This window comes from Bufo gargarizans, unplaced genomic scaffold (assembly GCF_014858855.1).
Source record: "Bufo gargarizans isolate SCDJY-AF-19 unplaced genomic scaffold, ASM1485885v1 fragScaff_scaffold_432_pilon, whole genome shotgun sequence".
In the NCBI taxonomy this organism is placed as follows: domain Eukaryota; kingdom Metazoa; phylum Chordata; class Amphibia; order Anura; family Bufonidae; genus Bufo; species Bufo gargarizans.
Window position 1 is genome coordinate 136,414 of NW_025334115.1, and position 144,179 is coordinate 280,592.

General features: G+C 49.5%; 5 protein-coding genes and 1 pseudogene across 10 annotated transcripts; 2 read left to right on the forward strand and 4 right to left on the reverse strand.

The window, feature by feature from the left end:
- Positions 1-25,931: 25,931 nt before the first annotated feature.
- On the forward strand, positions 25,932-56,961 carry SEMA3B (semaphorin 3B). Of its 5 annotated transcripts, none has more exons than XM_044273146.1 (18): positions 25,932-26,003; positions 36,168-36,293; positions 38,481-38,635; positions 38,772-38,834; positions 40,202-40,321; positions 40,479-40,572; positions 47,115-47,234; positions 47,480-47,622; positions 47,708-47,825; positions 51,502-51,571; positions 53,636-53,780; positions 53,851-54,070; positions 54,148-54,239; positions 54,426-54,467; positions 54,543-54,700; positions 54,865-54,920; positions 55,049-55,188; positions 55,538-56,961. In XM_044273146.1, the coding sequence occupies exons 1-18, from the start codon at positions 25,982-25,984 to the stop codon at positions 56,015-56,017; spliced, it is 2,364 nt and encodes a 787-aa protein (XP_044129081.1). In that variant the 5' UTR covers positions 25,932-25,981; the 3' UTR covers positions 56,018-56,961. The 5 variants fall into 5 exon arrangements, with proteins under 5 accessions (XP_044129081.1, XP_044129082.1, XP_044129084.1 ...); XM_044273147.1 differs by lacking the exon at positions 25,932-26,003 and adding an exon at positions 26,725-27,411; XM_044273149.1 differs by lacking the exon at positions 25,932-26,003 and adding an exon at positions 29,683-29,875 and having other exon boundaries at positions 55,538-56,959.
- Positions 56,962-61,823: 4,862 nt separating this feature from the next.
- Positions 61,824-71,275, forward strand: IFRD2 (interferon related developmental regulator 2). 2 transcript variants are annotated; one of them, XM_044273151.1, is made up of 13 exons: positions 61,830-61,980; positions 63,855-63,914; positions 65,049-65,153; positions 65,244-65,328; positions 65,410-65,534; positions 66,529-66,686; positions 66,764-66,814; positions 66,942-67,108; positions 68,269-68,374; positions 68,457-68,594; positions 68,672-68,800; positions 68,871-68,966; positions 69,465-71,275. In XM_044273151.1, exons 1-13 carry the CDS (start codon positions 61,926-61,928, stop codon positions 69,543-69,545), a joined length of 1,356 nt encoding a protein of 451 aa, XP_044129086.1. In that variant the 5' UTR covers positions 61,830-61,925; the 3' UTR covers positions 69,546-71,275. The 2 variants fall into 2 exon arrangements, with proteins under 2 accessions (XP_044129087.1, XP_044129086.1); XM_044273152.1 differs by lacking the exon at positions 63,855-63,914 and having other exon boundaries at positions 61,824-61,980.
- An 8,534-nt stretch (positions 71,276-79,809) lies between these two features.
- Positions 79,810-85,066, reverse strand: NAA80 (N-alpha-acetyltransferase 80, NatH catalytic subunit). The gene is made up of 2 exons (XM_044273163.1): positions 84,811-85,066; positions 79,810-80,875 (listed from the first exon to the last, which is right to left on the reverse strand). The coding sequence occupies exons 1-2, from the start codon at positions 84,831-84,833 to the stop codon at positions 79,810-79,812; spliced, it is 1,089 nt and encodes a 362-aa protein (XP_044129098.1). The 5' UTR covers positions 84,834-85,066.
- Positions 85,067-110,578: 25,512 nt separating this feature from the next.
- On the reverse strand, positions 110,579-113,490 carry LOC122922523 (hyaluronidase-1-like). The gene is made up of 4 exons (XM_044273145.1): positions 113,366-113,490; positions 112,017-112,924; positions 111,705-111,794; positions 110,579-111,272 (listed from the first exon to the last, which is right to left on the reverse strand). The coding sequence occupies exons 2-4, from the start codon at positions 112,920-112,922 to the stop codon at positions 110,955-110,957; spliced, it is 1,314 nt and encodes a 437-aa protein (XP_044129080.1). The 5' UTR covers positions 112,923-112,924; positions 113,366-113,490; the 3' UTR covers positions 110,579-110,954.
- LOC122922535 lies at positions 111,480-111,577 on the reverse strand (annotated as a pseudogene).
- Positions 113,491-121,740: 8,250 nt separating the features above from the next.
- Positions 121,741-131,892, reverse strand: LOC122922534 (hyaluronidase-1-like). Its single transcript, XM_044273164.1, has 3 exons — positions 130,999-131,892; positions 130,611-130,700; positions 121,741-123,602 (listed from the first exon to the last, which is right to left on the reverse strand). Exons 1-3 carry the CDS (start codon positions 131,890-131,892, stop codon positions 123,267-123,269), a joined length of 1,320 nt encoding a protein of 439 aa, XP_044129099.1. The 3' UTR covers positions 121,741-123,266.
- Positions 131,893-144,179: the final 12,287 nt, after the last annotated feature.

A 144,179-nucleotide genomic window follows, 5' to 3' on the forward strand; every position in this document is an offset into this window, starting at 1 on the left:
TTAAAATCAGAGGGGAAGACACCAGAGTTTAGTGATAGATTGGAGAGATGAGTTAGTGCTGGGATAAACACTGCATTGAGGTTAGGGATGAGGTGGGATGGGATTGCGGTCAAGTGCACAGGTGGTCAGATGAGATTTGGAGAGTAGAGTGGAGAGTTTACCTTCTGTAATGATATATGGGGGTCAGGACAAGGAGAGGGTGCAGCGGGCGTGCACTGAGATATATGGGGGCTCAGGACAATGGAGAGGGTGCAGCGGGCGTGCATTGAGGTATGGGGGGGGGGCCAGGACAATGGAGAGGGTGCAGCGGGCGTGCACTGAGATATATGGGGGCTCAGGACAATGGAGAGGGTGCAGCGGGCGTGCATTGAGGTATGGGGGGGGGGGCAGGACAATGGAGAGGGTGCAGCGGGCGTGCACTGAGATATATGGGGGGGCAGGACAATGGAGAGGGTCTGCAGCGGGCGTGCACTGAGATATATGGGGGGCAGGACAATGGAGAGGGTGCAGCGGGCGTGCACTGAGATATATGGGGGCTCAGGACAATGGAGAGGGTTGCAGCGGGCGTGCACTGAGATATATGGGGGCTCAGGACAATGGAGAGGGTTGCAGGGCGTGCATTGAGGTATGGGGGGGGGGGGCAGGACAATGGAGAGGGTGCAGCGGGCGTGCACTGAGATATATGGGGGGCAGGACAATGGAGAGGGTGCAGCGGGCGGTGCACTGAGATATATGGGGGGCAGGACAATGGAGAGGGTGCAGCGGGCGTGCACTGAGATATATGGGGGCTCAGGACAATGGAGAGGGTGCAGCGGGCGTGCATTGAGGTATGGGGGGGGGCAGGACAATGGAGAGGGTGCAGCGGGCGTGCACTGAGATATATGGGGGGGCAGGACAATGGAGGGGGTGCAGCGGGCGTGCACTGAGATATATGGGGGGGGCAGGACAATGGAGGGCAGAGCCTGGGGTACAGGATCCTCGCTCCTCTGCAGGACCTGGATGTGAATTGCATTAAAGGGGTTATCCAGTTTGGGGAACGTTTAAGATCTCTACTTGCTGTCAGTGAATGGGAATCTTATCCCCACCCAGACACTGCTAACCTGTCGGGATCGCGGCCGGGCTCATCACAATGCTGAATGCAGGGCTGATTATTATTATTCCTCCCCGGGATCGAGTCATCAGTTCCTTATAACTTGCTTGAAATTTGGCATTTGGAGTCTCACTGTGTTGGGCTTGATGGGGGTGATAGTCATTACTACTCAGACAGGGAAATAACTGATCTCGGCATGTGGACCCGGCCCTGGAAATGGGCAATGGCTGAAAACAGAATAAAACCTGTGTGTGCATACAGCCAGAGCCGCTGTGCCCGCTCACTGGGCGATGGGCATCTTCCTCTGCTCTTCTCCCTGCCCCCCTCCCCTGGCACGGGTCGCTGCTCCGCCATCTCCTGGATCCTCTCCCTGTGTCTCTCGTAGCCTCACAGACAATAAGCGCTAATTAGAGGAGATAATGGCCCCTGGGTGGTCAGGGAGCGGGCGCTCGGGGAATATCCCGCTGATTTCATACACACTCAGGCCCATGGCCACATGTCCGCTTTATGTCAGGTCCACTGGAGACCATTGATGAAGAAGCCACCATTGTCTCATCGACTCTGAGTGGAACAATGGACTCTTCTCCGCTCTCCATGAAGCCGTTCCTGAAGATCCATGTTTTTGTTTGGCTGCTCAGTTTAGCACAAAGACCCATTCGGGGTGTCAGGGCGAGGAGGGGTCACTCTCCTTATTACACTGGTCAGGCCACAGATTCAAGAAAACGGTCAGGCCTCATGCACGACGGCCATTTTTAGCACCAATGAAAATCTATGGGACCGTTTTTAAAGGCCAATTGACAGGAGTGCACCCGTCTAACGGCTGTTAAAATGGGTACACTTTACCCAGGAGGGGTTAATATCAGTCACATAGGATGTAATGTCTGGAGGTTATATCAGTACTGGAGCGTTATAAGAGGAGCGGCTGATATCAGTCACATATGATGTAATGTCTGGAGGTTATATCAGTGCTGGAGCGTTATAAGAGGAGCGGCTGATATCAGTCACATATGATGTAATGTCTCTGGAGGTTATATCAGTGCTGGAGCGTTATAAGAGGAGCGGGCCGATATCAGTCACATAGGATGTAATGTCTCTGGAGGTTATATCAGCGCTGGAGCGTTATAAGAGGAGCGGCTGATATCAGTCACATAGGATGTAATGTCTCTGGAGGTTATATCAGCACTGGAGCGTTATAAGAGGAGCAGCTGATATCGGTCACATATGATGTAATGTCTCTGGAGGTTATATCAGTGCTGGAGCGTTATAAGAGGAGCGGCTGATATCAGTCACATATGATGTAATGTCTCTGGAGGTTATATCAGTGCTGGAGCGTTATAAGAGGAGCGGCTGATATCAGTCACATGTGATGTAATGTCTCTGGAGGTTATATCAGTGCTGGAGCGTTATAAGAGGAGCGGCTGATATGAGTCACATATGATGTAATGTCTCTGGAGGTTATATCAGCGCTGGAGCGTTATAAGAGGAGCGGCTGATATCAGTCACATGTGATGTAATGTCTCTGGAGGTTATATCAGTGCTGGAGCGTTATAAGAGGAGCGGCTGATATCAGTCACATATGATGTAATGTCTCTGGAGGTTATATCAGCGCTGGAGCGTTATAAGAGGAGCGGCTGATATCAGTCACATATGATGTAATGTCTCTGGAGGTTATATCAGTGCTGGAGCGTTATAAGAGGAGCGGCCGATATCAGTCACATATGATGTAATGTCTCTGGAGGTTATATCAGCGCTGGAGCGTTATAAGAGGAGCGGCTGATATCAGTCACATAGGATGTAATGTCTCTGGAGGTTATATCAGCACTGGAGCGTTATAAGAGGAGCAGCTGATATCGGTCACATATGATGTAATGTCTCTGGAGGTTATATCAGTGCTGGAGCGTTATAAGAGGAGCGGCTGATATCAGTCACATATGATGTAATGTCTCTGGAGGTTATATCAGTGCTGGAGCGTTATAAGAGGAGCGGCCGATATCAGTCACATACGATGTAATGTCTCTGGAGGTTATATCAGCGCTGGAGCATTATAAGAGGAGCAGCTGATATCAGTCACATAGGATGTAATGTCTCTGGAGGTTATATCAGCGCTGGAGCGTTATAAGAGGAGCGGCTAATATCAGTCACATAGGATGTAATGTCTCTGGAGATTATATCAGCGCTGGAGCGTTATAAGAGGAGCGGCTGATATCAGTCACATATGATGTAATGTCTGGAGGTTATATCAGCGCTGGAGCGTTATAAGAGGAGCGGCTGATATCAGTCACATGTCATGTAATGTCTGGAGGTTATATCAGTGCTGGAGCGTTATAAGAGGAGCGGCCGATATCAGTCACATAGGATGTAATGTCTCTGGAGGTTATATCAGCGCTGGAGCGTTATAAGAGGAGCGGCTGATATCAGTCACATGTGATGTAATGTCTCTGGAGGTTATATCAGCGCTGGAGCGTTATAAGAGGAGCGGCTGATATCAGTCAGATATGATGTAATGTCTCTGGAGGTTATATCAGTACTGGAGCGTTATAAGAGGAGCGGCTGATATCAGTCACATGTGATGTAATGTCTGGAGGTTATATCGGTGCTGGAGCGTTATAAGAGGAGCGGCTGATATCAGTCACATGTGATGTAATGTCTCTGGAGGTTATATCAGCGCTGGAGCGTTATAAGAGGAGCGGCTGATATCAGTCACATGTGATGTAATGTCTCTGGAGGTTATATCAGCGCTGGAGCGTTATAAGAGGATCGGCCGATATCAGTCACATATGATGTAATGTCTGGAGGTTATATCAGCGCTGGAGCGATATAAGAGGAGCGGCTGATATCAGTCACATATGATGTAATGTCTGGAGGTTATATCAGTGCTGGAACGTTATAAGAGGAGCGGCCGATATCAGTCACATAGGATGTAATGTCTCTGGAGGTTATATCAGCACTGGAGCGTTATAAGAGGAGCAGCTGATATCAGTCACATGTGATGTAATGTCTGGAGGTTATATCAGCGCTGGAGCGTTATAAGAGGAGCGGCTGATATAAGTCACATAGGATGTAATGTCTCTGGAGGTTATATCAGTGCTGGAGCGTTATAAGAGGAGCGGCTGATATCAGTCACATAGGATGTAATGTCTGGAGGTTATATCAGTGCTGGAGCGATATAAGAGGAGCGGCTGATATCAGTCACATATGATGTAATGTCTCTGGAGGTTATATCAGCGCTGGAGCGTTATAAGAGGAGCGGCTGATATAAGTCACATATGATGTAATGTCTCTGGAGGTTATATCAGTGCTGGAGCGTTATACGAGGAGCGGCTGATATCAGTCACATAGGATGTAATGTCTGGAGGTTATATCAGTGCCGGAGCGTTATAAGAGGAGCGGCTGATATCAGTCACATATGATGTAATGTCTCTGGAGGTTATATCAGCGCTGGAGTGTTATAAGAGGAGCGGCTGATATCAGTCACATGTGATGTAATGTCTCTGGAGGTTATATCAGCGCTGGAGCGTTATAAGAGGAGCGGCTGATATCAGTCACATAGGATGTAATGTCTCTGGAGGTTATATCAGCGCTGGAGCGTTATAAGAGGAGCGGCTGATATAAGTCACATATGATGTAATGTCTCTGGAGGTTATATCAGTGCTGGAGCGTTATACGAGGAGCGGCTGATATCAGTCACATAGGATGTAATGTCTGGAGGTTATATCAGTGCCGGAGCGTTATAAGAGGAGCGGCTGATATCAGTCACATATGATGTAATGTCTCTGGAGGTTATATCAGCGCTGGAGTGTTATAAGAGGAGCGGCTGATATCAGTCACATGTGATGTAATGTCTCTGGAGGTTATATCAGCGCTGGAGCGTTATAAGAGGAGCGGCTGATATCAGTCACATATGATGTAATGTCTCTGGAGGTTATATCAGCGCTGGAGCGTTATAAGAGGAGCGGCTGATATCAGTCACATGTGATGTAATGTCTCTGGAGGTTATATCAGCGCTGGAGTGTTATAAGAGGAGCGGCTGATATCAGTCACATATGATGTAATGTCTCTGGAGGTTATATCAGTGCTGGAGCGTTATACGAGGAGCGGCTGATATCAGTCACATAGGATGTAATGTCTGGAGGTTATATCAGTGCCGGAGCGTTATAAGAGGAGCGGCTGATATCAGTCACATGTGATGTAATGTCTCTGGAGGTTATATCAGCGCTGGAGCGTTATAAGAGGAGCGGCTGATATCAGTCACATATGATGTAATGTCTCTGGAGGTTATATCAGCGCTGGAGCGTTATAAGAGGAGCGGCTGATATCAGTCACATAGGATGTAATGTCTCTGGAGGTTATATCAGCGCTGGAGTGTTATAAGAGGAGCGGCTGATATCAGTCACATATGATGTAATGTCTCTGGAGGTTATATCAGTGCTGGAGCGTTATACGAGGAGCGGCTGATATCAGTCACATAGGATGTAATGTCTGGAGGTTATATCAGTGCCGGAGCGTTATAAGAGGAGCGGCTGATATCAGTCACATATGATGTAATGTCTCTGGAGGTTACAGTCAGGTCCATAAATATTGGGACATGGACACAATTCTAACATTTCTGTCTCTATACACCACCACAATGGATGTGATATGAAACGGACAAGATGTGCTTTACCCGCAGACTGTCAGCTTTACCTGCAGACTGTCGGCTTTACCTGCAGACTGTCAGCTTTACCTGCAGACTGTCAGCTTTACCTGCAGACTGTCAGCTTTACCTGCAGACTGTCAGCTTTACCTGCAGACTGTCGGCTTTACCTGCAGACTGTCGGCTTTACCTGCAGACTGTCGGCTTTACCTGCAGACTGTCGGCTTTACCTGCAGACTGTCGGCTTTACCTGCAGACTGTCGGCTTTACCTGCAGACTGTCGGCTTTACCTGCAGACTGTCAGCTTTACCTGCACACTGTCAGCTTTACCTGCAGACTGTCAGCTGTAATCTGAGGGATTTACATCCAGATCAGGTGACCGGTGCAGGAATTACAGCAGTTGCATCTGTGCCTCCCACTTGTTAAGGAACCGGAAGTAATGGGACAGAATAATAATCATAAATCAAACTTTCCCTTTTTAATACTTGGTTGCAAATCCTTTTCCGTCAGTTACAGCCTGAAGTCTGGAACACATAGACATCCCCAGACGCTGGTCTCATCCCTGGTGATGCTCGGCCCGGCCTCTACTGCCACTGTCTTCAGCTCCTGCTTGTTCTTGGGGCATTTTCCCTTCAGTTTTGTCTCCAGCAAGTGAAATGCTCAACCGGATTCAGGTCCGGGGATTGACTCGGCCATTGCAGAACATTCCACTTCTTTCCCTTAATAAACTCTTTGGTTGCTCTTGCAGTATGCTTTGAGTCATTGTCCATCTGCCCTGTGAAGCGCCGTCCAATGAGTTCTGAAGCATTGGGCTGAATATGAGCAGATAATACTGGCCGAAACACTTCAGAATTCATCCTGCTGCTTTTGTCAGCAGTCACATCATCAATAAATACAGGAGAAGCAGTTCCATTGGCCGCCATACATGCCCACGCCATGACACTACCACCACCATGCTTCACTGATGAGGGGATATGCTTAGGATCATGAGCAGTTCCTTTCCTTCTCCATACTCTTCTCTTCCCATCACTCTGGTACAAGTTGATCTTGGTCTCATCCGTCCATAGGATGTTGTTCCAGAACTGAGAAGGCTTTTTTAGATGTCGTTTGGCAAACTCTAATCTGGCCTTCCTGTTTGAGGCTCACCAATGGTTTCCATCTTGTGGTGAACCCTCTGTATTCACTCTGGTGAAGTCTTCTCCTGATTGTTGACTCTGACACACATACACTTACCTCCTGGAGAGTGTTCTTGATCGGCCAACTGTTGTGAAGGGTGTTTTCTTCACCAGGGAAAGAATTCTTCGCTCATCCACCACAGCTGTTTTCCGTGGTCTTCCGGTGTTGCTGAGCTCACCGGTGCGTTCCTTCTTTTAAAGGATGTTCCAGCAGTTGTTTTGGCCGCGCCTGATGTTTTTGCCATCTCTCTGATGGGTTTGTGGTGTTTTTCAGCCTAATGATGGCTTCACTGATAGTGACCGCTCTTTGGATCTCATCTTGAGAGTTGACAGCAACAGATTCCAGATGCAGATATCAGACTGGAGATGTCCTCTGGACCTTGTATCTGCTCATTGTAATTGGGATAATGAGGGAATAACACACACCGGCCATGGGACAGCCGAGAGGACAATTGTCCCATTACTTCTGGTCCCTTAACAAGTGGGCGGCACAGATGCAAACTGCTGTAATTCCTGCACCGTTCACCTGATCTGGATGTAAATCCCTCAAATTACAGCTGACAGTCTGCAGGTAAAGCTGACAGTCTGCGGGTAAGGGCGACAGTCTGCGGGTAAGGGCGACAGTCTGCGGGTAAGGGCGACAGTCTGCGGGTAAAGCTGACAGTCTGCGGGTAAAGCTGACAGTCTGCGGGTAAAGCTGACAGTCTGCGGGTAAAGCTGACAGTCTGCAGGTAAAGCCGACAGTCTGCAGGTAAAGCCGACAGTCTGCAGGTAAAGCCGACAGTCTGCAGGTAAAGCCGACAGTCTGCAGGTAAAGCCGACAGTCTGCAGGTAGAGCTGACAGTCTGCAGGTAAAGCTGACAGTCTGCGGGTAAAGCCGACAGTCTGCGCGTACAGCTGACAGTCTGCAGGTAAAGCTGACAGTCTGCGGGTAAAGCTGACAGTCTGCGGGTAAAGCTGACAGTCTGCGGGTAAAGCTGACAGTCTGCGGGTAAAGCTGACAGTCTGCAGGTACAGCTGACAGTCTGCGGGTAAAGCACAGCTTGTCCGTTTCATCTCACATCCATTGTGGTGGTGTATAGAGGCAGAAGTGTTAGAATTGTGTCCATGTCCCAATATTTATGGACCTGGCTGTATATCAGCGCTGGAGCGTTATAAGAGGAGCGGCCGATATCAGTCACAGTTGTAATGACTGGTGTATTATACAGTTGCAATGTTATATATAATACAGTAGTATGACTGGTGTATTATGTACTATAAGAAATTTAGACTAACACATTCATAGTCGCAGGTGCACATCCATAAAGCTAGCATGCAGGAAGCAAACAAACACAGGCATGGCAGCAGAACATTTCACATGCAAACGATAAAACTGGGAAATAGGGATTATACTAAATTAAAGTGGTATTATACCTACTAAAAATGAAAAAAATTGAAGCTCTTTGATTAAATGTGTGTCGGGCCCATCTACCAGGTGTCAAGGTGGCTTCTGTAGATGGGTCCGACATGTTTGATCAAAAATGTGTGCAAAGAGCTTCTATTTTATTTTTCATTTTTAGTAGGTATAATACCACTTTAATTTAGTATAATCCCTATTTCCCAGTTTTATCGTTTGCATGTGAAATGTTCTGCTGCCATGCCTGTGTTTGTTTGCTTGGTGTATTATGTAGTTATAATGTTATATATTACACAGTAGGATGCCTAGTGTATTATAGAGTTATGTTATATATTATACAGTAGAATGACTGGAGGTAAGTTCTAGACTTGACCGCGGCGAATCAATGGATGTCGTGTATCTGGACTTCTCCAAAGCGTCTGACACTGAACCACATAGAAGGTTAGTATATAAGGTGAGAATGCTCGGACTGGGAGAAAACGTCTGTAAGTGGGTAAGTAACTGGCTGAGGGATAGAAAACAGGGTGGGTATTAACGGTAAATACTCAGATTGGGTCACTGTCACTAGTGGAGTACCTCAGGGGTCAGTACTGGAGGGGTCACTGTCACTAGTGGGGTACCTCAGGGGTCAGTACTGTGGGGGTCACTGTCACTAGTGGGATACCTCAGGGGTCAGTACTGGGGGGGTCACTGTCAATAGTGGGGTACCACAGGGGTCAGTACTGGAGGGGGTCACTGTCACTAGTGGGGTACCTCAGGGGTCAGTACTGGAGGGGGTCACTGTCACTAGTGGGGTACCTCAGGGGTCAGTACTGGAGGGGTCGCTGTCACTGGTGGGGTACCTCAGGGATCAGTATAGGAGGGGTCACTGTCACTAGTGGGGTACCTCAAGGGTCAGTACTGGGGGGGTCACTGTCACTAGTGGAGTACCTCAGGGGTCAGTACTGGAGGGGTCACTGTCACTAGTGGGGTACCTCAGGGATCAGTACTGGAGGGGTCACTGTCACTAGTGGGGTACCTCAGGGGTCAGTACTGGAGAGGTCACTGTCACATAGTGGGGTACCTCAGGGGTCAGTACTGGGGGGGGTCACTGTCACTAGTGGGGTACCTCAGGGGTCAGTACTGGAGAGGTCACTGTCACATAGTGGGGTACCTCAGGGGTCAGTACTGGGGGGGTCACTGTCACTAGTGGAGTACCTCAGGGGTCAGTACTGGAGAGGTCACTGTCACTAGTGGGGTACCTCAGGGGTCAGTACTGGGGGGGGTCACTGTCACTAGTGGGGTACCTCAGGGTCAGTACTGGAGAGGTCACTGTCACATAGTGGGGTACCTCAGGGGTCAGTACTGGGAGGGGTCACTGTCACTAGTGGGGTACCTCAGGGGTCAGTACTGGAGGGTCACTGTCACTAGTGGTGGTACCTCAGGGGTCAGTACTGGGGGGGTCACTGTCACTAGTGGGGTACCTCAGGGGTCAGTACTGGAGAGGTCACTGTCACTAGTGGGGTACCTCAGGGGTCAGTACTGGGGGGGTCACTGTCACTAGTGGGGTACTTCAGGTGTCAGTACTGGAGAGGGTCACTCGTCACTAGTGGGTATACCTCAGGGGTCAGTACTGGAGGGGTCACTGTCACTAGTGGGGTACCTCAGGGGGTTCAGTACTGGAGGGTCACTGTCACTAGTGGGGTACCTCAGGGGTCAGTACTGGAAGGGGTCACTGTCACTAGTGGGGTACCTCAGGGGTCAGTACTGGAGGGTGTCACTGTCACTAGTGGGGTACCTCAGGGGTCAGTACTGGAGGGGTCACTGTCACTAGTGGGGTACCTCAGGGGTCAGTACTGGAGGGGGTCACCGTCACTAGTGGGGTACCTCAGGGGTCAGTACTGGAGGGGTCACTGTCACTAGTGGGGTACCTCAGGGGTCAGTACTGGAGGGGTCACTGTCACTAGTGGGGTAACCTCAGGGGTCAGTACTGGAGGGGTCACTGTCACTAGTGGGGTACCTCAGGGGTCAGTACTGGAGGGGTCACTGTCACTAGTGGGGTACCTCAGGGGTCAGTACTGGAGGGGTCACTGTCACTAGTGGGGTACCTCAGGGGTCAGTACTGGGGAGGGGTCACTGTCACTAGTGGGGTACCTCAGGGGTCAGTACTGGGAGGGGTCACTGTCACTAGTGGGGTAACCTCAGGGGTCAGTACTGGAGGGGTCACTGTCACTAGTGGGGTACCTCAGGGGTCAGTACTGGAGGGGTCACTGTCACTAGTGGGGTACCTCAGGGGTCAGTACTGGAGAGGTCACTGTCACTAGTGGGTACCTCAGGGGTCAGTACTGGAGGGGTCACTGTCACTAGTGGGGTACCTCAGGGGTCAGTACTGGAGGGGTCACTGTCACTAGTGGGGTACCTCAGGGGTCAGTACTGGAGGGGTCACTGTCACTAGTGGGGTACCTCAGGGGTCAGTACTGGAGGGGTCACTGTCACTAGTGGGGTACCTCAGGGGTCAGTACTGGAGAGGTCACTGTCACTAGTGGGTACCTCAGGGGTCAGTACTGGAGGGGTCACTGTCACTAGTGGGGTACCTCAGGGGTCAGTACTGGAGGGGTCACTGTCACTAGTGGGATACCTCAGGGGTCAGTACTGGAGGGGTCACTGTCACTAGTGGGGTACCTCAGGGGTCAGTACTGGAGGGGTCACTGTCACTAGTGGGGTACCTCAGGGGTCAGTACTGGAGGGGTCACTGTCACTAGTGGGGTACCTCAGGGGTCAGTACTGGAGAGGTCACTGTCACTAGTGGGTACCTCAGGGGTCAGTACTGGGAGGGGTCACTGTCACTAGTGGGGTACCTCAAGGGTCAGTACTGGGGGGGTCACTGTCACTAGTGGAGAACCTCAGGGGTCAGTACTGGAGGGGTCACTGTCACTAGTGGGGTACCTCAGGGGTCAGTACTGGAGGGGTCACTGTCACTAGTGGGGTACCTCAGGGGTCAGTACTGGAGGGGTCACTGTTACTAGTGGGGTACCTCAGGGGTCAGTACTGGAGGGGTCACTGTTACTAGTGGGGTACCTCAGGGGTCAGTACTGGAGGGGTCACTGTCACTAGTGGGGTACCTCAGGGGTCAGTACTGGAGGGGTCACTGTCACTAGTGGGGTACCTCAGGGGTCAGTACTGGAGGGGTCACTGTCACTAGTGGGGTACCTCAGGGGTCAGTACTGGAGGGGTCACTGTCACTAGTGGGGTACCACAGGGGTCAGTATTGGAGGGGTCACTGTTACTAGTGGGGTACCTCAGGGGTCAGTACTGGAGGGGTCACTGTCACTAGTGGGGTACCTCAGGGGTCAGTACTAGAGGGGTCACTGTCACTAGTGGGGTACCTCAGGGGTCAGTACTGGAGGGGTCACTGTCACTAGTGGGGTACCTCAGGGGTCAGTACTGGAGGGGTCACTGTCACTAGTGGGGTACCTCAGGGGTCAGTACTGGAGGGGTCACTGTTACTAGTGGGGTACCTCAGGGGGTCAGTATTGGGTCCTATTCTCTTCAATATATTTATGAATGATCTTGTAGAAGGCTTGCACAGTAAAATATACATTTTTGCAGATGACACTAAACTGTGTAAAGTAATTGACACGGAAGAGGAAGTATACTGTATATATACTACAGAGGACAGTGTACTGTATATATATACTACAGAGGACAGTATACTGTATATATTCTACAGAGGACAGTACACTATATACACTACAGAGGACAGTATACTATATAAACTACAGAGGACAGTATACTGTATATATATACTACAGAGGACAGTATACTGTATATATTCTACAGAGGACAGTACACTATATACACTACAGAGGACAGTATACTATATATACTACAGAGGACAGTATACTGTATATACACTACAGAGGACAGTATACTGTATATATATACTACAGAGGACAGTATACTGTATATACACTACAGAGGACAGTATACTGTATATATACTACAGAGGACAGTATACTGTATATATACTACAGAGGATAGTATACTGTATATATACTACAGAGGATAGTATACTGTATATATACTACAGAGGACAGTATACTGTATATATATACTACAGAGGACAGTATACTGTATATATACTACAGAGGATAGTATACTGTATATATACTACAGAGGACAGTATACTGTATATATATACTACAGAGGACAGTATACTGTATATACACTACAGAGGACAGTATACTGTATATATACTACAGAGGATAGTATACTGTATATACACTACAGAGGACAGTATACTGTATATACACTACAGAGGACAGTATACTGTATATATACTACATAGGACAATATACTGTATATACACTACAGAGGACAGTATACTGTATATACACTGAGGAAGTACTGTATACTAGAGGACAGTATTATATATACACTACAGAGGACAGTATACTGTATATATACTACAGAGGACAATATACTGAATATATATACTACAGAGGACAGTATACTGAATATATACTACAGAGGACGGCATACTGTATATATACTACAGAGGACAGTATACTGTATATATACTACAGAGGACAGTATACTGTATATAGACTACAGAGGACAGTATACTGTATATATACTACAGAGGACAGTACACTGTATATACACTACAGAGGACAGTATACTGTATATAGACTACAGAGGACAGTATACTGTATATATATACTACAGAGGACAGTATACTGTATATAGACTACAGAGGACAATATACTGTATATATACTACAGAGGACAGTATTACTGTATATAGACTACAGAGGACAGTATATTGTATATATACTACAGAGGACCGTATACTGTATATATACTACAGAGGACCGTATACTGTATATATACTACAGAGGACAGTATATATATACACTACAGAGGACAGTATATATATACACTACAGAGGACAGTATACTGTATATATACTACAGAGGACAGTATACTGTATATATACTACAGAGGACAGTATACTGTATATACACTACAGAGGACAGTATACTGTATATATACTACAGAGGACAGTATACTGTATATATACTACAGAGGACAGTATACTGTATATATACTACAGAGGACAGTATACTGTATATATATACTACAGAGGACAGTATACTGTATATATACTACAGAGGACAGTATACTGTATATATACTACAGAGGACAGTATACTACTACAGATTGATCTGGATAGATTGGGGAGATAAGTAGCAGAAGAAGTTTAACACTAACAAATGTAAGGTCATACACATGCAATACAAGTCACCAGTACATACTAAATTGTAGAACTCTGTAACACTGACATGGAAAAGGACTTTTAGTGAACAGCAAACTAAGCTGTAGAAACCAGTGTCAGGCAGCTGCTGCCAAAGCTAATAAGATAATGGGGGCTTAAAAAGGGGCACAGATGGCGGTGATGTGAACATAGTCCTGCCACTTTACACATCACTAGTCAGACCACACATGGAGGACTGTGTACAGTTCTGGGCTCCTGTGAACAAGGCAGACATAGCAGAGCTGGAGAGGGTCCAGAGGAGGGCAACTAAAGTAATAACTGGAATGGGGCAACTACAGGACCTGAAAGATTATCAACATTCACTTTAGAAAAAAGACGACGGAGGGGAGATCTAATAACTGTGTATAGATATATCAGGGGTCAGTACAGAGATCACTCCCATCATCTATTTATCCCCAGGACTGTGACGAGGGGACATCCTCTGCGTCTGGAGGAAAGGTTTGTACAAAAACATAGAAGAGGATTCTTTACTGTAAGAGCAGTGAGACTATGGACTCTTTACTGTAAGAGCAGTGAGACTATGGACTCTTTACTGTAAGAGCAGTGAGACTATGGACTCTATACTGTAAGAGCAGTGAGACTATGGACTCTATACTGTAAGAGCAGTGAGACTATGGACTCTTTACTGTAAGAGCAGTGAGACTATGGACTCTTTACTGTAAGAGCAGTGAGACTATGGACTCTATACTGTAAGAGCAGTGAGACTATGGACTCTATACTGTAAGAGCAGTGAGACTATGGACTCTATACTGTAAGAGCAGTGAGACTATGGACTCTTTACTGTAAGAGCAGTGAGACTATGGACTCTTTACTGTAAGAGCAGTGAGACTATGGACTCTTTACTGTAAGAGCAGTGAGACTATGGACTCTATGCTGTAAGAGCAGTGAGACTATGGACTCTGTACTGTAAGAGCAGTGAGACTATGGACTCTATACTGTAAGAGCAGTGAGACTATGGACTCTATACTGTAAGAGCAGTGAGACTATGGACTCTTTACTGTAAGAGCAGTGAGACTATGGACTCTTTACGGTAAGAGCAGTGACACTATGGACTCTATACTGTAAGAGCAGTGAGACTATGGACTCTATACTGTAAGAGCAGTGAGACTATGGACTCTATACTGTAAGAGCAGTGAGACTATGGACTCTATACTGTAAGAGCAGTGAGACTATGGACTCTATACTGTAAGAGCAGTGAGACTATGGACTCTTTACTGTAAGAGCAGTGAGACTATGGACTCTTTACTGTAAGAGCAGTGAGACTATGGACTCTTTACTGTAAGAGCAGTGAGACTATGGACTCTATACTGTAAGAGCAGTGAGACTATGGACTCTTTACTGTAAGAGCAGTGAGACTATGGACTCTATACTGTAAGAGCAGTGAGACTATGGACTCTATACGGTAAGAGCAGTGAGACTATGGACTCTTTACTGTAAGATCAGTGAGACTGTGGACTCTTTACTGTAAGAGCAGTGAGACTGTGGACTCTTTACTGTAAGAGCAGTGAGACTATGGACTCTTTACTGTAAGAGCAGTGAGACTATGGACTCTATACTGTAAGAGCAGTGAGACTATGGACTCTTCACTGTAAGAGCAGTGAGACTATGGACTCTGTACTGTAAGAGCAGTGAGACTATGGACTCTGTACTGTAAGAGCAGTGAGACTATGGACTCTATACTGTAAGAGCAGTGAGACTATGGACTCTTTACTGTAAGAGCGGTGAGACTATGGACTCTTTACTGTAAGAGCGGTGAGACTATGGACTCTGTACTGTAAGAGCAGTGAGACTATGGACTCTTTACTGTAAGAGCAGTGAGACTATGGACTCTCTGCCTGAGGAGGTGGTGATGAGGAATTCACTAGGAGAGTTCTGGAGGGGTCTGGATGTATTTCTGGAGTGTAATAATATTACAGGTTATAGCTACTAGAGAGGGGTCGTTGATCCTGATTGGAGTCCGGAAGGAATTTTTTCCCCCCTAAAATTAGGAAAAGGTTTTTTTGCCTTCCTCTGGATCAACTTGCAGGATAACAGCTGAACTGGATGGACGGAGGGCTTTTATTAGACAAAAGCTATGTTACAATGATGTATTATAAAGTTATGATGTTATATATTATACAGTAGGAAGACTGGTGTATTACACTTATATTATACAGTTAAAATGTTATATATTTATATATAAATAGTTATATATTAATTTATATAGTTTTGTATACAACACAAAAGAAAATGAAACCAGCACCACCAAAATATATATAAAAAAGGGGAACAGGTGCACGCTACCTTGGCTGGAACACAATGGGTAGAACTACAAGTAGCAGCACACTAATTAAACGCACAGGTGAACAGTGAATACATTAAAGTGTAAACTGCACTACTGCTATACTTACTGTATGAAAAGCAGAAGCTCAATTCACATATTTTAATCAAGAATATGTCAGGCCCATCAATCTAGTTTTGTATACAGTTATAATGTTATATATTATACAATTTTATTATATATCACACAGTAGGATGGCTGGTGCATTATACAGTTATATGAGGCTGCTGGGAACTGCCTTTTATTAGCTATGAAAGCCAAACTGTCCAGCATTTTGAGGGTGTGATGCTCTGCAGGTGTGGGAGTGGGTGGCGGTGTCGCCTGTTCCTGTCCCCGCTCAGGATTGGTCAGAGCAGAGCGGCTGTTTCCTTGGAGGGGAGCTGTGGTGCCATGGAGCTTTGGAGGGGGGCACAGGAATCCCCCTCCTCTATACCCCAGACCGTTTTAAGTGATTAATGAGATATCCCGCTGCTGGGGGGTGAGGGAGGGGCTGCTTGGTACCCACAGCGGAGGAGGGGGCGACAGCAGCACAGGTTAAGAGTGGGTTAATAAGATGGGGGCACCAGCGGCTGTGAACTCAAGTGAACCCGACCAATAATGCTGGGAAACTGGGGCAGTGATTAGCACAGAGGACCGTATCAGGCGCTAAGCCCACCACAGGGTCCCTGTGCAGCGTGCCCCCCAAACTGCAGAATCACCGCCAGCAGCAACAATCCTACAGACAAACTCCGCTCACAGAACAGTAACCGGCGCTACAACCACTGATCTGCGCTAAACTCCGCTCACAGAACAGTAACCGGCGCTCCAACCACTGATCTGCGCTAAACTCCGCTCACAGAACAGTAACCGGCGCTCCAACCACTGATCAGCACTAAACTCCGCTCACAGAACAGTAACCGGCGCTCCAACCACTGATCTGCGCTAAACTCCGCTCACAGAACAGTAACCGGCGCTACAACCACTGATCAGCACTAAACTCCGCTCACAGAACAGTAACCGGCGCTACAACCACTGATCTGCGCTAAACTCCGCTCACAGAACAGTAACCGGCGCTACAACCACTGATCAGCACTAAACTTCGCTCACAGAACAGTAACCGGCGCTCCAACCACTGATCTGCGCTAAACTCCGCTCACAGAACAGTAACCGGCGCTACAACCACTGATCAGCACTAAACTCCGCTCACAGAACAGTAACCGGCGCTACAACCACTGATCTGCGCTAAACTCCGCTCACAGAACAGTAACCGGCGCTCCAACCACTGATCAGCACTAAACTTCGCTCACAGAACAGTAACCGGCGCTCCAACCACTGATCTGCGCTAAACTCCGCTCACAGAACAGTAACCAGCGCTACAACCACTGATCTGCGCTAAACTCCGCTCACAGAACAGTAACCGGCACTACAACCACTGATCTGCGCTAAACTCCACTCACAGAACAGTAACCGGCGCTACAACCACTGATCTGCGCTAAACTCCGCTCACAGAACAGTAACCGGCACTACAACCACTGATCTGCGCTAAACTCCGCTCACAGAACAGTAACCGGCGCTACAACCACTGATCTGCGCTAAACTCCGCTCACAGAACAGTAACCGGCGCTACAACCACTGATCTGCGCTAAACTCCGCTCACAGAACAGTAACCGGCGCGCCAACCACTGATCAGCACTAAACTCCGCTCACAGAACAGTAACCGGCGCTCCAACCACTGATCTGCACTAAACTCCGCTCACAGAACAGTAACCGGCGCTCCAACCACTGATCAGCACTAAACTCCGCTCACAGAACAGTAACCAGCGCTACAACCACTGATCTGCGCTAAACTCCGCTCACAGAACAGTAACCGGCACTACAACCACTGATCTGCGCTAAACTCCACTCACAGAACAGTAACCGGCGCTCCAACCACTGATCAGCACTAAACTCCGCTCACAGAACAGTAACCGGCACTACAACCACTGATCTGCGCTAAACTCCGCTCACAGAACAGTAACCGGCGCTACAACCACTGATCTGCGCTAAACTCCGCTCACAGAACAGTAACCGGCGCTCCAACCACTGATCTGCACTAAACTCCACCGACAGAACAGTAACCGGCGCTCCAAACACTGATCTGCGCTAAACTCCGCTCACAGAACAGTAACCGGCGCTACAACCACTGATCTGCGCTAAACTCCGCTCACAGAACAGTAACCGACGCTACAACCACTGATCTGCGCTAAACTCCGCTCACAGAACAGTAACCGGCGCTACAACCACTGATCTGCGCTAAACTCCGCTCACAGAACAGTAACCGGCGCTACAACCACTGATCTGCGCTAAACTCCGCTCACAGAACAGTAACCGGCGCTCCAACTACTGATCTGCGCTAAACTCCACAGACAGAACAGTAACCGGCGCTACAACCACTGATCTGCGCTAAACTCCACAGACAGAACAGTAACCGGCGCTACAACCACTGATCTGCGCTAAACTCCGCTCACAGAACAGTAACCGGCGCTACAACCACTGATCTGCGCTAAACTCCGCTCACAGAACAGTAACCGGTGCTACAACCACTGATCTGAGCAAAACTCCGCTCACTGAACAGTAACCGGCACTCCAACCACTGATCTGCGCTAAACTCCGCTCACAGAACAGTAACCGGCGCTACAACCACTGATCTGCGCTAAACTCCACTCACAGAACAGTAACCGGCGCTACAACCACTGATCAGCACTAAACTCCGCTCACAGAACAGTAACCGGCGCTCCAACCACTGATCAGCACTAAACTCCGCTCACAGAACAGTAACCGGCGCTCCAACCACTGATCTGTGCTAAACTCCACTCACAGAACAGTAACCGGCGCTACAACCACTGATCAGCACTAAACTCCGCTCACAGAACAGTAACCGACGCTACAACCACTGATCTGCACTAAACTCCGACAACAGAACAATAACCGGCGCTACAACCACTGATCTGCGCTAAACTCCGCTCACAGAACAGTAACCGGCGCTACAACCACTGATCTGCGCTAAACTCCGCTCACAGAACAGTAACCGGCGCTACAACCACTGATCTGCACTAAACTCCGCTCACAGAACAGTAACCGGTGCTACAACCACTGATCTGAGCAAAACTCTGCTCACAGAACAGTAACCGGCACTCCAACCACTGATCTGCGCTAAACTCCGCTCACAGAACAGTAACCGGCGCTACAACCACTGATCTGCGCTAAACTCCGCTCACAGAACAGTAACCGGCGCTACAACCACTGATCAGCACTAAACTCCGCTCACAGAACAGTAACCGGCGCTCCAACCACTGATCAGCACTAAACTCCGCTCACAGAACAGTAACCGGCGCTACAACCACTGATCTGCGCTAAACTCCACTCACAGAACAGTAACCGGCGCTACAACCACTGATCAGCACTAAACTCCGCTCACAGAACAGTAACCGACGCTACAACCACTGATCTGCACTAAACTCCGACAACAGAACAATAACCGGCGCTACAACCACTGATCTGCGCTAAACTCCGCTCACAGAACAGTAACCGGCACTACAACCACTGATCTGCGCTAAACTCTGCTCACAGAACAGTAACCGGCGCTACAACCACTGATCAGCACTAAACTCCGCTCACAGAACAGTAACCGGCGCTACAACCACTGATCTGCGCTAAACTCCGCTCACAGAACAGTAACCGGCGCTACAACCACTGATCTGAGCAAAACTCCGCTCACAGAACAGTAACCGGCACTCCAACCACTGATCTGAGCAAAACTCCGCTCACAGAACAGTAACCGGCGCTACAACCACTGATCTGCGCTAAACTCCGCTCACAGAACAGTAACCGGCGCGCCAACCACTGATCAGCACTAAACTCCGCTCACAGAACAGTAACCGGCGCTCCAACCACTGATCTGCACTAAACTCCGCTCACAGAACAGTAACCGGCGCTCCAACCACTGATCAGCACTAAACTCCGCTCACAGAACAGTAACCGGCGCTCCAACCACTGATCTGTACTAAACTCCGCTCACAGAACAGTAACCGGCGCTCCAACCACTGATCTGCACTAAACTCCGCTCACAGAACAGTAACCGGCGCTCCAACCACTGATCAGCACTAAACTCCGCTCACAGAACAGTAACCGGCGCTACAACCACTGATCAGCACTAAACTCCGCTCACAGAACAGTAACCGGCGCTCCAACCACTGATCTGCGCTAAACTCCGCTCACAGAACAGTAACCGGCACTACAACCACTGATCTGCGCTAAACTCCACTCACAGAACAGTAACCGGCGCTCCAACCACTGATCAGCACTAAACTCCGCTCACAGAACAGTAACCAGCGCTACAACCACTGATCTGCGCTAAACTCCGCTCACAGAACAGTAACCGGCACTACAACCACTGATCTGCGCTAAACTCCGCTCACAGAACAGTAACCGGCGCTACAACCACTGATCTGCGCTAAACTCCGCTCACAGAACAGTAACCGGCGCTCCAACCACTGATCTGCACTAAACTCCACCGACAGAACAGTAACCGGCGCTACAACCACTGATCAGCACTAAACTCCGCTCACAGAACAGTAACCGGCGCTACAACCACTGATCAGCACTAAACTCCGCTCACAGAACAGTAACCGGCGCTCCAACCACTGATCAGCACTAAACTCCGCTCACAGAACAGTAACCGGCGCTCCAACCACTGATCTGTGCTAAACTCCACTCACAGAACAGTAACCGGCGCTACAACCACTGATCAGCACTAAACTCCGCTCACAGAACAGTAACCGACGCTACAACCACTGATCTGCACTAAACTCCGACAACAGAACAATAACCGGCGCTACAACCACTGATCTGCGCTAAACTCCGCTCACAGAACAGTAACCGGCGCTACAACCACTGATCTGCGCTAAACTCCGCTCACAGAACAGTAACCGGCGCTACAACCACTGATCAGCACTAAACTCCGCTCACAGAACAGTAACCGGCGCTCCAACCACTGATCAGCACTAAACTCCGCTCACAGAACAGTAACCGGCGCTACAACCACTGATCTGCGCTAAACTCCACTCACAGAACAGTAACCGGCGCTACAACCACTGATCAGCACTAAACTCCGCTCACAGAACAGTAACCGACGCTACAACCACTGATCTGCACTAAACTCCGACAACAGAACAATAACCGGCGCTACAACCACTGATCTGCGCTAAACTCCGCTCACAGAACAGTAACCGGCACTACAACCACTGATCTGCGCTAAACTCTGCTCACAGAACAGTAACCGGCGCTACAACCACTGATCAGCACTAAACTCCGCTCACAGAACAGTAACCGGCGCTACAACCACTGATCTGCGCTAAACTCCGCTCACAGAACAGTAACCGGCGCTACAACCACTGATCTGAGCAAAACTCCGCTCACAGAACAGTAACCGGCACTCCAACCACTGATCTGAGCAAAACTCCGCTCACAGAACAGTAACCGGCGCTACAACCACTGATCTGCGCTAAACTCCGCTCACAGAACAGTAACCGGCGCGCCAACCACTGATCAGCACTAAACTCCGCTCACAGAACAGTAACCGGCGCTCCAACCACTGATCTGCACTAAACTCCGCTCACAGAACAGTAACCGGCGCTCCAACCACTGATCAGCACTAAACTCCGCTCACAGAACAGTAACCGGCGCTCCAACCACTGATCTGTACTAAACTCCGCTCACAGAACAGTAACCGGCGCTCCAACCACTGATCTGCACTAAACTCCGCTCACAGAACAGTAACCGGCGCTCCAACCACTGATCAGCACTAAACTCCGCTCACAGAACAGTAACCGGCGCTACAACCACTGATCAGCACTAAACTCCGCTCACAGAACAGTAACCGGCGCTCCAACCACTGATCAGCACTAAACTTCGCTCACAGAACAGTAACCGGCGCTCCAACCACTGATCTGCGCTAAACTCCGCTCACAGAACAGTAACCGGCACTACAACCACTGATCTGCGCTAAACTCCACTCACAGAACAGTAACCGGCGCTCCAACCACTGATCAGCACTAAACTCCGCTCACAGAACAGTAACCAGCGCTACAACCACTGATCTGCGCTAAACTCCGCTCACAGAACAGTAACCGGCACTACAACCACTGATCTGCGCTAAACTCCGCTCACAGAACAGTAACCGGCGCTACAACCACTGATCTGCGCTAAACTCCGCTCACAGAACAGTAACCGGCGCTCCAACCACTGATCTGCACTAAACTCCACCGACAGAACAGTAACCGGCGCTACAACCACTGATCAGCACTAAACTCCGCTCACAGAACAGTAACCGGCGCTCCAACCACTGATCTGCGCTAAACTCCGCTCACAGAACAGTAACCGGCGCTACAACCACTGATCTGCGCTAAACTCCGCTCACAGAACAGTAACCGGCGCTCCAACCACTGATCAGCACTAAACTCCGCTCACAGAACAGTAACCAGCGCTACAACCACTGATCTGCGCTAAACTCCGCTCACAGAACAGTAACCGGCGCTACAACCACTGATCTGCGCTAAACTCCGCTCACAGAACAGTAACCGGCGCTCCAACCACTGATCTGCACTAAACTCCACCGACAGAACAGTAACCGGCGCTACAACCACTGATCAGCACTAAACTCCGCTCACAGAACAGTAACCGGCGCTCCAACCACTGATCTGCGCTAAACTCCGCTCACAGAACAGTAACCGGCGCTACAACCACTGATCTGCACTAAACTCTGCTCACAGAACAGTAACCGGCGCTACAACCACTGATCTGCGCTAAACTCCGCTCACAGAACAGTAACCGGCGCTCCAACTACTGATCTGCGCTAAACTCCACAGACAGAACAGTAACCGGCACTACAACCACTGATCTGCACTAAACTCCGCTCACAGAACAGTAACCGGCGCTACAACCACTGATCTGCGCTAAACTCCACAGACAGAACAGTAACCGGCGCTCCAACCACTGATCTGCATTAAACTCCGACAACAGAACAGTAACCGGCGCTCCAACCACTCATCTGCTTAAAACTCCACTGACAGGAAGATAACGGTATCCAGTCTAACCATAACCCCAATCTTCTATCATGCCCACAGCTGGTGAAACATTGTGACAAACTATCAGAACAGAAAAGATTAGTGTATTGGATTGTATGCACTGAAACAGCGTGACATCCCTAGTTGTCTGAGCAAGACTAGGTCAGTGCAGATTTTAAGCTTCTGGATACAGCAAATAATATTTGTATTCAGTGAAAGCAAGTACAGATATTGAAAATGCAGAGCAAATGAAAAAAAGTTATTTTAAAACAGTAGAACTGTTGATGGCGGCCGCTGTCAGGATCGCAGGGTCGGGGTCAATGACATTTGCCTCGTTTATAAATCTGTCACTTGCTCCTTATCTTAGTTCACGGCAGCAGGTTCCATAAATCATGGCTGCGTTTGTTATATAATTATAATAGTGCCGGCCCATGCTCCCGGCAGTGAGAGGGTTACTCCATAAAGTTGGTAATCCCGCTATAATCTGCTTAATATAATGGAATAAATGGGGTTAATCCCAGTGGGGTATGCGCAGGGTGCTGCCCCGATTACTTGTTGTGGCCGCTGTCACCCGTGTGATTGATGGCGTCTGCCCGGAATTCTATCCCTGCAGGTAAGACTTTTCAGGTGCACTTTTCACCCCACGCCGCTGTACAAGAAGCGACTGGTGGAGGATCCCCCGGGGGGCGCCGCTCCTCATGGGTGAATCACTATTCTGCTGTCTGTCCTGAGCCCAGAGGCTTACAATCTATACATAGCATTATCAAGACGACCCATCCCAAAGTGACCCTTCAATGTCAGGCTCAAGAAAAGTTCTGCCGCTATCTAACAAATCCTTGCTTGCAGTCAGTGAATGAAGTTCCCTGCTGACACGGTTAATAGGCTGGAGCTCGTACCTATACTGAGCCTCTGTCCAGCTTCATGGGGTCATGCCCAGAGTACTTGTCACATGGTTCTTAGCTGCTGAGCCTGTCTCTCCGAGGCGCTGGCACCACCTGAACAATATGTGGACACAGATCTGGGCACGAGGACGTCAAGCACATTCCCCTCTCACAGCCGGTTATGAAGAGTCCTTATTTCAGCCTCCCCACTTATGCTGGCAGGTCAGAGGTTGGCACCAGCAGTGTACACATGGCATGAGAAGGGATAGTGTGCACACAGGAGCAATGCTCTGCAGGGAACACACATACTTACACACTGATGTCATTAACACGACAATGATGACTTTTCAACGTGTGTCAAAAATCCAGAAAGTAGGAAAACTGTTCGAGAGATGAGACAGCGGAGAGCGAGGAGCGAGGAGCCTGGCAGCGGCCGGTCACTGACCTGTACAACTGATGACTATAGCAGATCCGCAGCCTCTGGATGATCCCCACCATTCCTAAAGAAGCACATTTACCCCAAGGACATGGAGCCCTGTATACATATATTACTGATCCTGTATTATACTCCAGAGCTGCACTCACTATTCTGCTGGTGCAGTCACTGTGTACATACATTACTTATCCTGTACTGATCCTGAGTTACATCCTGTATTATACTCCAGAGCTGCACTCGCTATTCTGCTGGTGCAGTCACTGTGTACATACATTACTTGTACTGATCCTGAGTTACATCCTGTATTATACTCCAGAGCTGCACTCACTATTCTGCTGGTGCAGTCACTGTGTACATACATTACTTATCCTGTACTGATCCTGAGTTACATCCTGTATTATACTCCAGAGCTGCACTCACTATTCTGCTGGTGCACTCACTGTGTACATACATTACTTATCCTGTACTGATCCTGAGTTACATCCTGTATTATACTCCAGAGCTGCACTCACTATTCTGCTGGTGCAGTCACTGTGTACATACATCACTCATCCTGTATCTAATCCTATATGTGTGATACGGTCCGCTGAGTTGTGTATCTGCTGTGCTGTATGATTCCAGGATAGCACCATTATCTGGACGCAGTTACCTTCACCTCCTGATTGCCCCCAGGGTGGGGGGTCCTGGTATTTGGAGGTGCCCGTGTTTTGGCTCTCGGTTATGCTGGCAGTGCACAGGTTAAACAGTGTCAGTGCTTTCAGTGTCTAGGAATCTCAGCTCCTGTGTTTGTACCTTGCAGGTAAATTCATGTGAGAGACGGGGAAGGAACGCTATTCCCGCCTCCCCGACCAGATGTCCCTCCCGGCGGGAGAACAGGCAGCGACAAGACCGAGACCCTCCATCCAGGTGCTGCCCCCTCAGCCCAGTGTCCGGGGATCGGAGGGAGTGTCAGGGAGCAGAGGTCAGAGCCAGCGCCCACACCGCCAGATCCCTGCCCTCGCCTGTGTGTGGTCTCACCACCTTCATGTATGACTGCGGCGCCAGCACAAGGTATGTGACCTGTGGCCGGGGGGGTCAGCGGGGCACACGTTACCTGACCCCACACAGACGAGGGTCGGGTCAGAGCCAGCGCCCACACCGCCAGATCCCTGCCCTCGCCTGTGTGTGGTCTCACCACCTTCATGTATGACTGCGGCGCCAGCACAAGGTATGTGACCTGTGGCCGGGGGTCAGTGGGGCACACGTCACCTGACCCCACACAGACGAGGGTCGGGTCAGAGCCAGCGCCCACACCGCCAGATCCCTGCCCTCACCTGTGTGTGGTCTCACCACCTTCATGTATGACTGCGGCGCCAGCACAAGGTATGTGACCTGTGGCCGGGGGGGTCAGCGGGGCACACGTTACCTGACCCCACACAGACGAGGGTCGGGTCAGAGCCAGCGCCCACACCGCCAGATCCCTGCCCTCACCTGTGTGTGGTCTCACCACCTTCATGTATGACTGCGGCGCCAGCACAAGGTATGTGACCTGTGGCCGGGGGTCAGTGGGGCACACGTTACCTGACCCCACACAGACGAGGGTCGGGTCAGAGCCAGCGCCCACACCGCCAGATCCCTGCCCTCGCCTGTGTGTGGTCTCACCACCTTCATGTATGACTGCGGCGCCAGCACAAGGTATGTGACCTGTGGCCGGGGGGGTCAGCGGGGCACACGTCACCTGACCCCACACAGACCAGGGTCGGGTCAGAGCCAGCGCCCACACCGCCAGATCCCTGCCCTCACCTGTGTGTGGTCTCACCACCTTCATGTATGACTGCGGCGCCAGCACAAGGTATGTGACCTGTGGCTGGGGGTCAGTGGGGCACACGTCACCTGACCCCACACAGACCAGGGTCGGGTCAGAGCCAGCGCCCACACCGCCAGATCCCTGCCCTCACCTGTGTGTGGTCTCACCACCTTCATGTATGACTGCGGCGCCAGCACAAGGTATGTGACCTGTGGCCGGGGGGGTCAGCGGGGCACACGTCACCTGACCCCACACAGACGAGGGTCGGGTCAGAGCCAGCGCCCACACCGCCAGATCCCTGCCCTCACCTGTGTGTGGTCTCACCACCTTCATGTATGACTGCGGCGCCAGCACAAGGTATGTGACCTGTGGCCGGGGGTCAGTGGGGCACACGTCACCTGACCCCACACAGACCAGGGTCGGGTCAGAGCCAGCGCCCACACCGCCAGATCCCTGCCCTCACCTGTGTGTGGTCTCACCACCTTCATGTATGACTGCGGCGCCAGCACAAGGTATGTGACCTGTGGCCGGGGGGGGTCAGTGGGGCACACGTCACCTGACCCCACACAGACCAGGGTCGGGTCAGAGCCAGCGCCCACACCGCCAGATCCCTGCCCTCACCTGTGTGTGGTCTCACCACCTTCATGTATGACTGCGGCGCCAGCACAAGGTATGTGACCTGTGGCCGGGGGGGTCAGCGGGGCACACGTCACCTGACCCCACACAGACGAGGGTCGGGTCAGAGCCAGCGCCCACACCGCCAGATCCCTGCCCTCACCTGTGTGTGGTCTCACCACCTTCATGTATGACTGCGGCGCCAGCACAAGGTATGTGACCTGTGGCCGGGGGGGTCAGCGGGGCACACGTCACCTGACCCCACACAGACGAGGGTCGGGTCAGAGCCAGCGCCCACACCGCCAGATCCCTGCCCTCACCTGTGTGTGGTCTCACCACCTTCATGTATGACTGCGGCGCCAGCACAAGGTATGTGACCTGTGGCTGGGGGTCAGTGGGGCACACGTCACCTGACCCCACACAGACGAGGGTCGGGTCAGAGCCAGCGCCCACACCGCCAGATCCCTGCCCTCACCTGTGTGTGGTCTCACCACCTTCATGTATGACTGCGGCGCCAGCACAAGGTATGTGACCTGTGGCCGGGGGGGTCAGCGGGGCACACGTCACCTGACCCCACACAGACGAGGGTCGGGTCAGAGCCAGCGCCCACACCGCCAGATCCCTGCCCTCACCTGTGTGTGGTCTCACCACCTTCATGTATGACTGCGGCGCCAGCACAAGGTATGTGACCTGTGGCTGGGGGTCAGTGGGGCTGCATATTCCGCAGTCCCCATCCCTCCCACTGTGAAGGTGACAGCCGCTATGACTGTCACCAGCTATGACTAGGTGGCAGGGTGGCGCACACAGCCCCCCCACCCCTGGGTGCTGTCCTGCGGGATCTGGAGGAGCTGCTGAGGGTGTGACTGATTGCAGCGCCTGTTAATTTAATTAATATGTAACTAATGTTAAACCGCGTGATGATGAGAGCGGGCGGCGAGGGCGACACCGATCCAGACACTCAGCGCAGATATCAGCTGGTCACCATCAGTCTGACAGGTGCTACCCAAGGGCAAACCTCAAACCACAGACATGGCGGGTCTGATCCTCGGGCCGGAGCGCGTACAGGAAGCCCCATCAGGAAAGCGCTACTTTCTTTGTGGGGGTCATTTACAAAGAGATAAACACTGCTTTTGTGGCGCAGATTCTGTCACGCGCCACGTTGCAGCAGAATCTGCGACTCACGCCAGGTCTAAACAAGTGGGCGTGGCCTGGGCGGCCCGTTTCATTCATCATTCTCTACTCCTGGTTTAGGCCCGGAAGCTTGTGTACGTTTAGAATCGCCGGCGCATACGCTGAAGTGATGTAGAGGCGATCCACCGTCAGTGCAGGCGCTTATTAAGACCAATGTCTAAAACGCCGGTCTTAATACAGTAAATGTGCGCCTGTGTTTCTAAGGTGTCTCTGCTTGCTGTCAGTGAATGGGAATATGTTTTTTCCCATTGTTTTTGAAGCCAACACTAAGAGAGGCCTCATTCCCACGGTCAGGAGCGGGTCCAGAACACAGAGGAGGCCAGACTCTCTCTTTTCTCTGCAGATTCCACTTCTGGTTTTGGCTCATAAATACGGACCAAATACGGATACAAAAAACTGACCGTGTGAAACAGGTGAGATGCAGACGCTTTCCTGGAGACCTGACCTCCCATTAGGAGCCGCTTCTGGCAGGTATGAAAGCATCCCAACACTTCAGAGCGGAGGGATACATTGTGATAACCTGGTCCATTACCTGCACTGACACACTGTAACAAACTAGAAGGACAGGAGAGAGATTTATACAGATGTGGGACCGTCTACTCTGACACACTGTAACAAGCTCTTCAGCTGTGTGACCAGGGTCTGCCCAGGATGGGGTTTTAGCTTCTGGGTGTAAAAAGTAAAAATGAATGTTTCTATTCACTGACTGCAGGTAGAGAATTTGATGGTGAAGAATTGGAACATAAAGACTCAGCTTTATATTACACGGAAACTCTTAAACGGCTCCTGTCTGCTCGGCGCTGGCGTAGACCACAGCTAGAATTCACGTCAGTTTTCTGGTTTAAATATACCGGCTCGCTGTGGCCCACCCCCTCCCGCATCGGCCATTTAAAAAAGAAAAAAAAACGGGGGTGAGAGTGGCGTAAAAAGTCGCTTTTTTGGCTTCCAAGGAGTCCAGACTGTGACGATCACCACCTTTATAGACCGATCTGCGCAGACTGTCCGCAGTAACAACCAGCAGCGGGTGACGGTGCGCGGCCTCTACGATGGCACATCACCAATCTGCCCTATTACACATCCCTGGCACTGCCCGATGACGAGTGTGTGACCCTGGCTGATATTCGTTGTCTGGTTCTGACCTTCACTGCCGCCAGGTTAACCCCTTCCTTATCCGGATGCTGGCAATCTATTACCCCGGTAACTGCGGCGGGTGATTACGGCCTGGAGGGGGGGGGGCGGTTAATCTGTTAAAGGGGAGAAGCTTTAACCCATAAAGTTAACAAAAAAAATCTCAGGAACCCCGACTTTATCCTGGGAAATTCTCCTCAGCTCTTCTGTCTGCTCCAGGGAAAGTAGAGTAACAACCAATATGGCCGCCACTGGTGTCACCTCCTGAGTGGTCAATTTCCTTTTCAGCGTGGCAGCAGTTTACAGTGAATGTCAGCACTGAAGGAGTTAACGCTGCATAACCCTGAGCTGGTATAGTAGGGAAGAGGACAGATAGTGTATGTCAAGGAGAAGGGGCGGCCATCGCCAGGCATCGCGCTCGTCTGCCTCGGCTATTATTTGGGTTTCCGCGGAGGATTATCGCGGTATTAATGCCAGGGCCGCGCTTTATTCACGTGTCATCCCCTTCTCCTCTGGGTCATGTCACTGTAGGTTACAAGAGGCAGGAGAGGCACGGGCCGACCATAGGACCTGCCATCATCCTCGGTGACATCATCACTTCCTGCACCTTCTTACGTTGAAGTCACTGAGGTTGAACTTTGCCCCGTGACTGACAGGCACACAAGGGCGCTGCCGCCGGCTGCCACTGACGGGCTGGCATGTATGGTCACCGTGAACCTTCTGGAAATGGGGCGCAGTCGGGATTTCTGGCCTTGCACTTGTTAGTTAAGGATCCAGCGCTGGAGAAGGAGGCTGGAAAATCCGAGGCATCGGAGGAATGTGATCTGTAAGTTGCTGGGGGAGATCCAGGCATGTGTGCGGCAGCTGCAGGAGAAGCCGAAGAACACAATATGTGAGCGGGCGGCGGGTGCGGGGGGCAAGCGGTACCTGTCACCTCAATGTCTTCATGCCTCTCTTCATCTCCAGTCAGAGAATGGGCGCTGCTCTGACCCCTGCACTAAGAGCATTCCCTGCAGATGGGGGCCACGACCTCTGACCTCACTCAACGCTGCGGGTCACCTAGGTGACAATGTGCTAAATGTGCAGTGAATGACCTGTGACCCAGGAGCGACACTCAATATCCCCTGTGTCCATATCCACCCAGCAGGGAAAAGCTGCTGCTCCCCTCCCCCTCCTGTGCCGCTAATGCACCTGCTTGTACCCCGTCCCTATACCTGCGCTCTAAAGCCTCCCGCCAGGACAGGAGCTCACCTTCTGAATGCAATACAAAAACTGGAAAACCTGGCAGGTCACATAGAGCAATGAGCACGGGGGGCCGGGGGTCTCTACACTTCATGTCACTTATCCCATCAAGGGACAATGACGTCAACCTGAAAAGGCTGATAACGGGGACAATAGACTGTATTCTCCTGTCCTACAGTCATCCTCCCCCTGAAATGGCTGATAACAGGGAGCAATAGACTGTATTCTCCTGTCCTACAGTCATCCTCTCCCCTGAAATGGCTGATAACAGGAAGCAATAGACTGTATTCTCCTGTCCTACAGTCATCCTCTCCCCTGAAATGGCTGATAACAGGGAGCAATAGACTGTATTCTCCTGTCCTACAGTCATCCTCTCCCCTGAAATGGCTGATAACAGGGAGCAATAGACTGTATTCTCCTGTCCTACAGTCATCCTCTCCCCTGAAATGGCTGATAACAGGGGGCAATAGACTGTATTCTCCTGTCCTACAGTCATCCTCTCCCCTGAAATGGCTGATAACAGGAAGCAATAGACTGTATTCTCCTGTCCTACAGTCATCCTCTCCCCTGAAATGGCTGATAACAGGGAGCAATAGACTGTATTCTCCTGTTCTACAGTCATCCTCTCCTCTGAAATGGCTGATAACAGGGAGCAATAGACTGTATTCTCCTGTCCTACAGTCATCCTCTCCCCTGAAATGGCTGATAACAGGGGGCAATAGACTGTATTCTCCTGTCCTACAGTCATCCTCTCCCCTGAAATGGCTGATAACAGGGGGCAATAGACTGTATTCTCCTGTCCTACAGTCATCCTCTCCCCTGAAATGGCTGATAACAGACGGCAATAGATTGTATTCTCCTGTCCTACAGTCATCCTCTCCTCTGAAATGGCTGATAACAGGGAGCAATAGACTGTATTCTCCTGTCCTACAGTCATCCTCTCCCCTGAAATGGCTGATAACAGGGGGCAATAGACTGTATTCTCCTGTCCTACAGTCATCCTCTCCCCTGAAATGGCTGATAACAGGGAGCAATAGACTGTATTCTCCTGTCCTACAGTCATCCTCTCCCCTGAAATGGCTGATAACAGGGGGCGATAGACTGTATTCTCCTGTCCTACAGCCATCCTCTGTTTTCACGGTCAGTCACTAGGGGACGCCGTCCTATTGCTCTGCTCTGGCAGCCCCCCCCCCCCCCTCTGCTTTAATGACCTTTACCTGACAATTCCCAGCGCCTATAATAAAGAGTTGTCACCCCCCCGCTCTTCATTATATTCTCATGCTCCGCGCCTCTACTACTAATTATCGCCCCTGTTGTCGTTGTTTTACCTCTCACATTAATTGCTTCCTACCCCCTGGGGTCCTGCCCCCCTCCCGCCCTCATTGTAGGGGCCTGCTTCTCTCATGTGCTGCCATTCTCCCGACCCCTTCCCTCTGTCCCTTTGTTACAGGGTGAATGGGGCCCACACTTGTCACTTGCTGGAATGCGTCTCTTTCTGCCCAGTGCTGTGACTCCAGACGCTGCCGCCCTCATGGGCATGTACAGTGTTTATGGGGTGATCTGTGAGCTGCACCCCAACCATGAACCACTCGGCACCTGCCCAGGTTCATGTCCAGCTCGGAGGAGGGGTGGACATGGGGCGGTGCGGCTGACTGCTGGGGACGGGCCCTGGTTGGGGTTCACACTGGGGTGATGATCGATATAATACGGTGTCGGGGGGGGGGAGTTCTTTGTATAATATGCCACATCTGTCGGCATATTCGCTGCCTGCCGGTGGGCGTTGCGAGAGATGCCAGTATGGAGAGCATTCCGAGAATTTGTGGCTGGTGGCCATGTGTCCGGGGCAGCTGATCAGGGGTGAGAGCACGGCCTGGAGTTTGGGGAGATGAGATACACTAGGCCCTGATCCCCTACACCGGGGTCCGGCCGCTCCACAGCGATGCCCGATCCGCAGGGTTATTCTCTTATTATTTCCCGATTATTCTGTGATTTACATTAAATGATACATTGTGACTCTCAGGACAGAAGAGAGATGTGTGCACCTCACAGAGCACTGACCACACTGATACACTGTAACAAACCTCCAGCTGTGAGAAGCATTAGGTCTGTACAAGCTTTGAGTCCCTGGATTTAAGCTGAGATCTTGAAAATAGTGATAAATGGAAACATGAACTGTATTAGAAATTTGGTGGTAATATATGACGCCCTAAACCTAAAGGATAGGACCAGGCATCCTGAGGTGTGAGCGCAGGTGGCGGCAGGATCTCCCCATGAGTGTCTGCGCTCTCTGTCTGTCTGGCTGTCTCTCCTCCCTCTCTCTCTCTCTGGAGCTGTGAATGGTACATACAGTGGGAGGGGAGTGGGACTCTCAGACCGAGAAGCAGAGTGCTCACCTCTCGGACGGACAGCCTCGCAGGGAGACCCCACAGTGTTCAGCGGGGTGAAGAACCTTCCCCCTCCCCAACTTAACCTCATCTTCAACTTCTTTTCACTGGAGTAGCAGGTGAGTGAAGACCGGTGCTGTACAGGTCTATGCTGTGACCGTCAGCTCTTGGGGACAGTAAGGTGATTGTGAGGGTAGCAGTGCTGGTTCTGCGCGAGCTGTGCAGGTGCAGAGGGGGTTATTGTAGATACAGGTACCGGTGCGGCTCACAGTGTACATTGCGGCAGGACGGCGACGCTTCCAGAGCTGTGACCTTTGCTTTATATCTGTGTAGACACAATGTAACCGGGAGGACGTTGTATTCTCACGTTATATAGCGGTTGGGTGTACATTACACACCTGCATATACTGATGTGTGGGGGCAGCTCTGACACGACATCCACAGAACATAGAGGACTCTGCGAGCTGCACTGTACAGGGGTATGTCCCTTTAAGGATGTGTCATTCTCCTGCTGCCTCCTATATTTGTGGGAGTTTGTTTGTCGTGTTGAGCTCTTGCTGCGGACGTCACAGGCGGCACCGTGTGAGCGATCCGGTATCTGTGCCGCAACCTGCGCTTGTCCTGTAACTACTCAGTGGGCGCGCTGTGGTCAAGGGGTATTCCAGGTGTGAAGCTATCCTCTAACCTGTGGGTAAGGCCTCATGCACACGACCGTTGTTTTATTCCGTGTCCGTTGCGCCGCTTTTCGTGATTTTCTGCGGACCCATTGATTTTCAATTCGGCTAATACACCGTTTGCCATCCGCGTCCGTGATTCCAGTCCGTCAAAAAAATATAACCTGTCCTATTATTTACGCGGAAAACGGTTTGCGGACCCATTCAAGTCAATGGGACTGCTGAAAAACACGGAGGCACACAAGATTGTCGTCCGCGTCCGTTTTCTTTTCCTATCATTTGCATGGCAAACCTGTCTTTTTTTGACATTCCTTTATGTCTGGAGATCCTCCAAAAATAAAGGAAGACACACGGAAACAGAAACCGAAACGGATCACGGAACAACGGAACCCCATTTTGCGGAACGGAACACAACAACGGTCGTGTGCATGAGGCCTAATTATTAGATCATTGGGGTCCTACCACTGGGACCTCCACCGATCACGAGAACAGGGACCCTGTACCCCGTGGAGCCCCCCGAAATGAAAGGAGCGGCCGGTCGGGCATTCGTGCAGCCGCTCTGTTCATTACTATGGGAGTTCCCACAGCTGCGATCTGTAATTTCGGGTGTCGTGACCAGTGCGCCCCATTCTCAGACATCCCGTTTACAATTTGTGCCATTCATGGTTTGCCCGCTGTGTTCTGAGTGCGTTGTGTGATGGAAAATGCTGTAAAATCTGCAACGTGTGAATACTCCCTAATCACTGGTGCTCACATTCGGCCGGTCAGAGGTGGAGGACGTATACATCACTGTGGACACAACTTTCCGGAATATCCGCAGACGCTTACGCCTGTGCCGGGCTGGCTCTGCCTGTGGTTTAATGCTGGAATCATCACGTGTTAGGGTATTCATGTGCTGGAACTACCACGCTACACATTGTGATGGTCATGTGATGTGCGCTCCCCACACGCCTGTTGCCCCAGGTGATAACGAATTACCTGTATGAGGTTGCCGGCTGACGCTGCTGCGCGCGGATTCCTCCTGTCCTCTGACCTCTCGGGTGCGGTGTCCTGCAGGGGCCACGTCCAGGCAGAGAAGCAGGTTTTACAATCTCAGGAATTTTTTGTCCAGCTCTGAGGGAAGAATAAAAATAAATTCTTGGGAAATTCTTCTGAAACGCTAATCTTGAAATAATGGAGACGGTGGAATTAGCGGCTAATACTGTTCTCCTGACCTGAGCGCAGTGCGCGCTCCCATGTGAGGTCACGGAGTCACATACGTGCTGTGTGACCGCTGCGTCATGCTCATAAAGACCCTGTTGTTGTAGGTGACGTCGTCCAAACGCGCCAACAAGAGCTCGTTATAGCCGCCAACTACTTAGAGGAAAGGGTCGGCGTTATTATAAAAGCGGATGCCGGTCACACGGGGAATTATACACGGATGTAGCAGAGCCGGCCTGCACACGTTGTAGAGCTCTGGCCTCCCTAGGACAGATATTGTGGATTATCAGACCCGGCCTGTGGGGATGGTTAATCGCGCCGCCGCCTGTCATTAATTAGGTCTCTGTTCTGCATTAATCTCCGCAGCGCCCTCGCCCGTCGCTGTATTTTATATTGTGCTAATAAAGAAGGGTTAAATAATCGCTGGATTCCCGCCAGACACCGTTAAACTTCACCAGGACATCAAAAGGGAATCTCCCTTTGAAACTAATATTGAGATTTCTTCAAAAGCTTCCATTCTGTGTCCCGTCCCGTCCCCCCCCATTATCTGGAGGCAGCGAGGTCTCACGCCTCATCACGTTACTGGATCCCAAATGTAAGAGGTGTCACCCTCCCCCGCCCGCCCCAGGAGGTCCATGTCACCGTATCCTGCTGATCTCAGTCCTGTCGTTTCCCACCTGTCTCCCCCATGATATGATGTAGAACATACAATGGGCCAGTATGAACCCGTTCCTGTGGTCAGCTGCCGTGGTCTTCGGTGGTAGATGTCAACCATGAACAAGTTGGCCATACAGGAACCAGGCGTCTGTGAAGAGCCTCATAATAAATCTATTCAGTAGTGCAATGAATATAGCCTGCAGTGTAAAGAATGGCGGTTTTCATTCTGGTTGCCATGGTTATATCCGGGTCCTGTATAAATGTTTATGGTGATTGTCTATCTTTTCTCTCTATTACAGTATATATTAATGTATGTAGGAGGATCGTTACCGCTAATTGGTTCAGTTTGCAAATTGTGCGGTGTTGTTGGCGACCACCAGTTTGAACCTGCAAAGCCGCGCAGCTAACCATTATTAACTGGGAAAATGCATCTTTTTACGCCGGTGGGGTTTTTGGCGGCACTGTGCTGCTACACGTGGACTCGCCCTAAGCCCCCGTTCACAGTGTCCTTCGTCATCACAACGAGAAGCTTGCGGCAGCCCATCCAATCCACCCCATTGTTTTCGATGGGAGGCTATGCTGGCGTTCATGCTAAAAACCGCGGCTGCTCCAAAATTCTGATGACAAAAGACGCCTGAAGCTTTATTAGCATCCTGTGGACATGTGTTTTTTTGCTGCAGTTTTGGTAAATCGTGGCCTGACCACAAATGGCGCCTCACATCCGTGTATGTGGAGGGGGTCCGGCCCCGATAAGAGCTAGCGGGAATATAACCATGTCCTGCGGGGGAACGTCCAGGAGTGTCTTGTGATGGGGGCTGCTGGCTTGGGGCCACATGGCCGATACGAGCTGCTTGGAGCGGATACAGCGCGGCGTTACACTGGAGGACGGCTGATTTCTCACATTTTACTACTCTATTCAATATTCCGGCTCCTCTACAACCGCCATCTTGTTTTATTGCAGACTGGCCAGGCACCTGTCCCTTTAAGATGAGAGTCCTCGGCCGCCACCTGCTGACCTGTGTTTTACTGTGTTGGGGTGTCAGAGGGAACAGCACGGTCACCCCACGTCTGAAGCTGTCCTACCACGGTGAGTACGGTCACCACTCAGGACCCTGGTAAAGCTGGGTGGTGACGGTGGGCATGCTGGTGACATGGCTCATGTGACAGGACTCATCATCACCGCATGAGACTCTGGGGGAAGGGGGGCGTCCATATTAATCTCACTCTAATGGGGGGGCCAGAGCCGCGTCATGAATGACCCACAGCCCTGCGGCCGCAAGCACTTAACCTCTGACCTTTTAATGGCATGCCAAAAAAAGCCTGAATGACTATGGACTGACTGTGAGGGACTGCGGTAGAGCGAGGGACGACTGAACGGACAGACACAACATAGAAGAATTGTACGCAGTGTGTCAACCCCCCATCACACCAGCTGTAGACATCAGGGGGCGCCACTTCTACAAGATCTCTCTGTAAACCACTTACCCTGTACGGAGTGACATCACATCTTACACTGTATTACTATATCATGTCTTGTACTCCAGTCACACCCAGAGCTGCAGTGAATCTGTCGGCTGCACCCATGTGCAAGGAGCCGGGACCTTGGCAGCTTCTTAGGGCTCCTGTAATGCACTGGACGGGTGAAGGCTGCAGTACAGCGCCTGATGCATGCAACGTGGCAGACGCAGCGCTGGATTTGTCATGATGCAACAAGCAGAAATGTGAATGCAGCTGTGACTGTGACTGGAGCCTGAGTCATGGTTTAAAGGGAACCTGTCACCGGGATTTTGTGTAAATAGCTGAGGACATGGGTCGTTAGATTGCCGCGAGCACATCCGTAATACCCAGTCCCCATAGCTCTGTGTGCTTTTATTGTGTGAAAAAAACGATTTGATACATACGCAAATTAACCTGAGAGGAGTCCTGTACGCGAGAGTCCTGTATGTGAGAGGAGTCCTGTCCGCGAGAGGAGTCCTGTCCGCGAGAGGAGTCCTGTCCGCGAGAGGAGTCCTGTCCGCGAGAGGAGTCCTGTCCGCGAGAAGAGTCCTGTCCGCGAGAGGAGTCCTGTCCGCGAGAGGAGTCCTGTCCGCGAGAGGAGTCCTGTCCGCGAGAAGAGTCCTGTCCGCGAGAAGAGTCCTGTCCGCGAGAGGAGTCCTGTCCGCGAGAGGAGTCCTGTCCGCGAGAGGAGTCCTGTCCGCGAGAGGAGTCCTGTCCGCGAGAGGAGTCCTGTCCGCGAGAGGAGTCCTGTCCGCGAGAGGAGTCCTGTCCGCGAGAAGAGTCCTGTCCGCGAGAAGAGTCCTGTCCGCGAGAGGAGTCCTGTCCGCGAGAGGAGTCCTGTCCGCGAGAAGAGTCCTGTCCGCGAGAAGAGTCCTGTCCGCGAGAAGAGTCCTGTCCGCGAGAAGAGTCCTGTCCGCGAGAGGAGTCCTGTCCGCGAGAGGAGTCCTGTCCGCGAGAGGAGTCCTGTCCGCGAGAGGAGTCCTGTCCGCGAGAAGAGTCCTGTCCGCGAGAAGAGTCCTGTCCGCGAGAAGAGTCCTGTCCGCGAGAAGAGTCCTGTCCGCGAGAGGAGTCCTGTCCGCGAGAGGAGTCCTGTCCGCGAGAGGAGTCCTGTCCGCGAGAGGAGTCCTGTCCGCGAGAGGAGTCCTGTCCGCGAGAGGAGTCCTGTCCGCGAGAGGAGTCCTGTCCGCGAGAGGAGTCCTGTCCGCGAGAGGAGTCCTGTCCGCGAGAGGAGTCCTGTCCGCGAGAGGAGTCCTGTCCGCGAGAGGAGTCCTGTCCGCGAGAGGAGTCCTGTACGCGAGAGGAGTCCTGTACGCGAGAGGAGTCCTGTGAGAGGAGTCCTGTCCGCGAGAGGAGTCCTGTCCGCGAGAGGAGTCCTGTCCACGAGAGGAGTTCTGTACACGAGAGGAGTCCTGTACACGAGAGGAGTCCTGTCCGCGAGAGGAGTCCTGTACACGAGAGGAGTCCTGTCTGTGAGATGAGTCAGGGACAGGACTCATCTCAGGTTAATTTGCATATGTATCAAATCAGGTTTTTTTACACAATAAAAGCACACAGAGCTATGGGGACGGGATATTGCGGATGTCCTAGCAGCCCATGTCCTCAGCTCTATACACAAAATCCCGGTGACAGGTTCCCTTTAACAGCAGAAAGCAGCTCTTGCTGTGACTGGAGTATAACACGGGATGGTTAGATAATAAGTAAAGCAGAGAGATCCCCTAGAGGTGACCGGACAGGGTCTGATTCGGCCTCCCCCTCACCCGCTCTATGTCTCCCCCAGATCTCTCTCACCACGGCCTGCGCATGTACACAGTCAATCGCTCTTGCTGTTTCGATGCTCTGTTACTGGATGAGGAGCGCAGCCGCCTGTTCGTGGGCGGGAAGAATTACCTGCTGTCACTGAGTCTGGATGACATCACACACAACCCGCTCGTGGTAAGAGGCGCTCTACTCTTGGGTACCCGGACCCCCACCTATAAGGGACTATGTGCCCCCTACAGAACCGGAGAATAACTGTGTATGACTCGGCCTGCTCGCAGGATAATCTCTATCTGACCCTCGTGTCTTCTAGATTCCGTGGCACGCTCCTGTGGAGTGGAGGGAAGAGTGCAACTGGGCAGGAAAGGACATTAATGTGAGTCCACAAGAACCGGCGCCCTCTACTGGGGGGGGGGGGGGGTATAACCATGCTCTATGGGTTACCAGCTGAGGCATCTCCTATTGCCCCAACACTGCAGACCAGTGCGCCCCAACCTGCGGCTCTCAGGCTGTTGCCAAACTACAACTCCCATCGTGCCCCGACAGCTGCAGGCTGTAGTTCTGCAATAGCTGGAGGGCCACAGGTTGGGGGAGACTGCTGTGGATGCCGCCAGTCCAGTCACCGCACACGACCCCAGACGTTCGTGTCTTATGTGAATAAAGCAGAGTTATCGCACATTGGAAAGTTCTGCACCCTCCGAGGACTGTTGCGTCTCAGTTTGACACCATTTACAATCACTCTGTTTGCTGTCAGTAAATAGAAACATTTATGAGATTTCTTATGATATTCAATACACCTGTGTGAGAGGTATCAGATTAGGTGGGATTTGCTTCTCTGGTTGTGACAGCAAGCAGAGATCTTGAAGGTGGTGTTGAATTGCAGGTCTACACAGCGATTTGACATAAAACTAGAGGCCTCTTTTCTATGGAACCCCTGGGGTTGTGTGAGGCCACGCTGATCACACCTGTCCTGCGGACGGCTCCCAGCATGCACTGCAGCCCGCTCATCAGCCTGTTTACTTTCTGTCATTAATGACTTTCCTGGGGTCAAAGTGCATAGGATGTGATGGAGGAGTCGGCTCCGGTGCATAAAGGACCTGCAGCTCCCCGCCCTTACAGATCTGGTTAGGCTGTAGGCTAGTCTATGGCCGGCGCTGGCTCCTGCCTGGCACAGTGCTCTGAGATGTCTTACCAGCCACATATGGTGGGGGGCAGTATTTAAAAGACTTCAGAGCTGATGACCTATCTCCGGAGAGCGCATGTATAGGGGCTGTGCTTGGTATTGCAGCTCAGCCCTATTCACTTCAATGGGGCTGCACCACTTTTATGCCACGTGACCGATAAACGTGGCGTTACTGGTCTTGGAAAAGCTGAGAGAAGGCCGCGACACTACTGTGAGCACTGACTGCTCAAACAGCTGACCTGCGGGGCTCCTGGGTGTCGGACCCCCGCCGATCAGATACTGGTGACCTGGTCATCGGAAAACCCCTTTCATGGCGGCTGATTGACAGTGACGCAATACCTGACTGTGCACCGATCTGTGAGTTCAGGGTCAAGTATGGGGGTGTGAGCGACTTAGTGAATTCCAGCTGGAAGCTGCGACTCCCCCTCCTCTCTCTAATCAGTAGGGTCCCCTCCCGTCAGTGCTGGTGGGGGAGGGCCGCGCACCCTGGATATGGCAGCGGCTGGGACTTCTTGTACAAGTTGTGACCCTGCGGCCTCGTAACATTTCTCCTCTTGCAGCTGGAATGCATGAACTATGTGAAGGTCCTGCAGCTGTATAACCGCACTCACCTGTTCACCTGCGGGACGGGAGCGTTCCACCCGGCCTGTGGCTTCCTGCACGTGGGACAGCGTTCCGATGTGAGTAGCCATGTTTGTGGAGACCGCGCCTGTGGTTAAGGAGACAGGTTATTATCATTACGTGGATAGGAGCGAGATAAACCAAAAATGGTGCACTGCTCCCCACTGTGGGGGTGATGGACAGGCCCCCGTCATGTGTGTGTCACCTTGTTTGCAGGACCCCGTGTTTAAGCTGGACACCGCGAGACTGGAGGACGGAAAAGGGCGCTGCCCATATGACCCCAGCCACGCGGCCGCCACCATCCTTGTTGGTGAGGAGAATGTCATTGTATACGTCTGTAATATTCCATACATCCCAGGCATGACGCTCCCTGATAAACAGTGCCGATCTCACGGCCTCCCACAAGTCCTCCAGGGTCTGCACCTACACACCTCGTACACGGACTCCCCCACATGTATGAGCAGCCGCTCTCACACACACACAGCACCGACACCGCGGTACGTATCTGCTGCCTCTACACACACATCCATAGTCCACACAGTCCTCCTATATACATGCAGTGCGGTCTTATATCCAGGCTCCGCACAGTCCTCCTATATACATGCAGTGCGGTCATATATCCAGGCTCCGCACAGTCCTCCTATATACATGCAGTGCAGTCTTCTATCCAGGCTCCACACTGTCCTCCTATATACATGCAGTGTGGTCTTATATCCAGGCTCCGCACAGTCCTCCTATATACATGCAGTGCAGTCTTATATCCAGTCTCCGCACAGTCCTCCTATATACATGCAGTGCAGTCTTATATCCAGGTTCCGCACAGTCCTCCTATATACATGCAGTGCAGTCTTATATCCAGGCTCCGCACAGTCCTCCTATATACATGCAGTGCAGTCTTATATCCAGGCTCCGCACAGTCCTCCTATATACATGCAGTGCAGTCCTATATCCAGGCTCCGCACAGTCCTCCTATATACATGCAGTGCAGTCCTATATCCAGGCTCCGCACAGTCCTCCTATATACATGCAGTGCAGTCCTATATCCAGGCTCCGCACAGTCCTCCTATATACATGAAGTGCGGTCTTATATCCAGGCTCCGCCCAGTCCTCCTATATACATGCAGTGCGGTCTTATATCCAGGCTCCGCACAGTCCTCCTATATACATGCAGTGCGGTCTTATATCCAGGCTCCGCACAGTCCTCCTATATACATGCAGTGCGGTCTTATATCCAGGCTCCGCACAGTCCTCCTATATACATGCAGTGCAGTCTTATATCCAGGCTCCGCACAGTCCTCCTATATACATGCAGTGCGGTCTTATATCCAGGCTCCGCACAGTCCTCCTATATACATGCAGTGCGGTCTTATATCCAGGCTCCGCACAGTCCTCCTATATACATGCAGTGCAGTCTTCTATCCAGGCTCCGCACTGTCCTCCTATATACATGCAGTGTGGTCTTATATCCAGGCTCCGTACAGTCCTCCTATATACATGCAGTGCGGTCTTATATATACGCTCCGCACAGTCCTCCTATATACATGCAGTGCGGTCATATATCCAGGCTCCGCACAGTCCTCCTATATACATGCAGTGCGGTCATATATCCAGGCTCCACACGGTCCTCCTATATACATGCAGTGCGGTCTTATATCCAGGCTCCGTACAGTCCTCCTATATACATGCAGTGCAGTCTTATATCCAGGTTCCGCACAGTCCTCCTATATACATGCAGTGCGGTCTTATATCCAGGCTCCGCACAGTCCTCCTATATACATGCAGTGCAGTCTTATATCCAGGCTCCGCACAGTCCTCCTATATACATGCAGTGCAGTCTTATATCCAGGCTCCGCACAGTCCTCCTATATACATGCAGTGCAGTCTTATATCCAGTCTCCGCACAGTCCTCCTATATACATGCAGTGCAGTCTTATATCCAGGTTCCGCACAGTCCTCCTATATACATGCAGTGCGGTCATATATCCAGGCTCCACACGGTCCTCCTATATACATGCAGTGCAGTCTTATATCCAGTCTCCGCACAGTCCTCCTATATACAGACGTGGACAAAATTGTTGGTACCCTTTGGTCAATGAAAGAAAAAGTCACAATGGTCACAGAAATAACTTTAATCTGACAAAAGTAATAATAAATTAAAATTCTATAAATGTTAACCAATGAAAGTCAGACATTGTTTTTCAACCATGCTTCAACAGAATTATGTAAAAAAATAAACTCATGAAACAGGCATGGACAAAAATGATGGTACCCCTAACTTAATATTTTGTTGCGCAACCTTTTGAGGCAATCACTGCAATCAAACGCTTCCTGTAACTGTCAATGAGACATCTGCACCTCTCAGCAGGTATTTTGGCCCACTCCTCATGAGCAAACTGCTCCAGTTGTGTCCGGTTTGAAGGGTGCCTTTTCCAGACTGCATGTTTCAGCTCCTTCCAAAGATGCTCAATAGGATTGAGGTCAGGGCTCATAGAAGGCCACTTTAGAATAGTCCAATTTTTTCCTCTTAGCCATTCTTGGGTGTTTTTAGCGGTGTGTTTTGGGTCATTGTCCTGTTGCAAGACCCATGACCTGCGACTGAGACCAAGCTTTCTGACACTGGCTAGTACATTTCTCTCTAGAATTCCTTGATAGTCTTGAGATTTCATTGTACCCTGCACAGATTCAAGACACCCTGTGCCAGACGCAGCAAAGCAGCCCCAGAACATAACAGAGCCTCCTCCATGTTTCACAGTAGGGACAGTGTTCTTTTCTTGATATGCTTCATTTTTTCGTCTGTGAACATACAGCTGATGTGCCTTGGCAAAAACTTCGATTTTTGTCTCATCTGTCCACAGGACATTCTCCCAGAAGCTTTGTGGCTTGTCAACATGTAGTTTGGCATATTCCAGTCTTGCTTTTTTATGATTCGTTTTCAACAATGGTGTCCTCCTTGGTCGTCTCCCATGTAGTCCACTTTGGCTCAAACAACGACGGATGGTGCGATCTGACACTGATGTTCCTTGAGCATGAAGTTCACCTTGAATCTCTTTAGAAGTCTTTCTAGGCTCTTTTGTTACCATTCGGATTATCCGTCTCTTAGATTTGTCATCAATTTTCCTCCTGCGGCCACGTCCAGGGAGGTTGGCTACAGTCCCATGGATCTTAAACTTATGAATAATATGTGCAACTGTACTCACAGGAACATCTAGTTGCTTGGAGATGGTCTTATAGCCTTTACCTTTAACATGCTTGTCTATAATTTTCTTTCTGATCTCTTGAGACAGCTCTTTCCTTTGCTTCCTCTGGTCCATGTCGAGTGTGGTACACACCATATCACCAAACAACACAGTGATTACCTGGAGCCATATATATAGGCCCAATGGCTGATTACAAGGTTGTAGACACCTGTGATGCTAATTAGTGGACACACCTTGAATTAACATGTCCCTTTGGTCACATTATGTTCTGTGTTTTCTAGGGGTACCATCATTTTTGTCCATGCCTGTTTCATGAGTTTATTTTTTTACATAATTCTGTTGAAGCATGGTTGAAAAACAATGTCTGACTTTCATTGGTTAACATTTATAGAATTTTAATTTATTATTACTTTTGTCAGATTAAAGTTATTTCTGTGACCATTGTGACTTTTTCTTTCATTGACCAAAGGGTACCAACAATTTTGTCCACGTCTGTACATGCAGTGCAGTCTTCTATCCAGGCTCCGCACTGTCCTCCTATATACATGCAGAGCAGTCTTCTATCCAGGCTCCGCACAGTCCTCCTATATACATGCAGTGCAGTCTTATATCCAGTCTCCGCACAGTCCTCCTATATACATGCAGTGCAGTCTTATATCCAGGTTCCGCACAGTCCTCCTATATACATGCAGTGCAGTCTTATATCCAGGCTCCGCACAGTCCTCCTATATACATGCAGTGCAGTCTTATATCCAGGCTCCGCACAGTCCTCCTATATACATGCAGTGCAGTCTTATATCCAGGCTCCGCACAGTCCTCCTATATACATGCAGTGCAGTCCTATATCCAGGCTCCGCACAGTCCTCCTATATACATGCAGTGCAGTCCTATATCCAGGCTCCGCACAGTCCTCCTATATACATGAAGTGCGGTCTTATATCCAGGCTCCGCCCAGTCCTCCTATATACATGCAGTGCGGTCTTATATCCAGGCTCCGCCCAGTCCTCCTATATACATGCAGTGCGGTCTTATATCCAGGCTCCGCACAGTCCTCCTATATACATGCAGTGCGGTCTTATATCCAGGCTCCGCACAGTCCTCCTATATACATGCAGTGCGGTCTTATATCCAGGCTCCGCACAGTCCTCCTATATACATGCAGTGCAGTCTTCTATCCAGGCTCCGCACTGTCCTCCTATATACATGCAGTGTGGTCTTATATCCAGGCTCCGTACAGTCCTCCTATATACATGCAGTGCGGTCTTATATATACGCTCCGCACAGTCCTCCTATATACATGCAGTGCGGTCATATATCCAGGCTCCGCACAGTCCTCCTATATACATGCAGTGCGGTCATATATCCAGGCTCCACACGGTCCTCCTATATACATGCAGTGCGGTCATATATCCAGGCTCCGCACAGTCCTCCTATATACATGCAGTGCGGTCTTATATATACGCTCCGCACAGTCCTTCTATATACATGCAGAGCAGTCATATATCCAGGCTCCGCACAGTCCTCCTATATACATGCAGTGCGGTCTAATATCCATGCTCTGCACAGTCCTATATACATGCAGTGCAGTCTTATATACACGCTTCGCACTGTCCTCCTATATACATGCAGTGCGGTCTTATATACACGCTTCGCACAGTCCTCCTATATACATGCAGTGCAGTCATATATACACGCTCCGCACAGTCCTCCTATATACATGCAGTGCGGTCTTATATACACGCTTCGCACAGTCCTCCTATATACATGCAGTGCAGTCATATATACACGCTCCGCACAGTCCTCCTATATACATGCAGTGCGGTCTAATATACACGCTCCGCACTGTCCTCCTATATACATGCAGTGCGGTCTTATATCCAGGCTCCGCACAGTCCTCCTATATACGTGCAGTGCGGTCTAATATACACGCTCCGCACTGTCCTCCTATATATATGCAGTGCGGTCTTATATCCAGGCTCCGCTCAGTCCTCCTATATAAATGCAGTGCAGTCTTATATCCAGGCTCCGCCCAGTCCTCCTATATACATGCAGTGCGGTCTAATATACACGCTCCGCACTGTCCTCCTATATACATGCAGTGCGGTCATATATACACGCTCCGCACAGTCCTCCTATATACATGCAGTGCGGTCTAATATCCAGGCTCCGCACTGTCCTCCTATATACATGCAGAGCTGTCTTATATCCAGGCTCCGCACAGTCCTCCTATATACATGCAGTGCGGTCTAATATCCAGGCTCCGCACAGTCCTCCTATATACATGCAGTGCGGTCTTATATCCAGGCTCCGCCCAGTCCTCCTATATACATGCAGTGCGGTCTAATATACACGCTTCGCACAGTCCTCCTATATACATGCAGTGCGGTCTTATATCCAGGCTCTGCACTGTCCTCCTATATACATGCAGAGCAGTCTTATATCCAGGCTCCGCACAGTCCTCCTATATACATGCAGTGCAGTCTTATATCCAGGCTCCGCACAGTCCTCCTATATACATGCAGTGCAGTCTTCTATCCAGGCTCCGCACAGTCCTCCTATATACATGCAGTGCAGTCTTATATCCAGGCTCCACACAGTCCTCCTATATACATGCAGTGCAGTCTTCTATCCAGGCTCCGCACTGTCCTCCTATATACATGCAGAGCAGTCTTCTATCCAGGCTCCGCACAGTCCTCCTATATACATGCAGTGCAGTCTTCTATCCAGGCTCCGCACAGTCCTCCTATATACATGCAGTGCAGTCTTCTATCCAGGCTCCGCACAGTCCTCCTATATACATGCAGTGCAGTCTTATATCCAGGCTCCGCACAGTCCTCCTATATACATGCAGTGCAGTCTTATATCCAGGCTCCGCACAGTCCTCCTATATACATGCAGTGCAGTCTTATATCCAGGCTCCGCACAGTCCTCCTATATACATGCAGTGCAGTCTTATATCCAGTCTCCGCACAGTCCTCCTATATACATGCAGTGCAGTCTTATATCCAGGTTCCGCACAGTCCTCCTATATACATGCAGTGCAGTCTTATATCCAGGCTCCGCACAGTCCTCCTATATACATGCAGTGCAGTCCTATATCCAGGCTCCGCACAGTCCTCCTATATACATGCAGTGCAGTCCTATATCCAGGCTCCGCACAGTCCTCCTATATACATGAAGTGCGGTCTTATATCCAGGCTCCGCCCAGTCCTCCTATATACATGCAGTGCGGTCTTATATCCAGGCTCCGCCCAGTCCTCCTATATACATGCAGTGCGGTCTTATATCCAGGCTCCGCCCAGTCCTCCTATATACATGCAGTGCGGTCTTATATCCAGGCTCCGCACAGTCCTCCTATATACATGCAGTGCGGTCTTATATCCAGGCTCCGCACAGTCCTCCTATATACATGCAGTGCAGTCTTATATCCAGGCTCCGCACAGTCCTCCTATATACATGAAGTGCGGTCTTATATCCAGGCTCCGCACAGTCCTCCTATATACATGCAGTGCAGTCTTATATCCAGGCTCCGCACAGTCCTCCTATATACATGCAGTGCAGTCCTATATACTCATGATCACACTTCGGTGCATTAATCTTTTCTTGCATTCCTGAGCGTCAGGGCTGATTTAACCATTTCTTCCCTGGCTCTCAGGAGATGAACTCTACTCTGGGGTTGCCACGGATCTTATGGGGCGAGACTTCACCATCTTCAGAAGCCTGGGCCAGAGACCTCCCCTGCGCACTGAGCAGCACGACTCCCGCTGGCTGAACGGTCAGTCCTTACAGATCACATTTGCAGGGCTCGGAGGGGAATATAGGAATGTGGCCGAGCTCATCCATGCAGTGGGGCTGGAGAGGCTCTCACCTGGCAGAGTTGTACATGGGGGAGGGGGTGTTCTTGTTTGGGAGGGATCAGGTTATAATACAGGTAATTATTACAGAGGTGTCCATCCCCTCACATACAGGGGTCTCTGCTTCTGCACGACAATGGAAAATTTTCCCGATTTGCTTTTTCAGAACCAAAGTTTGTTAAAGTTTTCTGGATTCCGGAGAGTGAGAACCCAGACGATGATAAAATCTACTTCTTCTTCCGCGAGTGGCCGGTGGAGGGCCTGGGAGGGGTGAAACAGTCCTACGCCCGCATCGGGCAGATCTGCCGGGTAAGGACATGAGGCTTGTCTCCACCGTCATCCTCCAGGTCATGTACGGCCATTAGAAAGTATCACGGTCCGTTGTGTCTTACAGAACGACCTGGGCGGCCAGCGCACATTAGTGAACAAATGGACCACGTTCCTGAAGGCGCGCCTCGTGTGCAGTGTGCCCGGGAGAGACGCAGGGGGCGACACTTACTTTGACGAGCTCAGTGAGTATTTATTGGTAACTATGCAATAGGACGCCGCAAGGACACGGCTGACGGATTTTATGGAGCCACGGTTAAACATTACATGTGACCACAAGGCAGCGCCCACAATACAGGTTACAATCTACAACCTGGGGCTCATGATAGGAGTTGTAGTTCCCCCAATAGCTATAAAGCATAGAAAGATATAGACAAAGGGTATAGGATAGGGTATAGACGAAGGAGAACACATAAGAAATCATCCCTCCATGACGATGAAGTCGGGAGAGTTTCACTGCCATACTAACAGGCGCAGCAAACCTTAACCTGACACATAAAAGCCAGTGACAATCTCAAGTGACGCTTTCCTGCAGCGCGGTACCAGCGCGTTACGTGTAAAGATAACGACCGTCTCATCTGCCCCCAACGGGAAACTGCAGACAAATACATGCAGCTTTAGGGTAGATGCGCATTAAGGAATTCAATGTATGGCTTGGTGAATGGTGTCTGAACCAAGGGTTTGGCTTTGTGTCTCATGTTAGCTCTTGTTGGAATGGACAAGAACTGTACAAGAAAGATGGTTTGCATCTTTCTCTCAAGGTAACGAATGTCCTCGGTGAACAGTTCCAAGTATTTGCTAAGGAGCATTTAAACTAGGAAAGGGGAGCAAAAGAGTGATAATCCAGCAGTCCGACTGCCCCCCGGAACAATGCCAGAAGAGGCCAAAGGTTAAGAAATGACAAGCTCAGAGTCTTGTCTACAAATGCTCGCAGTTTAGGGAATAAGATCAATGAACTTGAGGCTATAATGGCATCTGAGAATATAGATGTAGTGGCTGTTACTGAGACGTGGTTCAATGGGAGTAATGACTGGGATATATCAATACCAGGGTTCTCTCTATACAGGAAAGACAGAGAAGGCAAGAAGAGGGAGGGGTGGCCCTGTATGTGAAAGATAGCATAAAATCTAAATCGAATACAAGTTAGCGAGAACAATTTAGAGTCAGTTTGGGTTACCTTGCAGCTTGATAATCATAAGGTAACTCGTGTAGGTGTGATATATAGACCACCTAGCCAAGTCAAAGAATTAGATGATCTACTAGTTGAGGAAATAGCTACAATGACCTTGAAGGGGAAAGTTATCATTATGGGAGACTTCAATCTTCCAGATGTAAACTGGAAAACCAAAATAGCTAGTTCTGCCAGGAGTACAGATATTCTAAACTCCCTACTGGGATTATCTCTATAGCAAATAGTGGAGGAGCCAACCCGGAAGGAGGCCATTTTAGATGTAGTATTCACAAATGGGAATTTGGTATCTGATATTACTGTAGGGGAAAGCTTGGGATCTAGTGATCACCAGTCAGTGTGGTTTACTATAAGTACAGAGTCACACCACACAAAAACAAAAAGTTTTAGATTTTAGATACACTGACTTTTCTAAAATTAGATTAGTGGTACACGAGTCCCTATCAGACTGGAACAGTTTCATTGGAGTCCAGGAGAAATGGGACTACTCAAAAGTGGCACTATTGAAGGCAACAGAAAATTGCATTAGGCTTGTTCGTAAAAGCAAAAAAAGGAAGAGACCACTGTGGTACTCAGCAGAAGTGGCCAAAATCATTGAAAACAAAAAGATAGCATTTAGGAATTATAAAACAAAACAAAACGAGGCTGACAGGCAAATTTAGAAGATTAGGCAGAGAGAGGCCAAACAGGTTATAAGAGCTTCTAAAGCACAGGCAGAAGAGAAATGAGCTCAGTCAGTGAAAAAAGGCGATAAGGCATTCTTCAGATACATAAATGAAAAAAGGAAACTAAAACAAGGAATTACCAAATTAGAAACAAAAGAAGGAAGGTATATGGAAGAAGATAAAGAACTAGCCGACTGTCTCCATGAATACTTCTGTTCAGTTCTTACAAAGGAAAGTGAAGGAGAAGCCCTCAGTTAGGAAGGAAGACTAATGAATCTTTTGATGCATGTGTCTTTACAGAGGAAGAGGTTCTACGTCAGCTGTCTAAAATTACTACAAATAAGTCCCAGGGGCCTGATGGGATACACCCAAAGCTATTAGAAGAGCTCAGCGGTGAACTAGCAAAACCATTAACAGATTTATTTAACCAATCACTGGCAACAGGAGTCGTCCCAGAAGATGGGAAATTAGCAAATGTTGTGCCCATTCACAAGAAAGGTAGTAGCGAGGAATCGGGCAACTATAGGCCAGTAAGCCTGACATCAATAGTGGGGAAATTACTGGAAACCATACTTCAGGAGAGGATTGTGGAACATCTAAAATCCCATGAATTGAAAGATGAAAGACAGCATGGGTTTACTTCAGGGAGATCATGTCAAACTAATCTTATAGATTTTTGGATTGGGTGACTAAAATAATAGATGGCGGAGGTGCAGTAGACATCGCTTATCTAGACTTTAGTAAGGCTTTCGATACTGTCCCACATAGAAGGCTTATCAATAAACTGCAGTCTTTGGGCTTGGACTCCCATATTGTTGAATGGATTAGGCAGTGGCTGAGGGACAGACAACAGAGGGTTGTAGTCAATGGAGTATATTCAGACCAAGGTCTTGTTACCAGTGGGGACCTCAGGGATCCGTTCTGGGACCCATATTGTTTAATGTCTTTATCAGCGACATTGCAGAAGGCCTCGATGGTAAGGTGGGTCTTTTTGCTGATGACACAAAGATTTGTAACAGGGTTGATGTTCCTGGAGGGATACACCAAATGGAAAAGGATTTAGGAAAACTAGAGGAATGGTCAAAAATCTGGCAACTAAAATGTAATGTTGATAAGTGCGAGATAATGCAGCTGGGGCGTAAAAACCCAAGAGCAGAATATACAATCAGTGATACAGTCCTAACCTCAGTGTCTGAGGAAAGGGATTTAGGGATCATTATTTCAGAAGACTTAAAGGTAGGCAGACCATGTCATAGAGCAGCAGGAGATGCTAGCAGAATGCTGGGGTGTATAGGGAGAGGCATTACCAGTAGACAGAGGGAGGCGCTCATGCCGCTCTACAGAGCACTAGTGAGACCTCATCTGGAGTATTGTGCTCAGTACTGGAGACCATATCTCCAGAAGGATACTGATACTTTGGAGAGAGTTCAGAGAAGAGCTACTAAACTGGTCCATGGATTGCAGGATAAAACTTACCAGGAAAGATGAAAGGACCTTAACATGTAGAGCTTGGAAGAAAGACGAGACAGAGGGGAGATGAGAGAGACTGCTAAATACATAAAGGGAATCAACAAGGGAAAAGAGGAGAGAAGATTTACAGGAAGAAAAACTGCTACAAGAGGACATAGTGTTAAATTAGAGGGGCAAAGGGTTAACAGGAATATCAGGAAGTATTACTTTACTGAGAGAGTAGTGGATGCAGGGAATAGCCTTCCTGCAGAAGTGGTAGCTGCAAATACAGTGGAGGAGGTTAAGCATGCATGGGATAGGCATAAGGCCATCCTTCATATAAGATAGGGCCGGGGCTATCCATAGTATTCAGATATATGGGGCAGACTAGATGGGCCAAATGGTTCTTATCTGCCGACACATTCTAGGCTTCTATGTTTAAAAACATCTTATTTACTTTCATACAAGTTTACTGTGACCTTAAAATTTCTGCAAAAGAAGTTAAAAAAATAGAACCAAACTCACCTGACGAGCAATGTCCATGTCTCTCTCGTGTAGAAGACGTCTTCCTGCTGCAAACCCGGGACAGGAGGAATCCGCTGATATACGCTCTGTTCTCCACCTCCAGGTAAGGCGACAGCTGTACAGTCTGCAGAGAGGTCACTATGTAACCTGCATCTACTGGACGTATGATCTATACATAACGGCCAAAAACAAGGAGTTACATATCCTGAGCTCTCACTAATATGGCGGCATTCTGCATCAGTATCTGTAAGCCACAGCTAGGGATACAGAGAAAAATTATAATTGTTTTGGCTTTCAAATACTGACACAAATTGCAGATTATTATTATTTATTATTAAAGCGCATTCATGCCATAGCGCTGTACATATGATAAGCGGTGCACATACATAATACAGACAATTGCACTAAGCACGAACAAGACGAGTTACAGACTGGTACAGAAGGAGAGGGGGCCCTGCCCGTGGGAGCTTACAATCTACATGGTGGAGAAGGACACAGTAGGTGCGGGTGAAGCTGGTCATGGCGGTATAGAGGCAGCAGGGTCACTGGTTGTCGGCTTGTCTGAAGAGGTGGGTTTCAGGTTTCTTTTCATGGTCTCCACTGTCGGTGAGAGTCTGATATGTTGGGGTAGAGAGTTCCAGAGTGTGGGGGATGCACGGGAGAAATCCTGGAGGCGATTGTGGGAAGAGGGGAGAAGGAGGTCTTGTGAGGATCAGAGATCGCGTGTGGGGAGGTATCGGGAAAGTAGCTCAGAGATGTAGGGGGGGGGGACAGGTTATGGACGGCCTTGTATGCATTTGTTAGTACTTTGAAGTGAATTCGTTGGGAAATGGGGAGCCAGTGAAGGGATTGGTAGAGGGGAGAGGATGAGGAGTAACAGGGTGAGAGGGGGATTAGTCGGGCAGCAGAGTTGAGGATAGATTGGAGGGGTGCGAGAGTGCTAGATGGAAGGCCAAGAGGAGAGTGTTGTAGTAGTCTAGGCGGGAGATAATGAGGGCATGTACAAGCATTTTCACAGATTCAAAGTTAAGGAAAGCGCGAATGAGGGAGATGTTTTTGAGTTGGAGGCGGCAGGTGGTGGAAAGGGCTTGGATGTGCGGTCGGAAGGAGATGGCAGAATCCAAGGTCACTCCGAGGCAGCGGACTTGGTTGACTGGGGAGAGTGCGGAGCCATTGATCATGATAGATAGGTCTGTTGGGGGGTTGAGCAAGATGGGGGAAAGATGATGAATTCTGTTTTATCCATGTTAAGTTTTAGAAAGCGAAAGGAGAAGGAGGAGGATATGAAAGGTAGACATTGTGGGATGACCCCAATACAGAAGTGTGAATAAGCCCTTATAATGATCCTGAGTTACATCCTGTATTATACTCCAGAGCTGCACTCACTATTCTGCTGGTGCAGTCACTGTGTACATACATTACTTATCCTGTACTGATCCTGAGTTACATCCTGTATTATACTCCAGAGCTGCGCTCACTATTCTGCTGGTGCAGTCACTGTGTACATACATTACTTATCCTGTACTGATCCTGAGTTACATCCTGTATTATACTCCAGAGCTGCACTCACTATTCTGCTGGTGCACTCACTGTGTACATACATTACTTATCCTGCACTGATCCTGAGTTACATCCTGTATTATACTTCAGAGCTGCACTCACTATTCTGCTGGTGCAGTCACTGTGTACATACATTACTTATCCTGAGTTACATCCTGTATTATACTCCACAGCTGCACTCACTATTCTGCTGGTGCAGTCACTGTGTACATACATTACTTATCCTGTACTGATCCTGAGTTACATCCTGTATTATACTTCAGAGCTGCACTCACTATTCTGCTGGTGCAGTCACTGTGTACATACATGACTTATCCTGCACTGATCCTGAGTGACATCCTGTATTATACTCCAGAGCTGCACTCACTATTCTGCTGGTGCAGTCACTGTGTACATACATTACTTATCCTGTACTGATCCTGAGTTACATCCTGTATTATACTCCAGAGCTGCACTCACTATTCTGCTGGTGTAGTCACTGTGTACACACATTACTTATCCTGTACTGATCCTGAGTTCCTTCCTGCATTATCCTCCAGAGCTGCACTCACTATTCTGCTGGTGCAGTCACTGTGTACATTACTTATCCTGTATATTCGCCCCTCAGCTCTGTTTTCCGTGGTTCTGCGATTTGTGTCTACACCATGAATGACGTCCGCAGAGCTTTCTTGGGACCCTTTGCCCACAAGGAAGGCCCGAACTACCAGTGGGTGTCGTATCAAGGCAGAGTGCCGTACCCTCGCCCGGGGATGGTAGGTGATCCTACTGACGACTCCTACGTTGGGGTCTGACAGATATCACAATATATGATCATGTTTCTAGTGCCCCAGTAAAACCTTCGGGAGTTTTGAGTCCACGAAGAACTTTCCAGACGATGTGCTGCAGTTCGCACGGAATCACCCACTCATGTTTAACCCTGTAACTCCTGGCAGTGGGAGGCCGATCTTCCTGCACAGTCATGCGGACTTCACCTCCACCCGGCTGGCTGTGGACAGGGTGACTGCTGCGGACGGAGAATACGACGTCATGTTCATTGGCACAGGTGAGAGGTCAGGCTGCAGGCTCTTAGTGTCAGTAAGGTACCCTGCACCCTCTGATCCGACGCTTTCTCTCTGCCAGATGTGGGCACCGTTCTGAAAGTGATCTCTGTGCCCAAACAGAGCTGGAATGAGCGGGAAGAGCTGGTGCTGGAGGAGCTTCAGGTCTTCAAGGTAAGGCATCAGGTTCACCAGGCTGCAGTGCAACCAAGACCCCTGCACTACAGGGTGGTAGACATTGCTACAGCCAGAGACAACTACTGAGTGACATCATCAGCTGTGGCGGTGTGTGATGTCAGGGGGGCGGTTGAGCCTCTTATTGGCTGTTTCTTACATGACTGCCTCTTCCTCTTTGAGCAGAACGCGGCCCCTGTCACCAGCATGCAGCTCTCGTCTAAGCGGGTAAGAATCCTTGCCGTTTGCTCTCACCCAGTGTTTGCTCCTCATTTCCTGACATTGCGTTTGCTTTCTCCTCAGCAACAACTGTATATCGGGTCTGTGAGCGGGGTCTCCCAGGTGCCCCTGCATCGCTGTGGGATCTATGGAAAGGCTTGTGCCGAGTGCTGCTTGGCCAGAGATCCATACTGTGCCTGGGATGGGGCCAGCTGTACCCGCTACCTGCCCAACACCAAGCGGTAAGAGACCAATGCCAAAAACATAACTGCCCCCCCCCCCCACCCACCCCTTAGATATCCCCCCTTATAGCTTCCAACCCTCATCTGCTGCGAGGGTTGGTTCTTGTCCAGGGGAGCCACAGCGACGAGTTCCAAAATACAACTTGTACTTCTATCTTATGCAGGAGGTCTCGTCGTCAGGACGTCAGGAACGGTGACCCCAATACACTGTGTTCTGGAGGTGAGTTTAGTGTCCCCTGCTCCAATGTGTAAGAGCCCCCTAGATATGACAAGAGGCCCCATTACTGCTCCTGACCAGCAGCAGCTGACCGCTTGGTAACATCTACCCATCATCCTCCCTCCATACAGAGCAGCAGAGGCTCAGCATACAGAAGAAGCGCCTGTACGGGGTGGAGGGGAGCACAGTCTTCCTCGAGTGTCTCCCCAAATCCCTACGAGCTCAAGTCACATGGATCCATCAAAAGGCACCTGAAACCCCCAGGAAACATGTAAGAAATACTGTGCCTTACAAGATACGGGGAGCGGGGGTCTGCTCATCCAGAAATCAGAAAGATCTTGAAAACCACTTACCTGAGGTTATATCTGGTCACATCCCTGCACATGTCCATGGTATTACGCCAGTACAGCCGCTTGTCCAGCAAATTCTGGGGTCTGCTCTGATGCGCCATATCTGACGATCATCTCCTTTCCTTATGCACCTTGTACTGGTTTGGGCTTATAGCATGTCTTTTGCTCCAGTAACTACCAAAGCTGCAGTCTGTTCTCAGGGTGCCGGGCCTGACATCTCCCTGCTGCCCCCTGCTGGTTCAGTATAAAATGTCACTTTCTTCTTTCTAGGTGCAGTTTGATGAACGAGTAATAAAGACGGATCGTGGTGTCCTCCTGCGCAGCGTGATGCGCCGTGATGCCGGCATCTACCTGTGTCACTCCTCAGAGCACGGGTTCACGCAGCTCCTACTGCAGCTAAACCTAGAGGTCGTCCCACCTTCTTCAGTGGAGGAGTCGCTGGGTGCTCTCCATGTGCCGCAGATGAGGTGGTACCAGGAGTTTATGCGGCTCGTTCAGCAGCCAGGGTCTAAAGGAGAGCAAATGTGCGAGGAGCTGTGGGCTCGTAAGGGCCGGACATCCCATCCTCCAGGGCCACATGGTGCACCACAGCTACCACCATCGAAGGGCCCCGGAAGGCCACTGCCTCCACATAGTATGAAAGCAAAAGCACAAAAATGGAAGCACTTGGAGGATAAGGTAAAAGTGCGGAGTCGTCGGACGCATGAACGCCAAAGGGCTGAGCGAGGACCCCGAAGTGCCCCAAGTTAAGTGCCCTCATCTCCTGCACATACAAACCTTTAACTGTACATGGAGCCGGGCGGGGGGCATCACTATGTATGGTCACAGTGGGAACAGTGCGTCCTATGTGAGCCCAGGCCTCGGTCACCCGCCTGGTTACCCTATTTATAAGCACTCCAATCACCCTAGGGCACCACACCGCGCCGACGAGGGGCTCTGCCCATGAAATGGTCACAGGATGCAGAATACAGAGTCCGAGGTTATACGACCATGGCCGCTGATCCCATGACCCGAGGGACGACAGAAGCCCCAAATGGAAGCAAAAGATCTGCACCCGCTGGTGTGGGTGTTGTCATGCCTCTAATAACTACTCCCATCATTGTGCTCAACGTGTCGCTACCTCCTCTGGTCATAGGATAATGTGACAAACCAAGAAAAAGGGGCTGAAATATTAGTGACACGATCTCCACAGCCGCCAGGCTCGAAACGCGGAGACCTCCGATTATATCCTGTAACTTCACAACGCGGCCAAATCGTCAGGAATACCTTTCTCTCGAAGAGGCAGGAAAGCGACCTGAGGAGAGTGATGAGGCGCACAGTCCGTTCTCATGGATGCCGCGTGTTTCCGTATCATTAAGGGCTGTGTGACAATGATGAGAGTTGTCTGCGTTTGTCCCGGCTGGTCAGCATCTCTTCCTGTAATATAACTATTTATCCGCGGCGCGAGTTCCGCCATCATATGGTATATGCTCCATGGTCCAGAATATTATTTTTTGTTAGTGTAAATATCTTTATAATATAAATTAACCCTTTCTGCTGCTACAGGTCTACGTGGCCGGCCCGGGCTGGTCATCGGTCCTGGATGATACTGTGTGAGGACTGGAAAGATGAGGTGTTAACACAATAAAAGCAATTATTTAGAGGCGCTGGGGATTCCGAGACTTATTATATTAAACATCTAGAACTGGCCCTCAGACTCCGCCTGCACTGGTACACTGTGCAGGCCCATCAGCTGTGTGATAAGTACTGGCTTGGGATAGGGGCTTGCAGCCTCTGCATGTACAAGTATGTTCCATTCAATGACAACAAGTGTATGACATTAAACTAAAACAAGGTATATTAAGAGAGTCGTAGAAAAGGAAACCCTTAAAGGAGCAGAGCAGGATTTGAAAAGCATGGCGGCCTTCTTCCGAAAACGGCGCCCCACCTGTCCTCACATTGAGCTGTAGTACCAGACACAGCCCAGGAGCAGGCGTGGCACTGTTTGCGGAAGATCACAGCCCCTTTATTCACAGAGCCTGGGGTGGCATCTGGCGCTCTTAGGCTGCGTTCACATGTGCTGGATTTGTGGCGCAGATTTAATGCAGTACAATTGGGGGGTCATCAGTCCAGAAAGCGCAGCATGATCATTATACTACATAAATGGGAGGCGGGGGGGGGGCCTCCACAGATTTAACCCTATCAGTGTACAGGCGTGTACTCGACCGCACAACCTACGTATAACATATGGCGATCCTGCCGCGGTACATCCAGCCAGGCAGCGAGACCTACGAGCTCTAACACAATGAGGAGATTACAAAGCCTTGGAGCAGACACTGGTGACTGGTTTTCATCTGGTGTGGTGAACCACAAGTCCCAGCATGCACTGCCATGAGATCTAAACTTCATGGTCACCCTTTTCAGGACTACAAGTACTAGCATTACCCAGTCTCCTGATAACCGGCAGGTACACCAGCTGGTGGTATCGGCGGTAGGTCCCTGGTGGTGACACGCAGTGCTATTCAATGACAGACTTCAGAGAACCTTTCCCGTCTCCTTCACGGATGTCTGCGGCCCACGAAGTCCGCACATGTCAGAAGAAAGAGCTGGATGAGCTTCAAAGGGGAACGTCTGGATTCAGAAGCAAGGCTGACTCATCCACGTTCACTTCAAAGGCCTCCCTGGACCGGACACGTAGAGAGTCTTCTAAGGAACATGTATGTGTGTGCACAGGCGTGTGCGGCACTGCTCAGACATGAAAGAACACCTGCTGCACAGGTGCTGTGCGGGGGACACAGACGAGAGCCAGACAATAAAGGGTTACTTCTCATTACCCTGCAGTGAGGGGACCGTTCAGGGCTCTCCAAGCGGTCAAAAAGGGATCAGTTTTGCCCTAATGCATTCCGAATGGAAAAGGATCCGCTCAGAATGGATCAGTTTGTCTCCGTTCCGCTTTGTCCGTCTGATGAAACTGAGCCAAACGGATCCGTCCTGGCACACAATGTAAGTCCATGGGGACGGATCCGTTTTCTGATCCATCCTCCATTGACTTTCAAGATGGATCCATTTTGGCAATGTTAAAGATAATACAAACAGATCCATTCTGAACGGATGCAGACGGTTGTATTATGTGAACGGATCCGTCCATGACGGATCTGCACAAAACACGAGTGTGAAAGTAGCCTAAGCAAAAAGAGCATTTCCATCCGTCACACGGGGCGGCGATCACCTGGATGTGAGCAGCTGATCCACAGCAAGCAGCTAAGGAACAGAAGGAGAAAATCAAGTCCTCTGAATGGGCAATGCCAAGCGGCATAGAGGTGGGGGTCAGCAAGACCGGCGCCATCATGTACCCCTGCTGTGCCCCCACGTCAGGCCAAACCTCGTGTTATTATCCTCCAGAGAAGCACAACGTAATAAAAATACTATGAAAGAACACACTGCGCCATAACGCAAAGACGGCGTCAGAGTGAGAGCGTTAAGTGTCACCGTCCACCATCAGAGGATATAAAGTACCGCCATACTGCGCCATAACGCAAAGAAGGCGTCGGAGTGAGAGCGCTAAGTGTCACCGTCCACCACCAGAGGATATAAAGTACCACCATACTGCGCCATAACGCAAAGACGGCATCAGAGTGAGAGCGCTAAGTGTCACCGTCCATTAGAGGATATAAAGTACCGCCATACTGCGCCATAACGAAAAGACGGCATCAGAGTGAGAGCGCTAAGTATCACCGTCCACCACCAGAGGATATAAAGTACCACCATATTGCGCCATAACGAAAAGACGGCATCAGAGTGAGAGCGCTAAGTGTCACCGTCCACCACCAGAGGATATAAAGTACCGCCATATTGCGCCATAACGCAAAGACGGCGTCAGAGTGAGAGCGCTAAGTATCACCGTCCACCATCAGAGGATATAAAGTACCACCATACTGTGCCATAACGCAAAGACGGCGTCAGAGTGAGAGCGCCAAGTATCACCGTCCACCATCAGAGGATATAAAGTACCACCATACTGCGCCATAACGCAAAGACGGCGTCAGAGTGAGAGCGCTAAGTGTCACCGTCCACCACCAGAGGATATAAAGTACCGCCATATTGCGACATAAAGAAAAGACGGCATCAGAGTGAGAGCGCTAAGTGTCACCGTCCATTAGAGGATATAAAGTACCGCCATATTGCGACATAAAGAAAAGAAGGCGTCAGAGTGAGAGCGCTAAGTGTCACCGTCCACCATCAGAGGATATAAAGTACCGCCATACTGCGCCATAACGCAAAGACGGCATCAGAGTGAGAGCGCTAAGTGTCACCGTCCACCATCAGAGGATATAAAGTACCGCCATACTGCGCCATAACGCAAAGACGGCGTCAGAGTGAGAGCGCCAAGTATCACCGTCCACCATCAGAGAATATAAAGTACCACCATACTGCGCCATAACGCAAAGACGGCGTCAGAGTGAGAGCGCCAAGTATCACCGTCCACCATCAGAGGATATAAAGTACCGCCATATTGCGACATAACGAAAAGACGGCATCAGAGTGAGAGCGCTAAGTATCACCGTCCACCATCAGAGGATATAAAGTACCGCCATACTGCGCCATAACGCAAAGAAGGCGTCAGAGTGAGAGCGCTAAGTGTCACCGTCCACCATCAGAGGATATAAAGTACCACCATACTGCGCCATAACGCAAAGAAGGCGTCAGAGTGAGAGCGCTAAGTGTCACCGTCCACCACCAGAGGATATAAAGTACCGCCATATTGCGACATAAAGAAAAGACGGCATCAGAGTGAGAGCGCTAAGTGTCACCGTCCACCATCAGAGAATATAAAGTACCGCCATACTGCGCCATAACGCAAAGTAGGCTTCAGAGTGAGAGCGCTAAGTATCACCGTCCACCACTAGAGGATATAAAGTACCGCCATATTGCGACATAACGAAAAGACGGCATCAGAGAGCGCTAAGTATCACCGTCCACCATCAGAGGATATAAAGTACCACCATACTGCGCCATAACGCAAAGACGGCGTCAGAGTGAGAGCGCCAAGTATCACCGTCCACCATCAGAGGATATAAAGTACCACCATACTGCGCCATAACGCAAAGACGGCGTCAGAGTGAGAGCGCCAAGTATCACCGTCCACCATCAGAGGATATAAAGTACCACCATACTGCGCCATAACGCAAAGACGGCGTCAGAGTGAGAGCGCTAAGTATCACCGTCCACCATCAGAGGATATAAAGTACCGCCATACTGCGCCATAACGAAAAGACGGCATCAGAGTGAGAGCGCTAAGTATCCCCGTCCACCATCAGAGGTTATAAAGTACCGCCATACTGCGCCATAACGAAAAGACGACGTCAGAGTGAGAGCGCTAAGTGTCCCCGTCCACCATCAGAGAATATAAAGTACTGCCATACTGCGCCATAACGAAAAGACGACGTCAGAGTGAGAGCGCCAAGTATCACCGTCCACCATCAGAGGATATAAAGTACCGCCATACTGCGCCATAACGAAAAGACGGCGTCAGAGTGAGAGCGCTAAGTGTCACCGTCCACCACTAGAGGATATAAAGTACCGCCAGGTACATGTACTCATCAGATCTTGTGGAGGGTGAGAGTTCCTTGCTCCAGTGCACTACAACCCCCAATATGGAGCCGACCACCCATGGCCACCACTTCCATACATCTTCACGTTTTTGGGTCTGGTGCGATGTGCGTAAAAACCTCAGCACATAGCAGGATACCGCGGGAGGTCACGGATGATGGTGGTTGTAGTACAGCAGTGACATCTAGTGGCGAGGGCCGGTCTGATGGCGCCGTTATAGTGAGAGGCGCCTGGCGTTAACCCCTTGCTGACTGCGGCCACAGCTTTCGGCTTCCACGCGGACGCTCGCGGCCGTATTTGACGCTGGAGAGGCCGGTCCTTTGTATGTCCCCAGAACTGATGGCAGACGGCGCCCGTCTCTGAACCGCGTCAATGAAAGGGTTAATCAGTGGGGACCGGAGCTCCTGCCAGTGAAGTGTCCACTCCAAGGTCAGGGGGGGGTCAGTGCCGCCAAAACACTGGGACCCTCAGGACAGGACCTGTACAATGGTAGTTTCCATTCACTGACAGCAAGAGGAGAGCTGGAAAACAGATGTAAGTGACCCACACTTCTTTTTGGCAGTGTCCGCACAGCTGGCTTCAAACCAACCTCTCCAGTTACTAACATGGCCGCTGAAAAAGAGGCGGGGCCGACAACCGACAACCGGAGTTAGCATATATGTAATATGAATTGTGAGATAAGTGAATGAAAAGCCATAAAATTATTGTGACAGACAGACAGATATAAGGACGGACGGACGGACAGCCATCCTCTCCTCAGGGAGCTCGTACCCACACCTCCGGCCGCGCGCTCTCTGGATTCCCGCGCTTGGTTGCTAGGAGACGGCCCGCGGCGCCGCCTTGCTCTCTGGTCGATGTATTTTCTCCACCCGAATACCTACTACAGTTCCCGGCATGCCCAGCGCCGAGTGCTGCGTGCCGCAGAGAGCCGCGAGTGCTGCCGGGAGTTGTGGTTCCCATCTTGGTCTGGATGACTGGCGGTGGCGATCAGAAAACTACGAGTCCCGGGAGTGTGTGCGGCCGCCGAGCCCCGGTGTAGAGTGGAACACGCTGACAGCTGCTCAGAACCATGCCTCGGGCCCGGAGGAGCAATGCGGCCCCCAAGAAGGGCAGCGCCAGCCGGGGTAAGAGCTACGGGCAGCGGCCAGGGTGCCGCGCGAGGCAGGCATCGGGGATGGGCGACTGCGGTCTGGATACTTTGTGGCCGTCACTTGTAGCATATGTTGTAACAGGACGTCCGAGACCTTCACTGACCCCTGTACGGGGGCCACACTGAGACCTATAGCCCGGGTGTACGGGGGCCACACTGAGACCCATAGCCGGGGTGTACGGGGGCCGCACTGAGACCCATAGCCGGGGTGTACGGGGGCCACACTGAGACCTATAGCCTGGGTGTACGGGGGCCGCACTGAGACCTATAGCCTGGGTGTACGGGGGCCACACTGAGACCTATAGCCCGGGTGTACGGGGGCCACACTGAGACCTATAGCCCGGGTGTACGGGGGCCACACTGAGACCCATAGCCCGGGTGTACGGGGGCCACACTGAGACCCGTAGCCTGGGTGTACGGGGGCCACACTGAGACCCGTAGCCTGGGTGTATGGGGGCCACACTGAGACCCATAGCCTGGGTGTACGGGGGCCACACTGAGACCTATAGCCCGGGTGTACGGGGGCCACACTGAGACCTATAGCCCGGGTGTACGGGGGCCACACTGAGACCTATAGCCCGGGTGTACGGGGGCCACACTGAGACCCATAGCCGGGGTGCACGGGGGCGGCACTGGGGCCCATAGCCGGGGTGCACGGGGGCGGCACTGGGGCCCATAGCCGGGGTGCACGGGGGCGGCACTGGGGCCCATAGCCGGGGTGCACGGGGGCGGCACTGGGGCCCATAGCCGGGGTGCACGGGGGCGGCACTGGGGCCCATAGCCGGGGTGCACGGGGGCGGCACTGGGGCCCATAGCCGGGGTGCACGGGGGCGGCACTGGGACCCATAGCCGGGGTGTACGGGGGCCACACTGAGACCCATAGCCGGGGTGTACGGGGGCCACACTGAGACCCATAGCCGGGGTGTACGGGGGCCACACTGAGACCCATAGCCGGGGTGTACGGGGGCCACACTGAGACCCATAGCCGGGGTGTACGGGGGCCACACTGGGGCCCATAGCCGGGGTGTACGGGGGCGGCACTGGGGCCCATAGCCGGGGTGTACGGGGGCCACACTGGGGCCCATAGCCGGGGTGCGCGGGGGCGGCACTGGGGCCCATAGCCGGGGTGCGCGGGGGCGGCACTGGGGCCCATAGCCGGGGTGCGCGGGGGCGGCACTGGGGCCCATAGCCGGGGTGTACGGGGGCCACACTGGGGCCCATAGCCGGGGTGTACGGGGGCGGCACTGGGGCCCATAGCCGGGGTGCACGGGGGCGGCACTGGGGCCCATAGCCGGGGTGCACGGGGGCCGCACTGAGACCCATAGCCTGGGTGTACGGGGGCCACACTGAGACCCATAGCCGGGGTGTACTGGGGCCCATAGCCGGGGTGCACGGGGGCGGCACTGGGGCCCATAGCCGGGGTGCACGGGGGCGGCACTGGGGCCCGTAGCCGGGGTGCACGGGGGCGGCACTGGGGCCCGGGTGCACGGGGGCGGCACTGGGGCCCGGGTGCACGGGGGCGGCACTGGGGCCCGGGTGCACGGGGGCGGCACTGGGGCCCGGGTGCACGGGGGCGGCACTGGGGCCCGGGTGCACGGGGGCGGCACTGGGGCCCGTAGCCCGGGTGCACGGGGGCGGCACTGGGGCCCATAGCCCGGGTGCATGGGGGCCGCCCTGGGACTCGCTATAGACTCGGGTTTATACATTTGTGGGGGAGGGTATGTAAGACTTGGTAGATCCTGTTTCATGTAGCGGATCGGTCTCGGCCGCCGTCCGGCTCCCTCAGGTCCACTGGCGCTTGTCCCCTGCACCCTGTGACCTCTTGTTTGTCCCCTCCCCCACCCGCAGGCTCTCTCAGGCGGGAGCTGCTGCAGCTGAAGGTTTCGGATAAACTGAACCAGATAAAAGGTAGGGCCTGTGCCCGTCGCCTCCCTGCATGGCGCCCCCTGCCTGCACCGCGGGAAATGCATGGACTGTAGCTGCACGTGGCGTGAGGACACTGACCCCAGCAGCATCTGGAGCCGGGCACATGGCCAGTAATGTGCCAGGGCTGATGCCAGGCGGTCACGTCCGCACGCATTGTATCGTGCCGCTGGCCATGTGACCCTCGCCGCTCGCGTTCATGTCCTTTCTCTGCTTTCATTCGGTTTGTGCAGCAATTTCACAAAATGGGGGCTTTGGGGGTGAGTGACAGGCTCCAGAAGTCTCTGTGCACCCGGCTCCGCCAACAGCCGCACGGCGGGACACTCTCGTAAAAGTCATTCATACGTGGAATTGCTGACACACCGCGTCTGCTGCGTACGGAGGCGGCCATCTTGGCGGCAGGTCTTCTGTCCCTAATGACTCATCTATTAGGTTTGTTACAATGTGTCGGTTTCAGAGCCATCGGCCGGACAGGAGGGAGATTTGTGCTGCTGATGTTTCTGTTGCATACATTGTAACAAACCCTCTGCTCTGCAAACCGGCCGGATCTGCATGTATCCAGTGTAGACAGAGGTGCTTGGATGTAGCAGAGCCGTGTCTTCTGCAGCGCTGGGGCTTCTGCGAGGTCCTTATAGAGGGGGGGTGCAGGGACTGTCACCCCGATGTCATGGGAGCGCGTCCTCCAGGACACATTACTATGCAGCTCCTGTAGTAGCGGCTCCAGAATGGTGTCTGTGACCTCGGCCCCAGGGCACGGAGCTTGTGTGACGTGTAGTGCAGCTCGCCCCAGCATGAGACACCGGCCTGAGCATGTCCAGACAGGGATCTCCAGGATTAGAAAAACATTGCTGCTTTCTTCCAAAAACAGCACCACCTCTGTCCACAGGTTGTGTCTGGTATTGCAGTGGAGTCAACCGGGCAGAGCTGCAATACCGCACTTGACCTGTGGACAGGGGTGGCGCTGTTTGTGGAGGAAAGCCTCTTTAAAGGTGCAGTCCTCTGAAATAAGGGGACAGGGAGGCTCCTGCGTCTGCACAACCTCCGGCTGATTGTGCTCAGCTTCCGCTCTTCCTCTGTGGCCGCCATTGATCTGTTCTCCTGCGTTCTCTTCCACCTCAGGGTCCCGGACTCGGGCAGACTCGGAGGCCAGCGAGGATGAGGGCGCCAGTGATATCCTCAGCCACTGCAGCAGCGCCAGTGAAAGCGTCAGCGTGGCCGAGGAGGGTGAGTCCAGAAGTGTTGTCATAGGGCGGCACTATATGCATAGCTGCTCACAGACAGTGAGAAGTCTAACATAACCATAACCCCCATCAGGCAGCGACACCCAGGATTTTACGTCTGCTCAGGAGCAGCGGGAGGACAAGCTGAAGGAAGACATCGACCGTCTGACAGACAAGAGGTGAGGTGTCGGGACTGTGGAGCAGGGAAGAATCCTGGGGCTCGTGACTACTGAGCCGACCTGTGTCAATGCTTCTTCCAGCGCAAAGACCCGAGTGACCGCCCTGAGCAGCCTGCGGCTCGCCCTGTCATCTCAGGTCCTGGCCGACTTCATCGCAGAGCGGCGAGTCACCCTGACGGACGCGCTGGAACGCTGTCTGAAAAAAGGTACGTCTAACGGTGTTCAGTGCCGCTTATCACTATAGCGGTGACATCACTGAGAATGCTGCCTATCCATTCGCTAGAGATCAGCGGTGACATCACTGAGAATGCCGCCTATCCATCGCTAGAGATGAGAGGTGACATCACTGAGAATGCCGCCTATCCATTCACTAGAGATCAGCGGTGACATCACTGAGTATGCCGCCTATCCATCGCTAGAGATGAGAGGTGACATCACTGAGAATGCCGCCTATCCATTCACTAGAGATCAGCGGTGACATCACTGAGTATGCCGCCTATCCATCGCTAGAGATCAGCGGTGACATCACTGAGAATGCCGCCTATCCATTCACTAGAGATCAGCGGTGCCATCACTGAGAATGCCGCCTATCCATTCACTAGAGATCAGCGGTGACATCACTGTGAATGCCGCCTATCCATCGCTAGAGATGAGAGGTGCCATCACTGAGAATGCCGCCTATCCATTCACTAGAGATCAGCGGTGACATCACTGAGAATGCCGCCTATCCATTCACTAGAGATCAGCGGTGACATCACTGAGAATGCCGCCTATCCATTCACTAGAGATCAGCGGTGCCATCACTGAGAATGCCGCCTATCCATTCACTAGAGATCAGCGGTGCCATCACTGAGAATGCCGCCTATCCATTCACTAGAGATCAGCGGTGCCATCACTGAGAATGCCGCCTATCCATTCACTAGAGATGAGCGGTGACATCACTGAGAATGCCGCCTATCTATCACTAGAGATCAGCGGTGACATCCCTGAGAATGCCGCCTATCCATCACTAGAGATCAGCGGTGACATCCCTGAGAATGCCGCCTATCCATCACTAGAGATGAGCGGTGACATCCCTGAGAATGCCGCCTATCCATCACTAGAGATGAGCGGTGACATCCCTGAGAATGCCGCCTATCTATTCACTAGAGATCAGCGGTGACCTCAGCAGCCATGTAACGCTCTCCTCCTGTCTCCTAGGGAAGGACGAGGAGCAGTCTCTGGCGGCCTCGGTGCTGTCTCTTCTCTGTGTGCAGCTGGGCTCTGGCTCTGAAGGTGAAGACGTCTTCCACAGTCTGAAGCCGCTCCTCATCACCCTGCTGACGGACTCCAGCGCTGCGCCGCCGGCTCGGCAGAGTGTAAGCGCCCCCTGTGATCGGTGCAGGGTTGTATTGAATGTGACATGCTCCTCATCGCTCTCCTCTCTTCCTCACAGTGCGCCGCTGCTCTCGGTCTGTGCTGTTTCATTGCTGCCGCTGATGTAGAGGTATGACGCTTCTCCATAATAAGATATTACACACTAGTGCCGGGGGAGGGGCGCAGTACATGGGTCAGGGGTTACAGCCAGAGCCGTCCGAGGAGAAGGTGTAATGTGATCCCCTCCTCTCCTCCAGGATCTCCTCTCCTGTCTCAGCGTCCTGGAGGGAATACTGACTCTGCTGTACTCGGAGAACAGCGGCGCCCCAGCATCACAGCACGGTCTGGTCTGCTCTGCCATCCAGTCCTGGGCACTGCTGCTCACCATCTGCCCTGCCAGCCGGATCCAGAAGACACTGGAGGGGTGAGTGCGAACAGAACCATGCTGGTATAACCTGGGCATCTCCGGTATGTAATTATATATGTACAGCTGGTATAACCCGGGCATCTCCTTATATAGGTACAGCTAGTATAACCCGGGCATCTCCTGTATGTAATTATATATGTACAGCTGGTATAACCCGGGCATCTCCTGTATGTAATTATATATGTACAGCTGGTATAACCTGGGCATCTCCTGTATGTAATTATACATGTACAGCTGGTATAACCTGGGCATCTCCTGTATGTAATTATACATGTACAGCTGGTATAACCCGGGCATCTCCTGTATGTAATTGTATATGTACGGCTGGTATAACCCGGGCATCTCCTTATATAGGTACAGCTAGTATAACCCGGGCATCTCCTGTATATAATGATATAGGTACGGCTGGTATAACCCGGGCATCTCCTGTATGTAATTGTATATGTACGGCTGGTATAACCCGGGCATCTCCTGCATATAATTATATATGTACAGCTGGTATAACCTGGGCATCTCCTGTATATAATTATATATGTACAGCTGGTATAACCTGGGCGTCTCCTGTATATAATTATATATGTACAGCTGGTATAACCCGGGCATCTCCTGTATAAAGTTATATAGGTACGGCTGGTATAACCCGGGCATCGTCTGCATGTAATTATATATGTACGGCTGGTATAACCCGGGCATCTCCTGTATATAATTATATATGTACAGCTGGTATAACCCGGACATCTCCTGTATATAATTATATATGTACGGCTGGTATAACCTGGGCATCTCCTGTATATAATTATATATGTACAGCTGGTATAACCCGGGCATCTCCTGTATGTAATTATATATGTACAGCTGGTATAACCTGGGCATCTCCTGTATGTAATTGTACATGTACGGCTGGTATAACCCGGGCATCTCCTGTATATAATTATATATGTACAGCTGGTATAACCTGGGCATCTCCTGTATATAATTATATATGTACAGCTGGTATAACCTGGGCATCTCCTGTATATAATTATATATGTACGGCTGGTATTACCTGGGTATCTTCTGTATATAATGATATATGTACGGCTGGTATAACCTGGGCATCTCCTGTATATAATGATATATGTACGGCTGGTATAACCCGGGCATCTCCTGTCTTGCAGTCACCTCCCCCGCTTGTCTGGCGTCCTGGCCTGTGAGAGCGTCAGTCTCCGCATTGCTGCTGGCGAGTCCCTCGCGCTCCTCTACGAGCTGGCCCGTGATCTGGATGTAAGTGAGGCCTCGTAGTCCGTGTTTGCAGCCGCTCACGTGTAGGAGCCGTGTATCCCATGATCTCCCCGACTTCCCACAGGAGGATTTCTACTCTGAGGACACGGACGCGCTGTGCGTGACGCTGAAGCAGTTGGCCACCGACAGCAACAAGTACCGAGCGAAGAACGACCGCAGGAAGCAGCGTTCCATCTTCCGGGACGTCCTGCACTACATTGAGGTAAGAGGTGCAGGGGCCGCAGACGGCGCCGCCGCAGCACCGGATGGACCCTGTATGACGCCTTCCTCCCTCCACAGAGCAGCGAGTGCCATGAGGAGACCATCAAGTTTGGTTTAGAGGTGATGTACGTGGACAGCTGGGCGCGCCGGAGGACGTACAGCACCTTCAAGGAGGCGCTGGGCTCAGGAGTGCGCCATCACCTACAGGTACGTCATGCCCGCTGAGCCCTGACGGGTGCACGCAGACTGCAGACTAACCCGCCGTTCTGTCCCACAGCACAACGAGGTCCTCAGAGACATCTTCTCCTTGGGGCCCCCGCTGGTCCTGGACGCCGCAGCAATCAAAGCAAGTAAAATCTCAAGAGTGGAGAAGGTGAGACCCGGGGTCGGAGGACAAAACCGCGACTGTAATGTGCTAAGACATCTCTTCTTGCAGTCAGTGAACAGAAACATACAGCCAGTGGCTGAGGGTTTGTTACAGTGTATCCGTGTACCCAGCTTGGCATTCAGAACAAGACACATTGTTATTCTGCAGCTGTGTTCCACTCGTAGAGGATTGCTTATACACTGTAACAAACCCACAGCTGTGAGTAACACTGGGTCTTGGCCTCAAAGTATAGCTAATACTGTCACTGACAGCAAGCACAGATCTTAAAAATGGTGGCCTTGAAACACGTAGTCCTGGCATCTCCTTCCCCTCTACACATGAAACTGCGCAGCATGATGGGTAAATGGCTTATATTGACCCTGGATGGCGCTGTATACTCCTGTTGCCTCCAGAGCTGTATTCATAGTGCTGCTGGTTTCCTAGGAGCGCTGCAGACCCTCGCCTCTCCCTGCTGGCTCATTTCTACCTCTTCTCTCTCCTCAGCATATGTTCAACTCTGCCGCTTTCAAAGCCAGAACAAAAGCGCGGAGCCGGGTCCGAGACAAGCGAGCGGACGTCTTCTGAGCGCGCTGATCCTCCGGGGCCGCCAGGTCCTTCACTGACTTCTTATTTAATATCTCTGTGATGCTGGTGCGATGATCTGCAGCCCAGAGCGTTGCGCCTTTCTGATTATAAATGCCGCTGTCCTGGCGGACTGACCGGATGGACGTTTTTATGAAGACTTTTTTTTTTTTTTTTAATTGATCAATTGGAAGAGAACAGACACTTCTGGGACCGTGCTCTGTCCTCACCACGGTGCTTTACACTGCAGCCTCCCTCTCTGCAGCAGTCACCACTGAGAGAGTCTAATAGAGTTTAAAGGAAAAACAGGTTTTAAAGGGAACACGCTGCTTTTTAACCCTTTGTGGATCGTCTCCTGCCGTTGCTGATATTTGAAGTCTTTTGGGTGGGTTTTAGCCGGGGGGGCGACGCTGTATGTCTATAGGTGACCCTCACCCATAGTGCCGAGCGCAGCGGAGGAGAGGGGGGCTGCCTATAGAACTATTGGAGTTGCTATGGGTTACAATGTTTCCTTTTCTCTATACTTTGTTTCTTGTAGTTCACCCTCCCCCGGAGGCAGGGCCCAGAATTGCACCGAACCTGCGCTCCGTCGGCAATCTGCTGCTGCGCCCCCTACAGGACGAGCTGCTCCGATCACCAAAAGTCTGTGATTGTGGCTTTGTCATTTACCCTCCCCCGCCCCTTAAGTACCAGTGGCCGGGGCCTCCACCCATAGATGAGCCCTTTAGGGTGTCCCCTTTCTCTAAATGGAAAATTGTCACCCGATCAACATGACGTCATCACGGCCGTGCAGGGGTGTGTGCCGATCATATCCTCCGCCTGCAGAGAGGTGCGGAATATATTTATACAGCAGGGCTGCAGCTTCAGAGCTGGAATCTGCCAGCACTCCCGACTTGTCTGCACAGAGCTGTCCCTGCTGATTTGTATTCTTCACCACAGTCAACTAACGGCCCCACGTGTATTACAGGACGGGAGCTTAATGCCAGAGCGCTGTGTACAGGAGCTTGCTGACTGTCTCCAGTAACAATCAGCAGAACAGTGAGTGCAGCTCTGGAGTATAATGCAGGATGTGACGGTATTGTTAGTGCCTGATGGCGGTTCTACCAGTACTGGTGCTCGGCGGTGACCGTTCTTCTATAGGACCCCGCACAGAATTCTTAGACATCAGAATGGTATTTTTAATATTTGGGGGGGGGGGGGGGCTGCTATTTTGAGATCTTTTTAAGAGTTAGACTTATTTATTTTTGTACAGATTTGATGTGCTTCTCTTCCCGTGCGGTCGGATGGTGCGGTCACATTAGACTCTGGATGATTGGGGTTGTTATCCTGTAAAGAGCATTCCCTCCCCCCGGTGGTTTATAATTCCGTCGCTGTTCATCCTTATAGTTCTGCTCGGTTCCAGCTTCTGAGGAAATCTCGGTGTCGGCTGCAGTGGCGGCCATAGCAATCACCCAGCTTTCCCAGAAAAGGATGTAATGAAGAAACTGCTGAGTGGAGGGAACGCCCCCAGGATTTATATTACTGGGGAGCTGCGGGAAATGCTCTTTAACCCTATCCCACCGCCTTAGTCATGTGACACCTCCGTCTTCACGTCAGTGCCTGGGGGCGTGGCCTTACTCTGGCCCCTCCCCTTCTGTCATGGCTGCATTGATTTTATACGGTCAATTTAATATTATTTTTGGTGACAAGCCAAAGATGTCTGATAATAAAGATGGAAAAAACAAAAACGCAAAGTCTGTTGTCTGATGGGGGTTGTAATATCTGATGCAAACACCTGCGTGGTGGAACAGTACAATGGCGTCTTCCTGTGGGGGAATATTAGGCAGCGACTGCTCTGTCAGATCTTGGAGCAGGAAATATGAGGAAGCGTAAGGATCTGAACAGTAAGGCCACGGCGTGATGTGATTGGGTCAGTACCTACCAGGAGACTCACTGAAATGGGGGGTGAAGGCGAGCCGACGGGTCCGATCCCACAGAACTTCTCAACGTTCCTGCTGCTGATCGGTGTCAGGACGCACAGGGCATCACAGCTTGCTGTGTATGGAGCCAAGTAGCCGCAGGCCGGTCCGAGCGCCCCCATATGACCCCGAGGGGCAATAGAAGAAGATGGCCTGGTCTGAGGAATCAGGTGGCCGGGCGTGTGCGTCACGTATCTGGGGAAGAGATGGGACCGGGTGCGATATAGGAGGGACACGGCCTGGTCTGAGGAATCAGGTGGACGGCCGGGCGTGTGCGTCACGTATCTGGGGAAGAGATGGGACCGGGTGCGATATAGGAGGGACACGGCCTGGTCTGAGGAATCAGGTGGACGGCCGGGCGTGTGCGTCACGTATCTGGGGAAGAGATGGGACCGGGTGCAATATAGGAGGGACACGGCCTGGTCTGAGGAATCGGGTGGCCGGGTGTGTGCGTCACGTATCTGGGGAAGAGATGGGACCGGGTGCGATATAGGAGGGACGCGGCCTGGTCTGAGGAATCAGGTGGCCGGGCGTGTGCGTCACGTATCTGGGGAAGAGATGGGACCGGGTGCAATATAGGAGGGACGCGGCCTGGTCTGAGGAATCAGGTGGACGGGCATGTGCGTCACGTATCTGGGGAAGAGATGGGACCAGGTGTGATATAGGAGGGACACGGCCTGGTCTGAGGAATCAGGTGGCCGGGCATGTGCGTCACGTATCTGGGGAAGAGATGGGACCAGGTGTGATATAGGAGGGACACATATACATCAGGTGGACGGCCAAGTGCGTCAATTACGAGGGGGGGGAGAGATGGCACCAGGTGCACTATGGAAGGAGGAGGCCTGGTCTGAGGAATTGCATTAAATCATGTGGAAGGCCGGAGGTGTGTGTCACTTACCTGGAGAAGACATGGCACCAGGTGCACTCTGGGTAGGAGACATGGCGGTGGAGGCAGTGTAATCTTCTGCTGGAAACCTTTGTCCTGCCACCATGTGGCTGTGACGCCTACCTGACCACTGTACAGACAAGTACCCCACAGCAGAGATCGAGGTGATCCCATCTGATCATCATTTGTAGGATCCACGGAGGCCGCACCGAGCAGCTCATAGGACAGGTGGAGGCCATGACGGGTCAGAGAGGAGAGGTGACAGGATATTAGGCGGGTGGTCTTACTGTCATGGCAGTTTAGGTGGTGGGAGCTGCATTGGAGGCTGTGATGGTTGTCCACCGACTTTCCCAGAAGTGAGACCTCTGTAAGCTCCGGGCATTGTGCCGGTGTCTGTGCGGCGCTCCGGCTATTTATATCCTCCCAAACATTCCACTTATCCCAATAATAGTCCACGCTCTCAGGGCCTGGCAGCGCCCCTCCCGCATCCCTGGACCCTCATTGTGCAGGCTCCTCACCACCCTCAGTCTCCATCCTTCTGTCCGATGGCGAGTGTTCCGGTCTGTGCCCTGGGACCCTCCCCCGCTCAGGGTAATGTATACCTGCTGGCCGTGGACTCTATCAGTGACCTGCACAGCATCCCCCTGGACATGGAGACCCCACAAGGGGAGGAAGGTGAGTGCAACCCAAAACTGACCGCAGCTGCAAAACTACAACTCCCATCATGCTGGCTCTGAACAACCCCATGTGTGGAAACAGCTGAAGGGATGGATGTTATGTGTACGATGAGGCGTCGGTCACAGATTCCTGGTCTATGTACAGTGAGGAACAGAAGTATTGGACACCCTGCGATTCTGCACGTTCTCCCACTTACAAATCGTGGAGGGTCTGAAATCCACATTGTAGGAGCGCTCCCATCTGAGAGACGGATTAAAGAAAAAAATCAGGAAATCCCGTTGTAGGATTTTTAGATTTTGTCTTTGCTGCTGAACAGAAGTATCTGAGCACCTGAGACGATCAGTGTTAGTATTTGGTCCAGAAGCCTTTGTCTGCAGTTCCAGAGGTCTGACGTCTCCTGCAGTTCTTCACCAGGTTTGCAGACACAGGGATGTTGGCCCACTCCTCCACATCTGTCAGGTTTCGGGGCTGTCGCCGAGCAACACAGAGTTTCAGCTCCCTCCAAAGATGTTCTATTGGATTACGGTCTGGAGACGGGCTAGGCCACTCCAGAACCTTGATCTGCTTCTTATCTTTTCAATTCTCTCTTTATTATTTTTCAAAAAGATTAACAAATACATCTGTGGTACAGGTTTAACACGTGACACATAGAGCATGAATTACAGTGCCTTGCAAAAGTATTCACCCCTCTTGACTTTTTTCATATTTTGGTGCCTCACATCCTGGAATTAACATGGATTGTTTGAGGATTTGCTTCATGTAATTACAGAACCTGCCGACAACTTTGAAGATGATTTTTTTTTATTGTGAAGCAAACAACAAATAGAAGATACCAGAAAAAAGTCCTGCCGCGTTTCTCTGCTCCCACTAACTCCCATGGTGTCTGCGGTGGTATAGTAGACATGGCTGTCAGGCCTTGTATCGGGGACCAGTCCGCTATGTCGAGATCTGTGATCTTCAGTAATTGAAGGATCTCAGGCAGCTCCGAGTGGTCTCTTAGAATCGGTCTCTTTCCTTCCAGTGTCATGGAGAGGCCGAAAGGGAACCGCCATCTGTAGGGAATGTTTCTCCTTCTCAGGATTTCCGTCAGTGGTCTTAGGATATTTCTTTTGGAGAGGGTTACTCTCGCTAGATCTTGAAAGATGGATATGGTGAAACCTTCAATTCGGGCCGGTGGTTTCGTCCTAGCTTTGTGCAGGATATCATCTGACTCTTGAGTGAAAGAGGTGACAAATTATATCTCTCTGTGGGTCGGAAGATGGGGGTTTGGCTCTTAGGGCCCTTTCAATAGAGATCTCTAATGGGTAAGAGTCCTCCAGGATGGAGATGATTTGTTTGACTGTATCTGGTAGGGGTTCCGGCGGTACAGATTCAGGGATACCCTTTAGGGGTAGGTTGTTTCGTCTAGCTCTGTTCTCCTGATCTTCCATCCAGTTCACTATTTTATTTATATGAGTCCGGCAGCAGTTGAAGGTTGACGTGGCAGCCTCTGTGTAGTTAGTGGGATTGTGTGGTTTCCAGTTGTTCTACTCTCCCTCCAATGTTTCTGACATCCTGTTTGATATCTTGAAGTTCCTTTACCACTGGTTCTAAAGCTTTATCTAGGGCTCTCCCTAAGGAGGCTCTGGATATGGGGAGGCCTTTATCGGTCTGTGAATCTTCCGCGTCACTTTCCATCTCCTGTTGGTTGGTGGGAGAGGTCCCTTTCCATGTCTCTTCTTAGGGAAGACTGCTTTGAGTGATTTGATGTAGAGTGAGGGAGGTTGATATTTCTGTACATAAGAGTCCAAAGAGCCTGTATTGCGTGCGGTGGATGAGCCTCTGTGTTTGTGAGACCAATCTTTACCATAGTTAGTGCCCAGTTAAGGTTTTGCGTACATTCTGTCTGCAAAATGTGGGGGCAAGAATCTTCTCTTGACAGTGGCCCCAGAACGCTGAGATAAGAAAGATTATAGCATCATGTCTATGCCTCTGTTATAGGGGTGTGATGATGGTGAGAGTCTCTTGGACACACTGGACGGCCTTGGTTCTGTGGGTGAGCGTGGATATCTGTGGCACCGGTATTGGTTGCGAGTGGTGCTATGCGTCGCGGCCAGAGATTGAGGTCGGGGTTTGATGGGCCTGAGCAGTCTTCAACGGTGACCTCAATGGCAATCATCCCTCACGCTCAGGTGGGCCAGTATTTTAGATTTTGACGCTGAGTTGGGGCAAATATGTATAGCTCGCCCTTTGATGTAGCTTGGGGTCAGGGTGCGACCTCTTCGTTCTGTAGCAGGTCTAGCCCCCTCCTCCGGGGATGCGTCTCTGGCTGTTGAAGGCAGACTAATCAAGGTATTGCTATGCCTTGTTCCTGTGGGTTATGTGTGTGTGAAAGGTGACTGACCTTATTCGGTAATGCAGTGAACCTGTCGTACACATCGGCCCTCTATGCTTCCGACGCCGGGCTTCGTTGGTGGAGAGCTCCCCAAGATGGCGTTGAAAGTTCCAGTATGTCTGCCGCTTTGTCCGCCAATGTTATCTTCGGCGGATGGACAGGATCCGATGGATGATGAGCTCTATAGGTTGAAACATAGGTTACAGGACGTGTCGCGGCAGGAAATCGAGGCTGGGAATCCAGCCAGCTAGTCAGGCGGCAGGGACATCTCGGGACTTCTAGGTTAGTTCTTTTTGTGACTGGTAACACAGGGAACCTGATTGTAAAGGTTTTGAGGGTCAGGAAAGTATCTGAACGCCGATGGCCCCATTCATCCTCTCCTTAATACAGTGCAGTCGTCCTGGCCCCTTCCCAGAAAAGCCCCCCCCCCCATGCTTCACAGTAGGGATGGTATTCTTGGGACGCAACTCATCCTTCTTTTTCCTCCAAACACGACAAGTGAAGTTTAGACCAAAAAGTTCTTTGGTCTCCTCTGACCACATGACTTTCTCCCCGGCCTCCTCTGGATCATCCAGATGGTCATTGGCAAACGTCAGACCTGGACCTATGATGACTGGAGCAGGGGAACCTTCCGTGCAATGCATGATCTGAAACTATGACGGCGTAGTGTTCTACCGACAGTGACCTCTGAAGCTGTGGTCCCAGCTCTCTTCATGTCATTGACCAGCTCCTCCCTGTAGTTCTGGGCCGATTCCTCACCTTTCTTATCATCATGTGATATCCCACGAGGTGAGATCTTGCATGGAGCCCCAGTCCGAGGGACACTGACAGACGTCTTTAGCCTCTTCCATTTTCTAATAATTGCTCCAACAGTTGATCTATTTTCACCAAGCTGCTTGGCAATTGCCCCGTAGCCCTTTCCAGCCTTGGTGAGGTCCACCATTGTGTCTCTGGTGTCTTCTGACAGCTCTTTGGTCTTGCCCATGGTAGTAGTTGGCATCTGACTGACTGTGGGGTGGACAGGGGTCTTTACAGAGCTCGGACAGGTGGACTTTATAAAGGCGCAGTAACAGATCCCTGAGAGGCAGAATTCTTCCTGTTTCTCAGGTGTTCAGATCCTTCTGTTCAGCAGCAACAAAGACAAAGACATTCTATACAAATCACACAATGGGATCTCCTGGATTTGTTTTATTCTGCCTCTCAGATGGGACTGCACCTACAATGTGAATGTCAGACCCTCCATGATTACTAAGCGGGAGAACTTGCAGAAACGCAGGGTGTTCAAATACTTCTGTTCCTCACTGTACACGAAGCCTCGTCCTGTAACTGTGTCTCAATTCATTCCTGTTTTTAAGATCTCTGCTGGCAGTCTGTGAATAGGAACATTCCAAAGGTATTGTTTCCCACAGCTGAGTGTCTGTTACAATTGTATCCAGCTCAGGCAATCCTCTGTGACCTCCCGACTGATACATTGTAACAGAGTGGGGAGGGTTCTGTGCTGCTGATGGGTTTACCTCACAGAAGGCCGTTTGTGGATACGCTGTAACAAGGCCTCCGCTGTATTAGATTTTTACAGGTTTTCAGCCTCCTTACTCACAGCAAGCAGAGATCTTGAAAATGGTAAAGAATCAAAACCTGTAGGAGGGAATTTATTTGGACTTCATAAGAAGCGACAAACTCCTTTATCCGCATGATAATTGTGCTGCACCATCTGAGCGCCAGAACCGGTCCTATACCCGCTCTGATGGAATCTGTCTGGCTGTGGGAGACCACGTCCCACTAATGGTGAAAATATGGGAACTGTTAGGTTTGGCCTTTAAAATGTCAAACTGGCTTGAGGAACTCCCACCAGTCGGCTAGAAATCTGCAGAAAGTCCGGTGGTGCCGCCGTGACTCGGCCTCCCTTACATAAAATGTTGTGTTCTGGGTTTCAGGTCTATTATTTGACGCATTTCGCAGCTGTAATTGTGAACCTGCCGTCGGCGTGAGCTCACAGATGGGCTCTCAATTTTGAGGGATGCCATCATGGCGTCTTCTGGGGTAGCAGTGGCTGTGAGGTCAGTCTCAGTGCTTGCGCTGCCGGGAAATCATCTGCTCTATTCTCTTTCCTCCAGTCCTAGCCGATGCACACGGCGAAATCTCGACATCCGCTTCTCCATGTAAACCAGAGGCACTGACCGTAGAGCGCCCCGCCGCCCGCGGACGATGTGGATCACCCTGTACTACTACTCTCCTCACCATCCTCATAGTCGTCGCCCTTGTGAACATGAGCCTTTTACTCTACGTTCTGCACCTGTACAGTGAGTAGTCTGAACAGGGGTCAGTGTGATTATCCTCCACTCACAGCCAGAGCTGCGCTAACCATCCTGCTGTTACCTTCACCACTGTCAGCTGCAGCACAGCGCATGTCCTGAAGTGGGGGGTTATGAAGCGCTTACCTTCAGTACACTGCGTTGGGAAAATCCTCACACCCTTTCCTCGCATCTTCTGCTATAAATTCCCCCAGAATGAGAAAGTGAGAAGAAGGTGAGAAATCTTCACTGATTTACTGAGGAGAAGCTAATATCTCACAAGGACATAAGTCCCAAGTGAAGGGGATGAAGACTTAATTCTTTGGCCCCTTTACTCCAGACCAGGACAACACAGGAGCGGCTGAGGGACAACTCTGGGAATGTCCTTGAGGGGCCACAGCCAGAGCCCTGAACCCAATGGAACATCTCTGGAGAAACCTGACAATGGCTGTCCACCGACGGCCCCCGTCCAACCTGACAGAGCTGGAGAGGATCTGCAGAAAAGAATGGCCGAAAATCCCCAAATCCAGGAGTCAACCTTGTGGCATCATCTCCGAGAAGACTGGTGGCTGGAATTACTGCCAGAGGGTCCGAAGGCTCATGTCCCGGGCAAAGGGTGCGAAGGCTCATGTCCCGGGTAGAGGGTCCAAAGGCTCATGTCCCGAGCAGGCTCAGACTGGCCCACAGGGGAACAGCTGAAGCCCCTAGTCCCCCACCCCGTGCTCCAGTAGACTGACATATACAGGCTGGCGGAGATGCTCTACAGTACATTGCCTATGTCCATATAAAAAAAATGGGGTCATGTGAGCAGGTAATGTATGCATGTAGCTCTACAGTGGGCCCTGCGTACCCCAGTCCGACACTGGTCCCCAGTAAAGGGGTTGAAGACTTATGTCCATGTGAGACGTTCGTTTCTCCTAAGTAAATCAGTGAAGATTTCTCACTTTCTCATTCTGGGGACTGAGGGCACAAGGAGCGAGAGGACAGAATGTGAGGACTTTATGAATGCACTGTACTGAGGGTGTGAGGACTTTATGAATTCTCTGTAGTCATCTGGTTGGGGTAAAGCAGACCTCTCCAACAGTGCGATGTAGCAGAGCTGAATGACGATCTCTGTGCGCTCACACCGCAGACTGTCCACCCCTCTGGCCTCCTTTAGGTGACCGCAGTCTATGTACAGGAGGTTTTCCAGGTATATACGTTAAACCTAGGAGCAGCACAGTACTGTGGGGTTCCAAGTGGCACACAGCAGAAATATCACTGCAGCTCTGGATGTGACAGGAGTAGAAGGCAATATATCACTTTGAAACTGTAACTGCAGCTCTGGATGTGACTGTAGACTAAACAATCCGTATCTAAACCTTTGCAGGAGATCAGGACGGTTTTCTGCGGACACTCGCTGAGAAGTTTGGCGCACCGACAGATCCTCTGCAGCAACAAGTAAAGGGGCAGGAGTGACGGTCAGTCTGGGGCTCCGCACTCTACAGGGACGCAGCCAGGATACGGACATGTGACCGCGGCGTCTGCGGTTTTTCCCTCCACTGGTTCTACGTACATGGCGTTCCTCCTCAGATACAGTAAGCGAGAGGAGCTTCCTAATGGCAAGGGATGTGCGCAGACCACTGTACAAGAGTAAACCGACTTCTGTAACGCAGCAGGACGGACACCAGTCACACTGTCAGGTTTTCACATCAATGTTTAATGCGGGAATTGTTTTCTGCTCAAAAAACCTAAATGTTTTGTAGGAAGATGACGCGTAGCGTTTTTTTTATTCATGGGGGGGGGGGGGGGGCTGTCCGGTGTAAGCGCTGTGCAATGCAAAGATACTGAACCAGCAGGGGGCAGCAGAACAGTGACAGGAAGCCAGCAGAATTATTAATGCTGCTCTGGATGTGACTGGAGCATGACATCAACTATAATTTGAGGCTGCTGCCCTCCTCCATCAGACTATGCAGCTCATGAATTCAGCTCCTGACAAGACGATTCCTTCTGATGAAGGCGTAAGGCACACACGGGTAAGAGGAAGCCCTCCGTATATTCATGTCCTGTGGAGGATACTCCCATCATCTTCTAACTCCCATTAGATACATTTTTTCATCCAAAATATGGGGTTCCCACGAAAGTCCAGGTATGGGGTCTGCAAGTCAAATGTTCCTTGATCTGCTGGTGGAATAGATGGAGGTGACATGGCTGTAGGCAGAGGAGGAGGAGGTGGTGGAGGAGGAGACATAAAGCAGGTGCCAGATAGAGGAGGAGGAGGTGGAGGTGGTGGCGACATGGAGCAGGTGCTAGATGGGGGAGGAAGAGGAGGAGGTGGTGGAGACATGGAGCAAGTGCTAGATGGAGGAGGAGGAGGAGACATGGAGCAGGTGCTAAATGGAGGAGGAGGTGGTGGAGACATGCAGCAAGTGCTAGATGGAGGAGGAGGAGGTGGTGACATGGAGCAGGTGCTAGATGGAGGAGGTGGTGGAGGAGGAGACATGGAGCAGGTGCTAGATGGAGGAGGTGGTGGAGGAGGAGACATGGAGCAGTTGCTAGATGATGGAGGAGGAGGAGGAGGAGACATGGAGCAGTTGCTAGATGGAGGAGGAGGTGGTGGAGGAGACATGGAGCAGTTGCTAGATGGAGGAGCAGTTGAAGACACAGGATGATGGTTTGAGGTAGGGTTTGTCTTAGAGGCCACCATCTTCTGGATCATGGTGGCAGGCAGCAGACTATTCAGACTCCCCATGTTCTGCACAGGTTCTGACAAGCGATACCCCAGGTGGTGGTAGAAGTCCTGCTTGTCATGAGTGGTCAGGTACAGGTTTTGGAAGCCCCTTCCTCTTGCGTATCTCTCAGTGGCCTCCATTAGCTTGCGTCCATAGCCTTTACCACGTAGCTCAGCACTGACCACCACCGACTCCACAAACAGGCTGTCCTGGAGACCCACCACCCTACAAAGCCGGGCATGACCCAGAGCAGGGCCCTCAGGGGCCCCAACAAGCACCAGACAAAGAGGGAATTCGTCCGCGGAGCGCTCTAGGGAGTGCATACGGGCTCCCAGACTCCGCTTCCATGTTTGGTTCAGGAGTTTGGCGCAGGATGCGGTGAGGTCTGGATGATGGTGAAGAGGCACAAGCAGAACACTGCCTGGAGTGGCCGCCCTGTCAGTGAATAGAAGGAGGAGGCCGAGTCAGATTATGGCAGGAGACCAAGTCTTCACAGATGTCCCTATACAAGACCGGAGCGCCTGCGCCACCCCAACACCAACGGGATACAGGTATGGGGGTCAGTCTCTGCGCGGGATACAGGTATGGGGGTCAGTCTCTGCGCGGGATACAGGTATGGGGGTCAGTCTCTGCGCGGGATACAGGTATGGGGGTCAGTCTCTGCGCGGGATACAGGTATGGGGGTCAGTCTCTGCGCGGGATACAGGTATGGGGGTCAGTCTCTGCGCGGGATACAGGTATGGGGGTCAGTCTCTGCGCGGGATACAGGTATGGGGGTCAGTCTCTGCGCGGGATACAGGTATGGGGGTCAGTCTCTGCGCGGGATACAGGTATGGGGGTCAGTCTCTGCGCGGGATACAGGTATGGGGGTCAGTCTCTGCGCGGGATACAGGTATGGGGGTCAGTCTCTGCGCGGGATACAGGTATGGGGGTCAGTCTCTGCGCGGGATACAGGTATGGGGGTCAGTCTCTGCGCGGGATACAGGTATGGGGGTCAGTCTCTGCGCGGGATACAGGTATGGGGGTCAGTCTCTGCGCGGGATACAGGTGTGGGGGTCAGTCTCTGCGCGGGATACAGGTGTGGGGGTCAGTCTCTGCGCGGGATACAGGTGTGGGGGTCAGTCTCTGCGCGGGATACAGGTGTGGGGGTCAGTCTCTGCGCGGGATACAGGTGTGGGGGTCAGTCTCTGCGCGGGATACAGGTGTGGGGGTCAGTCTCTGCGCGGGATACAGGTGTGGGGGTCAGTCTCTGCGCGGGATACAGGTGTGGGGGTCAGTCTCTGCGCGGGATACAGGTGTGGGGGTCAGTCTCTGCGCGGGATACAGGTGTGGGGGTCAGTCTCTGCGCGGGATACAGGTGTGGGGGTCAGTCTCTGCGCGGGATACAGGTGTGGGGGTCAGTCTCTGCGCGGGATACAGGTGTGGGGGTCAGTCTCTGCGCGGGATACAGGTGTGGGGGTCAGTCTCTGCGCGGGATACAGGTGTGGGGGTCAGTCTCTGCGCGGGATACAGGTGTGGGGGTCAGTCTCTGCGCGGGATACAGGTGTGGGGGTCAGTCTCTGCGCGGGATACAGCTGTGGGGGTCAGTCTCTGCGCGGGATACAGGTGTGGGGGTCAGTCTCTGCGCGGGATACAGGTCTGGGGGTCAGTCTCTACGCGGGATACATATATGGGGGTCAGTCTCTGCGCGGGATACAGGTCTGGGGGTCAGTCTCTACACGGGATACATATATGGGGGTCAGTCTCCGCACAGGATACAGGTCTGGGGGTCAGTCTCCGCACAGGATACAGGTCTGGGGGTCAGTCTCCGCACAGGATACAGGTCTGGGGGTCAGTCTCCGCACAGGATACAGGTCTGGGGGTCAGTCTCCGCACAGGATACAGGTCTGGGGGTCAGTCTCCGCACAGGATACAGGTCTGGGGGTCAGTCTCCGCACAGGATACAGGTCTGGGGGTCAGTCTCCGCACAGGATACAGGTCTGGGGGTCAGTCTCCGCACAGGATACAGGTCTGGGGGTCAGTCTCCGCACAGGATACAGGTCTGGGGGTCAGTCTCCGCACAGGATACAGGTCTGGGGGTCAGTCTCCGCACAGGATACAGGTCTGGGGGTCAGTCTCCGCACAGGATACAGGTCTGGGGGTCAGTCTCCGCACAGGATACAGGTCTGGGGGTCAGTCTCCGCACAGGATACAGGTCTGGGGGTCAGTCTCCGCACAGGATACAGGTCTGGGGGTCAGTCTCCGCACAGGATACAGGTCTGGGGGTCAGTCTCTGCACAGGATACAGGTCTGGGGGGTCAGTCTCTGCACAGGATACAGGTCTGGGGGTCAGTCTCTGCACAGGATACAGGTCTGGGGTCAGTCTCTGCACAGGATACAGGTCTGGGGGTCAGTCTCTGCACAGGATACAGGTCTGGGGGTCAGTCTCTGCACAGGATACAGGTCTGGGGGTCAGTCTCTACACGGGATACATGTAGGGGGGTCAGTCTCTGCACAGGATACATGTAGGGGGGTCAGTCTCTGCACGGGATACATGTAGGGGGGTCAGTCTCTGCACGGGATACATGTAGGGGGGTCAGTCTCTGCACGGGATACAGGTCTGGGGGTCAGTCTCCGCACAGTATACAGGTCTGGGGGTCAGTCTCCGCACAGTATACAGGTCTGGGGGTCAGTCTCCGCACAGGATACAGGTCTGGGGGTCAGTCTCTGCACGGGATACAGGTCTGGGGGTCAGTCTCTGCACAGGATACAGGTCTGGGGGTCAGTCTCTGCACAGGATACAGGTCTGGGGGTCAGTCTCTGCACAGGATACAGGTCTGGGGGTCAGTCTCTGCACAGGATACAGGTCTGGGGGTCAGTCTCTGCACAGGATACAGGTCTGGGGGTCAGTCTCTGCACAGGATACAGGTCTGGGGGTCAGTCTCTGCACAGGATACAGGTCTGGGGGTCAGTCTCTGCACAGGATACAGGTCTGGGGGTCAGTCTCTGCACAGGATACAGGTCTGGGGGTCAGTCTCTGCACAGGATACAGGTCTGGGGGTCAGTCTCTGCACAGGATACAGGTCTGGGGGTCAGTCTCTACACGGGATACATGTAGGGGGGTCAGTCTCTGCACAGGATACATGTAGGGGGGTCAGTCTCTGCACGGGATACATGTAGGGGGGTCAGTCTCTGCACGGGATACAGGTCTGGGGGTCAGTCTCCGCACAGTATACAGGTATGGGGGTCAGTCTCCGCACGGGATACAGGTCTGGGGGTCAGTCTCTACACGGGATACATGTAGGGGGGTCAGTCTCTGCACGGGATACATGTAGGGGGGTCAGTCTCTGCACGGGATACATGTAGGGGGGTCAGTCTCTGCACGGGATACAGGTCTGGGGGTCAGTCTCCGCACAGTATACAGGTATGGGGGTCAGTCTCCGCACGGGATACATGTAGGGGGGTCAGTCTCTGCACGGGATACAGGTCTGGGGGTCAGTCTCTGCACGGGATACAGGTCTGGGGGTCAGTCTCTGCACAGGATACAGGTCTGGGGGTCAGTCTCTGCACAGGATACAGGTCTGGGGGTCAGTCTCTGCACAGGATACAGGTCTGGGGGTCAGTCTCTGCACAGGATACAGGTCTGGGGGTCAGTCTCTGCACAGGATACAGGTCTGGGGGTCAGTCTCTGCACAGGATACAGGTCTGGGGGTCAGTCTCTGCACAGGATACAGGTCTGGGGGTCAGTCTCTGCACAGGATACAGGTCTGGGGGTCAGTCTCTGCACAGGATACAGGTCTGGGGGTCAGTCTCTGCACAGGATACAGGTCTGGGGGTCAGTCTCTGCACAGGATACAGGTCTGGGGGTCAGTCTCTACATGGGATACATATATGGGGGTCAGTCTCTGCACAGGATACAGGTCTGGGGGTCAGTCTCTGCACAGGATACAGGTCTGGGGGTCAGTCTCTACATGGGATACATATATGGGGGTCAGTCTCTGCACAGGATACATGTAGGGGGGTCAGTCTCTGCACGGGATACATGTAGGGGGGTCAGTCTCTGCACGGGATACAGGTCTGGGGGTCAGTCTCTGCACGGGATACAGGTCTGGGGGTCAGTCTCTGCACAGGATACAGGTCTGGGGGTCAGTCTCTGCACGGGATACAGGTCTGGGGGTCAGTCTCTGCACAGGATACAGGTCTGGGGGTCAGTCTCTGCACAGGATACAGGTCTGGCCCAGACGTGTATCCTGTGCAGAGACTGACCCCCAGACCGTCTGGGGGTCAGTCTCTGCACAGGATACATGTAGGGGGGGTCGGTCTCCGCACGGGATACAGGTATGGGGGGTCATGGTCTGGATATTTCGCCATACTCGGACTCCTGCACTCACCCGTCTCCTGCGCTCTCCCCCATGCGCTTTCAGATTCTCCGCCCAATCACACGGCGTGACGTCACAGGGTCAGCAGCGAGCAGCGCGGGGAATGCCGGGAGTTGTGGTTCTCGACATCGTCGCTCGGTGCAGTAACCTCTGCGGCCATAGGAGGCGCTGGAGCTTTCTTTTCTCAGAGAGACAGGAAACGTGGCGGCCGGTATCCTGTACTTACGGGGCTCGGGTTACAGTTCTGTAGAGGGACTGGCGGTGTCTGTCAGGGTCATTGAGGGTCGTGGGTGAAGGATAAAAACCATTGAGTTGCCCAAAGCAATCAGGGCTCAGGTTTCATGGAAGCCAATCAGGGCTCAGGTTTCATGGAAGCCAATCAGAGCTCAGCTTTCATGGAAGCCAATCAGGGCTCAGGTTTCATGGAAGCCAATCAGAGCCGGCAGTGGCTGGGAGGTCAGTCTCAGTCTTGGGAAATCATCTGCTCTCGTCTCTTTCCTCCAGTCCTACTACTCTCCTCACCATCCTCATAGTCGTCGCCCTTGTGAACATGAGCCTTTTACTCTGCGTGCTGCACCTGTACAGTGAGTAGTCTGAACCGGGGTCAGTGTGATTATCCTCCACTCACAGCCAGAGCTGCGCTCACCATCCTGCTCTTCTCCAATGTCAGCTGCAGCACAGCGCATGTCCTGAAGTGGGGGGTTATGAAGTGCTTACCTTCAGTACAGTGCATTGGGAAAGTCCTCACACCCTTTCACTTTCCTCGCATCTTGTGCTATAAATTCCCCCAGAATTAGAAGGTGAGAAGATAGTGAGAAATCTTCACTGATTTACTGAGGAGAAGCTAACATCTCACATGGACATAAGTCTTCATCCCCTTCACTCGGGACATAATTCTTTGGCCCTTTTACTCCAGGCCAGGACAACACCGGAGCGGCTGAGGGACAACTCTGGGAATGTCCTTAAGGGGCCACAGCCAGAGCCCTGAACCCAATGGAACCTCTCTGGAGAAACCTGAAGATGGCTGTCCACCAACGGCCCCGTCCAACCTGACAGAGCTGGAGAGGATCTGCAGAGATGGAGGTGGTGGAGACATGGAGCAGGTGCCAGATGGAGGAGGAGGTGGTGGAGACATGGAGCAGGTGCCAGATGGAGGAGGAGGTGGTGGAGACATGGAGCAGGTGCCAGATGGAGGAGGAGGTGGTGGAGACATGGAGCAGGTGCCAGATGGATGAGAAGGTGGTGGAGACATGGAGCAGGTGCTAGATGGATGAGGAGGTGGTGAAGACATGGAGGAGGTGGTGGAGACATGGAGCAGGTGCCAGATGGATGAGGAGGTGGTGAAGACATGGAGCAGGTGCTAGATGGAGGAGGAAGAGGAGGAGGTGGTGAAGACATGGAGCAGGTGCCAGATGGAGGAGGAGGTGATGGAGCAGGTGCCAGATGGATGAGGAGGTGGTGGAGACATGGGGCAGGTGCCAGATGGATGAGGAGGTGGTGGAGACATGGGGCAGGTGCCAGATGGATGAGGAGGTGGTGAAGACATGGAGCAGGTGCTAGATAGAGGAGGAGGAGGTGGTGGAGACATGGAGCAGGTGCCAGATGGAGGAGGAGGTGGTGGAGACATAGAGCAGGTGCCAGATGGATGAGGAGGTGGTGAAGACATGGAGCAGGTGCCAGATGGATGAGAAGGTGGTGGAGACATAGAGGAGGTGAAGGGAGAGACATGGAGCAGGTGCCAGATGGAGGAAGAGGTGGAGGAGACATGGGAAGAGGAGGACATGGAGGTGCAGTTGAAGAGACAGGATGATGGTTTGAGGTAGGGTTGGTCTTAGAGGCTGCCATCTTCTGGATCATGGTGGCAGGCAGCAGACTATTCAGACTCCCCATGTTCTGCACAGGTTCTGACAAGCGATACCCCAGGTGGTGGTAGAAGTCCTGCTTGTCATGGGTGGTCAGGTACAGGTTTTGGAAGCCCCTTTGTCTTGCGTATCTCTCAGTGGCCTCCATTAGCTTGCGTCCATAGCCTTTACCACATAGCTCAGCACTGACCACCACCGACTCCACAAACCGGCTGTCCTGGAGACCCACCACCCTACAAAGCCGGGCAGGGCCCTCAGGGGCCCCGACAAGCACCTAACAAAGAGGGAATTTGTTCGAGGAGCGCTCTAGGGAGTGCATACGGGCCCCCAGACTCTGCTTCCATGTTTGGTTCAGGAGTTTGGCGCAGGATGCGGTGAGGTCTGGATGATGGTGAAGAGGCACAAGCAGAACACTGCCTGGAGTGGCCACCCTGTCAGTGAATGGAAGCAGGAGGCGGAGTCAGATTATGGCAGGAGACCAAGTCTTCACAGATGTCACTATACAAGACCGGAGCACCTGCACCACCCCAACACCAACAGGATACATGTATGGGGGTCAGTCTCTGCACGGGATACATGTATGGGGGTCAGTCTCTGCACGGGATACTTGTATGAGGGTCAGTCTCTGCACGGGATACTTGTATGAGGGTCAGTCTCTGCACGGGATACTTGTATGAGGGTCAGTCTCTGCACGGGATACATGTATGAGGGTCAGTCCCTGCACGGGATACATGTATGAGGGTCAGTCTCTGCACGGGATACATGTATGAGGGTCAGTCTCTGCACGGGATACATGTATGAGGGTCAGTCTCTGCACGGGATACATGTATGAGGGTCAGTCTCTGCACGGGATACATGTATGAGGGTCAGTCTCTGCACGGGATACATGTATGTGGTCAGTCTCTGCACGGGATACATGTATGTGGTCAGTCTCTGCACGGGATACATGTATGTGGTCAGTCTCTGCACGGGATACATGTATGGGGGTCAGTCTCTGCACGGGATACATGTATGGGGGTCAGTCTCTGCACGGGATACATGTATGGGGGTCAGTCTCTGCACGGGATACATGTATGGGGGTCAGTCTCTGCACGGGATACATGTATGGGGGTCAGTCTCTGCACAGGATACAGGTATGGGGGTCAGTCTCTGCACAGGATACAGGTATGGGGTCAGTCAGCAGGGAGCAGCGCGGGGAATGCCAGTGTTCTGTCAGAATACTAGACCTTATCAGAATGCTATATCCTCTTCACTTCTGGTGACTCAGCCGCGCCTGAAGTGACGAGAATCAGCTGGAGGAGGGTGTGTGTGGTGCTGTGCAAGCGCAGATCCACAGGTAAGTCAAAATTATAGCACTGGTGCTGGAGAAGCGCCCACTTAATGCGCATGCGCCAAACCGGCCGGGACACACTGTGCCCAGAGCCACGGCTGGATAGGAGAGGGTGCACACGTGACTATATACTCCTGTCGGCCACACACATCAGGATTACAGCACGCGTGCGCACTCGGGGGTAGGTAGATCTGTTGTGGTTCTCGACGTCGTCGCTCGGTGCAATAACCTCTGCGGCCATAAGTGGTGCTCGAGCTTTCTTTTCTCAGAGAGACGGGAAACGTGGCGTCAGGAATTACAGGGCTCGTAAGGGTCATTGAGGGTCGTGGGTGAAGGATAAAACCATTGATTTACTACTAAATAAGATAGACGAGGCGGCAAATCACAATGAGGTGGTTATTATGGGGGAACTCTGCAGATATAGACTGGGAAACTGAGAGCTGTATATCTCATAAAGGAAACAGGCCATAGGCCTAACTGGGACAAAGTCCTCAAAAATACAAAATACAGCCAGAAAATGGGATATCTTTAAAAGCATCCTAAAATCTCATTGTGAGAGGTACATACCGTATGGCAATAAAAGGTTAAGGAACAAAAAGAAACCAATGTGGATAAATGTAAAGAAAGCAATAAATGACAAAAAGAAAGCATATAAATCACTAAAACAGGAGGGGAGCGAGGAAGCACTGAAAAACTAAAAGGAAAAAAAATAGAACATGTAAAAAACAAATAAAAGCGGCCAAACTAGAGACCGAGAGATTAATTGCCAAAGAGTAAAACTAACCCTAAAATGTTCTACAATTATATAAATGGTAAAGAGTATAAATCTGACGGTGTCGGCCCTTTAAAGAGTAATGGGGGGGGGGTCGCAGAGAGCGACGAGGAGAAAGAAAAAAACTGTTAAATATATTTTTTTTCTCCACTGTATTCACCGAGGAATATAAACTGTCAGATGAAATGCAGAATGTAAAAGTAAATTCCCCATTACAAGTGCCCTGTCTGACCCAGGAAGAAGTACAGCGGCGACTTAAAAAGATTAAAATAGACAAATCGCCAGGACCAGATGGCACACACCCACATATCCTAAGGGAATTAAGTAATGTCATAGCCAGACCCTTATTTCTGATATTTGCAGACTCTATACTGACATGGAATGTCCCACAGGATTGGCGCATGGCATATGTGGTGCCAATATTCAAAAAGGGTCCAAAAACAGAACTTGAAAACTATAGGCCGGTAAGTGTAACATCTGTTGTGGGTAAACTGTTTGAAGGTTTTCTGAGAGATGCTATCTTAGAGCATCTCAACGGAAATAAACAAATACCGCCATATCAGCATGGCTTTGTGAGGGATCGGTCATGTCAGACTAATCTAATCAGTTTCTATGAGGAGGTAAGTTCTAGACTTGACCGCGGCGAATCAATGGATGTCGTGTATCTGGACTTCTCCAAAGCATCTGACACTGAACCACATAGAAGGTGAGTATATAAGATGAGAATGCTCGGACTGGGAGAAAACGTCTGTATGTGGGTAAGTAACTGGCTGAGGGATAGAAAACAGAGGGGGGGTATTAACGGTACACACTCAGATTGGGTCACTGTCCCTAGTGGAGTACCTCAGGGGTAAGTACTGGAGGGGTCACTAGTGGGGTACCTGAGGGGTCACTGTCACTAGCGGAGTACCTCAGGGGTCAGTACTGGGGGGGTCACTGTCACTAGTGGGGTACCTCAGGGGTCAGTACTGGGGGGGTCACTGTCACTAGTGGGGTACCTCAGGGGTCAGTTTTGGGCCCTATTCTCTTCAATATATTTATGAATGATCTTCTAGAAGGCTTGCACAGTAAACTATCAATTTTCGCAGATGACACTAAACTGTGTAAAGTAATTTACACTGAAGAGGACAGTATACTGTATATATACTACAGAGGACAGTATACTGTATATACACTACAGAGGACAGTATACTGTATATATATATACTACAGAGGACAGTATACTGTATATACACTACAGAGGACAGTATACTGTGTATATATATATACTACAGAGGACAGTATACTGTATATACACTACAGAGGACAGTATACTGTATATATATACTACATAGGACAGTATACTGTATATACACTACAGAGGACAGTATACTGTATATACAGTCAGGTCCATAAATATTGGGACATCGACACAATTGTAACATTTTTGGCTCTATACACCACCACAATGGATTTGAAATGAAGCGGACAAGATGTGCTTTACCCGCAGACTGTCAGCTATACCTGCAGACTGTCGGCTCTACCCGCAGACTGTCAGCTGTAATTTGAGGGATTTACAACCAAATCCGGTGAACGGTGCAGGAATTACTGCAGTTTGCATCTGTGCCTCCCACTTGTTAAGGGACTAAAAGTAATGGGACAATTGGCTTCTCGGCTGTCCCATGGCCGGTGTGTGTTATTCCCTCATTATCCCAATTACAATGAGCAGATACAAGGTCCAGAGGTCATCTCCAGTCTGCTATTTGCATTTGGAATCTGTTGCTGTCAACTCTCAAGATGAGATCCAAAGAGCGGTCACTATCAGTGAAGCCATCATCAGGCTGAAAAACACAACAAACCCATCAGAGAGATAGCAGAAACATTAGGCGCGGCCAAAACAACTGTTTGGAACATTCTTAAAAAGAAGGAACGCACCGGTGAGCTCAGCAACACCAAAAGACCCGGAAGACCACGGAAAACAACTGTGGTGGATGAGCGAAGAATTCTTTCCCTGGTGAAGAAAACGCCCTTCACAACAGTTGGCCAGATCAAGAACACTCTCCAGGAGGTAGGTGTATGTGTGTCAAAGTCACCAATCAGGAGAAGACTTCACCAGAGTGAATACAGAGGGTTCACCACAAGATGGAAACCATTGGTGAGCCTCAAAAACAGGAAGGCCAGATTAGAGTTTGCCAAACGACATCTAAAAAAGCCTTCACAGTTCTGGAACATCATCCTATGGACAGATGAGACCAAGATCAACTTGTACCAGAGCGATGGGAAGAGAAGAGTATGGAGAAGGAGAGGAGCTGCTCATGGTGCTAAGCATACCACCTCATCAGTGAAGCATGGTGGTGGTAGTGTCATGGTGTGGGCATGTATGGCGGCCAATGGAACTGCTTCTCTTGTATTTATTGATGATGTCACTGCTGACAGAAGCAGCAGGATGGATTCTGAAGGGTTTCGGGCAATATTATCTGCTCATATTCAGCCCAATGCTTCAGGACTCATTGGACGGCGCTTCACAGGGCAGATGGACAATGACCAAAAAGCAGACTGCAAAAGCAACCAAAGAGTGTGACGACCACCCGCCAATCCCGTCGTACTATGCCACAGTTGCCATACAGGTCTCGTCAACTAGAGACTCCTGGAGGCGAATCCACTGTGAGCACAGAAGACGTTTAAGATTGGTTGGTGGGCCCAGAAAGGATGCAATCACGATTGTATGTACAATCGGTAAAAATAAAATGACTGATTTCACGCTGGAAATCAAATTAATTTGCTGCCACCACTCTTCGTATTGAATCGGGGCGAAGAGACCCCGGCTAGCTAATCCTAAAGGGACGAAACGGTTATTTGCAACCTAGCTAGTACATTAACAATTTATAAAAATAACACAATTTGGTCCGATGTCTTCTGAGGACAGAGTTCTTAGCATAGATCAGGTCATCAAGTAACAAGGGCAAAACTGGAACGATGAAATCGTTAGTTTTTATTCTAAAACTACACACAAAAATATATATATTAAAGCTGACAGATAAATATACCGGCCAGGTGAACAGATTGGTTTGGATAGAAATAGGTAAGAGGTGGAAGGGAATAGAATGTCTGTAAGTTCAGAATTACCGTGGTAGTGTCCAGTAATAGGCAAAGTCTTTGAAATAATAATCCAAGATGGTGGGGTGCCCGTGTCCCTGCGGGCGGTCGAGATGTTAGACGACGTCAGATGGTAGATGAAGGACGCAGGACCTGAGTGTGTCACTGTTTTTACCTACTCTGAAGCGGGGAGTGGTTATGACACGTTCAGGTCCAGCCTTGGGTAATTGGAACAGGGGCAGTCCTTTGCCCCATAGGGAGAAAACCTGGCAGCATCTTTGCTTTGCCCATTTCTCCATATCCCGTAAGTCCAATCAAGAAATATAGTAGATATTGATAATCAGTACAATTTTACGCATCATCTGATAACAAATACGACTAGAAGATAATACCGGGTGCCCGAGAACCTTTATATCTCAGAGCGGGAATCTCTGATTTGTCCGCGGGTTTCCTAGAAGGTGGGTTAGGAGAACCAAAACCATCTCTGAAAAGATGGTTCCTTTCCCATTTCCATAACCCATGAAATATTAGGAAAATATGGGAAGAATATGAAGTTTATGGATTGGAGGTGACTTTCAGGTCATTTTCCCTCCTGTACCAGCCAGCTGTGTGATAAGGATCTGTCCTTTTCTTCTGAAGCTCGCTGCCCAGGCTAAAGGTGTGAGACCCCTGCTGGTATTGGAGACACTATGACTGCAGAGAGACAGTTTTTTATGAGGTTCTGTCAAGAGAATACCAGATTGATGGGTACTTAAACCTGGCATGGGGCAGGAAGATTCTTTAGCAAGAAGGTGCTAATTGTACCTCTGATCTGTGAGTTACTCCTTTAGTGAAAGAGAAGATTCTTAGTGGAGGCTCTTTTGTCTTTGTGATTGAGAAATATGGCGCATTTGTGATTTCCTAGTATCGCTGTGGATCGCAAAGCGTCACACCTCCCCCTTTGGAAGATTGGGGAAGGAGTGGTCAGCAAGACTGGGACTGAAGCAATCCCAACTCCCTATTTGAGCTAGTTACAGCGGGAAAGTCCGTCAGCATTCTGATGGCGACTTCCCGGTTTGTGCTGAATCGTGAAATCGTACTGTTGGAGCGCTAAGCTCCAGCGGAGAAGTTTTCCGTTGGTACCAGAAGTACGTTTCAGCCAGCTGAGAGGGTTGTGATCTGTGATGACCATGAAGGATCGTCCGTATAGGTACGATTGAAGTTTCTGTAGGGCCCATACGATCGCTAGGCACTCTTTCTCAGTGGTGCAGTATGCGGTTTCCCGCGGGAGTAGTTTTCGGCTCAGGTAGAGGACAGGGTGCTCATGCCCGGTTGCGTCCACCTGACTAAGGACGGCTCCCAGACCGTGGTCTGAGGCGTCAGTTTGTACTAGGAACTGACGGGAGAAGTCGGGAGCTTGAAGGACAGGAGCGCTAGCTAGCGCTTCCTTCAGGGCCCGAAATGCCTGTTCTAGTTCCGAGTTCCATGTGACCGTGTTGGGTTGTTTTTTGCCCGTTGCATCGGTCAGCGGTTTAGCCAGAGTACTATAGGATGGAACAAACTTCCTATAGTACCCTGCCGTTCCCAGAAATGCCTGTATTTGTTTTTTGGTGTTAGGCCGTGGCCATGCTACAATGGCATCGACCTTCCCTATCTGAGGTTTCAGGGTCTGGCTGCCTACTCTGTGTCCTAAGTACTGAACCTCTGTCATGGCAATCTGACATTTGTTGGGCTTAATGGTCAGATTGGCAGCGGACAGTCTTCCCAATACCTGTGACAGATGATCAAGGTGATCTTCCCAGGTTGGACTATATATGGCTATATCGTCCAGATAGGCTAGGGCATAACCTTGCATTCCTTCCAACAGTTCATTCATGGCCCGCTGAAAGGTGGCGGGCGCATTCTTCATCCCAAAGGGCATACGAGTAAACTCATAGAGGCCAAAAGGGGTGATGAATGCGGATTTCGCTCTCGCCTCTGGCGCAAGCGGAATCTGCCAGTATCCACGGCTCAAGTCCATGATTGTTAGATAGCTGGCGGACGCCAGCTGATCCAGCAATTCATCAATTCGAGGCATGGGATACGCATCGGTTATGGTGATGTCATTCAGTCTCCGATAGTCGACACAGAACCGGGTGGTCTTGTCCTTTTTGGGGACTAAAACAACCGGGGCGGCCCATGGACTAGAGGATTTCTGGATGACCATTAACTGTAGCATCTCATCAATCTCTCGTTTGATTTCAGCCTGCACTTCGGGTGAGGTGCGATAGGGGCCCTGCCGTAAGGGCTTGTGGGTCCCTGTATCAACTCGGTGAGCTGCTAGGTTGGTTTGGCCAGGGATGCCTGAGAATGTGGCGCTGTGCGCACTCAGGAGAGTGGTGAGCTGAAGCTTCTGTGGGTACGAGAGGTGGGGGTTGATGTTCCAATCATCTGCCACGTCTCGTAGCTCTGCTAGCAAGTCTATCAGTGGATCTGGCTCTTCGGGTTCTAGCTGGCTACACACTGCTAATACATACTGCTCCCTTTCCTCGTGTGCTTTTAACATGTTCACGTGGAACAGTTTCTGTCGCTTACCCCCGAGACTCACTAGGTAAGTGACTGGGTTCACCTGTTTCAGAATGGTGTATGGCCCGTCCCAGGCAGCCTGCAATTTGTTCTGCCTGACAGGGAGTAGGGCGTATACCTTCTGACCTGCTGCGTATGACCGCTCTCTGGCATGCTGATCATACCAAGCCTTCTGTTTGGCCTGTGCCTTTGCAAGGTTTCCCGTCACTATGGTCATGAGGGACTCCATCTTGTCCCGAAATTTTAGGACATATTCAACCACAGAGACTTCTGAGGGGTCACCTTTTCCCTCCCAGGTCTCCCGAATCAGTTTTAAGGGCCCTCGGACGTCTCGTCCATATAGGAGTTCAAAGGGTGAGAACCCAGTGGACTCCTGTGGCACTTCTCTGTAAGCGAACAGCAAATGAGGCAGGTGCCGCTCCCAGTCCTTCCCCTGCGATTCCACGAACGTGGCCAGCATTTGCTTTAACGTTCCGTTGAAACGTTCGCAAAGGCCGTTGGTTTGCGGGTGATATGCACTGGAAGTGGTGTGCTTGATTTGCATCCTCTCACAGAGGGCTTCCATTAGCTCCGACATGAAGCAAGAGCCCTGATCAGAGATCATCTCGGCGGGGAAACCTACACGATCGGCAGTACTTCGTTATGTCCGTTCCCATCGTGGGCCAGTAAAAATGGTTCTGAACACGTTTGTGGGTCTTTCTGATACCCAAATGTCCTGCAAGTGTCGTGGGCTGCTTTGAGCACCTGTGCCCGAAATTCCCTAGGGAGTACCAGCTGTCTCGTGTTCTCACCTGCGCCACCTTTTGTAGGCTGTACAGCTTCACAGTACAGTCGGTCGTTCTCCCAATAGATTTTATATGGAGTGCCCTCACCTGGAGGCTGGCCAGCTCGGGCCCTAAGTGCCTCCAGACTAGGGTCACCCTTTAAGGCCTGCACGAATGCAGCGCCACCGGTCTCCTCCAGCTGACCAGTGACGTATGAGGTCAGCTGTGGAGAGTTACCTTCAATGCTGGGGTCAGAGGTGGGTGGAGGGACGGCTGGTTCTGTCCCCGCAGCCCCATCTGAGCCCAGGTTACTGGCGACACTGGAAGCGTCTACCAGCGCAGTGACACAATCATCATCATCATCACATGAAAAGGTCTTTCTCGCATTGTTATCCACCTGAGGGTCAGAATCGCCCGAGGGGGTCCCTTCGGTCGGTTCTGAGTTCAGGCGGCTGGCCATAGAACGTGTAATGGCCAGAACAGGTACAGCATCATGTATATCACCATTGCTAACACTAACACACGCATTTGGATCAACAATGACAGGTGCAGAAGTAGGCAAAGGACATTCGGTTGCTTGTACATTTAAATCTGATACCTCCCTAGGTGCGTTAGGGACAGTAGGAATAGCAGGCAAAGTGTCCCCGTCTCCCTGTTTCCCCAAAGGGCTGTACAGTACCTGGTTTTGGTCAGGGAGTCCTGCTTGGGCCTCCTGCGCGCTTGCAGGGTATTCGTAATGGGAAACAAGGGTGCCCAAATCAGTGCCAAGCACTGTGGCAACGGGAATATCATCCAGGACCCCAACAACTCGCTTTTGCCGTCCCATTCCCCAATCAATGGTGACTTGGGCTTGGGCCACATGAGTGCGAGTGCCCCCAACTCCGGTCAGAGCGAGGTACTTTCCTGGAAGGATATCCTTCTCCGTAACAAGATGTGAACGGACCAAGGTTACATCTGCACCGGTATCACGGAACCCGATGACAGTCTGGCCGTTCACAGTGACAGGCTGGTGATTCTGGGATCCGCGGTGCACCTCGGGTCCTCCGACCAGCAATACAGCAGACGAGGTAGGTGAGGAAGCGTTGGCCCCCTTAGGGCTTGGCGTCGTCGCGGTGCTAGGAGGTTGGGCCGGCTTCCCTGCGTAACAGGTTTGCTTGGTGTGACCGGGCCTGCGACACAGCTCACACCAGGGCCTGGTTGTCTCACGGTTCACAGGGCCAGTGGGCCTGCCTTCTCTCCAGTTCTGGGACATGGCTCTGTCCTGGTTGGGTACTGGAGTTTTGCGGCTGTCAGGTACCAGGGGTTTGCGGATGTCTGATACCACCGGCCTGCGGATGTCCGTCATCACAGGTTTGCGAAGGTCCGGTACCCGGGTTGCGACAAACATGTCTGCCAGCTCAGCAGCTTCTTTCACAGACTGGGGCTTGCGCTCCAGCACAAACTGTCTCACATCTGTAGGGCATATCGCAAGGAGTTGGTCATGGATCATCAAATCCTCAAGGGTAGCATAAGTCTTTTCTTTAAGAATTCTAGTCCATTGGCGGAATGTGGTGCATAAGCGGCTAGCCACATCCGCGTAAGAGTCTGTGGATCCTTTCAGGATGGCACGGAACTTTCTCCGGTAAACCTCAGGGGTTAACTGGAACTTAGCAATTATGGCATCCTTGATAGTCTGATAATCGCAATCTTGGTCTGTGGGTAGTTCCGCAAAAGCATCCAGCGCTTTACCAGTCAGCTGAGGCGTCAGGTGTAGAGCCCACTGATCCTCAGGGATGCAGAACTGGCGGCACGCTCTCTCAAACGAGCGTAAATATAAATCAATGTCCCCGTTTTTCTCCATAACTGGAAACCTTGCTTTGGGGACCCCGGGTAGAGGAATGCCTCCTGCAGCAGGAGTGTTAGGAGAGGCAGACCGCTCGGCCTGTCTCACTTGGGCCAGTTCTAGTGCACGCTGGTGCTGCAGCACTTCTCTCTGAAGCTGGAACTGCCGCTCCTCTCTTTGCTGCTGTTGCTGTATCTCCAGGTAAAAACGTAAATCCGCGCCAGTCAGGCCTGGCATCAACTGCTGGCTCATAGGGCCCAAGGCAGTGAAGTTCAGTCCAGAGCTGCTTGTTCCTTGCTGAGGGTTAGCAGGAGCTGTGGACATAGCGTAATCCAGGGTATCCACATCACCCGGAGCTAAAGTAGCAACATCAGCACTCCCATAGCTGGCGATGCTGGGTGACGTTGAACGAAGGGGCAGCGAAGCCTCCCGCACGGGATTGGAATCCTCCATCGCTTGGCCGTCTCTCTCCGTCAAAGCTTTGATCAGCTGTGATCGATTTTTGTTCAGAATGGCAATGCCTTGCGACTCACACACGGCTTGTAAGTCGGCGACAGACCAACTTAGGTAATTTGGAACTGAATCAGACATTCAGAAAAGAAGAGAAAAAGAATAGGATATAGCAAGGAAAAGGTGGAAAATGTAAACCAATCTATTCCTATCAATGTGCACCGTTTTGCGCCCGGAACACAAGTTCCGCAGGACAGGATACTAAGTAACCACTGTCCTATTGTTATGATTGCGCAAAAAGCTGCACTTGTCAGTTCTTTGTGCTCTGATCTCCCAAAAGCTGACTTCTGCCTGGTTTTGGGTTCTGCTATCCCACTAGCTGCCAACAATGTGACGACCACCCGCCAATCCCGTCGTACTATGCCACAGTTGCCATACAGGTCTCGTCAACTAGAGACTCCTGGAGGCGAATCCACTGTGAGCACAGAAGACGTGTAAGATTGGTTGGTGGGCCCAGAAAGGATGCAATCACGATTGTATGTACAATCGGTAAAAATAAAATGACTGATTTCACGCTGGAAATCAAATTAATTTGCTGCCACCACTCTTCGTATTGAATCGGGGCGAAGAGACCCCGGCTAGCTAATCCTAAAGGGACGAAACGGTTATTTGCAACCTAGCTAGTACATTAACAATTTATAAAAATAACACAATTTGGTAGTATGTCTTCTGAGGACAGAGTTCTTAGCATAGATCAGGTCATCAAGTAACAAGGGCAAAACTGGAACGATGAAATCGTTAGTTTTTATTCTAAAACTACACACAAAAATATATATACAGACGTGGACAAAATTGTTGGTACCCTTTGGTCAATGAAAGAAAAAGTCACAATGGTCACAGAAATAACTTTAATCTGACAAAAGTAATAATAAATTAAAATTCTATAAATGTTAACCAATGAAAGTCAGACATTGTTTTTCAACCATGCTTCAACAGAATTATGTAAAAAAATAAACTCATGAAACAGGCATGGACAAAAATGATGGTACCCCTAGAAAACACAGAACATAATGTGACCAAAGGGACATGTTAATTCAAGGTGTGTCCACTAATTAGCATCACAGGTGTCTACAACCTTGTAATCAGCCATTGGGCCTATATATATGGCTCCAGGTAATCACTGTGTTGTTTGGTGATATGGTGTGTACCACACTCGACATGGACCAGAGGAAGCAAAGGAAAGAGCTGTCTCAAGAGATCAGAAAGAAAATTATAGACAAGCATGTTAAAGGTAAAGGCTATAAGACCATCTCCAAGCAACTAGATGTTCCTGTGAGTACAGTTGCACATATTATTCATAAGTTTAAGATCCATGGGACTGTAGCCAACCTCCCTGGACGTGGCCGCAGGAGGAAAATTGATGACAAATCTAAGAGACGGATAATCCGAATGGTAACAAAAGAGCCTAGAAAGACTTCTAAAGAGATTCAAGGTGAACTTCATGCTCAAGGAACATCAGTGTCAGATCGCACCATCCGTCGTTGTTTGAGCCAAAGTGGACTACATGGGAGACGACCAAGGAGGACACCATTGTTGAAAACGAATCATAAAAAAGCAAGACTGGAATATGCCAAACTACATGTTGACAAGCCACAAAGCTTCTGGGAGAATGTCCTGTGGACAGATGAGACAAAAATCGAAGTTTTTGCCAAGGCACATCAGCTGTATGTTCACAGACGAAAAAATGAAGCATATCAAGAAAAGAACACTGTCCCTACTGTGAAACATGGAGGAGGCTCTGTTATGTTCTGGGGCTGCTTTGCTGCGTCTGGCACAGGGTGTCTTGAATCTGTGCAGGGTACAATGAAATCTCAAGACTATCAAGGAATTCTAGAGAGAAATGTACTAGCCAGTGTCAGAAAGCTTGGTCTCAGTCGCAGGTCATGGGTCTTGCAACAGGACAATGACCCAAAACACACCGCTAAAAACACCCAAGAATGGCTAAGAGGAAAAAATTGGACTATTCTAAAGTGGCCTTCTATGAGCCCTGACCTCAATCCTATTGAGCATCTTTGGAAGGAGCTGAAACATGCAGTCTGGAAAAGGCACCCTTCAAACCGGACACAACTGGAGCAGTTTGCTCATGAGGAGTGGGCCAAAATACCTGCTGAGAGGTGCAGATGTCTCATTGACAGTTACAGGAAGCGTTTGATTGCAGTGATTGCCTCAAAAGGTTGCGCAACAAAATATTAAGTTAGGGGTACCATCATTTTTGTCCATGCCTGTTTCATGAGTTTATTTTTTTACATAATTCTGTTGAAGCATGGTTGAAAAACAATGTCTGACTTTCATTGGTTAACATTTATAGAATTTTAATTTATTATTACTTTTGTCAGATTAAAGTTATTTCTGTGACCATTGTGACTTTTTCTTTCATTGACCAAAGGGTACCAACAATTTTGTCCACGTCTGTATTAAAGCTGACAGATAAATATACCGGCCAGGTGAACAGATTGGTTTGGATAGAAATAGGTAAGAGGTGGCAGGGAATAGAATGTCTGTAAGTTCAGAATTACCGTGGTAGTGTCCAGTAATAGGCAAAGTCTTTGAAATAATAATCCAAGATGGTGGGGTGCCCGTGTCCCTGCGGGCGGTCGAGATGTTAGACGACGTCAGATGGTAGATGAAGGACGCAGGACCTGAGTGTGTCACTGTTTTTACCTCCTCTGAAGCGGGGAGTGGTTATGACACGTTCAGGTCCAGCCTTGGGTAATTGGAACAGGGGCAGTCCTTTGCCCCATAGGGAGAAAACCTGGCAGCATCTTTGCTTTGCCCATTTCTCCATATCCCGTAAGTCCAATCAAGAAATATAGTAGATATTGATAATCAGTACAATTTTACGCATCATCTGATAACAAATACGACTAGAAGATAATACCGGGTGCCCGAGAACCTTTATATCTCAGAGCGGGAATCTCTGATTTGTCCGCGGGTTTCCTAGAAGGTGGGTTAGGAGAACCAAAACCATCTCTGAAAAGATGGTTCCTTTCCCATTTCCATAACCCATGAAATATTAGGAAAATATGGGAAGAATATGAAGTTTATGGATTGGAGGTGACTTTCAGGTCATTTTCCCTCCTGTACCAGCCAGCTGTGTGATAAGGATCTGTCCTTTTCTTCTGAAGCTCGCTGCCCAGGCTAAAGGTGTGAGACCCCTGCTGGTATTGGAGACACTATGGCTGCAGAGAGACAGTTTTTTATGAGGTTCTGTCAAGAGAATACCAGATTGATGGGTACTTAAACCTGGCATGGGGCAGGAAGATTCTTTAGCAAGAAGGTGCTAATTGTACCTCTGATCTGTGAGTTACTCCTTTAGTGAAAGAGAAGATTCTTAGTGGAGGCTCTTTTGTCTTTGTGATTGAGAAATATGGCGCATTTGTGATTTCCTAGTATCGCTGTGGATCGCAAAGCGTCACAAAGAGTTTAAGGGAAAGAAGTGGAATGTTCTGCAATGGCCGAGTCAATCCCCGGACCTGAACCCGATTGAGCATTTCACTTGCTGAAGACAAAACTGAGGGGAAAATGCCCCAAGAACAAGCAGGACCTGAAGACAGTGGCAGTAGAGGCCGGGCAGAGCGTCACCAGGGATGAGACCAGCGTCTGGGGATGTCTATGCGTTCCAGACTTCAGACTGTAATTGACTGCAAAGGATTTGCAACCAAGTATTAAAAAGTGACAGTTTGATTTATGATTATTATTCTGTCCCATTACTTCTGGTCCCTTAACAAGTGGGAGGCACAGATGCAACTGCTGTAATTCCTGCACCGGTCACCTGATCTGGATGTAAATCCCCTCAAATTAAAGCTGCAGGTAAAGCACATCTTGTTTTATTTCAAATCCATTGTGGTCGTGTATAGAGCCAGAAATGTCAAAATTGTGTCGATGTCCCAGTATATACTACAGAGGACAGTATACTGTACATATATATACTACAGAGGATAGTATACTACTACAGAGGGATCTGGATAGATTGGAGGCTTGGGCAGATAAGTGGCAGATGAGGTTTAACACTGACAAATGTAAGGTTATGCACATGGGAAGGAATAATGCAAGTCACCCGTACATACTAAATGATAAAACACTCGGTAACACTGACATGGAAAAGGATCTAGGAATTTTAATAAACAGCAAACTAAGCTGCAAAAACCAGTGTCAGGCAGCTGCTGACAAGGCCAATAAGATAATAGGTTGCATCAGAAGGGGCATAGATGCCCGTGATGTGAACATAGTCCTACCACTTTACAACTCACTAGTCAGACCACACATGGAGTACTGTGTACAGTTCTGGGCTCCTGTAAACAAGGCAGACATAGCAGAGCTGGAGAGGGTCCAGAGGAGGGCAACTAAAGTAATAACTGGAATGGGGCAACTACAGGACCCTGAAAGATTATCAACATTAGGGTTATTCACTTTAGAAAAAAGACGACTGAGGGAGATCTACTCTAATTATTACACTGTTTTCCTGAAAATAAGACAGTGTCTTATAATAATTTTTGCTCCCAAAGATTCGCTAGGTCTTATTTTCAGAGATGTCTTATTTTCCCATGAAGAAAAATATGGTACACATTTATTGTTGAACAAAAAAAATCAGGGTGGGGATGGGGATCACTTAAAATGGCACAGGGGTATCAGGGTGGGGAGGGGGATCAGAGGGGGGATTACCGTACCATTTTATTACCCCCTTCTGATCCTCCTGTGTCATTTTAAATGATCCCCCTCCCCTGCGCTGCGGCCAATCAGTGAGCTGCGTGGCGGCGCCCGTAGGTTCCAGAGGAGTCAGACGCCTTACGGTACCGTAGCTTTGGGGGCCTTATACTGGGATGGCTTTATTATCGGGGAGGCCTTATTTTCGGGGGATGTCTTATATTACAGCGCAAAGCAAAACTAGAAGTAGGTCTTATTTTTGGGGAAACACGGTATGTATAAATATATCAGGGGTCAGTACAGAGATCACCCCCATCATCTATTTATCCCCGTGACTGTGACGAAGGGACATCCTCTGCGTCTGGAGGAAATAAGGTTTGTACACAAACATAGAAAAGGATTCTTTACTGTAAGAGCAGTGAGACTATGGATTCTATACTGTAAGAGCAGTGAGACTATGGACTATACTGTAAGAGCAGTGAGACTATGGACTCTGTACTGTAAGAGCAGTGAGACTATGGACCATTTACTGTAAGAGCAGTGAGACTATGGACTCTTTACTGTAAGAGCAGTGAGACTATGGACCATTTACGTAAGAGCAGGAGACTATGGACTCTTTACTGTAAGAGCAGTGAGACTATGGACTCTTTAACGTAAGAGCAGTGAGACTATGGACTCTTACTGTAAGAGCAGTGAGACTATGGACTCTTTACGGTAAGAGCAGTGAGACTATGGACTCTTTACTGTAAGAGCAGTGAGACTATGGACTCTATTACTGTAAGAGCAGTGAGACTATGGACTATTTACCGTAAGAGCGTGAGACTATGACTCTGTACTGTAGAGCAGTGAGACTATGGGACTCTTACTGTAAGAGCAGTGAGACTATGGACTCTATACTGTAAGAGCAGTGAGACTATGGACTCTATACTGTAAGAGCAGTGAGACTATGGACTCTATACTGTAAGAGCTAGTGAGACTATGGACTCTATTACTGTAAGAGCAGTGAGACCTATGGACTCTATACGTACGAGCAGTGAGACTATGGACTCTATACTGTAAGAGCAGTGAGACTATGGACTCTATACTGTAAGAGCAGTGAGACTATGGACTCTATACTGTAAGAGCAGTGAGACTATGGACTCTATACGGTAAGAGCAGTGAGACTATGGACTCTATCACTGTAAGAGCAGTGAGACTATGGACTCTATACTGTAAGAGCAGTGAGACTATGGACTCTATACTGTAAGAGCAGTGGAGACTATGGACTCTATACGGTAAGAGCAGTGAGACTATGGACTCTTATACTGTAAAGAGCAGTGAGACTATGGACTCTTATACTGTAAGAGCAGTGAGACTATGGACTCTATACTGGTAAGAGCAGTGAGACTATGGACTCTATACTGTAAGAGCAGTGAGACTATGGACTCTATACTGTAAGAGCAGTGAGACTATGGACTCTATACTGTAAGAGCAGTGAGACTATGGACTCTATACTGTAAGAGCAGTGAGACTATGGACTCTATACTGTAAGAGCAGTGAGACTATGGACTCTATACGGTAAGAGCAGTGAGACTATGGACTCTTTACTGTAAGAGCAGTGAGACTATGGACTCTATACTGTAAGAGCAGTGAGACTATGGACTCTATACTGTAAGAGCAGTGAGACTATGGACTCTATACTGTAAGAGCAGTGAGACTATGGACTCTTACTGTAAGAGCAGTGAGACTATGGACTCTTTACTGTAAGAGCAGTGAGACTATGGACTCTATACTGTAAGAGCAGTGAGACTATGGACTCTATACTGTAAGAGCAGTGAGACTATGGACTCTTTACTGTAAGAGCAGTGAGACTATGGACTCTTTACTGTAAGAGCAGTGAGACTATGGACTCTATACTGTAAGAGCAGTGAGACTATGGACTCTGTACTGTAAGAGCAGTGAGACTATGGAATTTTACTGTAAGAGCGGTGAGACTATGGACTCTATACTGTAGAGCAGTGAGACTATGGACTCTATACTGTAAGAGCAGTGAGACTATGGACTCTATACTGTAAGAGCAGTGAGACTATGGACTCTTTACTGTAAGAGCAGTGAGACTATGGACTCTATACTGTAAGAGCAGTGAGACTATGGACTCTTACTGTAAGAGCAGTGAGACTATGGACTCTTTACTGTAAGAGCAGTGAGACTATGGACTCTATACTGTAAGAGCAGTGAGACTATGGACTCTATACTGTAAGAGCAGTGAGACTATGGACTCTATACTGTAAGAGCAGTGAGACTATGGACTCTATACTGTAAGAGCAGTGAGACTATGGACTCTTACTGTAAGAGCAGTGAGACTATGGACTCTTTACGGTAAGAGCAGTGAGACTATGGACTCTTTACTGTAAGAGCAGTGAGACTATGGACTCTATTACTGTAAGAGCAGTGAGACTATGGACTCTTTACTGTAAGAGCAGTGAGACTATGGACTCTATACTGTAAGAGCAGTGAGACTATGGACTCTATACTGTAAGAGCAGTGAGACTATGGACTCTTTACTGTAAGAGCAGTGAGACTATGGACTCTATACTGTAAGAGCAGTGAGACTATGGACTCTATACTGTAAGAGCAGTGAGACTATGGACTCTTTACTGTAAGAGCAGGTGAGACTATGGACTGTTACTGTAAGAGCAGTGAGACTATGGACTGTTACTGTAAGAGCAGTGAGACTGTGGACTCTATACTGTAAGAGCAGTGAGACTATGGACTCTTTACTGTAAGAGCAGTGAGACTATGGACTCTATACTGTAAGAGCAGTGAGACTATGGACCTCTATACTGTAAGAGCAGTGAGACTATGGACTCTTACTGTAAGAGCAGTGAGACTATGGACTGTTTACTGTAAGAGCAGTGAGACTATGGACTCTATACTGTAAGAGCAGTGAGACTATGGACTCTATACTGTAAGAGCAGTGAGACTATGGACTCTATTACTGTAAGAGCAGTGAGACTATGGACTCTTTACTGTAAGAGCAGTGAGACTATGGACTCCTTTACTGTAAGAGCAGTGAGGACTATGACTCTTACTGTAAGAGCAGTGAGATATGGACTCTTACTGTAAGAGCAGTGAGACTATGGACTGTTTACTGTAAGAGCAGTGAGACTATGGACTCTATACTGTAAGAGCAGTGAGACTATGGACTCTATTACTGTAAGAGCAGTGAGACTATGGACTCTTATACGGTAAGAGCAGTGAGACTATGGACTCTTTACTGTAAGAGCAGTGAGACTATGGACTCTTTACGGTAAGAGCAGTGAGACTATGGACTCTTTACTGTAAGAGCAGTGAGACTATGGACTCTTACGGTAAGAGCAGTGAGACTATGGACTCTTTACTGTAAGAGCAGTGAGACTATGGACTGCTTTACTGTAAGAGCAGTGAGACTATGGACTCTATACTGTAAGAGCAGTGAGACTATGGACTCTATACTGTAAGAGCAGTGAGACTATGGACTCTATACTGTAAGAGCAGTGAGACTATGGACTCTATACTGGTAAGAGCAGTGAGACTATGGACTCTGTACTGTAAGAGCAGTGAGACTATGGACTGTTTACTGTAAGAGCAGTGAGACTATGGACTCTATACTGTAAGAGCAGTGAGACTATGGACTCTATACTGTAAGAGCAGTGAGACTATGGACTCTTTACGGTAAGAGCAGTGAGACTATGGACTCTATACTGTAAGAGCAGTGAGACTATGGACTCTTTACTGTAAGAGCAGTGAGACTATGGACTCTTTACTGTAAGAGCAGTGAGACTATGGACTCTATACTGTAAGAGCAGTGAGACTATGGACTCTTTACGGTAAGAGCAGTGAGACTATGGACTCTATACTGTAAGAGCAGTGAGACTATGGACTCTTTACTGTAAGAGCAGTGAGACTATGGACTCTTTACTGTAAGAGCAGTGAGACTCTGGACTCTATACTGTAAGAGCAGTGAGACTATGGACTCTTACTGTAAGAGCAGTGAGACTATGGACTCTTTACTGTAAGAGCAGTGAGGACTATGGATTCTTTACTGTAAGAGCAGTGAGACTATGGACTCTTTACTGTAAGAGCAGTGAGACTATGGACTCTTTACGGTAAGAGCAGTGAGACTATGGACTCTGTACTGTAAGAGCGGTGAGACTATGGACTCTTTACTGTAAGAGCAGTGAGACTATGGACTGTTTACTGTAAGAGCAGGGAGACTATGGATTCTTTACTGTAAGAGCAGTGAGACTATGGACTCTATACTGTAAGAGCAGTGAGACTATGGACTCTGTACTGTAAGAGCGGTGAGACTATGGACTCTTTACTGTAAGAGCAGTGAGACTATGGACTGTTTACTGTAAGAGCAGGGAGACTATGGATTCTTTACTGTAAGAGCAGTGAGACTATGGACTCTTTACTGTAAGAGCAGTGAGACTATGGACTCTATACTGTAAGAGCAGTGAGACTATGGACTCTTTACGGTAAGAGCAGTGAGACTATGGATTCTTTACTGTAAGAGCAGTGAGACTATGGACTCTTTACTGTAAGAGCAGTGAGACTATGGAACTCTCTGCCTGAGGAGGTGGTGATGGGGAGTACAATAAAGGAATTCAGGAGGGGCCTGGATGTATTTCTGGAGAGTAATAATATTACAGGCTATAGCTACTAGAGAGGGGTCGCTGATCCAGGGAGTTATTCTGATGTCTGATTGGAGTCGGGAAGGAATTTTTTATTCCCCTAAAGTGGGGAAAATTGGCTTCTACCTCACAGGGATTTTTTTTTGCCTTCCTCTGGATCAACTTGCAGGATGACAGGCCGAACTGGATGGACAAATGTCTTTTTTCGGCCTTATGTACTATGATTTAAACTGTCATTCGCCTCTAGCAACCAGAGCTCAGCTTACATGGAAGCCAATAAGAGCTCAGCTTGTATTTTATCAGAGCAGTTTAAGAACTGAAAGCTGCGCTGTGATTGGTTGCTGTGAGAGACATAACAAAGTGCGGCGTATGTCTGAGCGCAGCTGGAGATGGCGGTGAATACTGTGTGGCGGTGCGCCGGGTCCCTGAAGTTCTGTGGTAGGTCGGGTTCACACCAGACCTTCGTATTCCGATCTGCTCTTTTAAAGGAACAGAACAAAAATAATAATGGAACCGACGGTAAAAAAAAGAAATTGCTCCTGATGGACCCCATTGACTATAATGGGATCACTAAACAAGGAATGGTGCGCAGCTCTGTGCCGTATTTTGGATGGCGTCTCCGACATCAGAGCAGCCATATATACAGCGTCCTGCGCAGCGCCAGACCATCACTCTCATTCTGTATGGAGGTAGTGAAGAGAAGGCAGCGCTCTTCTAACAGCTGATCGGCGGCTGCCAGGAGTTGGGGCCATGCCAACCTAATATTGATGCCCCATCCTGAAGACAGGCCATCAATATAGGAAACTGGAAAAACCCTTTAACCAGTTCCCCACCGTCCTCTGACTGTAAACGTCCTGGCGGCCTGGATTTATCGTGCAGCTGCTGCGCAGGGCTGTTTTGGCATAATTTTGGCCACCTCGCCTACCAAAAAACTTAATATCAAACGATTGAAAAGTCGTACGTGCCCCAAAACGGTACCAATGAAAACGTCACCTCATCCTGCAAAAAAAAAAACAGCCTTCACACAAGACCATCGCCAGAAAAATAAAAAGAATAGGGCTCAAAGAAAACGGTGATACAAAACATTTATTTTTCAAAAATACTCTTATTTTGTAAAACTAGACATATAAATAGACATATTTGGTATCGCCACATCCGTAATGACTGGCTCTATAAAAACATCACATGATCTACCCCATCAGATCAACACAGTAAAAACATAAATAAAAACTATGACATCTACCAAAAATGAGAGAAAAAGCAATCAGAAAGCCAAATGTACCCCAAGGATGGTGCCAATAAAAACTACAGCTTGTCCCATGCAGCAAAGTCAACAAAAAATACAAAAGTTATGGCTATACAAACCATTTCAAGACATTCTATGTCAGAGAATCCAGGTGCCGCTCCTTCCCTTCTGAGCCCTGGCCTGTCCCCAAACAGCAGTTTATGGCCATAAATGGGATGTTGCTCTATTCAGGATAAATCGGAAAGTAAATTGTGGGGGTGATGTTCTCCTGTTACCCCTTGTTGAAAAGAAAGTTTAGACTTAGAGCACTATTTGTGAAAAAAAAAAAAAAATCAAATTTTTCATTTTCACAGCCAAGTGTCATGAATTCTACACCTGTTGGGTCAAAGTGCTCACTATACTCCTTAAACATTCCTTGGGGGTTGTAGTTTCCAAACTATGTTCACTTTTTGGGGTTCCCTTTCTAGGGGTAACTCAGGGTCTCTTCAAATGCAACATGGCATCCAAAGACCATTCCAGCAAAATCTGCCCTCCAAAAACCGTATGGAGCTCCTTCCCTCCTGCGCCCTGCCGTGTGCCCGTACAGCGGCATATGACGACATATGGGGGGTTTCTCTAAACTGCAGAATCAGGGTAATGAATATTGAGGTTTGTTTACATTGATGTGTTACAGGGAAAAATCAATCAAAATGGAAAACATGCACAAAAGAGTAACATTTTTAAATTTCTTCTCCTGTGGAACACCTAAAGGGTTAGCAACATTTTTGAAATTTGTTTTGAATAAATTGAGGGGTGTAGTTTTTAAAATGGGGTCATTTATTGGTGGTTTCTATCATGTAAGCTCCTCAAAGTGACTTCAAAGCTGAATTGGTCCTTAAAAAAGTTGATTTTGGAAGTTTTCTTGAAAATTTTAAAAATTGCTTCTAAAATGCTAAGCTTTCTAACAATAAAAAATAAAATGACATTTACAAAATGATGTCACATAAAGCAGACAGATGGTGAATGTTAAAGGGGCTGTGTAGCAATTATATATTGATGACCTGTTGTCAGGATGGGTCATCGACACCGGGGACTCCTGCCAATCAGCTGACGAGGAGGTGGGGCTCCATGCGAGTGCTGCTGCCTGGTCTTTACACTGCGCCTCGTCTCCTTTGGAGTGGTAGTGTAATTCCAAGTACTCGCTCCATTGTAAAGCACTACACAGTGACAGATGTCAGATTCACAAAATAAAACTGGGTCAGGATGAGGGGTAAATGGCCTGGTCTGGAAGTGGTTAATGAAGTTATTTTCAGATGTAATTTACTTCTTTATAGCAATCACAGCTCCAAATCACCTACATCTAGTTACATGATAATATGCTGACTGCAGCCACCACTAGAGGGAGCTCACTACATACAGATTATACAGCCACCACTAGAGGGAGCTCACTACATACAGATTATACAGTCACCACTAGAGGGAGCTCACTACATACAGATTATACAGCCACCACTAGAGGGAGCTCACTACATACAGATTATACAGCCACCACTAGGGGGAGCTCACTACATACAGATTATACAGCCACCACTAGGGGGGAGCTTACTGCATACAGATCATACAGCCACCACTAGGGGGAGCTTACTGCATACAGATCATACAGCCACCACTAGAGGGAGCTCACTACACACAGATTATACAGTCACCACTAGAGGGAGCTCACTACATACAGATTATACAGCCACCGCTAGGGGGAGCTCACTATATACAGATCATACAGCCAACACTAGAGGGAGCTCACTACATACAGATTATACAGCCACCACTAGAGGGAGCTCACTACATACAGATTATACAGCCACCACTAGAGGGAGCTCACTACATACAGATTATACAGCCTTCACTAGAGGGAGCTCACTACATACAGATTATACAGCCTCCACTAGGGGGAGCTCACTACATACAGATTATACAGCCACCACTAGAGGGAGCTCACTACATACAGATTATACAGCCACCACTAGGGGGAGCTCACTACATACAGATTATACAGCCACCACTAGAGGGAGCTCACTACATACAGATTATACAGCCACCACTAGAGGGAGCTCACTGCATCCAGATTATACAGCCACCACTAGAGGGAGCTCACTACATACAGATTATACAGCCACCACTAGAGGGAGCTCACTACATACAGATTATACAGCCACCACTAGAGGGAGCTCACTACATACAGATTATACAGTCACCACTAGAGGGAGCTCACTACATACAGATTATACAGCCACCACTAGAGGGAGCTCACTACATACAGATTATACAGCCACCACTAGAGGGAGCTCACTACATACAGATTATACAGTCACCACTAGAGGGAGCTCACTACATACAGACTATACAGCCACCACTAGAGGGAGCTCACTACATACAGATTATACAGCCACCACTAGAGGGAGCTCACTACATACAGACTATACAGCCACCACTAGAGGGAGCTCACTACATACAGATTATACAGCCACCACTAGAGGGAGCTCACTACATACAGATTATACAGCCACCACTAGAGGGAGCTCACTACATACAGAATATACAGCCACCACTAGAGGGAGCTCACTACATACAGATTATACAGCCAGCACTAGAGGGAGCTCACTACATACAGATTATACAGCCAGCACTAGAGGGAGCTCCCTACATATATATCACACAGCAGCTATTGAATTATTAGTGTCTGTATAGTAGTGGGCTCTGCTTTAGGGTCGCACAGTCCAGCCTGGATGAGTTTGGTTTGCTTTCTGTATACTGTGTGCTGTGCGGTGATCTCCTGGTGATTGCAGAATATAGTGCATGGATTCTCTTACAGACGGCTGGTCCCTGTCATTAAATGTAATTCTAGCTAATTGTTAGTAAATGGCCCTGACATGTTGTGCAGCCTGTGGCCCCAGGATCAGGGCACCTTCCTCTGTGAACAGTCTGCCCCGCTCCAGCCAGGATAGCAGCGGCACTGGAAGTGGGCGGTCATATATTGAATGTCCATCTTGGTGACCTGTCCAGAGAGCAGGAAGCCTCCACCCTGCGGGTTTCTCTTGATGCTGAAGCTGCTCGGGTGCAGGTGGATCTGGGCCTCCGAGGAGGGGTCTGTCCTCACACAGCAGCCATTTCTGGTGCAGACAACCTGGCTGCACAGCGAGGCGCCACTGCTCACATTGACCACATACGTCCCCAGCGTATCGTCTATATAGGACTTCAGGGCGAGGCAGGCTTCCTGTGATAAAAGAGGGACACAAGATGTGACAATCATCACAACCAAACCTTCTTCTATTAAAGCCCGAGGAGCGTGCTCTCTACACCCGTGCAACAAAGTCCTGAAGAGTGCCACACAAAAATGTGCGCAAGGTTACGGTCCACCGCAGTCCATCACAGAGCCCTTGGTCACCTAGGATAGGGCACTAATGGCCCAAGCCGTACACCCTAGAAATGCCGTGTGGTTCTCTGCTCCACATCCTCGCAGGGCTCTGTCCAGAAGAACAGATACTACACTTGATCTTAGCCAAAATGCTGAGAAGCGATCTTCACAACCAAACTGCAGAGCACAGGCTCAGGAGACACCAAAGGCCATTGACACAGATGGGCCCCATAGCAGGAAGTCGGCCCCCCACCATACTGACAGAAAACAGCTCGATACTGGGACAGTTACCTTGCTGGAGCTGTAGTCTAAGTTCCCCCATAAGATGACCCCAGCGGCCCCCAGAGCAGCACTCTGTCCGATCGTCTGGATCAGATCCTCCTGCAGGCAAACAAGTTGACACTGAGATGAAGGGGTTAACAGATACAAAGATGATACAATGTATCAGTGTGACAGTAAACTAAGTGGAGGGGAGGGGCTGCAGGACTAGAGGGTTATCTGATTGGTTCAGGATGCTGAGCACCAGGCAGAGCCCGCCCACTCAGCAGGTAGTCCTGCAGCTTCCCTCTTTCCCTGGGAGGACGGATGGTGGGATTTTCTTACCTGCTCCAGGAAGTCCATGCTGTAGGTGTAGACAATTCGGGCATAGGGCAGGACAGGGATCTCCCCCCCGGTCCTCTGTGTGGACACTCTGAAGGCTTCTCCTAACCTGTGCCTCACGTATCGGCCGACATATTGAGACTTCCTCAGCAGCTTCTCCAGGTAGATATCGGGGTACAAGGCTCGGCTGGACCTCCACATCCACTGCAGCTGGTTGTTCCTCTCCACCTCGGCCTGGGGACATTCCCCGGTGTAATTCTGACTTGAGTTTTTGTAGCCGTAATTATAGCAGGAAGGAAAACCATAAAAGCCCCACAGCCCCCCCGATCTAAATCTACAGCCCAGGTCCAGGGTGCCTTCCATGAACATCTCCGCAGCTTCCTGGAATTCCTTCTTGGCCTCTCTTATCACCTCCTCTTCTGACCAGTGCGGATGCCGCTGCCGCACCAGCTCCCGAGAACGCTGCTGGTAGATTGACTTTGAATCCCAGTTGCGATCCCAAAGAGGCCTCCAGTTCTCCCAGTCCACAACCACCGCACCCTCAAAGTCTGGAGACACAATTGTGGCATTTAGGTCCTTGTACGCCTGCTTGAGATGCTCAGCGAGGCTGGCATTTTGGGGTGTGCCTCCATGGATGGGGTGGCCATCACTATCATAGTAAGGGTAGAGGCCCAGCTTAGAACTATAGAAGATCGCCATCTCGCTGCCCACAAACGACTGGTTCTCATTAACCACAATGTCAAAGGGATCCAGATCCAGAGCCACCCCATACTTGTCCCAGCAGTCTCTACTGGGGGCGTTCCAGACCGTGATGAAAGGCCGAGCAGGAAGGAGAGCTGCTGGACCGGCGGCAAGAGTGGAAAGCAGATGTGTGAGCAGCGGGAAAACCAGGAGCAGAGAGCCGCTCATCTCTAAACAGAAAATATGACTGTGAGTTGTCAGATACCAGTGAGCAAGTGATGTAATCTGTGAGTTGTCGGTGACCACTGAACATGTGATGTATTCTGTGAGTTGTCGGTGACCTGTGAACCTGTGATCTGTGAGTTGTCAGATACCAGTGAACACGTGATGTAATATGTGAGTTGTCAGATACCAGTGAACACGTGATGTAATATGTGAGTTGTCAGATACCAGTGACCATGTGATGTATTCTGTGAGTTGTCAGATACCAGTGAACACGTGATGTAATATGTGAGTTGTCAGATACCACTGTACACGTGATACAATCTGTCAGTTGTCAGATAAAAGTGACCATGTGATGTAATCTGTGAGTTGTCTGTAGATTATACTCCTGTGAAGCATTATAGCAGTATAATCTGACGGTCTCTCTGACATCTTTGTGTCCTCCTTACCCCTGGCCGCTGCCGTCTGTGCCCTCCGCAGAGCACTCGCCGAGGAGGAGAGCCCTGTGTGGTGAGACTTCCTCTGTGGTGTCCTCCCTTACACTCTCCTCCTTCTCCTCTTCCTCTTTCAGTTCCTTACTTCGGTCACGTCCCCTCCTCCCTCCAGCTGCTCATCCCGCCCAGACTCCTGACGTCTCCGGGGCGCGGATATATATATATACTAGCAGATTGCCGGTCCCAGGACGGCGACTGGAATAGAAGACGGCTCCTCCTGAGGGCAGAGTTCTTCTTCCAGAAAGCAGGAAAGTGAATGGAATCAGGAATAGTGGTTGTAATGTAAAGACGAGGCTTCAGCGAATCGACCGTCACATCATAGATCCAAAGTCGATTCTGATGCTGTTTCCGTAGAACATTAAATTGTATTGGATCCATGGAGCCAAAATTCGTCTCCTATCCGCGGATTGAAAAACATATAAAATAGGAATCCAAAGTTCGGCTTTGGTGCTCGCCCCTCGCCCCTTCCTCCGACCCCTATTTTAAATAGTTTTTCAATGTGCAGATCTAACTACAGTAGGAATTAACCGAAGCCTCGCGTGACTTCCGGCGAGACGAACTTCGGCTCCACAGAGCCAATACGTTTTAATGCTGTACGGAAAACAACATTCAAACGAGGTACACTGACGAGCAAAAGGGTAACAACGTTTAGATCTTTTGGATTTCAGGCTCCATAGCTCACCATCCACTACAGCTTCGGACATGAGACTCCCATCATCTTATAGACAGTCATCTCGGAAGCTCTGGGCCGTAATATGGAGCCCATAGAAGCTCTGAGCTGTAATATGGAGCCTATAGATGATATGAGCTGTAATGTGGAGCCTATAGAAGCTCCGAGCTGTAATGTGGAGCCTATAGAAGCTCTGAGCTGTAATATGGAGCCTATAGATGATATGAGCTGTAATATGGAGCCTATAGATGATATGAGCTGTAATATGGAGCCTATAGATGATATGAGCTGTAATGTGGAGCCTATAGAAGCTCTGAGCTGTAATGTGGAGCCTATAGAAGCTCTGAACTGTAATGTGGAGCCTATAGAAGCTCTGAGCTGTAATGCGGTGCCTATAGAAGCTCTGAGTTGTAATATGGAGCCTATAGAAGCGCTGAGCTGTAATGTGGAGCCTATAGAAGCTCTGAGCTGTAATATGGAGCCTATAGAAGCTCTGAGCTGTAATATGGTGCCTATAGAAGCTCTAGAGCTGTAATATGGAGCCTATAGATGATATGAGCTGTAATATGGAGCCTATAGAAGCTCTGAGCTGTAATGTGGAGCCTATAGAAGCTCTAGAGCTGTAATGTGGAGCCTATAGATAATATAAGCTGTAATATGGAGCCCATAGAAGCTCTGAGCTGTAATATGGAGCCTATAGAAGCTCTAGAGCTGTAATGTGGAGCCTATAGAAGCTCTGAGCTGTAATATGGAGCCTATAGAAGCGCTGATCTGTAATATGGTGCCTATAGAAGCTCTAGAGCTGTAATATGGAGCCTATAGATGATATGAGCTGTAATATGGAGCCTATAGAAGCTCTAGAGCTGTAATGTGGAGCCTATAGATTATATGAGCTGTAATGCAGTGCCTATAGATTATATGAGCTGTAATGCAGTGCCTATAGATTATATGAGCTGTAATGCGGTGCCTATAGATTATATGAGCTGTAATGCTGTGCCTATAGATTATATAAGATGTAATGTGGTGCCTATAGATTATATGAGCTGTAATGTGGAGCCTATAGATTATATGAGCTGTAATGCGGAGCCTATAGATTATATGAGCTGTAATGCGGTGCCTATAGATTATATGAGCTGTAATGTGGAGCCTATAGATTATATGAGCTGTAATGTGGAGCCTATAGATTATATGAGCTGTAATGCGGTGCCTATAGATTATATGAGCTGTAATGCTGTGCCTATAGATTATATAAGATGTAATGTGGTGCCTATAGATTATATGAGCTGTAATGTGGAGCCTATAGATTATATGAGCTGTAATGCGGAGCCTATAGATTATATGAGCTGTAATGCGGTGCCTATAGATTATATGAGATGTAATGTGGAGCCTATAGATTATATGAGCTGTAATGTGGAGCCTATAGATTTTATGAGCTGCAATGCGGTGCCTATAGATTATATGAGCTGTAATGCTGTGCCTATAGATTATATAAGCTGTAATGCGGTGCCTATAGATTTTATGAGCTGCAATGCGGTGCCTATAGATTATATGAGCTGTAATGTGGAGCCTATAGATTATATAAACTGTAATGCGGAGCCTATAGATTATATGAGCTGTAATGCGGAGCCTATAGATTATATGAGCTGTAATGCTGTGCCTATAGATTATATAAACTGTAATGCGGTGCCTATAGATTATATGAGCTGTAATGTGGAGCCTATAGATTATATAAACTGTAATGCGGAGCCTATAGATTATATGAGCTGTAATGCGGTGCCTATAGATTATATGAGCTGCAATGCGGTGCCTATAGATTTTATGAGCTGCAATGCGGTGCCTATAGATTATATGAGCTGTAATGTGGAGCCTATAGATTATATGAGCTGTATAATCTTGGCTGTTAGACTGGGTTCACATCACGTTTTTGTCATATGTTTAACATACACAATAATGCTCATATTCTAACGGATGCCTCAGACAGCAATCACCATAGAGTCACAATAGAGTTCAAATGTAAAAAAAATAAAAACGTATACGTTAACTTTGGACTTTGCTGGATGGAAAAATGGGGTCTTGCAAAAAAAATTGATACTTTTTTTTTTTTACAATAGAACTCTATGGTGACGGATGCCACCTGTCTGAGGCATCCTTTAACGTATATGTTTTTTGTGTGTTAAATGTTTGACAAAAACGTGATGTGAACCCTCCCTAATATGGCGCCTATAGAGGCCCTGAGCTGTAATATGGCGCCTATATAGGCCCTGAGCTGTAATATGGCGCCTATAGAGGCCCTGAGCTGTAATATGGCACCTATAGAGGCTCTGATCTGTAATACGCGCCTATAGATGACCTGAGCTGTAATATGGCGCCTATAGATGCTCTTGGCTATAATATAGCACCTATAGGATATCTGAGCTGTAATATGGCGCCAATAGAAGCCTGTGGGTTTCTTGATGTCTCCACCTGCTGCTGCAGGGTCTGCTCGGGATTTATCACATGTCAAGGACATAGCGTAATACGAGAAGAACCGGTCCAGCCGCCTGCCTCCGATTTTCGGAATTCCTTCCTTGTACTTTAGAGCTCATGTATGGATGGAAACAGGGGCGTAGCTAAAGGCTCTTGGGCCCTGGTGCAGGAGTTCAGCTTGGGCCCCCCACCACCACTTTCCTCAGTGCTTCATGGCAAGGGGCAGGGGTGCACCTAGCCTTTCTGGTGCCTGAGGGAAAATTTAAACATTCTCCATGTGAGAAACATGTGAGAAAGTGAAGTGTGTGCAAATTCTCAACCTAACCCATCCCCTCCAGTCCTATTGTTAAAGGGGTTGTCTTCTTTTTACTACTGACAACCTACCCTAAAGATAGGTCATTAGTATCAGACCGGCCGGGGTGCCGGGAGATCAGCAGTTTAAAGAGAGAGCAGCGCTGATATGAGAGCCGCTTCCTCTGCTCTGTTCACCTGCTCTCCGCAGTAACTGCAGTGATGAGCAGAGAAGGCAAAGCGGACTACCCCTTTAAAGACATACTTGGAACACATTATATACAGCGCTACAGAACATACAGGGTCATACAGCGCCACATACAGTACAGACCAAAAGTTTGGACACACCTTCTGATTCAAAGAATTTTTTTTATTTTCATGAAAATTGTAGCTTCACACTGAAGGCATCAAAACTATGAATTATCACATGTGGAATTATATACATAACAAAAAAGTGTGAAACAACTGAAAATATGTCATATTCTAGGTTCTTCACAGTAGCCACCTTTTGCTTTGATTACTGCTTTGCACACTCTTGGCATTCTCTTGATGAGCTTCACGAGGTAGTCACCTGACATGGTCTTCCAACAGTCTTGAAGGAGTTCCCAGAGATGCTTAGCACTTGTTGGCCCTTTCGCCTTCACTGGAACCAAAGATCTCAAATTTGGACTCATCAGACTAGCTGAGAGCAGAATGTAGAGAGATGAGTTAGTGGGAGAAGCAAGTTCATGGAGGAGAGAGACAGGCTGACGTCACCTTGTAGCCGTGTTCCTTTCCTCTGGACCCTGATGCCTGGAGAAGACAACCACAGAAACCAGTGAGTCCATGTACAAAGATGCAGAGAGACTAGCGAGGGTAACAGCTAACTATGGCTTATGGACCTCATCAGCACAAGTGACCAGGAGTAGCTTTCCGAGTGCCTGGACACAACTGGACAATTGATGCGCAGAATTGTCTTTATCACTAACTAAACCTCCCGGGTAGTAGTGAGAACCAAAACCCTTCTAGAAGAGTTTCCTGCCAAAGAATGAAGCCGATGTGTTTGCTGCCGTGAGGGGGCGCCCTTAAAGGATAACTCCTAAATAAATAGTGAATAGCATCTTTAGTGCTGTAAAGAGCGAACCTAGGATTACCAGCGGGATCCTTGCCTGTAAAGTATCGGCATTAGAAGAATTCCCCCATTGACAACTGCCGCTGCCCGATAATAGGATTACCAGTGAACTTCCATTGATGCTCTGTACCAACTGTCCAGAGACTATTCATTCTTCAGTAAATTTTCAACTGGTTTACAACAAACGACTCCTCATTCTTACTACTACTCTCAACATTTGCACTTAATGGTGCTGGCATCACGAACCAGGGGCCCAGCCGCAAAAGCACCTAACACCAATTACCATCAAGGGCACCTCAACCAACATCTGTCTGGTGTTCCCTGCAACCGAGAGAGTGCCCCGGAGGATTTCGTGCTGTCTTCCCATCCACTGCACTTCCATCCTCCTCCTCACCTTTTCAACACCCCATTCTGCCCCCCCCCCAATCCCCAATACTATACTGTAGAAACAGTCCCCCTGAAAATACTGGTACCACACAGATAGTGTGCCAGTAGAAAAAAATGCCTCCTTACCTTTCAGATGAGACAACCCTATCTCTGACCAGACCCCCTTTAGACCTCTGTCAGACCCCCATTAGACCTCAATGTCAGACCCCGCCCCAATATCAGATCTCATATAAGACCCTCATTAGATCTCAGACCAGACCCCCATATAAGACCCTCATTAGACCTCAGACCAGACCTCCAAACTCCCATATCTGACCCCTATTAAACCTCTAGACCCCCCAATCAGACCCCCATTAGATTTCCAGACACTCATTCAGACCCCCATTAGACCACCAGACCTGCAATCAGACTCCCAGTCAGAATCTTTAGACCCCCAATCAGACCCTTTAGACCCCTAATCAGACCCTTTAGGCTCCGCATCTGTGACCCTTATAGTTAAGCCAGTGGATGGAAATATAACCAAATATCTGCAGCCTCTCAAACATGCAAGGGTCTCAACACACTCGATTGTCAGCTCTTGTGCATATCTCTACTCTGGAACTATGGATATATAGGAAACAGCGGCACTAACTTAGAACCACAACTGTTGGGGCGTAAATCACTGTAGGGACCAGAGCCATCAGACAGGTGGGCACGGGTTGTCAGCCTTATAATGTAACAGGCAGACTCCAGAAACCGATATTATTAGGAGTGCTGTTATGGCAGTGGGTGTCGAACCACGGTGTCAACCAATCGCTTTGACTTTGGGCTAAACCTAAGGCTGTTATCCCGGCAGTTGCATGGTTTTCACCCTTAAAGCACCGTGGACCAGGTCTTTACTGCAGGGGAACCTCCAGACCACTAACGCCTAGAAAAGTCCCGGAGTAGTTGACAGTTGACCCATTGGGTTCAGAGACACCAATGCAGAGGGGCACCGAAGGAACAGGCAAAACACATAGTAAAAGGGCAAGGTCAGGGCAGGCAGAGTCTGTGCAAATTTGTGAAACAGGTCTGAAGTCAGGGCAGGCAGCAGAGGACCACAACAGTAAACAGGCTCAGGTGGGTAAACGGGCAGACAACAGAAAATAACAGCAAGAAGCTAGGAATCCTAATTGCTTGGGCAAGGAGTGAGAGGGTGGCACTGCAGATGTAGCAATTAGAAACAGCCCGGCAGCGGAACACAGAGCAAGAGGAGGGGAGTTGTAGTAATGGTCAAACATTGAGTAGTAGTAGTTCCATGAATAATATTTCTATTAGAAATAGCTGGAGTGGTAACAGCCACGGACCACACTACTGGTGATATGAAAGACGAGGAAGCCGGCGGGAAATGATGGGTGATCACACATAATAGCATTTATTACATACACAAAAACGGATTCGCCTCGCGAGGGGAGGGGCTGTGACAACTGCAGCCAATCAGGACTTTGCAATGTATCTATAGGAACAACGTCCAAGTTCTGGTATTTTTTTTAATGATCTTTTATTTTCAGAACATTTTTGTCTTTTCAAGCAAAAACTAATTAAAAGAAAGTAAGGAAAAAACTGCAAAATATAAAGATGCCGCGGCCGCAGAGAAGCGTCCATATTGGTTGCCCCCTCCCCTTGTTTACTGGACTCGGGGCTTGTGAGGGATTAAAGGGAACAAATGTCTTCCAAATACTAAGTACTAGCAGAAGGACCCGGCTTCGCACGGGTATATTTCATCTAGTTCCCTTGACCCTTTCTCTACCTACATGTACGGCGCTGGTAGCACTGTGCAAGCATGACGCCCGCTCGCGCGTGCAGCGGGCGTCATGGCCGGCAAGTCTCTGCTGTTTAAGACAGCAGAGACCTGCGGCTAATTACCACAACCGGCAATAATGCTGATCGCGGTAATTAAATGCTTTAGATGCCGTTATCAAGTGAGATCGCTTCCGGGTTTAGTACTGAAGCGCCCTGCGGCCAATCGGGACTACAGTACATGCGCTGAATGCGCTGAGTCTCTATGAAGAAATTCAGAGCATTAATGCTGCAATTCTTATTTTGGCCACCAGATGGCAGGCCAACATAAGAAATGAGCAAAATGCTAAGAAATTTTCATTTTTTAAATCCCTTATAGGTCAAAAAAAAAAATTTAAAAACATCATTAATAAGGTGATTTATGAGACTTAAAACTATGATAAAAAAGTAAAAAAATAAAATAAAGTTTAAATCACCCCCCTTTTTCGTATAATGAAAAAAACAACAACTAAATAATAAAAAATATAAACATCCTGGGTATCACCGTGACCAAAAACACCCAAAATATTAAAATCTAAAAATCCAATACGGCGAATGGTTTAACGGAAAAAAGGATCAAAATGTCCGATTTGCCATTTTTTCATTGCTTCTCTTACCCCCCAAAAAAATAATAAAATGTGATCTAAAAGTCATGCACACTCCAAAATGGTATCAATAAAAACTATGAATTGTCCCGCAAAACATGAGCCCCTAAACAGCTCAGTAGACATGAGTATAAAAAAGTTATGGGGGTCAGAATATGGTGATATAAAAAAAAATATATATATATAATCTCAACGTTTACATTTATTTTTACACTATTTACACATAAAAAACCTATACATATGGGGTATCGTTGTAATCATACTGACCCATAGAATGAAGGGCATGGGTCGGTTTTGCTGTAAACAAAACGCTGTGGGAACAAAACCTGTAAAACAGTGGAGGGATTGCGATTTTTTTTTCCAATTCCACCCCATTTGGAATTTTTTTCCTGCTTCCCACTACATTTTATGCTATAATTAATGGTGGCATTAGAAAGTACAACTTGTCCTGCAAAAAATAAGCCCTCATACAGCTCTGTGACCGGAAATATAAAAAAGTTATGGCTCACGGAAAATAGGGAAGAAAAATGAAAATGCAAAAACGGAAGAAAAAAAAAGCCCCTTTAACAGTGACCTCCACAGTGCCCGTCCCCTTAACAGTGCCCTCCACAGTGCCCGCCCCTTTAACAGTGACCTCCACAGTGCCCGTCCCCTTAACAGTGCCCTCCACAGTGCCCGCCCCTTTAATAGTGACCTCCACAGTGCCTGCTCCTTTAACAGTGACCTCCACAGTGCCCGTCCCCTTAACAGTGACCTCCACAGTGCCTGCCCATTTAACAGTGACCTCGACAGTTCCCGCCCCTTTAATAGTGCCCTCCACAGTTCCCGCCCCTTTAATAGTGCCCTCCACAGTGCCCGCCCCTTTAACAGTGACCTCGACAGTGCCCACCCCTTTAACAGTAACCTCCACAGTGCTCGCCCCTTTAATAGTGACCTCCACAGTGCCTGCTCCTTTAACAGTGACCTCCACAGTACCCGCCCCTTTAACAGTGACCTCCACAGTGCTCGCCCCTTTAACAGTGACCTCCACAGTGCTCGCCCCTCCCAGTGTGCGCTGTGCGGCTGATTAGCGGCCAGGTGGGGTCAGACACTGGACTGGATCTCATGTGCCGACCCGGGTTTTGAGAACACCTACCTGCCTTTAATAGACAGCTGGGCTCCGCAGAGAACATCTCTGTACTGGGATCTGAGGCTTGTGCTGGGCTCGGAGGTCCGAGACCAGTGTGAGGGGAAACCGGACGCCTGAAGCCTGATCATGGACTCTGAGGCAGAACCGCCAGCGGGTGTGAACCAACACCGAAACCACAAGGGGACTTCATCTTTATGAACTTGCCAAGAGTGTGAACAGAACTGTCCGGTGCCTCCGGGCCGCGTCCGCCTATCCCGTCTTCCAGGCCGAGTCCAGGGGATGTGTATGCCGAGTCTATTATACAAATCAATGGCTGTGGTTTTGAGTGATCGCAGAACATATACATATATATATATACAGTACATACACACACACACATATACAGTACATACACATATATATATATACACAGGAGGACGTATATACTGTGTGTACAGGTGAAACTCGAAAAATTAGAAGATCCTGCAAAGTAAACTAACATGAGACGGATTACGGGCAGCGAGATCTCAGGCCTTTGGTATAATTTGGATGATTACGGCTTATGAAACCCCAAAGTCACAACCTCCGGTCCCCTTTGCTCGGGGGGTACGGATCAATTAGCCGACTGGAGGGCGACACTGAGCCGAGAATATTCAACCTTTTCACAAAATTCTAATTTTAAGCTGCATTACTGAAATAAATGGACTTTTGCACGATATTCAGATTTTTCGAGTTTCACCTGTAGATACACACACACATATATACGTCCTTCTTGATATAGATTGTGCGGCCCCTCCACCCAGGCTCGGACTGGCCCACATGGGAATCCCCTAGTGGGCCCCTGAGAAAGGTGGGCCCCCAGTCCAACAGCACCGAATCTCAAATAACCGATCTCCAGTTTATTGTTACAGACGCGTCAGAAGGTTAGGATGGCCTCAGATGCGGCCAGCCAGTATCCTCTTCGCTGGGACCCACCTTCTGAAGTTGTTGCGGCCCCCCACAATCAGTCATCTTGTAGGGTCTTGCTGCCGTCTGCCTCTGTGTTGCTGTACAGTGGCCCCCAGAATGAATTTTAACAGTGGGCCCTAGGCAGCCCAGTCCGACACGGCCTCCACCCCCATACCTGCTACCTCATCTGTGGTTTCATGGCTTCTCAGGGCTCCTGCTGCTAGTAATGGGGTCCCCAATAACGTGTCCGCTCCCCTCCCCCACCGTGCCCCCTGTAGTCTGAGCTCATGACTTGTATCTCCGTTACAGCTATCTTTCCCAGAAGGTGTTAGACTCCACCCACTTGACACTTCCCTCTGTGCATACAGTCATGTGACATCTAAGCTCCGCCCACAATTTATAAGCGTACGGATGAATGTGATGCATGATGGGACATCGGTGGCTTCAGGTTGGTTCCCTTTACGGCGGTCGCTTTATGGGATGACTGTGCCATTATCGGCCGTCTTCCGTGAGCAGTCACTCCCTCGCCATCCGCTGTAGCAGCGACATAGGAACTGTGGCCACAGGGCGTCCGCCATCTTCCTGTCACGCTTTCTGTGGATCACGTAGCCTTTCCCTTGAGGACTCTTCTTCAGGCTGAAGATTTCGGGGTCCATGTGCAGGTGGTCATCAGAATTAGCGTGTTTGCGCACACAGCGGCCGCTCCCCGAGCACCGGGCTCTGCTGCACATGGACGCGGCTCCCGAGACGTTCTTCAGGTACGGACCCAGTGTCTCCTCTACATAGAGCTTCACGGCCAGACAGGAATCCTGCAACCAACAACGCACTACGTCACGACGGGAGCAAGAACCTGCCCCCCCCCCCAATCACTCACCAGCCCCACCACATGGCCGAACAGCAAAACTACACCTGTCACCTGAGATTTAAGGAAATCTCCCTCCTGCACTGATGGTCTGTGAGGCCTCTTTCACAGGAACGTAAGCGCCCCGTGCCCATGCTGTGGACCACATACGGCGGTTCCGCAATACACGGGTCACCAGCCGTGTGCATTCCGCATCACGGATGCAGACCGCTTCACTTGAATGGGTCCGCAAATCCAGAGGTATGGAACGGAACCCCATGGAGGCACTATGGAGCGCTTCTGTGGTGTTCCGTGCTTCTGTTCCGCAAAAAGATAGAACTATCTTTTTGCAGAATGGACGAATCGCGGACCCCATTCAATTTAATGGGTCTGCAATCCGCATGCGGCTGCCCCACAGTCGGTGCCCGTGTATTGCGGACTGAAATTTGCGGCCCGCAGCACGGGCACGGAGCCCTTACGTTCGTGGGCAAGAGGCCTTACAGTGTATCAGTCTGGAGCAGAGGTTGCATTTTGAGCTACATATAACATTTTGTTTTTTGCACATTACATTTATCGCTCACCGTGCGCCATAACTAGCGCGTTACTCTTATTCTATGGGTCAGTATTGTTGATACCAAGCCTGTTTAGTTTTAGGTGTTTTGTGCTACTTTTGCTCAATAATAGCATGTCTCGTCATGTCGCCGCATTCCAAGATGTGGCTTTCATTGGTACCATTGCGCATCCACTGCACTGCCGGCCAAGGGAGGCTCTGCTAACCGTGAGTACAAACAACTACTACCCCCATCGGCCCACTGTAGCCTCGTGCATTTCCCCTGCGGTCCGGCTCGCTGCAAGTATACCATTGACAGTATAATGCTCTGTACTGTATTAGCAGTACAGTGTATTATAGAAGCAATCAAAAGATCAAAAATTTTAGTAATTTTTATGAAATAAAGACTAAACCTCCAAGTTAAAAAATGTACCTTTCACTTTCAACACATGAGGAATTCTGCACCATGGAGGCTGATGGGACAGATTTGACACCTGAACACAATAAGGTGCCCCAAACTTCACCCCCTTGTATTAGGAGACTGACTGATCTCATAGGGAGGGAGCCTTGTGCTGCTGACAGGAATAAGGGAAAACAGATTTGCATGAGATCTCAAAATTGGCTGCCACAGGAAGCGCTCCGCAGCCCTGATGGAGCGACATCGGAGGTAGGACAGGTGGACTAGCAGACTGACATACGTGTATTACTGTTCTTCCTTAGGTCATTTCTGGACTCCAGATCACAGAGATGACTCTGTGTAATCTACCTGCCATAAGCTCCACTATAAGGGCTCATGCACACTGCTGTAGCCATTTGCGGATCCTCAAAAGCCGCATACTGACTGTGCGGTCTGCATTTTGCGGAACGGTACATCCTGGCCTCTTTAAGAACTGCCTATTGTCCGTTTTGCAGACAAGAATAGGACTTATTATTATTATTATAATTTTTTTGTGGATCCGCAGATTGGAAGTGCGGAGCGGGCAGCACACGGTGTGCCGTCCGTATCTATTACGGCCCCATTGAAATGAATGATTCCGCACCCAATCAGCTAAAAATGCAGATCAAATAGGGACCAAAACCACAGTTGTGTGAATGAGACCTTATTGTGCTCTTTTTGCGGGTTTCTGGAGTCACCAGCTTCAGTAGTCATTTCCTGATAGCTGACTGAATGCGTTTTATCCGCTGCCGCCTTATCCGATGCTTTGGTGCGGGTAATCGACCCTGAAGCAAAAAAGTCTTGCAGACATTTGTAGGAGCTGCTAGAGCTTATTTAACCTACGTCTGCTTCAGACTCTGGTCCAAGAATGTCCTCAAATAAAGAGGCATCATCTGGCCTCCAGGGAATCTTAGACTCCACTTCCAGATGGCTCAGAAGTCACCATTGCCATGGCTGTGCTCCTTAACTTCTCTCTTTTGATTCCCGTCTACTAGAAATGTGGTCACTTTGGTGAAGAACTGCATCCAATCTTTATAATTCTTAGTAAAGGAACCACAAGTTTCAGCCAGGCAAGAAGTTCCTTTGAAGTTCTTTTGCATTCCTGGAGGTGACCTGTCTGTAAGCTTCATGTGCTGGACATTGGGAAGCTACCCAAGCAATTCACTCTGAGAATCAGAAGACCCACCAGAGGATAGCTCAGACTCCACCTCTAGGGGGCCCAGGGTTAGGGTTATGTCTCCCTCGTAGCTCTGTTGTCTCTGGATTGTAAGGCTCCTATAAGGCTTTTAACAAATGGTTTAAGCAGATATTTCCCCTCCAGAAGGAACAGGATCTAGCACGGCTGTTGCCCCCAAAATGGATTCCACTATAGCCAAACTGTCCAGGAGGTTCATACCTTCAGAGGGTGGTTCAAAGTTAAAAGAACCAATGGATAGGAGATCTGAATGTGTATGGACCAAAGAGGTACCAGGCTTCTGTTGCCAAAGTGTGAATCAGCCTCGTATGGGAGAAAAATATTGCTGGTTATTGTAATAAATTTCCACCTCCAGAGCAACTGAGAATCCTACAGCAGCTGCTAACAGGGGTTGACGACCTAAAAGCCCTCCACTACTGCTCCATGCTCCAGAGACACCATAGAACAACTCTTCAGAAGAAGAGGATGGTCAAAAGCTTAATCTCAAAAGCTCTGCTTGTTCAGGCAATCCGGACTTGGGAACAAAAGATCAAAGATCGCCCAGTGGGAGAATAGCGATACCGCATCTAGTTTAAAAAGGACCTTCTAAGTGGATGATTCCCTCTCAGCTCTGATGCCATCTTAATTCAGTTAGAGAACTTGGAGACTGACCAGAGGGATAATAGACACTAACTCTAGGGGTCCACGGACCTTCAAGAGACATAATCCCTTCTCAGTTTGGATGTCCACTTAATCAAGTGAAAGGACTTGGAAACAGTCCAGATGATTAACAGAGACACCACCTTCTGGTGGTCAAGAGCGTTTAGGGTGGACCATCAATTTGTTCATAATTTAATTTGAATGTTGTACTGAGATTCGTCTCCAGACAGCATTAAAACGAAGTTCTGAACAAACCCACTTCGGATCTATCGCTTAACACTAACAATAAAGACAATCCAGTGGCTGTGGACGTTGATTCCATTGAATTTTCCGTTGGCATCCAAATTTCCACCAGTAGCAATGATTCAGAAAGTGATTCCAAAGCCCTTCAGGCTCAGCCTTCTCTCATTGCCATAGTCCCTTCCTGGCCCAAAAGTTGATTGGTTCTCTCAGCTCATGTCATTGAGCCAAGGTCAGTTTTGGATACTCAATCTCAGGCATGACCTTGTGTCTCAGGGCAGCCAGCAATACCACAACTTCTGCAGCTTGAAGTGCGTGCAGGTTGTCAGGAACCTCCTGAGGTTTCAAGGACTTATTGAGACTCCAATCCAGACCCTAAGTCATTCCAGATGATCAATCTACAGGGAGTGCAGAATTATTAGGCAAGTTGTATTTTTGAGGATTCATTTTATTATTGAACAACAACCATGTTCTCAATGAACCCAAAAAACTCATTAATATCAAAGCTGAATATTTTTGGAAGTAGTTTTTAGTTTGTTTTTAGTTTTAGCTATTTTAGGGGGATATCTGTGTGTGCAGGTGACTATTACTGTGCAAAAAAAACAAATATATACCCATTTCAATTATTTATTTTTACCAGTGAAACCAATATAACATCTCAACATTCACAAATATACATTTCTGACATTCAAAAACAAAACAAAAACAAATCAGTGACCAATATAGCCACCTTTCTTTGCAAGGACACTCAGAAGCCTGCCATCCATGGATTCTGTCAGTGTTTTGATCTGTTCACCACCAACATTGCGTGCAGCAGCAACCACAGCCTCCCAGACACTGTTCAGAGAGGTGAACAAGGAGGCCATGTCATTAGATTTTCTTCTTTTATACCCTTTCTTGCCAGCCACGCTGTGGAGTACATGGACGCGTGTGATGGAGCATTGTCCTGCATGAAAATCATGTTTTTCTTGAACGATGCAGACTTCTTCCTGTACCACTGCTTGAAGAAGGTGTCTTCCAGAAACTGGCAGTAGGACTGGGAGTTGAGCTTGACTCCATCCTCAACCCGAAAAGGCCCCACAAGCTCATCTTTGATGATACCAGCCCAAACCAGTACTCCACCTCCACCTTGCTGGCGTCTGAGTCGGACTGGAGCTCTCTGCCCTTTACCAATCCAGCCACGGGCCCATCCATCTGGCCCATCAAGACTCACTCTCATTTCATCAGTCCATAAAACCTTAGAAAAATCAGTCTTGAGATATTTCTTGGCCCAGTCTTGACGTTTCAGCTTGTGTGTCTTGTTCAGTGGTGGTCGTCTTTCAGCCTTTCTTACCTTGGCCATGTCTCTGAGTATTGCACACCTTGTGCTTTTGGGCACTCCAGTGATGTTGCAGCTCTGAAATATGGCCAAACTGGTGGCAAGTGGCATCTTGGCAGCTGCACGCTTGACTTTTCTCAGTTCATGGGCAGTTATTTTGCGCCTTGGTTTTTCCACACGCTTCTTGCGACCCTGTTGACTATTTTGAATGAAACGCTTGATTGTTCGATGATCACGCTTCAGAAGCTTTGCAATTTTAAGAGTGCTGCATCTCTCTGCAAGATATCTCACTATTTGTGACTTTTCTGAGCCTGTCAAGTCCTTCTTTTGACCCATTTTGCCAAAGGAAAGGAAGTTGCCTAATAATTATGCACACCTGATATAGGGTGTTGATGTCATTAGACCACACCCCTTCTCATTACAGAGATGCACATCACCTAATATGCTTAATTGGTAGTAGGCTTTCGAGCCTATACAGCTTGGAGTAAGACACCATGCAGAAAGAGGATGATGTGGTCAAAATACTCATTTGCCTAATAATTCTGCACTCCCTGTAATATGGTGTAAAAACACAGGGAAGACATGTAATCCTTCATCAGTCATTTAGTGCAAGAAGAGTTTGACAAGGGTCTAGGTCTATCTACCTTGAAGGTCCAGATTCCCACTCTATCTGCCTCTTTTGGCAAACGATATGCTCAAGATCATCCGGTGAAGAGATTTTATAAGATAATCTCTAGACTCAGACCCAGCGTTCTCCAACCTATCTACTCCTAGGATTTTCAGTTGCTCCTAAGGAGCTTGTGCGAGCCTCTTCAGGAATCCTCTCTCGCTCCCCTCTTGGAAGGTTTCTTTCCTGTTGGCAATGAATTCTCCCAAAATAGATAGGCCGAGTTCACACTTCAGTTATTTGGTCAGTTATTTTCATCAGTTATTGTGAGCCAAAGCCAGGTGCGGCTCTAAACACATAACAGGAGCAGATCTTTCCATTACACCTCATCTCTGTGGAGGCTTCACTACTGGTTTTAGCTCACCATAACTGATGGAAATAACTGACCAAATAACTGAACTGTGAACTGGGCCTTAGCGAACTTCAAGTACTTGGATTATTAGATCTATTTTTAAAAAAAAACATGGTCGTGCTAATGACAGAACCAGAGCCCTTACTGAAGAGACTCCAGACACTTGTTTTCTACCTTCTGTGGACCTTTAAAATTTAGAGCAGAAGGAAACCAGGACTCGTCCAAAGGCCCTCAGAAGTCGCATACAACAAGCGTCCATGACAGGGAGCATAGTTCTATGCTGCTGGATGTGATGTCAGTGCCATGGAGGGTCAGGTTGGTGACTTGTTTTTCTCTAGCAGTGAAAGTACAGCATAGTACTTGGCTGAGTAGTGTGTGGGTCGTCTTACTCATGTAGATAAATTATGGAAAAATCTGTTGTTTCAGGAAACCAGCTTCATCACTTATCATTCATCATACCATCGTCATCAGAGCGATGGTCTCCTGCCTGATAACAACCTTAAGTCAGACCAGAAGGCCTGCTAATTCCATGGTTTTCTCCAGAAATAAAGGGGTTTATGGATGGTTTATGCTCCAGGGTTGACATAAGTGTGTTGAATGTTGCTAACCCTTCTACATTCAAGGCCAGTTTATTGAAGTCTCTGCTTCCTCTCAGTTTTGTCTCATATACCTTAATGAGTTATTCTCCAGGCTCAAGCCAAACTGTCTTTCTATGGGATCCCTTTGAGCCCTCGAAGGATTACTTTAGGTAGACCTCTAAAGTGTAGTCAAATAGCAAATGTGTTTTAGGTTCTGGATTATTCAGATCCTTAAATTGCTTCTGGAATCAGTTATGCTGAGGTCTCCGCCATTATTCAGCTTAAAGGGATAGCTCTTCGGATAATACTTCTCAGTGATATTGTCTCCCTATCGGGTGCCTGTATGAGCAGAGCGCACCTGTACGGCGGTTTCTTGACCACTCCTAATTGTTTCTTTACGCAGGGCAAGTGTTTGTGAAGAGACTTCCTTTGGCAGTCTATTGTGAGATCTCTGCAAGAGGTCCTTCCCTAGAGGACTCTACTTGGTATATCCCCATATGTTTTTCTGGAACGTAAGGGAAGCATTAGATTTAGAATGTAAATCTGTTTTCCCTTAATCTCGTCAGCAGCACAAGGCTCCCTCCCTATGAGATCAGTCAGTCTGCTAATACAAGGGGGTGAATTTTGGGGCATCTCATTGTGTTCAGGTGTCAAAACTTCCATCTGTCCTATCAGCCCGGAGGGTGCAGAATTCCTCATGTGTAGTTCTGCTGATGGGACTAACGGAAAGAGGGCAAGGCTTTATGCTGCCCACAAGATTTACTATAACGTGCGCCAGAAAGGCCCCCTGGCTGCTGTAGACTTCATTCAATAATTTTTTAAGATGCATCTCACACCAGTGCAGGGCCATCAAGACTGGACTAGGGGGATGTATTTGGGATGCCAGGCCTGAGAAATGTCCCTCAACCTCTATTAGAAAGTTGTAGAACTTTTCATTGTAGAATAATTAATAAGCATTTATAGCACAGTGTACCGGCCCTTTAACTATAACTTATTATTACCTTGCTGGAGCTGTAGTCCAAGTTCCCCCATAAAATGATCCCCGCGGCCCCAAGAGCTGCGCTCTGTCCGATCGTCTGGATCAAATCTTCCTGCAGGAAAACACAACATGGATAACAATCTGTGGTCCCAGTATGATAAAGGCACACCATCACTCAGTATCCATTAGTCATCAGCCTTCACCCATCATCATCCATCACTCATATGATGTAGCTTCAGGTTTAGCAAATGAATAACACATTTTTATAGCTAGAATGTGAACAAGACCCCAAAAAAGCTTAGATACACAGTTGAGCAGATATCCCACAATAGGATTAGATACATAGCTCAGCAGATAGTATCACACATGATGGTATTAGATACCGCAGCTCAGCAGTAGACCGTCATTACCTTGGTGAGGAAGTCCATGCTGTAGGTGTACACTATGCGGGTGTATGGCAGCACGGGTAGCCCAGGGCCCTTTGGCAGCTTTGACACTCTGATGGCTTCTTCCACACGGTGCCTTACAAATGGCCGCACATACTCAGAGCCTTTCAGGTCTTTGTCCAGGTAGATGTGCGGGTACAAGGCCCGGCTGACGTTCCAGAGCCAGGTCAGGTCATTGTTCCGATGCACCTCCTCCTTTGGACATCTCCCACTGTAGTTCTGACTGCTGTTCTTGTATTCAAAGTTATAACATTCAGGGAAACCGTAGAACCCCCAGAGACCTCGAGGGCTCTGTCTGAGGCCGAGCTGAAGAGTGGTCTTCAAGAAGTCCTGGGCAGCTGCTTCAAACTGCCTCTTAGCCACTCTCTTTGTCTTCCTATATGACCAGTATGGATGCCGTTGACTGACCAGCCGTAGTGACCGCTGCTGGTACAGTAGCATTCTCTCCCAGTTACGATCCCACAGTGGTCTCCAATGTTCCCAGTCTACCACGGCCACTCCTCTAAAGTTTACATCAAGCATGATGCTTCTCAGGTCCTGCTGAGCTTTATCCAGATGTTCCTCCAGGCTGCTGTTCTGGGGGAGACCACCATTGACCGGTTCATTGTCTTGGTTGTAGTAGGGGTACAGGCCCAGCTGGCTGTTGTAGAAGATCACCATCTCAGAGCCCAGGAACGAGTGGTTCTGGTTGATGATGATGTCATAATTTTGAATGTTAATCGCTACCCCATAATTGTCCAAGCATGGACTAGTTGGTGCATTCCAGAGGATAACAAAGGGCCGTTCTGAAACATCTACATGAGAATCGGCCGGGAAATACAAGAAGGAGAGAAGAGGAAGAGCGTAGAGGGCAGCCATGAGGAGAAGGTGGGGGGACAAACTGTCAGTATGAGTCCAACCTGAGGAAAGAGAAGTGATGAGAGCATGGCAGCAACCGCGAGATACACAGGTTACCCCTACATCAACCTGAACAGCACACGGCTTTCTCCTGTCCTAACAGTTTGTTACAATGTATCGGTATAGGTTAAATATAAATCACAGAGGATTGTCTACTCTGGATACAATGTAATGAAACCCTCAGCTGACTTAGGTCTTTTGGAGATTTTAGACCCTAGATGTAAAAAAGAATGTTCCTATTCACTGACAGAAAGCAGAAATCTAGAAAATGGCAAAAATAGGAACATGAAGTAAATTGCAAAGTTGAAAAATTACTTTTCCATGGCTCAGGACTGCACATGTCTTATACAGAGCTCCAAATCTGCACAGACATGAAGTTATATAAGGCAAATTTCACACTCCTGGCAGGCTGATCCTACATGATTGCTGGGTAGTACTGGAATGCCTGCTGGCCCCATTCACTGTAAGGGTGGAGATCTGGCGGGTACACACCAAACATGCCAGGATTTGGTTGGACAAATACCGCTAAATGCACTATGGCGAGCTGACAGCAGATCATACAGCCACCACTAGAGGGAGCTCACTACATACAGATTATACAGCCACCACTAGAGGGAGCTCACTACATACAGATTATACAGTCACCACTAGAGGGAGCTCACTACATACAGATTATACAGCCACCACTAGAGGGAGCTCACTACATACAGATTATACAGCCACCACTAGAGGGAGCTCACTATATACAGATTATACAACCTCCACTAGAGGGAGCTCACTATATACAGATCATAAAGCCACCACTAGAGGGAGCTCACTATATACAGATTATACAGCCTCCACTAGAGGGAGCTCACTACATACAGATCATACAGCCACCACTAGAGGGAGCTCACTACATACAGATTATACAGCCACCACTAGAGGGAGCTCATTACATACAGGTTATACAGCCACCACTAGGGGGAGATCACTACATACAGATTATACAGCCACCACTAGAGGGAGCTCACTACATACAGATCATACAGCCACCACTAGAGGGAGCTCACTACATACTGATTATACAGCCACCACTAGAGGGAGCTCACTACATACAGATTATACAGCCACCACTAGAGGGAGCTCACTACATACAGATTATACAGCCACCACTAGAGAGAGCTCACCACATACAGATTATACAGCCACCACTAGAGGGAGCTCACTACATACAGATTATACAGCCACCACTAGAGGGAGCTCACTACATACAGATTATACAGCCACCACTAGGGGGAGCTCACTACATACAGATTATACAGTTACCACTAGAGGGAGCTCACTACATACAGATTATACAGCCACCACTAGAGGGAGCTCACTACATACAGATTATACAGCCACCACTAGAGGGAGCTCACTACATACAGATTATACAGCCACCACCAGAGGGAGCTCACTACATACAGATTATACAGCCACCACTAGAGGGAGCTCACTACATACAGATTATACAGTCACCACTAGGGGGAGCTCACTACATACAGATTATACAGCCACCACTAGAGGGAGCTCACTACATACAGATTATACAGCCACCACTAGAGGGAGCTCACTACATACAGATCATACAGCCACCACTAGAGGGAGCTCACTACATACTGATTATACAGCCACCACTAGAGGGAGCTCACTACATACAGATTATACAGCCACCACTAGAGGGAGCTCACTACATACAGATTATACAGCCACCACTAGAGAGAGCTCACCACATACAGATTATACAGCCACCACTAGAGGGAGCTCACTACATACAGATTATACAGCCACCACTAGAGGGAGCTCACTACATACAGATTATACAGCCACCACTAGGGGGAGCTCACTACATACAGATTATACAGTTACCACTAGAGGGAGCTCACTACATACAGATTATACAGCCACAACTAGGAGGAGCTCACTACATACAGATTATACAGCCACTACTAGAGGGAGCTCACTACATACAGATTATACAGTCACCACTAGAGGGAGCTCACTACATACAGATTATACAGCCACCACCAGAGGGAGCTCACTACATACAGATTATACAGCCACCACTAGAGGGAGCTCACTACATACAGATTACACAGTCACCACTAGGGGGAGCTCACTACATACAGATTATACAGCCACCACTAGAGGGAGCTCACTACATACAGATTATACAGCCACCACTAGAGGGAGCTCACTACATACAGATCATACAGCCACCACTAGAGGGAGCTCACTACATACTGATTATACAGCCACCACTAGAGGGAGCTCACTACATACAGATTATACAGCCACCACTAGAGGGAGCTCACTACATACAGATTATACAGCCACCACTAGAGAGAGCTCACCACATACAGATTATACAGCCACCACTAGAGGGAGCTCACTACATACAGATTATACAGCCACCACTAGAGGGAGCTCACTACATACAGATTATACAGCCACCACTAGGGGGAGCTCACTACATACAGATTATACAGTTACCACTAGAGGGAGCTCACTACATACAGATTATACAGCCACCACTAGAGGGAGCTCACTACATACAGATTATACAGCCACCACTAGGGGGAGCTCACTACATACAGATTATACAGCCACCACTAGGGGGAGCTCACTACATACAAATTATACAGCTACCACTAGAGGGAGCTAACTACATACAGATTATACAGTCACCACTAGGGGGAGCTCACTACATACAGATTATACAGCCACCACTAGAGGGAGCTCACTACATACAGATTATACAGCCACCACTAGAGGGAGCTCACTACATACAGATTATACAGCCACCACTAGGGGGAGCTCACTACATACAGATTATACAGTTACCACTAGAGGGAGCTCACTACATACAGATTATACAGTCACCACTAGAGGGAGCTCACTACATACAGATTATACAGTTACCACTAGAGGGAGCTCACTACATACAGATTATACAGTCACCACTAGAGCACAAAAATTTAGGTGTAAATGTTATAAAAATGTAGCACAACTTGGCAGATCTAAATTTAGAGAAATAACTGGCATCTAATCTTATGTGACGTTGTTTCTTACTAAAAAGCATCTTGACCTCATATACGAAAGTGCAGTAAAAATCCTGTGTGAAGCTCAGCTATGCAGTGCATGTTATACTGTGTCTGCACTGGTGTGTGGTCAATCTGCCGCTTTGTGTTTTTACACTTTTTTATGATGTTGTAGAGGAAAATTCAGTGATGGTAATGTCGCTCACCGTACTTTGCAGAGGTCACTTCCTATGGTCACGCTGCATGTGGCGATCCTGGTGACATTACTTGATCCTTCCTTCTCTGGACAATGTGATGATCCACAGGGATCCAAAGGCAGCGTCTTCCACAGTTTTCTGTCATCCAGCTTTCCTGGAGTCCTAACCAGTCCGGACTATGAAGATGAATCCCTGATGATCAGAGACTGCAACCTGTGCCTGCTCTGCAGGAGCTCCGCAGCAAAAATCTTCCTGCAAGTGTAGGACTGAGAGAAGCGGCGCCTGAGGCGGCAGAGGCACCTGCGTCAGCATGACACCTCCCTTCTGTGCAGCTGGAGGGGATTTATGTGCAGATAACAGGTGGAGGTAGCAGCTTGTGATTTACATGCTTGAGTCCCATTATTATGACCACCAGCTACTCTCCAGAGTCACCGCCGGGTGCAGCACAAACAGTGACTCCATAAGGTCCTGGTAGGTTGTCACAGGGATCTGGAGCCATGCTGCCAGCAGTGTATCCCACAGCTGCTGGAGGGTGCATGGGGGAGATCCATAGAGTAAACACGACCATTGAAATGGTCCCACAGCTGCTGGAGGGTGCATGGGGGAGATCCATAGAGAGAACACAACCATTGAGATGGTCCCACAGCTGCTGGAGGGTGCATGGAGGAGATCCATAGAGGGAACACGACCATTGAGATGGTCCCACAGCTGCTGGAGGGTGCATGGGGGAGATCCATAGAGAGAACACAACCATTGAGATGGTCCCACAGCTGCTGGAGGGTGCATGGAGGAGATACATAGAGGGAACACGACCGTTGAGATGGCCCCACAGCTGCTGGAGGGTGCATGGGGGAGATCCATAGAGGGAACACGACCATTGAGATGGTCCCACAGCTGCTGGAGGGTGCATGGAGGAGATACATAGAGGGAACACGACCATTGAGATGGTCCCACAGCTGCTGGAGGGTGCATGGGGGAGATCCATAGAGGGAACACGACCATTGAGATGGTCCCACAGCTGCTGGAGGGTGCACGGGGGAGATCCATAGAGTGAACACGACCATTGAGATGGTCCCACAGCTGCTGGAGTGGGCATGGGGGAGATCCATAAAGAGAACACGACCATTGAGATGGTCCCACAGCTGCTGGAGTGGGCGTGGGGCGATCCATAGAGTGAACACGACCATTGAGATGGTCCCACAGCTGCTGGAGGGTGCACGGGGGAGATCCATAGAGTGAACACGACCATTGAGATGGTCCCACAGCTGCTGGAGGGTGCTTGGAGGAGATCCATAAAGAGAACACGGCCATTGAGATGGTCCCACAGCTGCTGGAGTGGGCGTGGGGCGATCCATAGAGTGAACACGACCATTGAGATGGTCCCACAGCTGCTGGAGGGTGCATGGAGGAGATCCAAAGAGGGAACACGACCATTGAGATGGTCCCACAGCTGCTGGAGGGTGCATGGGGGAGATCCATAGAGAGAACACAACCATTGAGATGGTCCCACAGCTGCTGGAGGGTGCGTGGGGGAGATCCAAAGAGGGAACACGACCATTGAGATGGTCCCACAGCTGCTGAAGGGTGCATGGAGGAGATCCAAAGAGGGAACATGACCATTGAGATGGTCCCACAGCTGCTGGAGGGTGCACGGGGGAGATCCATAGAGAGAACACGACCATTGAGATGGTCCCACAGCTGCTGGAGGGTGCTTGGAGGAGATCTATAGAGTGAACACGACCATTGAGATGGTCCCACAGCTGCTGGAGGGTGCTTGGAGGAGAGCCATAGAGTGAACACGACCATTGAGATGGTCCCACAGCTGCTGGAGGGTGCACGGGGGAGATCCATAGAGTGAACACGACCATTGAGATGGTCCCACAGCTGCTGGAGGGTGCTTGGAGGAGATCCATAAAGAGAACACGGCCATTGAGATGGTCCCACAGCTGCTGGAGTGGGCGTGGGGCGATCCATAGAGTGAACACGACCATTGAGATGGTCCCACAGCTGCTGGAGGGTGCATGGAGGAGATCCAAAGAGGGAACACGACCATTGAGATGGTCCCACAGCTGCTGGAGGGTGCGTGGGGGAGATCCAAAGAGGGAACACGACCATTGAGATGGTCCCACAGCTGCTGGAGGGTGCATGGAGGAGATCCAAAGAGGGAACACGACCATTGAGATGGTCCCACAGCTGCTGGAGGGTGCACGGGGGAGATCCATAGAGAGAACACGACCATTGAGATGGTCCCACAGCTGCTGGAGGGTGCTTGGAGGAGATCTATAGAGTGAACACGACCATTGAGATGGTCCCACAGCTGCTGGAGGGTGCTTGGAGGAGAGCCATAGAGTGAACACGACCATTGAGATGGTCCCACAGCTGCTGGAGGGTGCACGGGGGAGATCCATAGAGTGGACACGACCATTGAGATGGTCCCACAGCTGCTGGAGGGTGCATGGGGGAGATCCATAGAGAGAACACGACCATTGAGATGGTCCCACAGCTGCTGGAGGGTGCATGGGGGAGATCCATAGAGTGAACACGACCATTAAGATGGTCCCACAGCTGCTGGAGGGTGCTTGGAGGAGATCTATAGAGTGAACATGACCATTGAGATGGTCCCACAGCTGCTGGAGGGTGCATGGAGGAGATCCATAGAGTGAATACAAATAGGGTTGAGTGAACCCGAACTGTAAAGTTTGGGTTCGTACCGAACTTTAGTATTTTTTGATCCTCAACCCGAACATTTCGGGTTCAGTGTTCGGCGATTTAATGGCGCTTTTTGAAAGGCCAATCAACAAGTGCTTAACTGTCTGCCCTTAGAAGCCATCACGGCCATGATTACTAATGGCATGGCTGTGATTGGCCAGTGCAGCATGTGACCCGGGCTCTATATAAGCTGCAGTCACTCCGCTCTGATCAGTGTAGGGAGAGGATGCTGCTGCTGTGAGGGAGAGAATAGGACTGAATCTGATATCAGAACTTGTTGTTAACTCTGCGATCTACAGCGATGTATTTATTTTGTGAAACATTTTTGTACCCTGCCCTGACCCCAGTGACACAGAAAAATACGTTTTATCCGTCTGTTAGGTGGGCGCCGGCGGCCATTTTGTGCAAGTTCAGTGCAGCAGCACAGCATGTGCCAGGGACAATATTTAATCCTGTTCTTTTAGCTCAGTGGGCGACATACACCCATTTTTTAAGTGCCCCTGCCCTGCATATGTGCCGGGGGAAGGAAAATAATATAGGGATCCGTCTGTGAGTTCAGGGACCGGGGGGGGGGGACATATTCACATTTCTTTCTGTAAAGTTCCCTGTGCTGCATGTCTGAGTGCAATCCATTCAGTAAATCCATCTGTTACATTCTGGGGGGAAAATTATTATTATTTTGCTAAAAAGTACATTTGCGCCCTGCACTGCGTTTTTTTCCCCATACAGTACCTTTGCGGCTGCGCTGCATTCCTGACAGTCTTCTACTTTCACACTTGCGTTAGGAGCGGATCCGTCTGGTGTCTGCACAGACGGATCCGCTCCTATAATGCAAACGCTTGCATCCGTTCAGAACGGATCCGTTTGCATAACTGTTTATTTCAGATCAGATTTTTCACTTTGGAAAACTCAGATCCGACAGTATATTCTAACACAGAGGCGTTCCCATGGTGATGGGGACGCTTCAAGTTAGAATATACTGAGAACTGTGTACATGACTGCCCCCTGCTGCCTGGCAGATGCTGCCAGGCAGCAGGGGGCAGACCGACCCCCCCTCCTGTATTTAACTTATTGGTGGCCAGTGCGGGCCCCCCTCCCTCCCCAGTATTAATTGTAACCAGTGCGGCCCCCCTCCCTCTATATTCATCGGTGGCCAGTGCGGATTCCCAGTATTAAATATGACCAGTGCGGCCTCCCCCCCCTCCCTCCCCAGTATTAAATATGACCAGTGCGGCCTCCCCCCCCCCCCCCTAATTAAAATCACCCCCCCATCATTGGTGGCAGCGGAGAGTACTGATCGGAGTCCCGGTTTAAATCGCTGGGGCTCCGATCGGTTACCATGGCAGCCAAGACGCTATTGCAGTCTTGGCTGCCATGGTTACTTGGCAATAAATAGAAGCATTATACTTACCTGCGAGCTGCGATGTCTGACCGGCCGGGCGCTCCTCCTACTGGTAAGTGAAAGGTCTGTGCGGCGCATTGCCTATAGCACAGACCTGTCACTTACCAGTAGGAGGAGCGCCCGGCCGGTCAGACATCGCAGCTCTTCAGGTAAGTATAATGCTTGTATTTATTGCCAAGTAACCATGGCAGCCAAGACTGCAATAGCGTCTTGGTTGCCATGGTAACCGATCGGAGCCCCAGCGATTTAAACTGGGACTCCGATCGGTACTCTCCGCTGCCACCAATGATGGGGGGGTGGGGGGGGTGATTTTAATTGGGGGGGGGGAGAGGGGAGGCCGCACTGGTCATAATATTTGGAATCCACACTGGCCACCAATAAATATAGAGGGAGGGGGAGGCCGCACTGGTCATATTTAATACTACTGGGGAGGGAGGGAGGGGGAGGCCGCACTGGTCATATTTAATACTGGGAATCCGCACTGGCCACCGATGAATATAGAGGGAGGGGGGCCGCACTGGCTACAATTAATACTGGGGAGGGAGGGGGGGCCGCACTGGCCACCAATAAGTTAATTACAGGAGGAGGGGGGGTCTGCCCCCTGCTGCCTGGCAGCATCTGCCAGGCAGCAGGGGGCAGTCATGTACACAGTTCTCAGTATATTCTAACATGAAGCGTCCCCATCACCATGGGAACGCCTCTGTGTTAGAATATACTGTCGGATCTTAGGTTTACGATGTAACTCAAATCCGATGGTATATTCTAACATAGAGGCGTTCCCATGGTGATGGGGACGCTTCAAGTTAAAATATACCATCGGATCGGAGAAAACTCCGATCTGATGGTATATTAATAGGGACTCCTGACTTTACATTGAAAGTCAATGGGGGACGGATCCGTTTGAAATTGCACCATATTGTGTCAACGTCAAACGGATCAGTCCCCATTGACTTGCATTGTAAGTCTGGACGGATCCGTTTGGCTCCGCACGGCCAGGCGGACACGAAAACGCTGCAAGCAGTGGAGAACAGACAGTGCCAAACTGATGCATTCTGAGCGGATCCGCGTCCACTCAGAATGCATTGGGGCTGTACGGATCTGTTCGGGGCCGCTTGTGAGAGCCTTCATACGGAACTCACAAGCGGAGCCCCGAACGCTAGTGTGAAAGTAGCCTAATACAAGCGTTATATTTTTGTTTGGAAAAAACAACCATTTTGTGCTAGATTTTTACATTTGCGGCCTTTGCTGCATTTCTTAACTGCATGACATCAAATGAAACCTGGCCACAATCACCTGCTGATGACATCATCAATTAATTAAACAGGAAATGACATCAAACATCAGAGTGTCTAACCTTACCTCTGACAGTCCAATACAACCAGTCCAGTCCAGGACACAAAAGCTTTGTCAGCACAACAACCAGCACCAGCGGCTGATATGGAACGTCTTAGCAGGAGGCAGCGTTTCACCAACATGGTGGAGCAGTAAGTGTGCACACGCCTACACGGACTGACTGACGGGTCTGCCCCCTGCAACTGGGTCTCCAAATTGGGCACATGGCCTTTACGCCTTGGAGGACCCCCAGAAATGGCAGATGGGTTACTGTAGGTTCTGGAAGACTTAGAGTGGTGGATAGAAGACATGTCCCACAGTCTGTGGTTCTCCATAATTCATTTGCAGCACTCTCAGAATGTAAGGACAACATGGATATGGACTCAAGCACAGAGGGTGAGAAACCATCGACTCCTATGTCTAATGTATGCAAGACTGCAGCCAAGGACAAAAAAGACAAAGTGAAGTCTCAAAGAAAGCAGCTGTTGCTGGGAGATTCAATCATAAGAAGTGTGGAGCTTAAAGAAAATGGTTTTGTGAGATGTCTCCCTGGGGCTACTGCTAGAAGAGATAGAAGACGTATTATTAATATTGTTAAGCAAGCAAAGCAGGAAGGGGACGTGGATGTTCTTGTCCATCTAGGGACAAATGACCTGGCTTGCAATGAAGTGTCAGAGGTGAAAAAATCTTTTATCACACTTGGTAATGACGTACAGGATTTTGCATCCACCATTTCATTTTCTGAAGTTCTGCCTGTGCATAATGTTCAGAATGATAGGCAGAGGCGCATAAAGGAGCTCAACATATGGCTTGGTAAATGGTGTCAAGAGCAAGGATTTGGCTTTGTTTCTCATAATAGCTCTACTTGGAATAGAAAGGAACTGTACAAAAAAGATGGTTTGCATCTTTCTCTCAAAGGAACAAATGTACTTAGTGAACAACTCCAAGAATTTGCGAAAGAGTATTTAAACTAGGAAGGGGGGGCAAAAGAGTGAAAATAAGAGTCCAATTGCCCCCCGAAACAATGCCAGAACAGGTCAGAAGCACAGAGGTTAAGAAATGATAAGCTCAGAGTCCTGTCTACAAATGCTCGCAGTTTAGGTAAAAAAAAATCAATGAACTTGGGTCAATAATGGCATCTGAGAATGTAGATTTAGTGGCTGTTACGGAGACATGGTTTAATGAAAGAAATGACTGGGACATAACCATACCAGGGTTCTCTTTATACAGAAGAGACAGAGAAGGCAAGAAAGGAGGAGGAGTGGCCCTGTATGTGAAAGATAGCATTAAATCTAACCTAATACAAGTTGGTGAGGCCAACATAGAGTCAGTTTGGGTTACGTTGCAGTTTGCTAATCATGCAGTAACTCGTGTAGGTGTGATATATAGACCACCTGGTCAAGTTAAAGAACTAGATGATTTACTAGTTGAAGAAATAGCTAAAATGACAATGAAAGGAGAAGTTATCATTATGGGAGATTTCAATCTTCCAGATATAAACTGGAAAACCAAAATAGCAAGTTCTACCAGGAGTACAGATATTCTAAATTCCCTACTGGGGTTATCCCTACAACAAATGGTTGAGGAGCCAACCCGGAGGGAGGCCATTTTGGATTTGGTATTCACAAATGGGGATTCGGTATATGATGTCATTGTAGGCGAAACCTTGGGATCTAGTGATCACCAGTCAGTGTGGTTTAATATAAGAACTGTGAAAGAGTCCCACCACACAAAAACAAAAGTTTTAGATTTTAGAAAAACAGACTTTTCAAAAATGAAATTAGTCATAAATGAGTCCTTATCAGACTGGAACGGATTACATGGAGTCCAGGAGAAATGGGACTACTTAAAAGGTGCATTATTGAAGGCAACAGAAAATTGCATTAGACTTGTCAGTAAAAGCAGAAAAAGGAAGAGACCACTGTGGTACTCAGCAGAAGTGGCCCAAATCATTAAAAATAAAAAGCTAGCATTTTGTAATTATAAAAAAACCAGAGCAATGAAGATAAGGAAATCTACAAGATTAGGCAGAAAGAGGCCAAGCAAGTTATAAGAACTTCTAAAGCTCAGGCAGAAGAAAAACTAGCTCAGTCTATGAAAAAAGGGGATAAGACATTCTTCAGATATATAAATGAAAAAAGGAAATTAAAACAAGGAATAACTAAATAAAAAACAAAGGATGGGAGGTATGTAGAAGAGAATAAAGGGCTAGCCGACTGCCTTAATGAATACTTCAGTTCAGTTTTTACAAAAGAAAAAGAAGGAGAAGGAGAAGGAGAAGGAGAAGGACCTCCACTAGAAAGGATGACTAATAAATCGTTTGATGCATGTGTCTTTACAGAGGAAGATGTTCTAAGTTTGCTGTCTAAAGTGAAGACAAATAAGTCACAGGGGCCTGATGAGATACACCCAAAATTATTAAAAGAGCTTAGTGGTGAGCTGGCAAAACCGTTAACAGATTTATTTAACCAATCATTAGTAACAGGAGTCGTCCCGGAAGATTGGAAATTGGCAAATGTCGTGCCCATTCACAAGAAAGGTAGTAGGGAGGAATCGAGCAACTATAGGCCAGTGAGTCTGACATCAATAGTAGGCAAATTAATGGAAACCCTATTAAAGGATAGGATTGTGGAACATCTAAAATCCCATGGATTGCAAGATGAAAAACAACATGGGTTTACTTCAGGGAGATCATGTCAAACAAATCTTATAGGTTTTTTTGACTGGGTGACTAAAATAATAGATGGTGGAGGTGCAGTAGACATCGCATATCTAGATTTTAGTAAGGCTTCTGACACTGTCCCACATAGAAGACTTATCAATAAACTGCAGTCATTGGGCTTGGACTCCCATATTGTTGAGTGGATCAGGCAGTGGCTGAGTGACAGACAACAGAGGGTTGTAGTCAATGGACAACATTCAAAACAAGGTCTTGTTACCAGTGGGGTACCTCAGGGATCTGTACTGGGACCAATTTTGTTTAATATCTTCATAAGTGACATTGCAGAAGGCCTCGATGGTAAGGTGTGTCTTTTTGCTGATGACACAAAGATATGTAACAGGGTTGATGTTCCTGGAGGGAAACGCCAAATGGAAAAGGATTTAGGAAAACTAGAGGAACGGTCAGAACTCTGGCAACTGAAATGTAATGTTGATAAGTGCAAGATAATGCACCTGGGGCGTAAATACCCAAGAGCAGAATATACAACCAGTGATACAGTCCTAACCTCAGTGTCTGAGGAAAGGGATTTAGGAGTCATTATTTCAGAAGACTTAAAGGTAGGCAGACCATGCCATAGAGCAGCAGGAGATGCTAGCAGAATGCTGGGGTGCATAGGGAGAGGCATTACCAGTAGACAGAGGGGGGCGCTCATGCCGCTCTACAGAGCACTAGTGAGACCTCATCTGGAGTATTGTGCTCAGTACTGGAGACCATATCTCCAGAAGGATACTGATACTTTGGAGAGAGTTCAGAGAAGAGCTACTAAACTGGTCCATGGATTGCAGGATAAAACTTACCAGGAAAGATGAAAGGACCTTAAC

Bases quoted from the DNA above. Each gene is read 5' to 3' on its own strand.
- LOC122922523 (XM_044273145.1), bottom strand. From the start codon at position 112,922: ATGAGCGGCTCTCTGCTCCTGGTTTTCCCGCTGCTCACACATCTGCTT. The intron at 111,795-112,016 runs GTAAGAAAATCC...GTTTGCCTGCAG, and splicing joins GCATGGACTTCCTGGAGCAG to GAGGATCTGATCCAGACGAT. The intron at 111,273-111,704 runs GTAACTGTCCCA...CTTTTATCACAG, and splicing joins TAGACTACAGCTCCAGCAAG to GAAGCCTGCCTCGCCCTGAA.
- SEMA3B (XM_044273146.1), top strand. From the start codon at position 25,982: ATGACTGCGGCGCCAGCACAAG. The intron at 40,322-40,478 runs GTGAGTAGCCAT...CCTTGTTTGCAG, and splicing joins ACGTGGGACAGCGTTCCGAT to GACCCCGTGTTTAAGCTGGA. The intron at 54,921-55,048 runs GTGAGTTTAGTG...CCCTCCATACAG, and splicing joins CAATACACTGTGTTCTGGAG to AGCAGCAGAGGCTCAGCATA.
- NAA80 (XM_044273163.1), bottom strand. From the start codon at position 84,833: ATGGGGGAGAGCGCAGGAGACGG. The intron at 80,876-84,810 runs GTGAGTGCAGGA...ATTCACTGACAG, and splicing joins GGGGAGAGCGCAGGAGACGG to GGCGGCCACTCCAGGCAGTG.
- LOC122922534 (XM_044273164.1), bottom strand. From the start codon at position 131,892: ATGGCTGCCCTCTACGCTCTTCCTCTTCTCTCCTTCTTGTATTTCCCG. The intron at 130,701-130,998 runs GTAATGACGGTC...GTTTTCCTGCAG, and splicing joins GCATGGACTTCCTCACCAAG to GAAGATTTGATCCAGACGAT. The intron at 123,603-130,610 runs GTAATAATAAGT...TGTTGGTTGCAG, and splicing joins TGGACTACAGCTCCAGCAAG to GATTCCTGTCTGGCCGTGAA.
- IFRD2 (XM_044273151.1), top strand. From the start codon at position 61,926: ATGCCTCGGGCCCGGAGGAGCAATGCGGCCCCCAAGAAGGGCAGCGCC. The intron at 68,375-68,456 runs GTAAGTGAGGCC...GACTTCCCACAG, and splicing joins AGCTGGCCCGTGATCTGGAT to GAGGATTTCTACTCTGAGGA. The intron at 68,595-68,671 runs GTAAGAGGTGCA...CTCCCTCCACAG, and splicing joins ACGTCCTGCACTACATTGAG to AGCAGCGAGTGCCATGAGGA.